The 144179-nt window shown below is 41.8% G+C and overlaps 3 protein-coding genes and 1 long non-coding RNA gene across 6 annotated transcripts; 1 reads left to right on the top strand and 3 right to left on the bottom strand.

Moving 5' to 3' along the window:
* Window positions 1–660: 660 nt before the first annotated feature.
* Window positions 661–13936, bottom strand: LOC140199843 (potassium-transporting ATPase subunit beta-like). The gene is made up of 7 exons (XM_072262349.1): window positions 13825–13936; window positions 12338–12466; window positions 9021–9125; window positions 7407–7603; window positions 5413–5469; window positions 2987–3082; window positions 661–2901 (listed from the first exon to the last, which is right to left on the bottom strand). Exons 1-7 carry the CDS (start codon window positions 13934–13936, stop codon window positions 2740–2742), a joined length of 858 nt encoding a protein of 285 aa, XP_072118450.1. The 3' UTR covers window positions 661–2739.
* Window positions 13937–41315: 27379 nt separating this feature from the next.
* On the bottom strand, window positions 41316–78207 carry gdf3 (growth differentiation factor 3). Its single transcript, XM_072259723.1, has 4 exons — window positions 77988–78207; window positions 77585–77609; window positions 43083–43309; window positions 41316–42635 (listed from the first exon to the last, which is right to left on the bottom strand). Exons 1-4 carry the CDS (start codon window positions 78205–78207, stop codon window positions 41836–41838), a joined length of 1272 nt encoding a protein of 423 aa, XP_072115824.1. The 3' UTR covers window positions 41316–41835.
* Window positions 78208–89790: 11583 nt separating this feature from the next.
* Window positions 89791–99102, bottom strand: LOC140199204 (uncharacterized). Its single transcript, XR_011886372.1, has 3 exons — window positions 98950–99102; window positions 91038–91093; window positions 89791–90020 (listed from the first exon to the last, which is right to left on the bottom strand). It is a non-coding gene; the product is annotated as an uncharacterized lncRNA (long non-coding RNA).
* Window positions 99103–99148: 46 nt separating this feature from the next.
* On the top strand, window positions 99149–139782 carry mtrf1 (mitochondrial translational release factor 1). Of its 3 annotated transcripts, XM_072260864.1 has the most exons (10): window positions 99151–99337; window positions 102161–102603; window positions 105573–105664; window positions 107371–107452; window positions 110109–110216; window positions 112382–112554; window positions 119843–119960; window positions 123306–123442; window positions 136245–136343; window positions 139041–139782. In XM_072260864.1, exons 2-10 carry the CDS (start codon window positions 102204–102206, stop codon window positions 139161–139163), a joined length of 1332 nt encoding a protein of 443 aa, XP_072116965.1. In that variant the 5' UTR covers window positions 99151–99337; window positions 102161–102203; the 3' UTR covers window positions 139164–139782. The 3 variants fall into 3 exon arrangements, with proteins under 3 accessions (XP_072116966.1, XP_072116965.1, XP_072116967.1); XM_072260866.1 differs by lacking the exons at window positions 99151–99337; window positions 102161–102603 and adding an exon at window positions 102849–102857; XM_072260865.1 differs by lacking the exons at window positions 119843–119960; window positions 123306–123442 and having other exon boundaries at window positions 99149–99337.
* The last annotated feature ends 4397 nt before the right edge of the window (window positions 139783–144179 follow it).

The following is a 144179-nucleotide window of genomic DNA, read 5'->3' as shown; positions in this document are numbered from 1 at the left end:
GGCCAAGATTGCGGGTGATACAAAGAGAAGTGGAGGGGCAGGTAGTGTTCAGGAGGCAGGGAGTCTGCAGAAGGACTTAGATAGATTGGGAGAATGGGCAAAGTGACAAATGGAACATAGTGTAGGGAAGTGTATGGTCCAAGCACTTTGATAGAAGGAATAAATGTGTAGATTATTTTCAAAATGGGAAGAAAAAAGACCTACTAACAATACAGCTAATGAGAAGTCAGTAAAGGATGATCAGGAGTCAGACTGTGGGAACAAAATGAACGGGACACTGCAGAAGCTGCATTTGGTATACAGTATATTGTTTGGCTTTGGTCTCCCTGCTATAGCAAAGATGCCACAAAGCTGGGAAGAGTGCAGAGGAAATTTATGACAATGTTGCCCAGACTCAAGGACTGAGTTATAAAAGAGTACAACAAAGGAAGAGGTGCTCCAGTCCACAATTATAGGAAGAGGTGAGCAAGCTAGGGCTTCATTCACTGGCGTGTAGGAGAATGAGGAGTGATCGTATAGAGCTGCATAAAATCAAGGGCATAGACAGGGTCTTTCTGCCAGAGTTGGAAAATCAAAAACTGGAGGGCATACATTTAGGCACAGGGGAGAGAGATTTAATAAGAAACTAAGGGGTAATATTTTCACCCAGGGGGTGGGCCATATATGGAACAAGCTGCCAGAGGAGGTGTTTGAAGCAGGTACATTAACAACATTTAAAAGACACTTGGACAGGTGAATGCATTGGAAAGATTTAGAAGGATATGGGCCAAATGCAGTCAAATGGGACTAGTTTAGATGGGAACCTTGCTTGAAATGGCCCAGTGTGGAAGGCCTGAACTTAGCTGAAAGAGAATATGAGGAGACAGAAATGAGAAACAAAAGGATTGTGTGATGGCGTTAGGACATAATTTGTCTCAGTTGAACAGGAGAGGACTACCTTGTCAACAACATAGCCAATGATGAAAAATTGACCAGCTCCTCACCCTTGACATGAACATTGTGGAAACAGATGCTTTGCACCAGAGGACAGAAGCCACGTATATCTCTGTGTTTCAGGATGATCGTGGATTAGTGAGCACCTTTGAAAGATGGTAACAATATTGCCACACATGGTCCACCAGACTGGGCGGCTAAATTCAACACCTTTTCTCTTCCATAACCAGTACCAGACATGCCAGGCTGAATAAAAGCAATTATTTTAATGAGGGCAAGAACATGAAACATGTATGAAATGATTCTGACGGGTAGCTGCAGAAGATTCCTAGCAAATGGAAAGCCAAGGCTTGAGCATATTTTGAAACACAGATGTAAATGTAAATTAAGTGGTTGCTTTAAGAGGAGAAAGGGAAATGGGATTTGGAGGGGATAGGCTATGGATACAGAAAAACATGACTGTGTTTAATGGAGATGTATTGGTCAGGTGGTACTGTTGCAATATTCCCCAGTAAACTCATGGGTAACAAGGACCTGGCTCATGAGTGGAAAGCTATTTAGGAGGAAGGTATGGAATGGGCCAATCGACCAACAGGACCAGAAAGAGATGCAGAGTGTTGGGTGGGGCAGAGTGAATGGAGAGTTCGATGGGGCTAAGAGTAAGGAGGTAGCACTGTGCTCCCTGTTAGGTCTTTAGGAGTATGACAAGAAGGCACAGAATGAACTTCATGGCTTACCTCACCAAGACTGGCAGAACGGCAGCACAATACAGGCTTTGCATGAAAATGACCTGGATACTTATTAAATGGAATGGGAAAAGATGTAAGAGCAGTGGTTTCCCACATTAATGGTGCCATTTAAATTTAGTTTCACCAGTCATACACAGGCACACGAGCTGAGTGAATTCTTTCAATGCCAGTTCTCTAAATCAGTAAGAAATGACTAATAGTTAAAGCAACAGCCACAGAAGTACTAAAAGGGGTGGACAATTCTTTATGGAAATATATGAGACAGCAGATACTGAAACCTGAAGCAACAAGCTACTTGCAGGAATTCAGAGGGCTGAACAACATTGGAATGATGTAGGGTTTCCACCTGAAACCTTGAAGATTCCTTTCGCTTCACAGATGCTGCTCTGGCATATTGCTTGTTACTGTTAATTCTTTACTACTTAGGAGAGATTCAGTAATAGGAGGTGCAAAGAGAAATAGTCAAGCAAACTAAAAAGCGATGATATTTATGTCAAAAGAGGAACTAGAAGCTGGTCCTAGTGAGGTAGGAAGGTGAAAGGGAGAAAGGGATGGAAAAGAGGAGAGCTGGACAATGTGAGTGATGGAAGAATGACAGAGAGGGTGGAAGATGTGGGGAGGGAAGAAGGTGGAGAGTGAGGAAAGGGAGAAGTTGGTAAGGAGGGCAGGCATTGGGGTATGGATAGGTGAATGGAGAAGAAAAATTAAAAGGCATACAGTTATGAGGAGATGTAGTAGGAAAGGACGAGGGCCTGTGTGAGGTTTAAAAAATAATATCAACCACAGTGTCACTCACAGGATTAACAGCCCTGCAGTTAAATACTGACCTCTTATAATAGGGATTTGCCAATGATAATCCAGACCGCTTAGCACATTCAATAATCGTCATGGTTATACAGATCAGGTGCCGAAGAATACATCATAGATAGAAGTGAAGATGTAATGCATTAAGGTAAATTTCTAAAACCTTGTCTAAAAACTTGTTCAGAATGCAGAATGGTATAAATATATACAAAACACATTCACATCACCCGAGACTTCCCCCTTTAGATCACGTTCATTTTTTGATATCCAGTGTGAAGATCACTCGTCCTTCGAATCTTTCATAGGGGTTGTCGTTGATCATTCCTGGTGCATTAATCTTACACTGAATTTCAAATATCCTGTTCCTTTTCAGTGTCAGGAATTTAACTGCCACCAGTGGATTGATGTAGGTTGGCTGGAGAAAGACAAGAATTATTCCAGGACCTGGCAGTCAAAGTACCAAGAGTAATGTGTGTCGTAAATAGAATGAGGTTCCTTACCTGTGGCTGCCTGCCGTAGTAAGGGAAATAAGACAAGTCAAAAGTGCCATTTTCAGGGTAAAATACCACTTTTCCAATATTCTCGGGGTAGGCATGCTGTATTTCAAAACAGAAATCTTCCATTTATTGATTTCTATTATAAACAGATGATCTATCAGTTCATTATTGTCACATGTACCAAGCTATAGCGAAAAACTGTTTTTCAAGCCATTTACACAGATCATTTCATCACTTCAGTGCAAGGAAAAAGCAATAACAGAACACAGAATACTGGAGGCGGTTTATTGTGGTCACATGTACTGAGATACACATTTGTCCTGCAGACTGTAGGACAAGGCTAAACAGAGAATGCTAGACAATAAGGTACAAAGCCATGATGGGGTAACTTGTGAGGGCCAAGAGTGAATCTTATGGTGCGAGGAGTCCATCTTTATTTATTTATCGAGATAAGGCACAAATTAGGCCCTTCCGGCCCTTTGAGCCACGCCACCCAGCCACCCCCGATTTAATCCTCGCCTAATGACAGGACAATTTACAATGATCAATTAACCCACCAACTGGTACGTCTTTGGATTGTGGGAGGAAACCAGAGCACCCGGAGGAAATGCACACAGTTACGGGCAAACATACAAACTCCTTCCAGACAGCAGGTATTGATGAAAATATAAGAAAGATTTCCAACAGGAAGAAGGCTTGACAATCCACATTTTAATTCTTTGAGGAATTAATAGAAAGGGCTAGCATAAGTAATAAAGTCTAAGGAAAAGTCATAAAATCTTTGAAAGGTCTCCATACTGGCAAGATGGTAAGTTGAAATGAATGAAGCCAGGGATAACTGGCACAATCTGACCACAGAGCCTAAAGAATACAGAGTAAGAAACAAAGATAGTGGTATTAAGCTTGTATAACCAGACAACACTTGGAATACCATGGACCCTTCTGTTTATCATGTTCGCAAGACATAAAATTACAAGAATAATCTCCAAACAAAAGAGTTTATAAAAGAAATAAATAACAGGCTGGAGGTGGTGACTTCAGAGTTAGAAGGTGGAATGGAACATTCTAGGCAGTGATGGCTGGAAACTGGGAAACCAAGCTTTGCAAACATGTTCAGCTATTGATTACCAGCTTTCCCACTACCCCGCCTCCTTAGTGGAGGAACAGTAGCGATGCAGAGACAAGGAATCTGAGGAAGCACGTTGACGTGTTGGAAGCGTGAGCAAGATGGTGGCGGATGGAATACAGCACAGGGAAGTGTGAGCATATGCACTTTGGTCGCAAGAATGAAGGAGCAGACTAATTTCTAAATAGGGAGATAATTCGGAAATTGGAGGTGAAAAGGAATTTGAGAATACTGGCTCTTGATTGCCATAAGGATACTTTGAGTTAATAATAAAGGAGGTAAATATAGTATTAGCATTCATTTTGAGAAAACTAGAAACATAAAAACAAGGTTGTACTGCTGAGCGTTTGTAAGGCATTGGTCAAACCACATTTGGAATTTGTGAGTAAATTTGGGCCCTGTATGTAAGAAAAAGTATACTGGTCCTGGAGAGGATCCAGAGGAGAACCATAGGTATAATCCTAGGAATGAGAGCTTAACATCTGGGGAATGTTTCATGGCTCTGGGCCTGTACTCTATGGGGTTCAGAAGGATGAAGGGGATCTCATTGAAACCTGCTGAATACTGAAAGGTCTGTCTAGAGTGGGCATGGAAAAGATATTCCCATTAGCAGGAGAATATAGGAACTGTGGGTACAGCCTCCGAATGTCCTTTGGAACTGAGCTGAGGAGGAATTCCTTTAGTCAAGGAGTGGTGAATCTGTGGAATTCATTGCACAGAGGCCTGTGGATGTCACTGGGTACATTTAAGGCAGAGACTGACTCGTAAGAGCTCCTCTGGTGTTACTTTACCAGAAGTATGGCAGGGACATCACCTGGATTTGTAAGCAGGACACTCAGTGCAGGATTTCTGAGTAGAAAATGGGAGCATTTCCAAGGAAATAACAAAACGAAAAGACATTGGAGCAAAATTAGTCCAGTCTGATATCAAGTGTGCTCCACCATTCCATCATGGCTGATTTATTATTCCTCTCAACCCCATTCTCCTACCTTTGACACCTTCATTATACCCAATGACTTGGCTTCCACAGCATCTACGGCAATGAATTCCACAGATTCACCATCCTCTGGCTAAAGAAATTCCTCCTCATCTCTGTTCTAAAGGGATGTCCTTAAATTCTGTGGCTGTCTCCTCTGATCCTAGACTCCTCCACTACAGGAAACATCCTTTCCACATTCACTCTGCCTAGACCATCTGACAGGTTTCAATTAGATCCCTTGAGATCCCCCTGATATAATCAATGAGATTATCGATCAACTCCACAACCCTCAGTGGAGGAGGCTTTATGTCTATTGACACTCACCAGAACAGCACAAGTTACATATGGGGCAGTTCCATTTCCAGGCAAGTAATTGATAATCTGAAATTCCAATAAAAATTTATTAAAGATTCTTGTCCATGAAATACAAATTATCGATTGATTGCATAAAATTGTTCCTAACCCAGTTACTTTTTTCTAGACAATATCATCTGTTGCTGAATCAACAGTGTCTGACCCTGTGTCAGCTTGTTGTGAATGCAAGTCCAGATTTATGCGCAGCTTCGTAGTCCGCAGGCCAGTTCTGTACTGAGTGAAGTACATTGCGGGAGGTGAAGCAACGCTCTCCATCCTCTCAAGAAGACATTATTTTTCAGAAGAACAGAGGAGCTCTCCTCAGTGCCCAGGCCATAAAATATCCTGTAATTAATGAATGCACATGGTCTTTTTCCAAGGGTAGGACTAGAGGGCATACATTTAAGGTGAGAGGTGAGGAGCAATTTCTTCAAATAGAGTGTAGGATGTATTGGATATGAGGTGCCAGAGGAAGTAGTTAAGGTAGATACGTTAACACATTTAAAAGGCATTTTGACGGGTACATGGTCAGGAAAGGTTTAGAATGCCATGGGTCAACTGCAGTCAAATGGTACGGGCTTAGATGAGCATCTTGATAAGTATAGACCAGTGGAGTCGGAAGGCCTGATCCCATGTTGTATGATTCTTGACTGTATGATATTACTAATCAAAATAGATTTTCTAGTCGTTGTTGCACAGATTGTGAGATTATTCCAACAGTGATTGCAATCTCACTGGCTAGGGATGAAAGGAGGTAACCTTCTAACTCTCTGGATACAGAGATCATGCCAGAGAACCAGAGAACATTGCATGATGCTCCCTTGTTTAAGAAAGGGAGGAAGGATAAGCGCATCCCAGTAAAGAGTGGGAAGGAGGTGAAAATGTGTTTGGTGACAGAGTCCTGTTGAATATGGCAAAAGTTGTGGAGAATGATGTGCTGGATGCAGAGGCTCATGAGGTGGTAGGTAAGGGCAAGAGGAACTATCCCTATTATGGCCGCAGGAAGTTAGGGTGAGGGTGGATGTCTGGGAAATGGAGGAGATGCAGATGGGGGCAGGATCAATGGTGAAGGAAAACTATATACTTTGGAGTAGGAGGTCATTTCAGATGTTCTGGAAAGGAAAGCCTCACTCTGAGAACAAATGCAGCACAGATGGAGGAATGGCAGTTTTCACAGTGACAAGGTGGGAAGATGTATCGAGAAGATAGCTATGAAAATCAGTACAGGTAGATTTATAAAATATATCTCTCCAGGTCTGGAGACAGTGAGATTGAGAAAGGAGAGACATGTGTCAGAAATAGACCAGGTGAATTTAAGGGCAGGATGGAAGTTGGAGGCAAAGTTAATGGAATTGACGAGCTCAACATGGGTGCATGAAGCAGCACCAATGCAGTCACCAATGTAGCGGAGGAAAAATTGGGAGTGTTACTGGGAAAGGCTTGGAACATAGACTGTTGTACATAGCCAATGAAAAGGCAGGCATTGCTGGGACCTATGCAGGTGTCAATGGCTATATTTCAGGTTTGGAGCATGTGGAAGAAGCCAGAAGAGAAATTGCTGAGTATAACAACCAGTTCTGCCAGATGGAGGAGGGTGGTGGTAGAGGGGAACTGGTTGGGTTTGTTGTCTAGAAAGAAGCAGAGAATTTTAAGGCCTTCGGGATGGGCAAGAGAAGTGCATAGGGACTGGACATCCATGCTGAAAATGAGGCATTGTGAAAAAGAGCAGCGTGAAAATGAAACATCATTTTTTTCCCTTGCAGTATTCAAGGCACAATGGATAAACAGGCAGTGCAGAAGAATTTGCAAGGGATATTCATAAGGGAATAGAGCTGGAAATGGTGAACTCCTCTGGTTCAGAGCTGATTCTCATTTGATGGGCTGAGTGGCCTCTTTCTTTGCCATAACCATTCCATAATGCTATTATTCTATTCTACCTATTTGTTCTTTCTAAGCACACATACCCTGTTCATTCGGATTAAGATGCAAGGCTGACCGGCCTTGTATCCAAAAGTAGGATCTTCCAGTCCAGAGCAGTTGTTCAGCGTGTTTCGGATGAATCGGCAGGCAAACTTGGAATTAGGGCCATATCCTTCCTGGAAGGTATAGTTACCACTGGTGCAGTTTTGATTAACTTTTTCCTGGACTGATTCATTATAAGCTGGTAGGTAAAGACAGAAATCAGAGCTAGAGAGGGAAGCAATTAATTATACAGTGCTCTGGAAATTCAGAATGGAACGAACAAAGTGCAAGTCCCCTCCAGCTACTGGAACAACATCAGACAGAGCTTTGGCTGCAGGTATTCTTGTGTGGTGGGATGAGGGTGCTTTTAAAACAAGTAGTCCCAGGGACAAATGGGTTCAAAGAAAGTTGCTGAGTTTATCATCCGAAAAGCAAAGTTAAGCGAATTGTCCTTAGGTTCCCAGTTTATCAATTGAATGGCAATTGATGTTGAGGAATGGGATAAACTGAAAAGGGAATTTAATATTAACAGCAAACAAAAGACTTGAGGAATGGGACTAATGAGCATGGTTTTCCAGAATTGACAAGGATATAATCAAGTAAAAAGTCTTCAAATGTGCTGTGTGAATCTGAGCATTTATCATGGAGTGGTCAGATTACGAGGACGCGGTGAGCTGATCATGGTGGGGATCTGCACTGGCCCTCTGTGGGATTGGGTCTGACCGTGTGAGAGGGGTGAACTGACTGTGTGGGAGAAGGGGGTTCTAACTGTTGGTGTCAGGAGTGTTGTCTAACTCTGGGGAGATTGTGGGGAGGAGTAACCCTAGAGGTGACCTGATTGGCGTGGTCTCTACAGAAATCGGTGAGATCCTGAGAATAACACAGCCAGTCTCTGTTGTCACCACCATCTCATCCTGTCTCCATTCTCCCCTCAGGGCAAGGAAACATCAGTAGTGTTTCCTCTCTGGATACATAGTTGTCTTCAAACTTCACATCTCCCAACTCCCAAGCATTTGTTCTGCTCTATCCCTGTGCTTTGTGCCCAGTTTCCTGGATGATTTCTATAAATAAACTTGGAGCAGATTTGCGATTGTTGGAACTTGTGGTTCAGGAGGAGCTGAAAGACATACAAGTTAAATTAGATCAGACACAGACCTCACGACAGACATAGATAGAGTGCTCCAAATGCAACAAGAGTGTGCCGATTTCAGGGAAGTTGCAACTAGGCAGAGCAGGAGGAAAAAGTGCATCACTTAGTCAGATTAAACCTGGAAGCCAAAGTCACTGATGAGGTCAGAATGGAGGAAGAGGGACTGATTGGCGGCTGTCAAGCTGACAGAGAACAGTGGGTGAAATAATTGCTGGGTATTAATTAAAGTCTGGATTTAAATATTACTCCAGGAATGTAATTCTCAAGGAATCTGAATATGTTTAGGAGTCGGCTAAACTAAGAGTCATTCAAGTCCCAATCAAGATTGAAATCAGTGTCATATCTTTCCCTCAAATGAAACAAAAGTTAAATTACATTAATCTGATTTTTTTAGATTACAAGTTGTATTTGCATTCGTCTTGCCCTGTTACAAAGTATGTAAGGGTTTGACTTTATCCACATCTACCTGAAAGGAAATGTTGAAGGTCATTGACGTAACTGTGCCAGGACTTTGGATCTGAGATATTAAAGGTGATCTTGAGATCTCTTGGTTGCGGTTGTATCGTCACACCTATAACAGAGTACATGTGCAAATATAGACAACGTTCGCACAAGGACCTATCACCCATGAAGGGGAGAAATTTTCATACGAAGCTGCCACCCCCACAAAGAAAGTAAATTTTATTGTGAACATTGGGTGAAAACTATTGCATGTTTTTTTTCATTAATTGCTCAATGCAGCCTCTCTAAATCATTCTTGTTGTAAACAGTAAAACAGTTTACTACAAGGGCACAGCTTAGATGTACAGAACACCCAATGAACGAAACATCATACTGGTGTGCAAAGCCAGGATGCAATGTCAATCCCCCTTTAGACAGGCCTAACACAGTAGATGTACAACTCTCAACACTGCGCCAAAACATAAAGCACTTCTTGGAATACAGGGAATTATTTAGATGAAATACTAAATAGGTGCACATCAAGATGTAAAAGTCAGTAAGAGTTTTATTTAATTTAGCTTTGCTTACAGTAACAAGATTTAACAGTGTTTACCACATATTGCAGCTAAGAGTGCCACAGCACACTCTTACCATTGGAGTGTTAATCTTAAAGTAGAACCCATATGTGAAGAGAACACACACACTGCCCCAGTAACTAATGGTACTTTATGCAAAGCTTTCACTGTCTCCTGCACTGCGAAGCTGTCTCACAACTCACTGAGCTTCACAATTCAGCAGAGCCTACCACACAATTCACTAAACCCTGCTGCATCATTGCCAAATTTGTAATCAGTCCTCATCAGCAACCACAGGGCTGGGGGATGAGAATGACTAGAGAGAAGGAACGGAGGATGCAACATACAGAGAAGTTCTTTTGACAGAAGGACTCAGAGGCCACCCTATGATAGTGTGCTACACCTCCTCCCAGGAACTATTCATAACCTAAACAGATCATAAGTCAAAAATGGAGCCACTAACCAAGTTCCGGCATGGCAGAAGATGCCTGCAGCCCAGCAGCAGTTGACAAATCCATCCCACTGATCTCCCAAATACTTATTCCCAAGTACAAGTTGTGTAAATCGGGTGTTCCTTCGGAGAACCTGTGTTTATTAAATGCTTACTGGCACTCACCAATTAACCACCACACCTGAACAAATTACACAGTATATACAATGGAAACGCAGTCTTGATATCCAGAGCACCATATACATCTTAGATCACTAGAAAAATACACTCAATGGCCACTTGATTCGGTACCTCCTGTATCTAATAAAGTGGCCACAGCGCGTATGCTCATGGTCCTCTGCTGCTGCAGCCCCTCCACTTCAACGTTTGATGTGTGTTCAGCGATGTTCTTCTGCACACCAGTGTTGTAGCACGTGCTGATTTGAGTTACTCTTGCCTTCCTGTCAGTTTGAACCAGTCTGGCCATTCTCTGATTTATCTCAGTAGCAAGGTGTTTACCCCCAAAGAACTGCCGCTCACTGGATGTTTTTTTTAATGTTTTGCACATTCTCTGTGAACTCTAGAGACTGTTGTGCATGAAAATCCCAGGATATCATCAATTTCTGAGATGCTCAAAGTTCAAAGTCCATTTATTATCAAAGTATGTATACATTATACAACCTTGAGATTGGTCTCCTTTACAGGCAGTCACAAAACAATCATTCCACGATCAAAGTCATTGAGATGGCATTCCTTCCCCATTCTGAACCTTTTGACCGTGTTTACACTGAGCTGCTGCCACTCGATTGGCTGATTAGATATTTGAGGTGTACAGGTGTAGCTAATAAAGTGGTCATGGAGTGTATGTAACAGTTATGAACAACAGATTGGACGCCACACTGATGAATAAAATACCACACAGAATTGGAAATAACCAAGAAGCTGAAAATACATTAACTGCTACCTCAGCGAGCACTCAGGATGCTGCCTGGGGGAAAAAAACCCTCACCACTCATAGGGTAATACTACTATCACATGTGCTAGTGACAGCATTGTACGAATCCCTGCCCTCTGCAAATAATTAGCCAAGGCTTGATCTCACTGTGGATGCTGGAATCTGGAATGACATACCATTTGCTGGAGGAACTCAGTGTGTCGGGAGCATCTGTGGTGGAGTGGGGGGTGGGGGGGGGGTTGGAGAACTCCCCTCTACTCTAATTGATGGAGCGTACCTTTGCATCTCCTGTTTGTTGTACTTCCCTTCTCACCGCACCTTCCTTCTGACAGAACAGAGAAAGAGCTCCCCTAGTGCTCATCTTTTACCCCACGAGCCTCTACATCCAGCATTTCCTCCCCCAGCGGATGTTTCCAACCTTCACCCACTCCTTCACCCTACCTCGTTCCGTCTGTCTAACTTTTCTCCCTGTGTCTGCCTCCATCTATCATCAGCCTTTGTTTCACAACTCCAGCTTCTCCCTTCCCTCCATGGTTCAATCTGCCTATCATCTTACACCTTTCCCTAACCCACCAGCCACCCAAGGCCCTTGTCTTACCTCTCCCTTCTCCTCTTGATGCAGGGTCTTGATCCAAAATGATGACAATTTCTGTCTCCTCCCCACAAATGCTGCTCAACCCATGGAGTTCCTCTATCAGACTGTTTGTTGCTTGATGCAGATAGGCTGCTCATAATGGCTGGCATGATCTGGGTTGAGTCACAGGGTGCTACTCAGCACAAAGTTGAGAGTCTCAGGGACACATGGTGCAAACCACCGAGTTCCTAGGGTCTCCCATCACCTGCTGATGGAAGCAGTTGACCCCCCTCCCACCTTCTGACTAGCCAGGCAGCTCAGAGATGAACCACTCATGTTCTCGGCCCACTGCCAATGGCCCACACTCATCATGCCAGTCAGTTTGTAGCCCTGATTCCCACATCTCAGCACTGAGCAGCTTCTCCAGACCACTCCACCCCCACACCAAGCTTGGTCAGGACAAGTGCTAGGGAGGGTGGATGGAAGATGAAGGAAGGGGTTTGTGCAAGGTTCCCAGGCCCAAATCCCCATTACCAGTTTCCCTACACAGCAGTAGTCAGCGGTGGTGTGGTCGGGATTTATGCCAGATTCCCAGCACCCAATGGACATTTTTACTGTACAGTGCCTAGCTGTACTTGGACTGGTGGAGTTAGAACATTATCAACAGTGCTCTGTGGGGTACTGCTAACCTCGTTCCAATCTACCAAAATATAATGCGCCCATGTAATATATAACACAGATTTGTAAATGACTTGCTTCACTGAGAAGAGCATGTCAATAATTTCACAAAAGAGCCTTAGAACCTTACCTGGTGCTTTGAGTCTGTCTTGATAAGTTGGTGTGTATGGGTCTGTTGTGTACAACAGCACAAACAGGGACAGAGCAAACAGCGCACATATCACAACATAGAAGGCTGCATAATACAGGATGATGAAAACTGGAAATAAGCAATGAACTGTTAGATAAAAATCTATAGAATAACAAACGGAACACATCACAGAAACATGATCAGGCACTACCTGGCTCTTCCCTTTCTTCCTCCCCTAATTTAATCAGCATAGTCTTCAGATTGCCTCTGCAAAGACAAACCACCCTTCTTTCAACGCTTTTCTGCTAATTCCCGTTCTTTCTGGGATTCTAATAAGACTAGATACCTACCACCTTTAATATTTTTAACATTAAAGACATAAAGGCTAGTTCTTATTTGAAACGAAACCTTCCCTTCATTGATCTCATATACAATGTTTTATGAAAAGCAGTTGCCCCATGAACAGAAACAGTTTTTGGATGATATTAGAGGTTGACTCTAAACCACCTCAGCTCAAGAGCAAATAGAGGTGAACAATAAACAGCCACATCCACATGTCCAATTTTTTTTTAAGTATTAATCTGAATTTAGCCACTGATTCATGTCAAGTAATTTGTTCTACAGAAATAATGGGAAGATGAACTTACCCAAAGGATTTTGGAATAACACCAAATCCCATTAAAAATATATTGTACATTGCAGTGTCATTCTGCCACCAAATCTCATTGACTTTTTGCCCCATTCTCACTCTATACTCCTGCCTTTCTCTTTCTGACAGCAATTCAAAACTAATCCAACTACAGTACATGCTCCACATAATCTTATGTCAATTTAAAACTATTCTCACTGCCCTACACTCTCCTCATAACACTAGATCAACTCAAAGCTAATCCCAGAAATGCATTCTCCCCATAGCCCTAAATCTTTTTAAGGCTATTCCCACAGCCCCACTCTCTCTCTGAACAATCAGTCTAAAAGCATTCTTTCCCCACAATCTGTATCAATTTAAAACTAATCTAATTTAACTACCCCACACTATCCACATAATCTTACATTACGATTAATCACACTGCCCCACTCACTCTTTGACAATCAGTTCCAAAGTGATCCAATCCACTCTGAAACAATCCAAAATTAATCTTACTGTACCACTTTCCCCATAGCCCTGAGTCAATGCAAAACAAAAACCATCCTCCATTTATTGGAAGAAATATCTCAATCATAGTCTGGTTTCCCATCCTGACAACATTGTATGCCACAACCATAATGAGCTTTTACAAAGGAAGTCCAGAACACCATACACGGGTAACTATGGGCTAACCAATAGTTTCAGAGTCATAGAAACATATAGCTCAGAAGATGCGCTATTTAATCCCTGGTATAAATCCAATATTACAAATTCATCAACTACTCTTATGCTCTGTGCCACTAAGGAATTTTCTGCCTGAATTCTTCTAGTCACGTGTTTATGTCACGATCTCTCCTACCCCAGTTTTTAGGTGCTCTCCCCATCAATTCTTTGGTTTCCGGATTCCAAACAAAGCGTTTGAATGCCTCCATGCGCTGGCCGCAGGTCTTCTTTTCATTGAAGGTAGCCATTTTTCCCAAAGTGGTACAGTTCCAAATGGGGGAATGTCTAGGGAGTTGGAGAATTTGTGGAGACTTCAGGGGGATAGGGCACTGACTAATCCTGTTATAGTAGTGATGTCACAGCTTCAACCAATCATGTTAAGGATAGGGGTTAATGGCATTCCAGAAATATCAGCACAGTTTAGATTAGTGCAAATTGATTAATAACTAACTGTGCGCACATGAAGCCACAACCAGGCTGTGCATTGAGTTCCTAATGTTTCTTTGACAGGGTGGCTGATAACTTAATCATGTTTGATGATTTTAAAGTAAACTTAAGTTAATCAGTTGATCAGGTTGTTTCATTCTTACAAATGAAGGACAAATTAGGGGTGACAGGCACTCACTTGTATCATCTATGATGCAACAGTTGCTATGGTAACCAGTCCAGAGCCACATCACCGTCAACCTCTTACGCAGGCTTACCCAAATCATACAAGGTAACCCAGCTTCCTCCATCAACAGCCTAGCCGGACCACTGGGATCTGTAACAGCAAACCTGATCAACGGCCAGCCAGTCAGGTACCTTTTTCCCCAAAAGGTAATTGCGTCCTAAGCAAATACACATACATGAAGGTGAACAAGGAAGGGAACTGGCCTATCAAAAAGGTGCACAGGCATTCCAAAGAAAATATAACCAAACATTCCAGAAAATCTGCAGGGTTAGATGGACTTCCAAGGATTTAAATAAACCCATCAACTTTATAGATCTCTAGATACTGTACTGGGTAAAACAGTGAATAAACCCTTAGAATGATCTTAGAATGGCACAGTGTATAACCATATAACAATTACAGCACGGAAACAGTCCATCTCGGCCCTTCCAGTCCGTGCCGAAATCTTACTCTCACCTAGTCCCACCGACCTGCACTCAGCCCTTAACCCTCCATTCCTTTCCTGTCCATATATCTATCCAATTTAACTTTAAATGACATCGAACCTGCCTCAACCACTTCTGCTGGAAGCTCGTTCCACACAGCTACCATTCTCTGAGTAAAGAAGTTCCCCCTCATGTTACCCCTAAACTTTTGCCCTTTAACTCTCAACTCATGTTCTCTTGTTTGAATCTCCCCCACTCTCAATGGAAAAAGCCTATCCACGTCAACTCTATCTATCCCCCTCATAATTTTAAATACCTCTATCAAGTCCCCCCCTCAACCTTTTATGCTCCAAAGAATAAAGACCCAACTTGTTCAACCTTTCTCTGTAACTTAGGAGATGAAACCCAGGCAACGTTCTAGTAAATCTCCTCTGTACTCTCTCAATTTTATTGACATCTTTCTTATAATTCGGTGACCAGAACTGTACACAATACTCCAAATTTGGCCTTACCAATGCCTTATACAATTTCAACATTACATCCCAACTCCTATACTCAATGCTCTGATTAATAAAGGCCAGCATACCAAAAGCGTTCTTCACCACCCTATCCACATGAGATTCCATCTTCAGGGAACTGTGCACCATTATTCCTAGATCCCTCTGTTCTACAACATTCTTCAATGTCCTACCATTTACCATGTATGTCCTATTTTGATTAGTCCTACCAAAATGTAGCACCTCACATTTATCAGCATTAATCTCCATCTGCCATCTTTCAGCCCACTCTTCTAACTGTCCTAAATCTCTCTGCAAGCTTTGAAAACCTACTTCATTATCCACAACTCCACCTATCTCAGTATCACCTGCATACTTACTAATCCAATTTACCACTCCATCATCCAGCTCATTAATATATTTGACAAACAACATTGGACCTAGTACAGATCCCTGAGGCACACCACTAGTCACCGGCCTCCAATCTGACACACAGTTATTCACCACTACTCTCTGGCGCCTCCCATCCAGCCACTGCTGAATCCATTTTACTACTTCCATATTAATACCTAACGATTGAACCTTCCTAACTAACCTTCCGTGTGGATCCTTTTCAAAGGCCTTACTGAAGTCCATATAGACAACATCCACCGCTTTAACCTCATCAACTTTCCTAGTAACCTCATCAAAAAATTCAATAAGATTTGTCAAACATGACCTTCCACGCACAAATCCATGTTGACTGTTCCTAATCAAACCCTGTCTATCCAGATAATTATATATGCCATCTCTAAGAATACTTTCCATCAATTTACCCACCACTGACGTCAAACTCACAGGCCGATAATTGCCAAGTTTACTCTTAGAACCCCTTTTAAACAATGGAACCACATGAGCAATACGCCAATCCTACGGCACCATTCCCGTTTCTAATGACATTTGAAATATTTCTGTCAGAGCCCCTGCTATCTCCACACTAACTTCCCTCAAGGTCCGAGGGAATATTCTGTCCAGACCTGGAGACTTATCCACTTCTATATTCCTTAAAAGTGCCAATACTTCCTCTTCTTTAATCATCATACTTTCCATAACTACCCTACCTGTTTCCCTTACCTTACACAATTCAATATCCTTCTCCTTAGTGTATGAACCACTAGATTCTGCAGAATGTATAGACATTGAGATATTGTATTGGATGGTACTAAGTATTGTATCATCTGCAATTTTGGAAATTGTGCCTGAAGTCTCAAGTCCTAGTCATTAAAATGTATTAAGGAAAGTGGTTGCTGAAATACATTCTCTCAGGAATTCTGCCATAAACTCTGCCCTACTGTGACAAAACAACCTTAGCTAATTTCCTGTCCATGCTGTCCTTTTACTCTGTGCCCTTCCACCTTGACATGCTACCTTATCAAATACCTTTTGCACTTCCATATATACCACATCAACTGTATTTTCTTCATTGGCCCTCTTCATCAAAAATGATTTAGCGATGAAATAAGCCTTTAATAATGAACCCAATGGCTCACAATTTTGTCTCTGATTGAGAACTTTCCTCAATGTCAGGGTTAAACGGACATTGCAGATCTCATCCGACATTGTTTTGGAACAAGGTGGTAATGTTTGCCATTTTCTCAAGCACCAGGCCTGAACCACTCAATGTTTGGGAGATTACGACCAGAAGCTTTCCAATTCGCTTTATTTCGTTCAGATGAGTATGCATCTTATCCTATCAATATTTAGCTCCTCCATCTCAATAACATCTTCCTTTGTTGAAATCCCAGCAGAATTTTCTTCTCCGTTGAAGACTGATTTTAACAACGTGGCTATGTTCCCTGCCCCACAAGTGGATTTATTTGGATCTCCTCCAATGCATTCAATGCTCCCATATGCTGTCTCTGTGCTAGGGATACCAACTCTAAATAGAAAACAGCCTCTGGGTAGTAGAGGCTGGATCACTAGGTACTTAAAGATTATTTTTGTAATATAATTTTTATTGAATTTTCAAAAGGAATACATGTAAAAATAGAATCTACCCTCCCCCCTCCCCTTAACCCTCCCCCCCCCCCATGTATAGTCCTACCTAAAAAGAAAAAAGAAAGAAAGGAAGAAAAGAGCCGCCTGGGTATTGGAAGGTTTCCACATGCTCCATGGGATTCAAAATAAATTTGGTATAATTATTCGTTACTTTCCCCAAGTGACCAAAGTCTTTATCGGAGCACTTAAATATGCCATCCTATCTTTTGTAAATAAGGGTGCCAAATATTCAAAAATGTTACATATTTATCTCTTAAATTATAAGTAATTTTTTCGAGTGGAATAGAACTAGCCATTTCATTATTCCACCGATCCATACTTAAATACGAATCAGATTTCCAAGTAACTGCTATAGTCTTCTTAGCTACTGCCAATGCAATTTTTATAAATTCTTTCTGATATTTATTCAATTTAAGTTTCGGTTTTATCCCTTCAATATCACCTAATAGAAATAGTACAGGGTTATGTGGAAGTTGAGTTCCAGTAATTTGTTCCAATAAGATTCTTAAATTTATCCAAAAGGGTTGAATTTTAAAACAAGACCAAGTAGAATGTAAAAAAGTACCAATTTCTTGATTACACCGAAAGCATTTATCGGATAGATTTGAATTTAATCTATTTATTTTTTGCGGTGTAATATATAATTGGTGTAAAAAATTATATTGTACTAATCTAAGTCGAACATTTATTGTATTTGTCATACTGTCAAGACCAATTTGTTTCATCAATATTAATATTCAGATCTGTTTCCCATTTTTGCTTTGACTTATGGGTTCCTTGTTTAATTGTCTGTTCTTGAATCAAATTATACATACAAGAAATAAATTTTTTAATTTTCCCTTTTTGTATTAAAATTTCAATTTCATTAGGTTTTGGCAAAAACATTGTTTGACCCAGCTTACCTTTTAAGTAAGCCCTTAATTGAAAGTAACAGAAGAAAGTATTATTAGATATTTTATATTTATCCTTTAATTGTTCAAATGACATCAATATACCTCGTTCAAAACAATCTCCTATAAACTTAATCCCTTTTTGGTACCAATTATATAAAAGTTGATTGTCCATTGTAAAAGGAATAAGTCTGTTTTGGAACAAAGGCCTCCTTGCTAATAGAGATTTCTGTGTTTCATTATCAACATTTATCTTATTCCATAGATCAATCAAATGCGTTAATATAGGAGATTCTTTCTTTTCCTGTATCAATTTAGATTCCCATTTATATATAAAATCTTCCGGTCTATTTTCTCCTATCTTGTCTAGTTCTATTTTAATCCATGCTGGTTTTCGATCATCGAAGAAAGATGCAATAAATCTAAGTTGATTTGCTTTATAATAGTTTTTAAAGTTTGGAAATTGTAACCCTCCTAACCCAAATTTACATGTCAATTTTTCCAATGATATTCTTGACATTTTACCTTTCCAAAGAAATTTTCTCACACATTTATTTAATTCTTGAAAAAATTTCAGCGGCAATTGTATTGGTAATGTTTGAAACAAATACTGTAATCTAGGAAATATATTCATTTTTATAACATTGACTCTACCTACTAATGTTATTGGTAATATCATCCATCTCTCAAGATCTTCTTGAATTTTTTTCAATAGTGGTAAATAATTAAATTTATATAAATTCTTTACATCATTATCAAGTCTTATACCTAAATACTTTATACCATTTACCGGCCATCTGAATTGGGTTACTAATCGACATTGACTATAGTCTCCTTTAGTAAGAGGTAAAATTTCACTTTTATCCCAATTTATTTTGTAACCTGATACCTTCCCATATTCATCCAATCTAGAAGATAATTTATGTAACGAATGTTGTGGGTTTGTTAAATAGATCAAAACATCATCGGCAAAAAGATTAATTTTATATTCCTCCTGATTAACTCTAAAACCCATAATATCTGGATCAATTCTAATTAGTTCTGCTAATGGCTTATTCGCCAATACAAATAAAGCAGGTGATAGTGGACAACCTTGTCTAGTTGACCTTTTTAACTGGAATGGTGTTGAAATTTGAGAGTTTGTCACTACTTTAGCTTTAGGGTTAGAATTTAAAGTTTTAATCCAATTTATAAAAGATGTTCCTAACCCATATTTTACTAGTACTTTAAATAAAAAATCCCATTCTAATCTATCAAATGCTTTTTCTGCATCCAAAGCTACTACTATACTCTTCTCATCCCTTTTTTGTGCCAAATGAATTATACTGAGTAGCTGGGTTACATTATCTGCCAATTGTCTACTTTTAATAAATCCTGTTTGATCCATATGTATTAATTTTGGTAAATATTTAGATAATCTATTCGATAAAATTTTTGCTATTATTTTATAATCCGTATTCAATAGAGAAATAGGCCTGTATGATTTTGGTTTTATAGGGTCTCTGTCTTTTTTTGGCAATACTATTACAATTGCTGTTGAAAAAGATTCTGGAAGTTTATGTATTTTTTCTGCTTGACGTATTAGTTCCATAAAAAGAGGAAATAATAAATCTTTAAATTTTTTTATAAAATTCAGGTGGAAAACCATCTTCTCCTGGAGATTTATTACTTTGAGTGATCCTAAAGCTTCTTCAACTTCTTTTAATGTAAAAGGCATATCTAATCCCTTCTGTTCTTCCAAATTCAATTTTGGAAGAGAAACTTGTGATAAAAACCTTTCTATCTCGTTAACATCATTTTGGGATTCTGACTGATATAATTCAGAATAGATTTTTGAAAGACTAGGGAATTGGAGGCTTCTAGGATATGGTAAGGTTGAAAGTATCCCAACTGGCTGCATCATTGCCTGATATGGCAATTCAACTTTGCAAGGATGTAAGAAGCTGCAGAAAGTAGTGGACTCAGCCCAGTATATCACAGGCACATCCCTAGTACTTACCGGAAGTGCTGCCTCAGGAAGGCAACATCATTAATAAAGCTTCCCACCATCTGAGCCATACCATCTTCTCACAGCTACCACTGGGCAGGAGGTATAGAAGTCTGAAGACCCACACTACTAATGGTTACTTCCCTTTAACCATTTGATTCTTGAACCAACCTGCACAACCCTAATCACTACCTTAGTATAGCAGCAACACTGTGAGCACTTTGCACCATAATGAACATTTTTTTTGCTGTTTGAAATGTTCTATTTAGCCCTCCATAATCTGACCACAGTTTACATACCGCCAGCAGCTTGAGATACTCCATGACGTCATCTCCAAACAAGAAACAGTCCATCCGGACACATTTCAAAGTACAGTCAGGGACTTCAACCAGGCTTGTGTGAAGAAAACCCTGCCCAGTTGCTATCAGCATGTAACCTATAGTGCCAGAGGTCCCAATACACTGGACCACTGTTATACTAAGATTAGGAATGCCTACTGTCCCATGCACAGACTGCAGTTCAGTAGATCAAATCACCTTGATGTCCTCCTCCTACCTACATATAGGCAGAGGGCAAAGAGAAAATTGCCAGAGACTGGGACAACAAAGAAGTGGTTGTGGAGTCAGAGGAGCAGTCATGGGATTGCTTTGAGTTGGTGGACTGGGCCGAGTTCAAGGACTCACCTATGGATCAGAATGAATGCATCATGATTGTCACAGACTTTATTAAGACGGTTGTAGATGAGAGTGTCCCACAAAATCATTCAGAGTCCTCCCCAGTCAGAAGCCCTGGATGAACCATGACATCCACAATCCGCTGAAGGCCAGATCAAAGACATTCAAATCTGCTGACCAAGAAAATTACTGGAAGTCCAGGTATCATCACCAGAAAGCCATCTCACAGGCGAAGTGGCAATTCTGAACAAAACTTGAATCAATAAAGGATGCTCGTTAGTTGTGTCAGGACTTGAGTATTATCTCCCTCCTACAAAGTTAAATCAAGCGACATGGGTGACAACAGGACTTCACTTCCAGATGAGCTCAATGTCTTCTATGCTCACTTTGACCATCAAAACATGGAGAAATCACCATGAAGCCCCACACCCCCGGTGACCCTGTGATTTCAGACTCTGAGGCTGACGTGTGAGCACCCTTCAGGAGGGTGAACTCACAAAAGGCATCAGGCCCAGACAGGGTCCTGGCCAAGTACTAAATACCTGTACAGATCAACTGGCTGGAGTGTTCACTGAGATCTTTAACCTCTCGCTTCACCAATCTAAGGTATCCACCTGCTTCAAGCAGGCTTCAGATATACCAGTGCCTAAGAAGAGCGTGGTAACCTTCCTCAATGACTATTGTCCAGTAGCACTTAATCCACAGTGATAAGGTTGGTGGTGAAACAAATCAACTCTTTCATGAGAAACGACTTGGATCTGCTCCAATTTTCCTACCCAGAACAGGTCCACAGTAGATGATATTTCATTGGCACTTCACTCAACCTTGCAACTTCTGGACAGCAAAGATACATACATCAGGATGCTCTTTATCGACTATAGCTCACCATTCAATACCACTATCTCCTCAAAGCTAATCAACAAGCTCCAAGACCTTGGCCTCATACCTCCTTGAGCAGTTGGACCCTCCATTTCCTTACTTGCAGACCTCAGTCAGCCGAACATGCAACAACATCTCCTCCACAGTCTCCATCAGCATGTGTGCAGCACAAAGCTATGTGCTTCGCCCCCTGTTCTACTGGCTTCAGACTTACAACTGTGTGGCTAGCACAGCACTGATGCCATATTCAAGTTTGCTGATGACACCACTGTCATAGGCCAAATCGAAGGAGGTGACAAATCAGCATATAGGAGGGAGATTGGAATTTGGCTGAGTGGTGCCATAACAATAACTTCTTACTCAATGTCAGCAAAAACAAGGAGCTGATTATAGATTTCAGGGAAAGAAAACCAGAGGTCCATGAGACAGTCCTCAATGGAGGATCAGAGGTGGAGAGAGTCAGCAACTTTGAATTCCGAGGAATTACCCTGGGCCAGGTACATAAGTGCAATTACGAAGAAGGCACAGCAATGCCTCTACTTCCTTAGGGGTTTGCAAAGATTCGCATGACTTCTAATACGTTGCCAAACCTCTATAAGTGTGTAGTGGACAGCATACTGACTGGTTGCATCACGGCCTAGTATGGAAACACCAATGCCCCTGAATGGAAAATCCTACAAAAATTAGTGACTACTCCCCAGTCCATCATGAGTAAAGGACACCTACCATTCAGCACATCTACACGAAACATTGTCACAGGAAAGCAACATCACCAGGGATCTCCACCACCCTGGACATGCTATCTTCTCACTGCTACCATCAGGAAGGTGATCCAGGAACCTCAGGACTCATACCACCAGGTTCAGGAACTATAATTAGCCCTCAACCATCAGGCTCCTGAACCAGAGGGAATAACTTCACTCAGCTTCACTTGTCCCATCACTGAACTGGTCTCACAACCTGTGCAGCCACTTTCAAGGGTTCATCATCTCATGTTCTTGATATTTATTGCTTACTTATTATGATTATTTCTTTCCTTTGTATTTGCACAGTGGTTGAATGCCCAAGTGGCCTTTCATTGATTCTGTTATGGTTATTATACTATTAGATTTATCGAGTATGCTGCCAAGAAAATGAATTTCAGGGTTGTATGTACTTTGATAACAAATTTACTTTGAACAGAGATCCTTCTTCAAAACTAACCTTTGGTGTTTGATGAGAACTATTAACTTAGTTTCTCTTCCCACAGAAGTTGCCTGACATTCTGAGTATTTCTGACATTTTATGCTTATATTATAGTCAAGCGCTGACATCCACACTGCGGAGGGGAAGTATTGAGATCAAATGTGGGTGCATCTGAGCTCTTAGTGAGTTCAGGGACAATTCAGACTGCTGGAGTCATAGAAAAATACAGCACAAAAACAAGCCCTTTGGCCCATCTAATCCACGCCGAACCATTTTATCTGCCTGGTCCTATTGACCTGCACCTGGACCATAGCCCTCCATGCCCATCATCCATGTACCTGTCCAAATTTGTCTCAAACTTTGAAATCGAGCTTGCATGTACCGCTTGTACTGGCAGCTCACTCCACACTCTCACGACCCACTGCGCGAAGAAGTTTCCTCTCATGTTCCCCTTAAACATTCCACCTTTCACCATTAACCCATGACCTCTGGTTGTAGTCCCAACCAACCTCAATGGAAAAAGCCTATTTGCATTTAGCTATCTATACCCCTCATATCAAACCTCCCCTCAATTTTCTATGTTCCAAGGAATGAGGTCCTAACCTATTCAATCTTTCCTTATAACCCAGGTCCTCCAGTCATGGCAACATCTTTGTAAATTTTCTCTGTATCCTTTAAACCTTACTTACATCTTTCCTCCCGGTAGGTGTAGATACTCCAAATCAGGCCTCACTAACGTCTTATACAATTTGAACATAACACCCCATCTCCAGTACTCAGTAGTTTGATTTATGAAGGCCAATGAGCCAAAGGCTTTCCTTATGACCCTATCTACCTGTGTCACCAATTTCAATGAACTATGGAATTGTATTCCCAGATCCCCTTATTCTACTGCACTCCGCAGTGCCCTACCCTGCTTGGTCCTACCAAAGTGCAACATCTCGCACTTGTCTGCATTAAATTCCATCTGCCACTTTTCTATTATTCTGTTATGATTAATGCTCAATAAATCCATAATAGAATAATTCAATTTGTCAGCCCATTTTTCCAGCTGGTCCAGACCTCTCTGCAATCTCTACAATCTTCACTGTCCACTACAAAATTTTTCTGATCCAGTTAACCACATTATCATCAGATCATTGATATAGACGACAAACAACAAAGGACCCAGCACCGATTCCCGCAGCACATCACTAGTCACAGGCCTCCAGACACAGAGGGAACCATTGACTACCGCTCTCTGGCTTCTCCCACAAAGCCAAAGTCTAATCCAATTTACTACCTCATCTTGAATGCTAAGTGACTGAACCTTCTTGGCCAACCTCCTATTCCTGACCTTATCAAGTGCCTTGCTAAACTCCAAGTACACAACATCCACGGCCTTGCCTTCATCAATTTTCCTGGTACCTTCCTAGAAAAACTCTGAGATTGGTTAGACATGGCCTACCATGTACAAAGCCATACTGACTATCCCTAATCAGTCCCTGTCTATCCAAATACTTATATACCTTCCAAAAACTTTCCCACAGTTATAGACTCACTGGCCTATAATTTCCTGGTTTATTTTTAGAGCTTTTCTTAAACAGCGGAACAACATTAGTTATCCTCCAATCCTTTGGTACCTCACCTATCGATAAAGATGAAATATCTCTACTGGGCCCCTGCAATTTCTGCATTTGCCTCTCATAGGGTCCGAGAAAACACCTTGTAAGCCCTGGGGATTTATCCACCCTAATTTGCCTCAAGGCAGCAAACGCCTCCTTCTCTGTAATCTATATAGGGTCCATGACTTCACTGCTGCTTCTTGAATCAAGGAGCTGAATAAACTTTGTATCTGGCCCCTCAGCATTTTGGCATATGTAGTGCAGTTCTTGTGCATATGTTTTAAAATTATGAATAATGTTTATTTTTGAAATACAAATTAATTAATGTATGTATGTATATATGTCTGACATTTGTAAGCCAGGGAGAGCTTGTATATGAGGCGCCCAGAGTCAAGGATGGGTTTCCTTGCCTGCATCTTACAGTCTTAAATAAGTGGTTACTTCATTGAGATTTTCCCAAGTTCCATAAATCCTAGAAATGTTCCGAAGGATTTGAAAACTGCAAATTAAAGAACCCCTGTTCAAGAATGCTTAACACTTGGAGTGATCACTCTCTCTTGGATAGATCCAGTAAATTTGACATTTGGCACAAAATTGTGGGTTCCGTGTTAAGAAAGTAAAAGAGGATTTTAGGAAGCAATAATAAAATCAGGCAGAGTCGGCATTTTTTCATGGAATGGAAATTACATCTGACATGTTCATCAGTGACCTTTGAAGATGATTGAACAGGATGGATAAAGGGCAACAAGTAAATGTCCATTTGGATTTCCAAAAGACACTCAAAAAGCTGATACATAAAGGGTTATGAAACAAAGTAGGCACTCATGGAAGTGTGATGTATATTAGAATGGTGAAGAGATTTGATTGTTGACAGGGAACAGAGGAGCAATAGTTCTCAGGTTGGTGAGTGGTGCCCAAAAAGGTGCTGCAGGAATCAGTGTTGCTGCTTCAACTGTTAACCATCTACATTTAGGGAATCAGTGTACTGGAGTCAAATCTGGAACGCAGATTGTGAGGGAGGCATAAAGTGTCTGCAAAGGAATCTAAGTCCATAGAATTAAGTGCATAGGAAATAGTTTGGTAGACTGTGAGGAAATGTTTGTCAGGAAAAACAGAAAGACAAAGAGGAAAACAAAAAAATGCTGAAAGCACTTCAGATCAGATAGTAATTGCATCTCAGACCTGAAATATTGACTGTTTCTCTTCCCGCAGATGCTAGCTGGCCTGTTGAGTTTTTCCAGCATCTGCTGTCCTCAGAGTTTTTGATTTTCAGAGAAAAGGAAAGTATTGTTGACACGAGGAAATCTGCAGATGCTGGAATTTCAAGCAGCACACATAAAAAATGCTGGTGAACGCAGCAGGCCAGGCAGCATCTCTAGGAAGAGGTACAGTCGAAGTTTCGGGCCAAGACCCTTCGTCAGGACTAACTGAAAGAAGAGCTAGTAAGAGATTTGAAAGTGGGAGGGGAGGGGGAGATCCGAAATGATAAGAGAAGACAGGAGGGGGAGGGATGGAGCCAAGAGCTGGACAGTTGATTGGCAAAAGGGGTATGAGAGGATCGTGGGACAGGAGGCCTAGGGAGAAAGAAAAGGGGGAGGGGGAGAAAAAGCCTAGAGGATGGGCAAGGGGTATGGTGAGAGGGGCAAAGGGAGAAAAAGGAGAGAGAGAAAAAAAGAATGTGTGTATATAAATAAATAATGGATGGGGTACGAGGGGAAGGTGGGACATTAGTGGAGGTTTGAGAAGTCAGTGTTCATGCCATCAGGTTGGGGGCTACCCAGACGGAATATAAGATGTTGTTCCTCCAACCTGAGTGTGGCTTCATCTTTTCACTCCAGGACAAGGGAGATGTCCTCCTTTTTTAAAGGGGCTTCCCTTCTTCTACCATCAACTCTGCTCTCAAACGCATCTCCCCCATTTCACGCACATCTGCTCTCACTCCATCCTCCTGCCACCCCACTAGGAACAGGGTTCCCCTTATCCTCACCTACCACCCCACCAGCCTCCAGGTCCAACATATAATTCTCCGTAACTTCCGCCACCTCCAACGGAATTCCACCACTAAGCACATCTATCCCTCCCCCCTCTCTTTGCTTTCCGCAGGGATCGCTCCCTACGCGACTCCCTTGTCCATTCGTCCCCCCCATCCCTCCCCACCGATCTCCCTCCTGGCACTTATCCTTGTAAGCGGAACAAGTGCTACACATGCCCTTACACTTCCTCCCTCACCACCATTCAGGTCCCCAGACAGTCCTTCCAGGTGAGGCGACACTTCACCTGTGAGTCGGCTGGGGTGATATACTGTGTCCAGTGCTCCCGATGTGGCCTTCTATACATTGGTGAGACCTGACGCAGACTGGGAGATCATTTCGCTGAACGCCTACGCTCTGTCCGCCAGAGAAAGCAGAATCTCCCAGTGGCCACACATTTTAATTCCACGTCCCATTCCCATTCTGATATGTCTATCCACGGCCTCCTCTACTGTAAAGATGAAGCCACACTTAGGTTGGAGGAACAACACCTTATATTCCATCTGGGTAGGCTCCAACCTGATGGCATGAACATTGACTTCTCAAACTTCCCCTAATGCCCCACCTCCCCCTTGTACCCCATCCGTTATTTATTTATATACACACATTCTTTCTCTCACTCTCCTTTTTCTCCCTCTGTCCCTCTGACTATACCCCTTGCCCATCGTCTGGGCTCCCCCCGCCTTTTCTTTCTCCCTCGTCCCATGATCCTCTCATATCCCTTTTGCCAAACACCTGCCCAGCTCTTGGCTCCATCCCTCCCCCTCCTGTCTTCTCCCATCATTTTGGATCTCCCCCACCCCAACTTTCAAATCTCTCACTAGCTCATCTTTCAGTTAGTCCTGACGAAGGGTCTCGGCCTGAAATGTCAACTGTACCTCTTCCTGGAGATGCTGCCTGGCCTGCTGCGTTTACCAGCATTCTTAATGAATAAAACAGAAAATTTTATCATGCAGGTACAGCAAACAGTTGGCAAAGTTAATGGAATATTGTCCTTTCTTGCATGAATTATCAAAGCAGGTGGGTATGCCACAACTGCACTGGACATTTGCGTTAACACATCTGGAATACACGTTTTTTTGTCTCTTGATTTAAGGAAGAATACACTAACAAACATTAGAGGATATTCAATAAATTTTCTTGGATTGAAGGTAGATAAGTGAGCACATTGAGCTTATAATCTTGGAATTTGGAAGAACAAAAGTTGATCTTATTTATAGGACTGCTCAACTAACTGGCAAATTTTCAGGTAAAAAAAATCACACAGTTAAGATTGTGCATAGGAAGGATTTCTTCTCTCAGTAAGTGTGAATTTTTGAAGTCACTATGCAGTTGAAGTCACTGAATATATTCAAGGTTGAGGTAACAGATGTTTGGATGATAGTGGTGTCAACAGTTCTGGGGAAGAGGCAAGAGGAGTAGAAGACACAATCTGATTGGTGATGGCTCCAGGGGCTGTACGACTAACTCCAGCTGTTATTTTGACTATTCACACAATCATCAAGGAATGCCATACGGCTTACACAATTGGACCTGCTCAAACAGCTTTAACACTCACTGAGATATTTAGCTTCTTAGCCTACGGGCAGTATTGAGAAGTCAGTTGCTGCTTCTGTCAGATGAGTTCCTTGTTCAGACAGTGTACAAAGAGTTTTCGTGGAGACCCCTAGCGAGGTAAGAATTGACTAAAATCAGAGGTCATCCTCATAGTATCAGTTTAATGACAAAGCAGGGAACAATATAGATTGGGAAAATGTTTAGTAGTTAGATTTTAATGTTGGGAAATATGAGATTGCACATATTGGCAGGAAGAATAGAAAAGCAGAATCAAAAACAGAAAGTACTGGAAACACTCAGCAGTTCAGGCAGTATTTTTTGCAACTTCACATCTACCAGCTGTGGAGCAGAGAGGCATTCCTGAACATATGATGAAAAATTGCAGCCACCCACATCCACCAACACCTAATGATATTTGACTGTGAATCCTGCCTTGATGATTGTTAATAAAAGAGAGAGCACAGGGTATTCAGTAATATCAGTCTTGGAAGATTATGTGGGCTGGATAAGGATTAGAATTAAAATATTTTTGAGTCGACTCAGTGAAAGACACACTCTGATCTACCTAAAACTTGAATCTTTCGAGAGTGTCAGGGAGCAGAAGTGAGTGTAGTTGCTATTACTGAGGAGGAGGTGCTTGAGACGATGAAAGGTCTGAAGGTCTGAAGGTCTGAAGTCATCTGGACCAGACAGACTACACTGCAAGGTTCTGAAGGAGGTAGCTGAAGAGATTATGGAGACATTATTAGTGTTCTTTCAAGAACCACTGATTCCTGAATGGTTCCAGAAGACTAGAAAATTGCAAATGTCACTACACTCTTTAAGAAGGGGTGAAGGCAGAAGAAAGGAAATTATAGGCCAGTTAACATGACTTCAGTGGTTTCGAGAATGTTGGAGTCTATTATTAAGGATGAAGCTTCAGGTATGATAGCTTTGTGGCCAAGTTTCTGGATAATACAAAGATAGGTGGAGGGGCAGGTAGTGTTGAGGAGGCAGGGAGTTTGCAGAAAGTCTTCAGATCGGGAGAATGGGTAAAAAAGTGGCAGATGTATTATAGTGCATGGAAGCGTATGGTCATGCACTTTGGTAAAAGGAATAAAGGTGCACACTATTTTCTAAACAGGGAGAAAATTCAAAAATCAGAGGTGTAAAGGGACTTAAGAGTCCTTGTGCAGGATTCCCTAAAGATTAACTTGCAGGTTGAGTCGGTGGTGAGGAAGGCAAATGCAATGTTAGCATTCATTTTGAGAGGTCACTCTTACCCAAGGGGCCTCTCACGACAAGATTGCTAATTAACCCTTCCTCATTGCTCAATACCCAGTCTAGAATGGCCTAATGAAACAGAAATATTAAATAGATAGATAGATAGATAGACATACTTTATTGATCCTGAGGGAAATTGGGTTTTGTTACAGCTTCACCAACCAAGAATAGAGCATAAATATAGCAATACAAAAACCACAAACAATCAAACAACAGAATGCAAACTATGCCAGATGGAAATAAGTCCAGGACCAGCCTATTGGCTCAGGGTGTCTGACCCTCCACAGGAGGAGCTGCAAGTTCGACGGCCACAGGCAGGAACGACCTCCTGTGCCGCCCAGTGTTGTATCTCGGTGGAAAATGGCCGAAGTCCAACAGCAAAAAGTTCAATATCCAGTCTACAAACACGTTCCTTGATCGTAATATGACCCGGATTGCACCATCTGTTAACCAGAACAGTAAGCACCCAACTCCTTTACGCTTACCGCTCTCAGTGCACTTCCGGTCAGCCAGAACAGTCTGGAAGCCGTCCATGGAGAAGTTTTGATCGGGTATGTCCTCGTGCAGCCCTGTTCCAGTGAAACACATAACACCGCACTCAAGAAATGTTCTCTGATGCCTGGCTAGCACCGTGAATTCGTCCATTTTACTACCCACCGAACTCCTCTTCTCCATAAGTCTCTGTTATCTCGACCCGGTCCTCTTTCCTCGACTTTGTGATCCCCCTCTGCATCCTCTGTGTGTTTTCCTCCAGATTTCAGCAGGGGTGTCCGCCACTCTGCTCGCTAAACTGGCTGGCATAAGCGCAAGCAGCTGGTCCCTGGAATCAACAATGCGACCATGCTTCTGTTCCGCATGCCAGGATGTAACTATTTCCAGCACTAAAATCCCAAATAAAACTCTCTCTACCAGCAGGTTAGAGAGGGTGCAGCTTCGACGTAGTGAGTGAAATGAGTAGCAAGTGAAATTTTAATAAGGTAATATACTGTACAGGCACAGATAAAATAAAGGGTACAGGTAAATGTACAGGAATTAACTTATACAGAACAGTTGAGCACATCCACTTCTAAAGTGAGATGTTTAATATACCTCCAGGCAAAGCTACATGTCTGCAAGTGTGGGGTTGTCAGGATCATCAACATCTTCATCTTGAAAAATGAGTGAAGCTTCAGGAACTGGTGCTGAAACTGGCACAGCAGCTTCTTCAAAAACTGTTGATGTTGCTGGCAGCACATCTGGGTGAGCAGAAGCAGAAGTTGGAGAAAGGAAGTCTTCTAGACGCCACATTTCACACGACTGCCAGGCGGTTGGGGATTCTCTTCACTCGCAGTTACTGAGGGAACCCTCATTAGTTTCTTTTCCTCCGCTTAGTAATATACTTAAATTCAGTGGGTCGCCACGTCTGATCTGAGGTCGTAGGCAGAAGAGAACGGAACGCCGGAGGGCAGTGCACGACTGCTGGTAGGTGGGTGAGAAGGCGAGGTTATGTGGGTGAGGTTTGGCAGATGGCCTTCAGTTTCGACAAGTGCAGAGTTTTATATTTTAGGAAGGCAAACCAGGACGGGATTTATACTGTGAATGGTAGCACTCTGGAATGCTGAAGAACAGAGTGCCATCCCTCGAGTGAGGTATGATGTTCTCCAGAGGGGTTGTCTGCTGGTGTGTCATCAAGTGGCCGTAGAGGGCGACCCAGGATCCACGTATTCTGGTGCAGTAAGTGGCGGCTGTGGTTAGCGGTTGGGTCTTTTGGTTGTTCTGTCGCTCCTTTTGCAGCTGTTGCTTGTTCCCTGTGGCACAGCGGAAGTCACTCTCACATAACACAGCTTCCTTTGGAACAGGTTTCCTCCAGGTGTATCTATTGAGTGCGATGTCTTCCCAGTTTTTAGATGTAACGTTTAATTTCTTCAGGCTGATTTCGATGTTAACTTGAAGCACTTCCTTTGCCAGCCAGGGGCTTGTTGACCCTCCTTCACCTGGGAGTAAAAGGATCTGTTTGGGGAGACGTGAGTTAGGCATCTGATAACGTAACCTATCCATCGGAGTTGGTGTTGCTTTATCGTGGTGGCGGTGCTGTTCATGTTGGCCTCCTCCAGTACACTGGTGCTAGTGCGTCTGTCTTTCCAGCTGATCCTCAAAATCTTTTGTAGATTTGTAAGACCCAGCGCGTGCCAGCTCCCCCGCCACTGGCGCATGAGACGTGCGGGTGCCGGGCGGCCATGCCTCACGTAAATGATACAGTATTAATAAATGCAGGAAAACAAGGAAATGCAGGAAAACAAGCAGGAATTGCCTGTCTGTACTTTCAAGAGCGCGCCAACACGTGAACAGATCTAGCACAATCAAAACAATGCGCAACAGATTGGTACGGTGGCCCGGGAAATTTGAAATTACAGTTGCGTGGAAAATTTGAAATGAGTGCCAGATTATCAAAGGAACCGGATTACAGGTAGTCGGATTAGCGAAGGTCAACTGTACTTTGACCAAGATTACAACAAAGGGCTAAATAGCCCCCAAACATGCCATGTTACCATAACTGCTATGATTATATGGAAATCAAAGACCTCCAGCATCCAGGTCGTGCTGTCTTTGCACAGCTACCATCAAGCACATCCTTCCCACCATCAGCAGCAGCTGCCTCAACAAGATGGCAATATCTATCATCAACGATCCCCACCAACCAGGCCATGCCCTTTCCTCACATCTACCATTAGGCAGGAGGTAGAAGCCTGAAGTCCCACACCACCAGATTGAAACTATTTCCCCTCAGCCAAGCAGTTTATTTAGAGTACAACTGGCCCTTCTGCTCAATGAGCCACACTGCCGAGCAACCTACCAATTTAACCTTAGCCTAATCACAGGACCATTTACAATGACCAATTAACCTACTAAATGATACACCTGTGGACAGTGAACTGATCGGCACAACCCTAATCACTATCTCAGTATGTAGAAGTAATTAATACCCCCAATTTGCATCACAATTGATTTTTTTGTTCTTTCTTGCAAAACCTTTATATAATTTATATTCATGATTTTATTGTGAATGTTGTGTCTGCTATACTATATGCATACAATGCTGCTGCAAGTAAGTTTTTCATTGCACCTGTGCCTACATGTACTTGTGCACACTGCAACAAACTCAGCTTGACGTGAAAACCCATCTAGTTCACTGTTAGGAAAAGAAATCTGCCATTGTTAGTAGGCTGGTCTACTCCTGACCAGAGTAACATGGGTGACTATCAAATGTAATCTAAAATGCTCTTGCTCACTGCCTCATTCAGAGACAAGTAGGTATGGACAACAAATACTGCCTTAGCCAGCTGAGCCCATATCCCATAGCCCATGGACAAATAAAATACAAATTCTCACATTATACTTGGCACATGTATCAGTGAATAACACCTCATGCCATCTGGGTGAGATGGAGTTAAGCCCTGCTCCAGAACCCTGTTCAAAGTTAATTTATTATCAAAGTACACATAGGTCACCATATACTACCCTGAGCATCATTCTCTTGCGGGCATACTTTGTAAACAGAAAGCAACACAAAAGAGTCAATGTAAAACTGCACACAACTGAGGCAAATATCCAGAGTGCAAAAGACAACAAATTGTTCAAATACAAAATGAAAGGGGGGGGTGCAATAAATATCAAGAAAATGAGTTCTAGAGTCCTTAAAGGTAAGTCCATAGGTCGTGGAATCAGGACAAAGTTGGGGTGAGTGAAGTTATCCCCTCTGGTTCAAGAGCCTGATGGTTGAGGGCTAGTAACTGATCCTGAAACTGGTGGTGTGGGACCCAAGACTCCTGTATCTCCTTCCCGATGGCAGCAGTGAGAAACAGCATGGCCTGGATGGTGGGGAGTCCTTGATGATGGATGCTGCTCTCCTGCAACAGTGCTTCTTGTAAATGAGGAGGGCTTTACCTGTGATGGACTGCCTCTCACCATATTATTTAAGCTGGGGAGTGTAGCATTGCCAAAGGTACAAGTTTTAAGAGGTCATAAACTGAGGTCTTGCTTGCTCTCTCAGGTCTTGAGAAAAGTTGAGATGTCTGAAGATGAAGAAGATATGGGCCACCAGTTCTATACTGCCCTGTTCCTGATGTACAAGGTTCTGAAATAACTTTCTAATGTTGGGTAGCTTGTGAAAGAGTAGCTCCAGTGAATAATCCCAACACTGTCCTCCCAGTTGACATTGGGTTCTGAACTGGCAAGTCACCTTACCATCAAATAATCTTTTTGTTTCTTTAAATAGCTTAATTGGCAAACAATCTATGTGTAACCATAAAGTATTTCCTATCAACTGTGAGGTATAGCATAGATTTTAAATTGTCATAAAAGCCATGTAGCTGTAATTGTTGTTGACTTTAATAGATTAGAGGAACATATGATTTATAATTTACCCTGCTCATTAAACAAATCCTTCTATGATAAACAATCAGTGGAAGAACAGTGCTCTCCAACCCTTTTCTTGTTCTGACCCTGTAGAGGTCATCATAATTGTACTAAAACTGAATTATCCTGTTCCTGTGGGTTGGAGCAGCCTAATCACACTTCACTTACACTGTGCTGAACATTTTTTTTCATTCAGGCTCCCAAGATCAGATGAAGGACTGCATCAACTGTAGACTAAATTACTAGGAGACATGGAAATGTTTGCAGTCGTTGTCGTCTGAACCACAAGGTTATGGGTTCTCCTGAGATTGATCATACAAACTGGACTGACGTTCTAGTGCAGCGCCGTCCTGTTAGTGCCGAGAGAGTCTTTTCCAGTCAGGGGTCTGACTGTTGAGGAAGCACGGCAGTGTCGTGTCCTGCCTCCACGCAGTGCTGAGTGCTGCTCTGTCTCAGGTTTCAGCCTAGTGCACTGCCGAGGGACTGCTGCACTGTCAGAGGAATTGACTTTGAGATGAGACATGGAGCTGATTCCTTGACACTGTGGCATTATTTTGAAAAATAACAGTTTCCCTGGTCAGTATTAATCTTCTCCAGAATCACTGGCATATGTTGTGAAATTTTGTTGTTTTGTGGCAGCAGTACATTGCAAAACATAGTAATAAAATACTTCAAGTTACAATAAATGTATATTAAAACATTAAACAAATAGTGCAAACAGAGAGGGAAAATGATTTGGAGGTAGTGTACATGGACTCATTGTCTGTTCTGAAATCTGATAGTGGAGGGGAAGAAGTTGTTCATAAGGCTTTGAATGTGTGCCTTCAGGCTCCCATACTTCCTCCTTGATCGTGTCAATGAGAAGAGGGCATATCCTGGGTGATGGGGGTCCGTAATGATGGATGCTGACTTTTTAAGGCATCGCCTTTTGAAGATGTCCTCGATGCCCAGGAGACTAGAGCCCTTGATGGAGCTGGCTGAGTTTACGACTTTCTGCCACTTTTCCTGGTCCTGTGCAGTAGCCCCTCCATAACAGACAGTGATGCAACCAGTTAGAATGCTCTCCATAATACATTTGTAGAAATTTGCTTGAGTCTTTGGTGACAGACTAAATCTCCTCAAACTCCTAAAGAAATATAGCTGCTTTTATGCCTTCTTTGCAATTACATTTATATGCTGGGCCTAGGATAGATATTCAGAGATGTTGACCCCTAGGAACTTGAAACTGCTCACCCTTTCCACTGCAGATCCTCCAATGAGGTTTAGTGCATGTTTCCTTGATTTCCCCCTCGTGAATTCTACAATAAAATCCCTGGTCTTACTGATAGTGAGTGCAGGATTGTTATTGTGACACCACTCAACCAGCTGATCTCTCACTTCAGTACACCTCCTCATCACCATCTTAGATACTACCAACAATAGTTATGTCATCGGCAAATTTATCTATGGTGTTTGAGCTATATCTGGCCACACAGTCAAGGGTATAGAGAGAGTAGAGCAGTGGGCTAAGCACACATCCTTGATGTGTGCCAGTGTTGACTGTCAGGAAGGAGGAGGTGTTATTTCTGATCAGCACTGACTGTAGTCTCCCAATGAGGAAAGTCAAGGATCCAGCTGCAGAGGGAAGCACAGAGGCCTAGTTTCTGGAACTAGTTGCCTAGAACTGAGGGTATGTTGATGTTGAACATTGAGTTGTAATCAACCTGAAGTAGGTATTGTTAGTGTCCAGGTGAGCCAAGGCCGAGTGGAGAGTCAGTGAGATTGCATCCACTGTAGATCTATTGTGGTGATAGGCAAATTGCAGCGGGTCCAGGTCCCTGGTTCTGGCCATGACCAACCTCTCAAAGCACTTCAAAACAGTAGACGTGAGTGTCACTGGGTGATAGTTGTTGGGGCAGCTCTCCCAGCTCTTCTTGAGCTCTGGTGTGATTGTCAACCCTTTTTGAAGTTCCCACCTAAAAAGTGCAGCAATAAGAGATCAAAGATATCCTTGAACATTCCCATCAGATGGTTGGCACAGATTTTCAGTGCCCTACCAGTTACATCATCAAGGCAAGATCTCATGCAAGGATTCACTCTCAAAAGATGTTCTAGACAGAGATCACAGTCAGACAGAGATGCTGCAGGGATTTGCAGAGGTGTAGTTTTATTCTCCCTTTCAAAAGATGCATAAAAGTCATTGAGCTCTTCTGGGAGTGAAACATCACAGCCATTCATGATGTTAGGTTTCCCACTGAACCCTGCCAGAACTGACGTACATCCAATTCCATATCTAACTTTAATCAGAATTGTTTTTCATTCTTAAAATAGCCTTCCGTAGGTCATACCTGGATTTCTTATATAGTTCTGGATCACAGGTTTTGAATGCCACAGATCTTATGCTCAGCAGACTGAATCTCCAAGTTTATCCATGGCTTTTGGCTTGGGTACATCCAATGAGTTCCCGAAGGCAGATAATCATCTTGATGAAGTTGGGGCTGTAGTGTATTCATTCAGATTTATAGATGAATCCCTGAATATTGTCCAGTCCACCGATTCAAAGCAGTAAACATTCCAACGTCTCCCTTGACCATACCTTCGTGGTCCTTAGTCTCTGCCCATACACTGGAAGTAGAAGTACAGCCATGTGTTTGGATTTTCCAAAGTGTGGCTGTGGGGTGGCATGGTAAGCGTTCTTGCGAGTGGTGTAACAGTGGTCAAGTGTGTTGGCTCCTCTGGTTCCATAGTTGATATGTTAGTGGTAGTTGGTCAGAGACACCTGAAAGCTGGCTTGGTTGGAATCCTCACAATGATAGAGAAGGCATCAGGGTGCACTGTTTCATGACTACTGATCATGGTGCTCAGCTCCTCCAGTATCTGCCTGACTTTGGCCAGGAGTGGAATGTACACTGCTACCAAGATGCCAGTGGAAAACTCCTTCAGCAAATAAAATAGTTGACACTTGACTGCTAGCTTTTCCAGGTTGGCTGAGCTGGACTGAGACAGAACCACCATATACGTGCACCATGATGAGTTAATCATGAAGCATACTCTGCCTCCTCTACCTTTAGGAGACTCAGCTCTTCTATTTATGCAGTGGATGGTGAGGACCTCTGGCTGTACCATTGCATGAGCCATGTTTCCAAGAAGCAAAGTACACAGCAGTTCCTGATGTCCTTCTGGTACTCAATCTTGTTCTGAAGTTTTCAATTTTTTTTTTCCAAAAACTGTATGTTCACCAGGATAGTAAGGTGTGGGGATCTAAGGGTTCGGCATTTTGATCTTACTTGCAGCCCAGTATGCTTCCCACATTTCCCTTTTCATAAAGGGGAACTGCACTAGCGACCTGAGTCTGCAGTCCAGGGTCCACCAATTTTAAGGATCAAATGATTTCTTAAACTTCTTAAAATGATGTTGCTTACTTATGTACCCATGTCTGTACCTATGGGTTTCAGATGTAGTAGTACAAAATGAAAGCGATTCTTATAACTGGGGGAGGTAATGGGGATAAGCTCCCACTCCCTATTAAATGCTCCCAATGGTCTGCAATTCAAATAGCCTCTGACAAACAAGTCCAGCTCTTGGCCACGTGTGACTTAGCTACCAAGCCCAGCAGAACAGTTTCTACTGACAGGAGAAGGGGCAAAGGTGGGTTACTGGCACCTTAAAACTGGTCACTTTGGGCAGATGGGGCTCATCAACCATGGTTGGCAGCTGATCTAGGAGAAGGAAAAACTCTGATCTCAAACCTCTGCTGCCTTGCAGCTATACCCACTCAAGGAGAAGGCTTTGGAGGGGAACCCTCAAGTTAAAACTCCAGAGCCAGAGTTCCTAAGGCAGCCCTATATTGAATTCAACACTGACTGGCAACTCCTGCAAAGCTGTTGGTACTAAACTGTATCGGTCTCTGCCATTCCTTTGGGTTCATCAGATACATGGAGAGGGGTAGCTTGCTACATGGCAATAGCTTGCTCTCCATATTGTACTGCCTGGCTCAAATATCTAGTCAGCTCAGACACAACATCCATAGTCCACTCTGACCAATGGAGGCCTCAAAATAAAAAAGCCCAAAATGCCAATATTTGATTATTCCCTTCCCAACTACACACAGTCGCCACCATCCACTACTTGCCTTTAAGTGTACTGTCTCTTCATATCTGATGTCTCAAGGTGCAACACTTTTTACATTTGGCCAGGTTAAACTCCACCTGCCATTTGCCTGCCCATGTATGCAACTGATTCATATTCCACTGTATTCTTTGTCAGCCTTTTATGCTATCCACAACACCACTAATCTTTGAATTATCTGCAAATTTACTAACCCACCCATTTACATTTTCATCTAGGCATGAAAATATTGCTCAAGACCCCAGCAATCTCTTCTCTTCAATAACCTATCTCCTCTTTCAACTTGAAATTATATACAGTGGCATGCAAAAGTTTGGGCACCCCGGTCAAAATTTCTGTTACTGTGAATAGTTAAGCAGTAGAAGATGAACTGATCTCCAAAAGTCATAAAGTTAAAGAGGAAACATTCTTTTCAACATTTTAAGTAAGATTAGTGTATTATTTTAGTGTACAATTTTAGAGTGACAAAAAAGAAAGGAGCACCATGCAAAAGTTTGGGCACCCCAAGAGACTTGAGCTCTCAGATAACTTTTACCAAGGTCTCAGACCTAACAAGCCTAGCTTGTTAGGGCTATGGCTTGTTCACAGTCATCGTTAGGAAAAGCCAGGTGATGCAAATTTCAAAGCTTTGTAAATACCCTGACTCCTCAAACCTTGTCCCAACAATCAGCAGCCATGGGCTCCTCTAAGCAGCTGCCTAGCACTCTGAAAATTAAAATAAATGATGCCCACAAAACAGGAGAAGGCTATAAGAAGATAGCAAAGCGTTTTCAGGTAGCCGTTTCCTCAGTTCGTAATGTAATTAAGAAATGGCAGTTAAGAGGAACGGTGGAGGTCAAGTTGAGGTCTGGAAAACCAAGAAAACCTTCCGAGAGAACTGCTCAGTCTTCTGGATGAGGTTCCCATGAGGGACCTTATCAAATGCCTTACTAAAATCCATGTAAACAACATCCACAGTTTTACCTTTGTCAATTACACTTATCACCTTGTCAAAATCTCAGTGAAGCTTAGTAAGACATGACTTGTCCTCACAAAGCCATACTGGTTCTCCCTAATAAGGCCACGGCTTTCCAAATGCTCATAAATCCTCCCATTAAGAATACTCCAACTTCCTTACCACTAACGTGAGATCCAACAGTCTATAGTATCCAGGATTATCCCTGGTTCTTTCTTGGACAATGGGACAACATTAGCCACTCGCCAGTCTTCCAGGACTTCACTTGTGGCTAGAGAGGGCATGAAAATATTGGTCAAGGCCCCAGCAATCTCTTCTCTTGCCTCTTTCAATAACCTGGGGTTAACAGGTGCTAGGGACTTAATGTTCTTTAAGGAGACCCAGCACTATCTCTTCTTTCAACTTGAAATGTCCCAGTGTATCAATATGCTCATCACTCATCTCCCTCCTCTCCATTCTCTTCCGTCCCCCCCTCCAGTTTTTGATGCAACCTGTCCCTCTTGTACGAATCACACCTGCCCCAGAAAAGGTTCCACTCATACAAGAACCTGCCCCCTACATCAGTTCCTCAACCACGCATTCATTTGTACTATCACCTTTTCCCTGATCTGACTAGCAAGCAGCCCTGGGAGTAATCCAGAGATTACCATCTTAGAGGTCCTGCTCTTCAGCCTCTTCCCTAACTCCCTATCCTCACTGCACAGGACCTCTTCCCCATTCTACCTATGTAGCATGGCTCCTGGTCCACTGAGCATTTACGCTCTGTCCACCAGAACAACCGGAATTTCCCAGTGGCCACCCATTTTAATCCCACTTCCCATTCCAACACATCAGTCCTTGGCCTCCTCTACTATCACAATGAGGCCACACTCTGGTTGGAGGAGCAACACCTTGTATTCCATTTGGGTAGCCTCCAACCTGATGGCATGGACATCGATTTCTCAAACTTCCAGCAGTGCCTCCACCCACCTCCCCCTTCACCATTTCTCATCCCCTTGTCCCTCTCTCATGTTTTCTCCTTACTCACCCATCGCTTTCCTCTGGTGCTCCTCTTCCCCCACCTCCCCTTTCTTCCTTCTTCCATGGCCTTCTGCCTCTTTCACCAATCAGCTTCCGAGCTCTTTGCTTCATCCCTCCCCCTCCAAGTCTCACCTATCGCCTGGCGTTTCTCTCTTCCCCTCCCCCCACCTTTCAAATCTACTCCTCAGCTTTTTTCTCCAGTCCTGTTTTCAGCCCAAAACATCAACTGTACTTTTTTCCATTGATGTTGCCTGGCCTGCTGAATTCCTCCAGCATTTTGTGTGTTTCAATCAGTGTGTCATCCGTCTGTATGCTCTCCTGTCCCCACAATCATCCAATCAGCTCCGGCCTCCATCAAACTGCACCCCCCACACTATTTTCACCCTCAGCCCAGACGCAGGGTTTAGAACCAAACCATCAACAATTCCTTTCCTCCCCACAGATGCTGCTGAAGTCCTCCTGCAGATAGTTTGTTGCTCCACATTCTAACATCTGCAGTCACTTCGTTCTAAGAAATTCTTGTATTCTGGAATTTCTTAGAAAGAAGGAATATAGGGAGGAATAAATTGTTGGTGTTTTGGCCAAGACCCTTCATCAGCTCTGGAGAGGAGGGAGCAAAAGCCAGAATAAGGAGATAGGGGAGGGGTAGGAGGTGATAAGTGAACAAATGACAATAGCAGGTAATAGGTGAAACCAGGTGGCTGGGTGATAAGTGGGAGAGGTAAAGGGCTGAAGAGAGGGCAGAGGGCTATGGGTGAAAGGGAAAGAGGAGGGACACCAGAGGGAGCTGATGGGCATGTGAGGTGAGAGGGGAACCAGAATAAGAAATGGAAAATGAGACAAGGGGGAAGGAATTGCCAGAAGTTAGAGAAATTGATGTTCATGTCATCAGGTCTCAGATGGAGTGCCAGGTGTTGCTCTTCCAAAGAGTCTGGCCTCACGCTGGCAGAAGAGGAGGCCATGATCCGACATGTTAGATGAGAATAAGAAGTTGAATTGAAATGGGTAGCCACCGAGAAATCCCACCTTTTACAGCAGACGGAGCAAAAATGAAGAAATTGTCAAAAGTTATCAGGAATTTACACTGTAGTTAAATGGAGAGGGCAGAAGAACTGGAGCAGTTCACCATGGAAACTAAGAGTTTTGATGAAAGGCTTCAGAGAAGAGTTAATAGGGGAAAGATGCTCCCCCCACCCAGCAGAATAGTTGGTAATCGGAGCACACAGGTCTAACGTCAAAATGAATTCACAGGGAAGAAAAGCAAAAAGCTACTGTGGTGAGTTAGTGAAATGTTCAGAATTAAATAATGCTCAAAGCCAATTCAACAACAACTTTTAGAAAGGCAAAGGATCAAAACTTAAAGGAAGAGTCTTGTAAACTACAGGGAATGGTGAATAGTTACTTTTATTTCAAACAGTAAACCACAGGTACAAATTGCTGAGGGGTTTCCTGTGCTATAAATGATCCTCTTACATTCATTGTAAGCAATGAGGTAGTAGGTTCAACTGGACACACAGTGAATCATTTGATGCTGGCATCTGAAATTGAAAGGAAGCATCCTAGAAATAGTCAGCGTCTCAGTACGTATTCTATCCACCTATCCACCAGTACATGAAGTAGGAAAAAAAATGACAAAACTTTATTGTAAATGATGTCAAACTGAACCTGCAATCAATATTGCAACTTGTCAGCAAATTCTTTCAGATCACACTTAATGACAAGGGATAGGTTTGAATGGCCAGTATGATTCGGGGGGGCGGGGGGGGGGGGAAGGTTCATCTTTGAAGCCTGCACTATGAATTAGACTGTAAAACACTCACCAGTTTTAAAATTCAGGTTTACATCATCCACTCAAAGCAAAAAAATTGAAGGTGAATGTTAACCTTGAGGGAAGTGTACCATCTATCAAGGAATTGCTGAAGGAGCAGGGCAAATTACAAATTAAATGCACCTTCATCAAGGAAGATATCTATCTGCACCCACACTCATCCACCACCATATCATCATAATGCCGCAAAACTACATTCTCATTATTGTCATAGTAGAGCATGGAAATGGGAGAGAGCTTAATAGGGACACAGCAGGGTTGGGGAGTGAGTGCAGGGTCAGTGGAATGCACGAGTGTTTGAAGAATAGCGTGGTTGGTACCATTCAGGCTCTCGCTCAGTGGGTAAGGACACTCCCCATGGCAATAATTGGCCATGTAGCCCTGAGGGGCAATGATCCAATGTTGCCAACCGACATCCTTGAACTGAATATGGAGTCTCCTACGTTTGCAGACCCGGCTGAATGCCAGTGGCAGCTGAAAGGAGCTCCTCTTCCTTCTAGATGCTTTGCATTTCTCCCGGTTCAGGGTCACCACCAAGAGGGAGACTTGCAGATCCTGCGCAAAACCGATACACACTGGGTTAGGAGTCTGATGGCCCTCCGTTGAGGTGCTGCCTATCTCTAGGAGTGCCCCCTGATTGTTGGGCTGGTGTCTCCATGCCCTGGAGATCTGAGTCAGGTTGAAGTAGAGGGAGCCATATATAGATTGGAAGGACTGCGAGGCAATGAGCTCCTGTCTAGAGTTGGAGGACTTTCCCAACCTCCAGATAGACAAAGTGCAAACTGTCACTGCACCAGGGAGTGGGTAAGGGTCCCCAGGGAGGGTAAGCTCCAGCTGGGCCAGCGTCAGCTCTTCCACATCTTCTAGCACCGACAGATTAAAGTAGAGATGCTTCTGCACATGAGGCCATGAGGATGATCCCAGCCCAGGCACTGGATTACCTAACAAAACAGAAGGTCAAAAGTGCTGCCATCAGAACAGCTAGCCAGTGGGGCACAGTCTGGGGTGAAAGGAACACTGTGGGAAGAAAGTCCCCTTGCTCACCCAGTTGTACAAGAGTCGGGCATCCCCCTAATTCAAAAGTACACCTCATTCTGATCACCACACCCAGGAAAGGAAGTCCATCCCCATCCCTACAGCAGAAAATGAGGACCACACCCTCCCCTACACTCTAGGTAATGTGGTAACAGAAAACAACCCCACCACCCCCTCCCACTCTCAGGTAAAATGGCAGACATAGTCTCCTTCACACCCACCCCGAAAAAAGACCCTTAGCAAAACAGCAAATTCACCCCTGAAAAAATAAGAACCCCGCACAAACTCCATCAAACTCAACTTCACAGCTACAAATCACACCTACCTACCCAAAACTGATATTGTGTTCTTACCCAGATTGGGGAGATGACGAAGGATATCACCATCCACCCCCAGCTCATCCATTCTGCACATATCATGTCCAGAATCACCCTGGCTGAGAGATCTGGATCTCCTCTGGAAAATCTTCCACAGTCGAACCGGGACAGGCCTGGGATCAGTAGGATGGGGCCTGCTTGTTAAACCCAACGCTGTTAAAAAGGCCTTTTCTTGAACCGGGGACTCCTGTGACACAGACAAACTAAGGGGGCAAAACAAAATCACAGCTAGACAGCTGATGAGGGAACTCATAGCCATCTTGAAGCACATGAGGTATAAAACAGGACAATGTGTGCCTGGCCTCAACCCCACGTACCTACTGAAATCGGCTTCAATGACCGTGCTGATCAGTAATTTCGTCTCCCTCTGTAATTAACATTTCAACAGAGAGTGCTGGGAAGGAGGGGTGGTTAGAGAAGCAGGGCCCTCCTTCACTCAGCCAAATGGCTGCGAAATGTTGAAGTATCCTTGGGATTGAAAACCTCAAATCAGCTTCTAACAATTCCCACCTGCTGAGTATTTAATTGCACTTCAAGTGGAAGTATTTGCAATTGAAAGGCTTTATCTATCTGCTCCAGAGGAGTTGTTGATGGTTACTGAGTTTGAACAGTATGCATTGTCCTCAACCCCCCAAGAGATAACACCTTTAAATCTTCAAGCACATTTGTCAAATTGGGAATAGTACTACAGGAATAAATCATTCAATCCTACAAGTCACAGCTGCTCTGCATTTTAATTCAAAATACCTGTCTTGAGCATGTCATATCAGGTTTGAATTTTTCCATAGAATTTTTGTGGGAGTGTTTCCAACTCTCACTACCACCCCTAATCTTATTTTTCAGGACATTGCATTAATAACAACATTTAAAAGACACTTGGACAAGTACATGGAGAAGAATAGTTTAGATTGATTTGGATCAAAACATCAGCAAATGGGAGTCACTTAATCAGGCTGGGGGTCTGGTCTCCATGCTATATCAATCTATGTTTCAGATGACACTAACAGAAGGAATAATTCCCCTCTCCAGATAACTTGTTAACTCCTTTCATCATCTTAAACACCTCAATTAGATCACTCTTGTCTGTTCAAGGGTCTGAAAGCATTGTCTATGTAACAGACATAAAAATTGCTGGTGAACGCAGCAGACCAGGCAGCATCTCTAGGAAGAGGTACAGTCAACGTTTTGGGCCAAGATCCTCCCTCAGGACTAACTGAAAGAAGAGCAAGTAAGAGATTTGAGAGGGGGAGGGGGAGGGGGAGGGGGAGATCCAAAATGATAGGAGAAGACAGGAGGGGGAGGGATGGAGCCAGGAGCTGGACAGTTGATTGGCAAAAGGGATATGAAAGGATCATGGGACAGGAGGCCCAGGGAGAAAGAAAAGGGGGGGGGACCCAGAGGATGGGCAAGGGGTATAGTAAGAGAGACAGAGAGAGAAAAAGAATGTGTGTATATAAATAAATAACGGATGGGGTACGAGGGGGAGGTGGGGCATTAGTGGAAGTTTCAGAAGTCAATGTTCATGCCATCAGGTTGGAGGCTACCCAGATGGAATATAAGGTGTTGTTCCTCCAACCTGAGTGTGGCTTCATCTTTACAGTTGAGGAGGCTGTGGATAGACATATCAGAACGGGAATGGGACGTGGAATTAAAATGTGTGGCTACTGAGAGATCCTGCTTTCTCTGGCGGACAGAACGTAGGTGTTCAGTGAAATGATCCCCCAGTCTGCGTCGGGTCTCGCCAATATATAGACGGCCACATCGGGAGCACCGGACGCAGTATATCACCCCAGCCAACTCACAGGTGAAGTGTCGCCTCACCTGGAAGGACTGTCTGGCACCCTGAATGGTAGTGAGGGAGGAAGTGTAAGGGCATGTGTAGCACTTGTTCCGCTTACAAGGGTAAGTGCCAGGAGGGAGATCGGTGGGGAGGGATTGGGGGGGGACGAATAGACAAGGGAGTTGCGTAGGGAGCAATCCCTGCAGAAAGTAGGGGCGGTGGGGGGAGGGAAAGATGTGCTTAGTGGTGGGATCCTGATAGAGGTCCAGCATCTGCAGATTTCCTCATGTTATTGTCTATGTAACCTGCTCTCATAATTTAACTGTATTACCTCTAGTTTAATTCTTAAACCAGTACCATCTCAGGCTCCTGTTTAAGTGAGGTCCAGAAGAGAATGCAAGGCAGGGGTGGCAAACCATTTGTGAGAGCGTGTGCCCAAATTTGTGATAATTCTCTCAGGTGCCATGATAATTATGTTTGATTAATGAATTAGTAACAATAATTATGAACAAGAGAAAATCTGCAGATGCTGGAAATCCAAGCAGCACACATAAAATGCTGGAGAAACTCAACAGGCCAGGCAGCATCTATGGAAAAAAGTACAGTTGACGTTTCAAGCTGAAACCCTTCAGCAGGACTGATTTATGAACTTCTTAAGAAAAAAAGATGAGTCTTGTGTTTATTGATTTGTATTCATTGTTTTACTATTAAGAAAAGTACAAAAGAGACAGATTGAAATAAATGATGCATGTTACAAGACCTGTTCAAAAGATATTAATCTTTTAAAAAGACAATTGAAAAATAGTACTTGCATTGTAACCGTTCACTATCCAGATACTGATGTGTACACCATGCCTGTGAGGATTTCAAAATGTATCATTCAACATCGTGCGTTTCTCGCTGGCACCAAGCTGGTGTGAGATATTTCCTGTGAAAACATCTTACTGCTCTCAGATTTTAAAAATCATTCACTGTTTCATTTGTTAATAAATATAACTATTATGAATCTTATTATTATGAGTGAGGTTTAAACAATCGAGGGGCCGCACTACATGCTGTGTGCTAACAAAATTTTTTGTGTGTGCTGTCTTAATGATTTATTTGTTGAGATGCAGCACAGAATCGGACCTTTGAGCCATATCCAGCAATCCCATGATTTAATCCTAGCCTAATCTTGGGACAATATACCATGACCAATTAACCTACCAATCTGTATGTTTTTGGACTGTGGAAAGGAACTGGAGTACCTGGAGGAAATTCACATGGTTACTTGGACACTGTTTCAAGAAGCAGCTATATCCATTAGACGAGTGACAAGTGGGTGTGACTAAGAGAAGCAGGTAGGGGAATCTAAGAGGTAGACCATGGGCTTGCCCAGTAGGTCTGAGATCCTTGTTCCCTGTGAGGATGAGTAACGGAACAATGTCACTGTAGTTCAGGGAGCTATTCAAAAGGGGAAAGAGAAAGGAAATGTAGATGTAATTGGGGATACTATAGCCAAGGGAATATACTCAATTCTCTGTCTTAAGGATCAAGAGTTCCAAAGGCTACATTGTTTGCCTGGTGTCTGGATTCAGGACATCTCCTCTGAACTGCAGAGGAATTTGGAGTGCAAGGGGAAAAATCTAGTTGTCGTGGTCCATGTGGATACCAACAATATAGGAAGAACAAGGAAAGAGGATCTTTTGAGAGAATTTGACCAGCTAGAGACTAAATTAAAACACAGAACAAAAAGGTTAATATTCCCTGAATTGTTACCTGAATCACATGCAAATTGACACAGGATTAGTAATATTCGAGAGCTATATGTCTGAGAAGTAGGTTTGAATTCATAGGACATTGGCACCAGTATTGGGGAAGGAGAGAGCTGTTCAAATAGGACTAGCTCCACCTGAACCAACTAGGGCTGTTGGATGGGGTGTCAACAGTTTGGAAAAGTATGTGTAATGCCCTGGTATTTTTACTACATATATATCATTTTGGCAGCTCTGTAAGAGCAGTCTGTTCTGTTTTCATGCTTGTTTGGGTTACTGTTGAAGATAAGAGAAAGGAAAAATATGTGCCATCCAATTAAAATGGTCAGATTAAGGGAAGGTTTCTCTGGTGGGGGACACTAAGGTTAGGCTTGGAGCTCAAACAAGAGGACTCTTACCCTCACTGGCATGTGGCACAGGCAGCAATCCAGAGATTATTAGCTGTATACTTACTGGGTAGGTCCTGCTTTTCAGCTTTCTACCCAACTCCCTATATTCACACTTCAGGACCTCCCGCGTTTTCCCATATGTACAGTACTGTGCAAAAGTCTTAGGCACTTTTATACAGCTGGGATGCTTAAGACTTTTGCCCAGTACTGTGTTTGTGAACATGGAGCAGAGAGTGAGTTTGTAAATCTGTGGGAGCAAAGGCTGTTAGAAATGGTGAGGATGGAGCGCTGTAGGAGGGATGTGAAATAGATGCCAGAGAGGGAATGCCAAGGGCAGGGGGTGGCACAGGTGCAGATACACCCGGCCCTGACACACCAGGCAAGGTCATTTGGTTCTTTATTGATCATTACAGAATGTCTCTCTGGTGCTTCCCATTCCCTTCCCTCTTCCCACTCTCAGTCCAGAATAGAGATCCATATCAGAATCATGTGTCATGAAATGTGTTTTCTTGTTGCAGCGGCAGTACAGCGCAATACATAAAATTACTACAGTACTTTGCAAAAGTCTGAGGTACCCTAATTATATACATGTGCCTAAGAGTTTTGGACAGTACTATACCATACATAGTCACCCCCCCCCCCCCAAACCCTTTAGAATGCTGTGAACTCCATCTGAGACATCCCTGACCTCGGCACCTGGGAGGCAACATACCATCAGGGTGTCTCTTTCACATCCATATAATGTCCTGTCTTCTCCTCTAACAAAGGAATCTATCATTACCACACTCCTCTTTTCTCCCCTTCCCTTCTGAACCACAGACCCAATCGCTGTGGCTTCCCCCTGTAGGTCACCCCTCCAATAGCATCTAAAACTTAGTATTGAGGGGAACAGCCACAAGGGACTCTGCACTGGCTGCCTATTCATTTTCGCTTTCCTTACAGGCACCCAGCTACCTAACTGCCTTCTGTAATTTAGGGGTCACTACCTCCCTGCTGCTGTCACCTCCTAATTATATAAGTTACAAAACTAGTGCACAAAGAAAGGAATAATGAGCACATCTTTTCTTAGATAGGGGGCCCAAAACTGCTCACAATACTCCAAATGTGGTTGATCAATACCTGATAAAACCATCACATTACATTCTTGATTTTATATTCTCATCATCTTGGAATGAAGACAATGATTCTGATTCTCAAACAAGAGAAAATCTGCAGATGCAGGAAATCCAAGCAACACACACAAAAGCTGGAGGAACTCAGCACGTCAGGCAACATCTCTGGGGATTTTCTCCTGTCTATGCAAAAAGAGTACAGTCAACGTTCTGGGCTGAGACCTTTCATCAGGACACTTGAAATGTCAACTGAGATAGTAAATTGGATTAGACATTGGCTCAATGGAAGAAGCCAGAGAGTGGTAGTGGAGGATTGCTTCTCTGAGTGGAGGCCTGTGACCAGTGGTGTACCACAGGGATCAGTGCTGGGTCCATTGTTATTTGTCATCTATATCAATGATCTGGATGATAATGTGGTAAAGTGGATCAGCAAATTTGCTGATGATACAAAGATTGGAGACAGTGAGGAAGGTTTTCAAAGCTTGCAGAGGGATTTGGACCAGCTGGAAAAATAGGCTGAAAAATGGCAGATGGAGTTTAATACAGACAAGTGTGAGGTATTGCACTTTGGAAGGACAAACCAAGGTAGAACATACAAGGTAAATGGTAGGGTACTGAGGAGTGCAGAAGAACAGAGGGATCTGGGAACACAGATACAAAATTCTCTAAAAGTGGCATCACAGGTAGATAGGGTCATAAAGGGAGTTTTTAGTACATTGACCTTTATAAATCAAAGTATTGAGTATAAGAGATGGAATGTTATGGTGAGGTTCTATAAGGCATTGGTGAGGCCGAATTTGGAGTATTGTGTGCAGTTTTGGTCACCAAATTACAGGAAGGATATTAATAAGGTTGAAAGAGTGCAAGAAGATTTATAAGGATGTTGCCAGGACTTGAGAAACTGAGTTACAGAGAAAGGTTGAATAGGTTAGGACTTTATTCCCTGGAGCACAGAAGAATGAAGGGAGATTTGATAGAGGTATATAAAATTATGATGGGTATAGAAAGAGTGAATGCAAGCAGGCTTTTTCCACTGAGGCTATGGGAGAAAAAAACCAGAGGACATGGGTTAAGGGTGAAGGGGGAAAAGTTTAAAGGGAACATTGGGGGGGGGGGCTTCTTCACACAGAGAGTGGTGGGAGTGTGGAATAAGCTGCCAGATGAAGTGGTAGATATGGGCTCACTTTTAACGTTTAAAAAAAAACTTGGACAGGTAAATGGATGAGAGGTGTATGGAGGGATATGGCCTAGGTGGAGGTCAGTGAGACCAGGCAGAAAAATGGTTCAGCACAGCCAACAGCCAAAAGGCCTGTTTCTGTGCTATGGTTCTATGTACTCTTTTTCCATTGATGCTACCTGGCCTGCTGAGTTCCTCCAGCATTTTGTGTCTGATTCCATTAACTTTTTTTTAAGTTTGGCATTTTTTTACCACATCAGAGGCCATTTGGCCCATGTCTATGCATGCCTGAGAGCAATCCCATTCCCACACTAATCTTCCCTGCAATGCATTCTCCCAACATTCTCATCAATTCTATCACTCACCTACTAATTGAGGACAATTTATACCAGCCAATTAGCCTACTGACCTGTGCATCATGGACAGGAAATCAGAACATCAAAGGGAATATCCACAGGTCATTGTGAGAATATGCCAACTCCACACAGCCAAAATCTGAGGTCAGCATTGAACCTGGCCCACTAGGGTTGTGAGGCAGCAGCTCAACTAGCTGCACCATTGTGTTCCCCTCTTGGAGAATTCCATTAGCTTTTTGAGATTTTTGAATTTAGATCATTCTGCACCCCAGTAGTTAGACTATTAAGAATGTAGCTGATCTATAGTTTGAATTCTATATTCTGACTGGCAGTTTTCTGGTGCCTGTTTCTCAGGAGTTACAGGAATACACATTTTAGTCTATGGGGCCAGAAGGCAATCAGTGTTAAAATGGAATCTGGGGAACATAGACAATTTGTTTCAGATGCAAACACTATTGCCTTTGATGTGTTACTAAGTACTCAGCAGGTGAAAATTGTTGGAAGGTAATTGTAAACATTCAGTCCTAAAACACAAAATCCATTTGGCTGAGAAAAGAGGCCCCACATTCTGGGGCTGCCACCAAGTCTTCTATTGAAATGCAAATTACAGAGAGCGCTGAAATCTCAAATCAGAGGGTTATCGAGGTTGATCCCCTAGACAGTGACAAAGGCTGGGCCTACCTTCAAGGAAACCATCTGTCAGCACCCATCACTTTTTAAGAGTGGCTCAGTAATGGAAGTGAAATGCTGTAGTAAAATAATGCCACCCAGGTTCAATCCTGACCTTCAGTCCTGTGCACAGTTTACACATTCTCTCAGTGACCATGTTGCTTTTGTCCAGGATTATCTAATTTCTCCCATATCCCTAAAATAGGTGAGTTGGTAGGTTAATTGATGCTGTAAATTGCTCCTAGAGTGTAGATGCATGGTGTGACTTGGTGTTGGGGGTAAAGGTCAATGGAAATGTGTGAAGAACGAAATGGCCTAGCGTAGGATTAGTGTGAAAATGGGTGCCTCATAAATAGTCTAGTCCTAGTGGACAGAAGATATATTTCACTTTCTGATTCTATGCCTTTTTTATGCTGGACCTCCAGGACATTCATTTCAGATCACTCTCTGTCTGGTTTTCTGTTTCACAGACTTTTCTATGAGGGCCCAATGGGATGGCAGGACTGAATGGAGTTTTCTACAACAACATGGCCAGACTTATTCTCTAATGCCAATTAGCATTTTAACAGAAAGCTCTTGGTGGCAGCCCCAGAATATGGGGCCTTCTTTCTCAGCTGATTGGGCATGACGTTTGTATGTCCAGGGTCTTTGTCTCTTGATGCGGCCAACCTCAAAAGTAGCCAGCAGGATGAAGTCCCCAGGATAACCTCCCTCCTCCAGATTCTCTGTAGATCTGTAAAACGTGTCCCTGCAGACCAGAACTTTCAATAAGCACCAAGACCTTTCAGATCTTTCATGCACAACTAGTGTCTCAATCCTACCACATATTGTCCTTGAGGAAGTGGTAATGCTGTCACCATTTCCGTCTGGACTACATATTTGCTAGGAGAATCTGGAAAGGGATTTATTTATTTATTTGTTTGTTTTATTAGGGATACAGGAAAGAGTAGGCCCTTTGGGCTCTTCACTATCCAGCAACCCCCAATTAACCCTAACCTAATCATGGGACAATTTACAATGACCAATTAACCTACTAACCAGTACACCTTTGGACTGTGGGAGGGCAGACAAAACCCACACATTCCTGGGAAGGATGTACAGACTCCTTACAGAGGACGCTGGGATTGAACTCCAAACTCTGACATCCCAAGCTGTAACAGTATTGCATTCCTGTGGAGCCCATGTGATCTCTGTCGAGGTTGAATCCAAACAGCTGTGTATCACTTCACTCTGTGTTCCATGAGCTCTTCTCAAGGATTCATACCAAGTTAAACATCTGCTGGCAGAGCATCAGCTTGGTGAAAGATGGGCCTGGGCTGTCCATCCAAAACGAAATGCTGTACTGTAGTGGTACATTCCAGGATGAAGGACTAAGTGCTAATGGACATACTGAATCACAACACAACTGCTACAAAGACTCTAAAGAGAAAGTGCATAATGTAGCGTCCTTCTGATACTGGACCGGGTCCTTCTTCAATCTCTCAAACTTATTATTGAAAGTTTCTGTTTTGTTATGATTTTAAAATTATAAACAAGCAATGACGACAAATTAACATCCTGTATTGTATACCTGAAAATGTTATGAATAAAGTAATTCTGAAATAAACATTGAAAGAATTTCCAGAGTTAAAGACTCTGTAATTAGTCTAAAACCTATTGGCCTTCCAAGGCCAAGTGATACTACATACACCAAACGTGGGCTAAGTCATCACCCATCACTGCACAAAATGTACAAGATGACAGACCACTCACATGGTGTGATGTTCTTTCTTTTTCAATATTTTTATTGATTTCTATACAGAAGAATAGAGTCCAAGAGAATACATGTTATAAAAGAAAAATATAATAATACACTATACTGAATCACATTAATGAATTCCTTTCTCTATATTCATATAGATTCGATTAATTTGCATATTAGAATATAAACAATTTTATATAAAAAAAGATCTACACCCACTACCAAAGTGGAAGCTGTTTGGGGGGAAAAAGGAAAAAAACCTTATCAGATAATAGAATATGCTATTAACCAACTTCTGTACTTTAACAAGAAGTCAAAGATTATGAAAATAATTTAAAAACAGCCCCCACAAATTTTGAAAATCTTGGTTAGATTCAGAAATTGAACAACGAATCTTTTCTAAATTTAAACATGCCATAACATCCCATAACCACTGAGCATGATGAGGTGGAACAGCATCCTTCCACTTAAACAAAAGTGTCCTCCTAGCCATAAGAGAGATAAAAGCCAGAATGTGCAAATCAGATGTCTTCAAGATGATATCTTTCCATCCAACAATACCAAATAGGGCAGTCAAAGGATTAGGCTTAAAATTTACTTTAAAGAGTACAGAAAAAGTTTGAAATACTTCCTTCCAGTATTTTCCAAGACTTGGACATGTCCAAAACATATGAATAAATGAAGCTTCTCATAGTCATAGTCATACTTTATTGATCCCAAGGGAAATTGGTTTTCATTACAGTTGCACCATAAATAAATAGTAATATGTAAATTATGCCAGGAAATAAGTCCAGGACCAGCCTATTGGCTCAGGGTGTCTGACCCTCCAAGGGAGGAGTTGTAAAGTTTGATGGCCACAGGCAGGAATGACTTCCTATGACGCTCTGTGTTGCATCTTGGTGGAATGAGTCTCTGGCTGAATGTATTCCTGTGCCCAACCAGTACATTATGTAGTGGATGGGAGGCATTGTCCAAGACGGCATGCAACTTGGACAGCATCCTCTTTTCAGACACCACCGTCAGAGAGTCCAGTTCTATCCCCACAACATCACTAGCCTTACGAATGAGTTTGTTGATTCTGTTGGTGTCTCCATTGTTACATCTATCACAGTAGGGAGATATATCCATATAAAAACGAGATAACTTATCCTTGGTCATATAAGCCCTATGAACCATTTTAAATTGTAGGACAGAATGACGAGCACATAACGATGAAGTATTAACCAATTTAAAAATCTCATTCCAAGTTTCTTCAGAAATTGAAGTCTGTAAATCTTGTTCCCAAAGATTTTTGATTTGTCTAAAGAATCATTTCTCATTCCCAACATAACATAAATATTGGATATTGAACCATTATAAAATGATTTCATATTAAGAATTTCATCTAATACGTTCTTATCAGGACTATTAGGAAATGTATATAATTGAGATCGCAGAAAATCTCTAATTTGTAAGTACCGAAAAAAAGGGTTTTTGGTAACCTATATTTAGATGACAATTGTTCAAACGAAGAAAGACTTCCTCCAACAAACAGATCCCGGAAACATGTAATGCCCAATCCTTCCCATTGTTTAAAAACTACATCAGTCATAGAAGGCTTCAAAGAATAATTTTTAAAAATGGGACTAGAAAGGGAGAATCTCAATAAACCAAAATGTTTCTAAATTGTATCCAAATCCTCAAAGTATGTTCGACTAACACATTTTCAGTTATCTTACTCAAGGATAAAGGAAGTGAAGATCCCAAAACAGAGATAATAGAAAATTTATTAACCGAGTTAGCTTCTAAAGAAACCTACCCGGGACAGTCCTCATGAGTAATAATAGTATAACCAAAACGTAAGATTCTGTGTATTAGCTGCCCACTAACAAAACCTAAAATTTGGTAAAGCTAAACCTCCATTCTTTTTAATTTTCTGGAGATGAACTTTATTCAATCAAGGATGTTTATTTTTCCATATGTAGGAGGATAAAATAGAGTCCAAAGAGTCAAAAAAGGATTTAGGAATAAAAACGGGTAAAGCCTGAAAGAAGTATGTAAATTTAGCTAAAACATTCATTTTCATAGAATTAATTCGACCAATCAATGATAACGAAAGGGGTGACCAATTTGATAATGTTCTTTTTATATAATTTTAAAAAGTAAGAAAATTTTCTTTAAATAGGTATTTATAATTCTTAGTAATTGTTACACCCAAATAAGTGAATTGGTTTCTTACAATTTTAAAAGGAAGGTTAATATCAGTTAATGGCAAATTATTCAAAGCAAAGAGTTCACTCTTGTGTAGGTTTAATTTATATCCAGGAAACTGACTAAAACAAGAGAGTAAAGAAAGCACAGAAGGTAACGAAGTTTCGACATTAGAAATGTAAAGCAATAAATCATCCGCATAAAGTGAAACTTTGTGGATAGTACCCTTCCAAAAAACACCAGTGATAACATTAGATCCTCGAAAAGCAATAGCTAAAGGTTCTAAAGCCAGGTCAAAGAGCAAAGGGCTCAAAGGGCAACCTTGTCTGGTTTCACGTTGAAGTTTAAATGGTTTAGAATTCTGAGAATTACTAAGAACCCCAGCAAAAGGAGATAAGTACAGTCATTTAATCCATTGAATAAAGTTGGACCCAAAATGAAATTTTTCTAAAATTTTAAATAAATAATACCATTCAACTCGATCAAAAGCCTTCTCAGCGTCTAAGGATATCACACACTCCGATATCTCCTTAGAAGGAGGATAGATAACATTTGATAACCGACGAATATTAAAATGAGAATTTTGATTTTTAATAAAACCAGTCTGATAATCAGAAATGATAGATGGTAAAATATTTTCCATCCTACGGGCCAGAACTTTAGATAGAATTTTAGCATCAACATTAAGTAAGGAAATTGGTCTATATGAAGAACATTCAGTTAGGTTCTTATTTTTTTTAAGGATAAGCGAAATAGAAGCTTCGTAAAAAGATTGCGGCAACCTACCTGACTTAAAAGGATCTGAAAACAAAACTGAACATAAATGAGGTATAAGCAAAGAAGAAAAAGCCTTATAAAATTCTCCAGAAAATCCGTCAGGACTGGAGCTTTCCCTGAATGCAGTGAACGTACAGCCTCGGCTATTTCTTCGTGAGAAATACACATATCCAACTGTTTTTGGTTATCAACAGAAAGCGTAGGGATATTTATTTGGTCTAAAAATTATCCATTACAGTATTATCTTTAGGAAGCTCAGAACTATAAAGTTTAGAATAAAATTCTCTTAAAGTATCATTTATTTCTAAATGATCAGTTGTCCTAATACCGTTAGCTTATCAATTTCTTTAATCTGTCGTTCAGCACTATAAGTTTTAATCTAGTTAGCCAATAATTTACCTGTTTTATCTCCATGAATATAAAATTGACCTTTATCCTTTAGGAGTTGAGTTTCAATAGGGTATGTTAATAAAAAATCATATTTAGTTTTAATTTCAACCAGTCTTTTATATAAAACAGGATCTCAAATCAAAGCATATTCTTCATCTCATTGTTTCAGCTGATTGGATAAATTAATTCTCTCTTTATTAGCTTTTTCCTCAACACTTGCAATATAAGAAATGATTTGTTCTCTAATATATGCTTTAAAGGCATCCCATATGACAAAGTTAGAAGTCTCCTCTACCGTATTCTCTTCAAAAAAGTGTAATTTGCCTCTCCAAGAACTTTAAGAAATCCTTGTCAGATAACAAAGTTAAATTAAAACGCCAGAATCTGTTTGTCTGAGGAAAACCAGGAAGATTTATGGATAAAAGCACAGGAGCATGGTCAGAAATAGCAATCTCTTCATATTCACAAGATCGAACTAATGGAGTTATTTGGTTATCAATTTTAAAAATAGTCAATTCTGGAATACATATGATGAACATGACAAAAAAATGAATATTCTGTATCTGAATACGGAAACGCCATATATCAACAATACCACATTTCATTAGAAATGAATGGATAAACGAAGCTGATTTATTAAGTGTCGCTGGTTTAGAAGAAGACCGATCTAAAACTGGATCTAACCAGCAATTAAAGTCTCCTGCCATCACCAATGAATAGAAACTCAGATCAGGCAAAAACAAAAAAAAAACACTCAAAAATCCTGGATCGTCTATATTTGGGGCATAAATATTAGCAAATACCAACAATTTATTCTCTAATTTCCCTGATACTACAACAAATCGTCCATTAGTATCAGAAACAACCTTGTGTTGAACAAAGGGAACTGTATTTTCTATTAAAATTGAAACTCCTCTAGATTTGGCCTGAAAACTAGAATGAAAGTGGAATTCTCTCCATCGGCTAAAAAGGCGTGAGTTATCCGAATTGCGTATGTGGGTTTCTTGTTAAAAAAAATAATTGGGACCCTAAGTTTTTTAATATAGGCAAAAATCTTATTTCGTTTTAAAGGATGATTTAATCCTTTCACGTTAAGACTAAGTAAATTAATATTATAATCCATTTTATTACTATTTAAAAGAAAAGTTAAAAGGATAATCCTGAAGAAGATTAATAAAACTAAACAATGACCTATGAGATAAGGAAACCAAACAACAGGTTTGACTAAGAATTCCAAACAGCTTCCAAGAAAAAAACCCAAACACCCTCCCCCCCCTCCCAAAGAGAGAAAGTTGACCAAAGGAAGTCGACACCAACAACTAATAGCGACATCCCCCCAAAAATCCTGCTGGCTTAGCTCCAAGTAAATTACAAAGTCAGAAATATTCCAACCTAGTCAGAACAACAGATAATAAAGAAACAGTTAATTCTGATATCAAGAACTCTAGAAAAGTAAGTATAATATAAAATAATAAGGACACACAGAATATTGGCTCATTAAAATCTTATTCTCAAAGTAAAACCTTAAGAGGTTCAAAAAGAAAATTGACTACAAGATTCACCAGAGGCAAAATACACAATTATTCATGTAAGTTTCAGTTAAACAGCTCTAACGAAACACTTTTAAATTTAGCGGACAAAGTAATAGCACATTGAAGTCTTAGTCTCAAACTAAATCCTTAAAAAGTTGAAAAAGAAAGAGTTAAGTACAAAGTTTAGCAAAGGTAAAATAGAAAGTTATTCATGTAACAAATAATAAGCAGTCACTTTACTGACTCTAAATATTCCTGAGCCTGGAGACTCGAATGGAACCATTCCTGCGATCCACCCTGCAGTGTAATTCTAAGCTTCACCGGATACCGTAGAGAAGGTTTTAAATCCTTGTTGTAGAACTCTGACATGACGCTTTTAAATCCATAATCTCTGCTGAGAAATCTTCAACAATTCTAATCTTCTTACCATTAAAATCAATCATACCTTTCTGACAAGATTCACGAATTATACAGTCCTTTGTTTGAAACTCATGAAAAGCGATTACCACTGAATGAGGTGGTGTGATGTTGAAACCATTGTCACGTCATCATGGCTCATACAGAACAAAAACAAGCTTGTCAACCAACAGGGACTGTGACAACCATTAATTACATATTTACATCAATTATATATTTATCCCATTTTATTCTCTCTACATTTCCATCAAATGCCTGCAGTTTCTACCTTCACTACACATAGTGGCTTTTAGGATACGGGAAGAAACCTCAGCACCCAAAGGCAATCCACATGGTCAGAAGGAGAATGTGCCAATTCCAAACACAGTGGAGGTTAGGTTTGAAATTGGGTTGCTGGAGCTGTGTGTCAGCAGATTTACTAACTGCATCCCATGTACAAAGTCCCTATATTCAAATAAAAAGTTACGAATTTGAAAATTGAAAATTGAAAAATATTGTCTATCAAGAACTGTGTGTTAATGTTGTATGAAATTACACATCTAATTTTGAGCGTGGCTTTGTTTGGGGGGGGGGGGGAATCGAGAGGATCCTCCATCTCCTAAGTTGGGGCTACAGGTCTGAGGGGCACTCCTTAACTCAGAAATGGTGGTGGGACATGAGATTTCGGGTCAATAACGTAAGACATAGGAACAGAATTAGACCATTTGTCTCATCATGTCTGCTCCACCATTTGATCATGGCTGATTCATTATCCCTCTCAACTCCCATTCTCCTGCCTTCCAGTAACCTTTGATGCCCCTACTAATCAAGAACCTCTCTTTTTCCTTGGGGTGGGGATTCAATCTGTGAGGCCTCTAGCCTGTACTCACATGTCCCATTAACTATCTGTTCTGCTTGTAGCATGTTGACTTTCTATTTTACCTGTTGAACCAATCCCTGGGCTAGGCTGGGATCACCACCTTGTCCATACAGAAACATAGAAAAACTACAGCACAATACAGGCCCTTCGGCCCACAATGCTGTGTCAAGCATGTCCTTACTTTAGAAATTACCTAGGGTTACCCCTGGCCCTCTATTTTTCCAAGCTCCATGTACCTATCCAGGAGTCTCTTAAAAGACTCTATCGTATCCGCCTCCACCACCGTCACAGGCAGCCGATTCCACTCTCTGCATAAAAACTTACCCCTGACATCTCCTCTGTGCCTACTTCCAAGCTCTCTCGTGATAGCCATTTCAGCCCTGGGAAAAAGCCTCTGACTATCCACATGATCAATGCCTCTCATCATCTTGTACACCTATATGCCAGCAACTAGCTCTCCTTCCATTTTAGGTGCTGGAAGAAGAGGAAACTGACACTGACCTATTTAGAGCACATTCTGCTTTTTGACACAAGCTCACTCCCTGAGGTGGCAACAGCATACACCTTACTGTTGTATCCTCGTTACAGTGCCTTGAAAAAGTATTCAGCGCTCACTATTTTCCCATTTTACTGTTCAGTTTCTAGATTTAAAATATATTGAAATAAGAACTTTGAGCTCATCTACAAACGTCAGTAAGGCAGAAGAGCTGATTGTGGACTTCAGGAAGAGTAAGACGCAGGAACACATACCAATCCTCATAGAGGAATCAGAAGTGGAGAGAGTGAGCAGTTTCAAGTTCCTGGTGTCAAGATCTCAGAGGACCTAACCTGGTCCCAACATATCAATGCAGTTATAAAGAAGGCAAGACAGCAACTATACACTACACTTCATTAGGGGTTTGAAGAGATTTGGTATGTCAACAAATACACTCAAGAACTTCTATAGATGTACTGTGGAGAGCATTCTGACAGGCTACATCACTGACTGGTATGGGGGTGGGGGGGGGGCTACTGCACAGGACCGAAGGAAGCTGCAGAGGGCTATAAATTTAGTCAGCTGCATCTTGGGTACTAGCCTATAAAGTACCCAGGAAATCTTCAAGGATCGGTGTCTCAGAAAGGCAGCATCCATTATTAAGGACCTCCAGCACCCAGGGCATGCCCCTTTCTCACGATTACCATGGGGCATATGGGGTGGTTGGGTCCTGACTAAATATCAGGAAATGCCAATAGCGATTATATAGCTTCTACCACCCAAGACAACTCCGCCTTCACGTAGGACGTAGGTCCGGGTGCACCCTGTCTTGCTCGTCTATGGCGAGTGTTTGGCGCCAGAAATGGTGGTGGTGTCACCTAAAGTCACTTAAGTCTTCAGCAGCAGGGAGATAGATTCCAAGCTCTGGTGGAGGATTGTCTTTGTATAACAACAGCAAAGGTTGGGCCACGTCTAGTGTATGATTCCCAATTGGGAACACCAGTAGAGGTCAAATGCCCTAGTTAGATGAGCACTGCGGCAACAGAAGGCAACGGCAAACCACTGTTGAAATTTCTGCCTAGTCAATCATGGAAAGAAACAAAAGTAGGAAACCAGACAACGGCGTGAATGGGGTTGATTCTAATCAACAGAACAACACCTCGCTCCGTAGGGTAATCACGTGCTGCAGGTGACACCAGACTGTCATCCAGAGACTGTAAGTAGCAACATGGAACACCCGTACACTTTACCAGAAAGGAAAGTTGGACAACACATTAAATGAAATGAAAAGGTTGGAAGTTGATATCTTAGGCCTGTCAGACATTAGATGGACCGACAGTGGCAAATTCACTAAGAATAGTTCTCTGATAATGTATTCTGGAGGTCAACAGCATATGTATGGAGTTGGAATTATTTTAAACAAACAAGTATCAAAATGTCTTATGGGATATTGGGCAATATCCGACTGGCTGCTTTTAGTTAAATTAAGGGGTAACCCTTTTAACATTAGCATAATCCAAGCCTATGCACCAACAAATGATGTGGAAGAAGAAGGTATCAACAAGTTTTATGAAGATCTCGACAGTGCTTATGAGCAATGTAAATCTCAGGATATAAAACTAATCATGGAAGATTTTAACTCCAAAGTTGGACAGGAAAGGGTTGATAACATCATAGGACCTTTTGGATTAGGGGAGAAAAATGAAAACGGAGAAAAGTTTACTGATTGGTGTGTTAGAAACAACTAAGTGATCACCAATACCTGGTATAAAAACCATCCACGTAGATTGTGTACATGGATTAGCCCTGGAGATAGAACAAGGAATCAAATATATTTCATTACCATCAATGAACCCTTTAGAAATAATATCACAAATTCTAAAGCCTACCCAGGAGCAGACTGTGGTTCAGTTCACCATCCAGTAATAGCTACCATTAAAACAAAATTAAAGAAACCGAAACGTGGAAAAAAAAGAGAAAGTATATGTTGGGAGAACTTAAAAATGATAGCATACTTAAGCAAGAATTCAAAACAGCTATAGAAGAACACCTCAACGAAAATGAAACAACACCTATTTGGGACAGATTTAAATATGCTACACAGCAATCAGCAGAGGAGATAACCCCAGTACAAGAAATTCAACACACCAATAAGGGGTGAATAACCCAAGAAATTCTAGATCTGATGGAACAAAGGTTACTCAAGAATAACAACATGCAATACAGAGAGCTAGGCAGACAGACCAGACAATTGTGCAATATTGCAAAGGAAGAATGGCTGAATCAAAAATGCAATGAAGTAGAAGGCCATACTAACAACAGCAAAGAAATGCACAAGAAAATTAAGGAAATAACTGGAATTAAGAAAACCTCCTCTACAGGATGCACAAGATCAGCAGACAGATCCACCCTAACAGATCTAGGTAAAGTATGTGAGAGGTGGATTCAGTATATACAGCAGGTTTTTGAAGATAATAGAGGGGAACCCCAGATATTAAACACCCTAATTCTGACCCACTATTACCAGAGAAGAAATAACTAAAGCAATGTAAAGCATGAAACATGGTAAAGCCACTGAACCTGATGGAATTTCAGTGGAAATGAAATCTGGGCATAGATATTCTTTTTGAACTGCTTAATGGCATATATGAGTCTGATGTATTGCCTGATGATCTCCTGAAATCAGTATTTATAACTCTGCCAAAAATTCCTGGAACTATTGACTGCGAAAATTATAGAACAATCAGTCTTATGAGTCACATAATAAAGATTTTGTTGATAATTGTTCTGAGTCGAATTTAAAAACAAGGCAAGGCCAGAAACTTCTAAACTGCAATATGGGTTTATTGATGAACGCAATTTTCATACTACGAATGCTTTCAGAAAGGGCAATTGAATATCAAAGTAATGTCTTTTTATTTTTTATTGATTTCACTAAAGCATTCGACAAAGTGCAACATGAAAAATTATTTCAAATTCTCACTAAACATTGACAGAAGGGACCAACAACTGCTTCAAAATTTATATTGGAACCAAACAGCGGCAGTAAAAATTGATGATAATACAAGCAGTTGGACTAAAATTCAAAATGGAGTTAGACAGGGATGCGTTGCCTCACCGGAATTATTTAATATCTATAGTGAAATGATTCTCAGAGAAATAGAAGACCTAGATGGGATAAAAATTGGAGGTGTTAACATCAACAATATAAGATATGCAGACGATACCACTCTAATAGCAAGTGCTGCAGAAGACCTACAAATCCTCCTAGACAAAGTAGTACATACAAGTGCAGATTTTGGTTTAACCATCAACTGTAACAAAAAACCAAATGTATGGTAATATTAAAACAGCAGGATACTCCCAACTGCCAATTGTACATCGGTAACCAGGAGACTGAATAAAAGACTAGCTTTAATTACCTTGGTAGCTTTATATCACAAGATGCTAGAAGTAAAGTAGAAATAAAAAGAATTGCCATTGCCAAAACCAACTTCCAAAAATTGAAACCCATTTTTACCAACAGACACATTCCTATGGCAACAAGGCTTAGGGTACTAAAATGTTACATCTGGTCAATCTTGCTGTATGCTTCCGCAACATGGACCATAACACCAGAACTCCAAGGAAACTTAGAAGCAACAGAACGGCATTTTCCTAGAGATGCTGCCTGGCCTGCTGCGTTCACCAGCAACTTTTATGTGTGTTGCTAGAAGCAACAGAAATGTGGTTTCTTAGAAGAATGCTGAAAATATCATATAGACAGAGGGTAACTAATGAGACAGTACTCCAATGTGTCCATATAAGAAGATCTTTAATGAGAAGATTAAATGAGAGGAAACTTATATTCCTGGGCCATGTCATCAGAAAGGGAGAAATACAATGCCTTACATTGTGTGTCCGACAGAGTGATCAGCAGCACTGGGGCTCCACAGGGGACTGTCTTGTCTCCCTTCCTCTTCACCATTTACACCTTGACTTCAACTACTGCGCAGAGTCTTGTCATCTTCAGAAGTTTTCTGATGACTCTGCCATAGTTGGATGCATCAGCAAGGGAGATGAGGCTGAGTACAGGGCTACAGTAGGAAACTTTGTCACATAGTGTGAGCAGGATTATCTGCAGCTTAATGTGAAAAAGACTAAGGAGCTGGTGGTAGACCTGAGGAGAGCTAAGGTACTGGTGACCCCTGTTTCCATCCAGGGGGTCAATGTGGACATGGTGGAGGATTACAAATACCTGGGGATACGAATTGACAATAAACTAGACTGTTCAAAGAACACTGAGGCTGTCTACAAGAAAGGTCAGAGCCATCTCTATTTTCTGAGGAGACTGAGGTCCTTTAACATCTGCCGGACGATGCTGAGGATGTTCTACGAGTCTGTGGTGGCCAGTGCTATCATGTTTGCTGTTGTGTGCTGGGGCAGCAGGCTGAGGGTAGCAGACACCAACAGAATCAACAAACTCATTCATAAGGCCAGTGATGTTGTGGGGATGGAACTGGACTCTCTGACGGTGGTGTCTGAAAAGAGGATGCTGTCCAAGTTGCATGCCATCTTGGTCAATGTCTCCCATCCACTACATAATGTACTGGTTGGGCACAGGAGTACATTCAGCCAGAGACTCATTCCACCAAGATGCAACACAGAGCGTCATAGGGAGTCATTCCTGCCTGTGGCCATCAAACTTTACAACTCCTCTCTTGGAGGGTCAGACACCCTGAGCCAATAGGCTGGTCCTGGACTTATTTCCTGGCATAATTTACATATTACTATTTAACTATTTATGGTTTTATTACTATTTAATTATTTATGGTGCAACTGTAACGAAAACCAATTTCCCCCAGGATCAATAAAGTATGACTACGACTATGACTATTACAAGGCCGTATGCCTAGGAAACGCGGTAGAGGAAGGTAAAGAAGAAAATAAATGGACACTGTGAAAGAACTAACAGATCTAAATGTGCGAGATATCATTGACGCTGCAAGGGATCGTTCGATGTGGAGAGCCATGATCGCCCAAGCGTGTGACGCGCAAGGCACATGAAGAAGACGACCATCAGGTAGGAGGTACAGAAGCCTGAAGGCACACTCAGCGATTCAGGAACAGCTTCTTCCCCTCTGCCATCCGATTCCTAAATGGACATTGAACCTGTGAACACTACCTCACTTTTTTAATATATATTATTTGTTTTTTGCACAATTTTTAATCTATTCAATATATGTATACTGTAATTGATTTACTTGATTATTATTTTTTTCTCTGCTGGATTATGTATTGCATTGAACTGCAGCTGCTAAGTTAACAAATTTCACGACACATGCCAATGATAACAAACCTGATTCTCATTCTGATTCTGAACATTGCGCATCATGCCAAATCAAAATTCCAATTTATTAAAAATTTAAAACCAAAATTATGAGGCTGAAAAAGTATTCATCCCCTTTGTAATTACTACACTAATTTTCGTCCGGTGCAACTTGTTGATGTAGATAACTGGAGGATCACCTGTTTTCAATGGATTCATAATAATAAATGCCCTCCCTCTCTGTAAGGTCCAACAGTATGATATAATTTCAACAGACCAAACCAAAATGAAAACAAAAGAGCATTCAAAACAAGTTGGAGAAGCATACAAGACCATATCAAAGGAACTGAACATACCTCAGAACTCAGTGCAATCCATTGTGAAAAACTGAAAAAAATTGAAACCACAGTCACACAGTCTAGGTCAGGCCTCCCCCTAAACTTAGTCGCTGGAGAAGAATGGTACTTGTAACAGAGGCTACTGTGACGCCAACAGTCATGTTGAGTGAGCTGTAGAGCCATTGGCTGCAACTGGAGATGAAGTTCATGGCTCCATGATCTCAAAGGCGTTGCACAAAAAGGGTATTTATGAAAGAGTGGCAAAAAAAAATATCCTTGCCCATCAAAATTGTGTAAGCTATCGCTTAGAAGATACTGGAAGAACTTTTCAGTTTAAGAGGGCAGTGATGAAGTACAGCAACTACTTGCTGGTAGCAAACAAGATTATTGTATAAATCACACTGCCAGAGCAACCATGGAGTGGCTTCAAATGAAGAAAGTTGATGTCCGTGAGTAGCCTGGTCAGCGTCTCCGGGAAGACCTCATGACTGCTGTCCGTCGCTGCTCCCCAACTAACCTGGCACAGCTTGAGCAACTTTGCAAAGAGGAATGGGCAAATCTTGCTCCACCATGTTGTGCAAAGCCAATAGAGATTTATCCAAAAAGACTACTGACCGTAATAGCTGCAAAAGGTGGTTCAACTAAGTACTGAGCAAAAGGGGATGAATACTTTTGAACTGCTGACATTTCAGCTTTTGAATTCTTAATTTTTCATGGTTTACAATTTTCCCTGACTTTTGGGCTCTAATATGAAAAAAGGAGTGTGATTCTCAGCTAAATTGATTGAAATCCCTGCTTGTAACACTCATTTACGTGAACAAAGAGAGGGGGCTAAATATTTTTACAAGCCAATGTAAAGACTCTCCCATATGCTGATGGTCACAGTGTTGTGGTCACTACCTCTGAAATGCTTGCCCACCTAGAGATCTGTCACATGACCAGGTCCGTCACCTAGTATCTGATCCAGTATGGCTTGTCCTTTCATTGGCCTGTTCACATACTGTGTCAAGAACCCTTCCTGGACACACCTAACAAATTCCGCTCCCTCAAAACCTTTACACTAAGGACAAGTTGAAGTCACCCACGACAACATTCCTGCTAATTTTGCACCTTTCCAAAATGTGTGTTCCAATCTGCTCCTCAGTGTCTCTGTTGCCTTTGGGGTAGTCTACAGAATACTAACAATAGTGATTGTTCCCTCCCTTTGTCTGACTTTCATCTACACTGACTCAGCAGTCAATCCCTCCATGAAATCCTCCATTTCTACAGCTGTGACACTATCCCTGATTAGCAATCCACTCCTGCACTTCTTTTACCTCCCTCCCCATCCCTTCTGAGATATCTAAACACTGGAACATCAAGCAGCCAATCCAGCCCTTGCAGCAGTGAAGCCTTGGAAATGGCCATAACATCGTAATTCCATATATTGATCCATGGTCTAAGCTCATCACCCTTGTTCTTAATACTTCTTGCATTAAAGTAAACACATTTCAACTCATCCAACTGCACTTATCACCATCTATCCTTCCTCATAGTCTCTCTGCACAGTGCATTTACCTTTACACCAACTACCCCATCATCTGACCTAACATTCCCATCACCTGGTCAACTTTGCTCAAACCCTCCCCAACAGTTTTAGCAAACCTATCCACAAAGATATTGGTCCTTCTCAAGTTCAGGTGTAGAACATAGAACATAGAACATAGAATAGTACAGCACAGTACAGGCCCTTCGGCCCACAATGTTGTGCCCACCCTCAAACCCTGCCTCCCATATAAGCCCCCAACTTAAATTCTTCCATATACCTGTCTAGTAGTCTCTCAAACTTCACTACTGTATCTGCCTCCACCACTGACTCAGGCAGTGCATTCCACGCATCAACCACTCTCTGAGTAAAAAACCTTCCTCTAATATCCCCCTTGAACTTCCCACCCCTTACCTTAAAGCCATGTCCTCTTGTATTGAGCAGTGGTGCCCTGGGGAAGAGGTGCTGGCTATCCACTCTATCTATTCCTCTTATATCATATCTCCTCTCATCCTCCTTCTCTCCAAAGAGTAAAGCCCTAGCTCCCTTAATCTCTGATCATAATGCATACTCTCTAAACCAGGCAGCATCCTGGTAAATCTCCTCTGTACCCTTTCCAATGCTTCCACATTCTTCCTATAGTGAGGCGACCAGATCTGGACACAGTACTCCAAGTGTGGCCTAACCAGAGTTTTACAGAGCTGCATCATTACATCGCAACTTTTAAACTCTATCCCTCGACTTATGAAAGCTAACACCCCATAAGCTTTCTTAACTACCCTATCCACCTGTGAGGCAACTTTCAGGGATCTGTGGACATGTACTCCCAGATCCCTCTGCTCCTCCACACTACCAAGTATCCTGCCATTTACTTTGTACTCTGCCTTGGAGTTTGTCCTTCCAAAGTGTACCACCTCACACTTCTCCTGGTTGAACTCCATCTGCCACTTCTCAGCCCACTTCTGCATCCTATCAATGTCTCTCTGCAATCTTTGACAATCCTCTACACTATCTACACCACCACCAACCTTTGTGTCGTCTGCAAACTTGCCAACCCACCCTTCTACCCCAACTCTTCAGAATCTTACACATCTTAAATCAAATCTTCCTCACATTCAACCCACCCTGATTTGATTTAAGATGTGTAAGATTCTGAAGAGTTGACGAGGTGGGCATGGAGTGGACTTTTCCCACTTGTGGGAGAATTTAGACTAGGAATTGATGTTTAAAGTATGATATTGCAGATGACTGCATGATTAAAGAGTTGGTACAGGGGACAAAGTTTCAGATATCAGACAAAGAAAATTATTCTTAAACTTATTTCCTTAAATAAAATGACAAATACTGTACACTTATTGCAGATGCAGTTTTGTTGAAAACTTAATCGAGGCACAATCTACCTAATTTTGTTTGCAATTCTTCTAGCAATAGTTGCTAGTTTTCTTAATTACTCTCTGTACCTGCACAACAACCTTTTGTGAACCATGCTCTAAGGCACCCAGCCCCTTGGCTCTCAGAGTTCTGCAATCTCTCAAACAATACAATGGGCAATTTCACACTTTAGTTTACTTCACCAAACCTTTAACCCCAAACCAATTTACATCCCTTTGTAGCCTATTCATTCACAATTTATTTTTGGCTATCTTTGTGATTTGTAAATTTAAGCACATGAAACAATTCACTTACAACATCTTGCCAACCATTTCCCAGAAACCAATCTTCTACCCATGCAATGTGTTAACTCTTATGCTGAGCTTTTATTTTGCTCAATATCTTTGAGGCAACACATTATCATGAGTACATCTACTGGTTCCTCTTTATCCATAGCACATGAATATGAATGTATTTCTTCCAACTCCTTGATTATATTCCCTTGCAACACAATTTTATCACTTATGAAATTAATGAATCTAGCAATTGTACCTTGGCCCGAAACATCAATTGTACTTTTTTCCATAGATGCTGCCTGGCCTGCTGAGCTCCTTCAGCATTTTGTGAATCATAAGACCATATGACATAAGAGCAGAATTAGGCCATTTGGCCCATTGAGTCTGCTCTGCCATTTCATCATGGCTGATCCATTTTCCCTCTCAGCGCAATGTCATGCCTTCTCCCTATATCCCTACATGGCCTGACCAATCAACAGTCTATCAACCTCTGCTATAGATATATGAAGAGACTTGGCCTCCGCAGCTGCCTGTGGCAATAAATTCCACAATTCACCAGTCTCTGGCTAAAGAAATTCCTCCTCAGCTCTGTTCTAAAAGCTTGCCCCTCTTTTCTGAGGCTGTATTCTCTGGTCTTAGACTCTCTCAATGTAGGAAATATCCATTCAATATCCACTCTTTTAAGGGCTTCCACTATTTGATAGGTTTCAATGCTGTCACCCCTCATTCGTCTGAATTCCAGTGAATACAGGCCCAGAAATGTCTGAAGACTGGGCTTTATCCACCCCTTTGGTCTCCTCTTTCAAGATTTCTGGATGCTGTTTAAAACAGAAGGGAATCATTATCAGTTCTAGAGTAGAGGAGACGTTCTTGTTAAAATAATTATTGAATTGAGCATTCATTTAGAGTCCATAGTTAACAACCCAATGTCACAGCAGACCAACATTCATATCTAGCCTCAGAATTTGCAAACTGATTAAAAGGAAATTGCAGTAAGTGGATGTGCTGTAAAACAGTTGTAAAGTGTGAATGAGAAACACGATGGTAGCAGTCCACAGATTGCCAAGGGCCCACAAAGGCACAGCTAACATAGCCAGGTTCAATCCTGATCCCACGTGTGTCTGTCCGCAGTCTGTATGTTCTCTTATCACCATGTAGGTTTCCTGTTTCCTCCAACAACCCAAACGTATGTGAGTTGGCAAGTTAATTAGTTGTAAATTATCATTTGGGTGTTGATGAGTGGTAGTGTTAGGGCTGGGGGAGGGAGGAGAGAAGAGTTGAAGAGAGAATTTAAGGGAATGTGGAAGAATAAGATGATTACATTTGGATGAGTGTGAAAAAAGGGTGTTTGATAGTCTCTGGAGAATCAGTGAGTCAAAGGGCCCATTTCCTTGCTGAATCATTTTATAAATGTAGTCACAATTTATTCACAACAACAAGATACATTATAACTTTGGCCTTTTTCAATGTCAATGTTTTCAGGTTGAGTATTATCGTGAAGAGCCAAAGCCCATTACATCAGTGTGTTGGGCAAAATAATACCAAGTCCAAAGTAAGTCTGGCAGCAAGTCTTACTCTCCATTTTCTGTAAAACTCAGAGTGAACATTAGGTAAAGCAATGAACATTTTATGGTAACCAGTTTATAAACTGAAAATGTTACCATTGTTTAGGGCCAACAAGGACAAACACGATTTTAGGGATAGCTCCCTGAATTATTTGTTATTTAAGGCTGTACAGACACAAGAAATTAGAAAGCTGAAACTTCATTTACAGGAACAATACAGAATTCAGGATTATTGTTTGAAATGCATTCAGAAGCAAGCAGACAGTAGCTGGCATGTTAATGCAAAGTCAAAAACACTAAAATTTATTATCAACTAATTTGATTTTTGATGGAGTTAGGAGGATAAAGAAAACCTGACTTTAGATTAGCTTTATTTTATTTAGAGATACAGCACAGTAACTGGTCCATTCGTTACACTACTGTGCTGCCTAGTTATTTACAACTGTGAATTATAGCACTGAAAAAGTGTTCAGATATGCTAAGTTTATTTTACATTTACCAAGGCGACGTGCAGACTTGGGTTCCTGGCAGTACAGCCCTCACTAGGTCAAAGTAGTAATCGTAATTTAGTGCAGAAAATTCTGCTGTGTACCTAGAATTTACATTCCTGACTCAGAACTCTTTCCACAAAATCCTCCAAGCTTTACACTCCAGCACTAAACAGAACAAATTTAATTTCATAATCAAGATCAAATGACTGCTCAAGGGAAAAATAGTGAATTTTAGCATGAGCAACTACCTGTACAATTAGATCAATAAGGTTACTGTAACTACTGAAAGGACAAAAAATAAAATATTCATAACAGGTGGATCAGCGAAATCATGAGATGCGGCTTTTGACAGTACCACACAAACCTGCAACATTTACCACTGAGGACAAGGGCAGCAGAAGCATGGGAACACCACTAACTGTAGGTTCTCTAAGCTACTTACCATTTTAATTTTTTTAACACTTTAACTGCATTCCTTCATAGCTGCTGGGTCCAAATCCTGGAACTCTTTACCCAGCATTATTGTAGATGTACCTTTCCCAGAAAGAGCACAATAGTTCAAGCAGGTGGCATCTCATTGTCATCTTCTCAAATGCAATTAGAAATGGAGAATAAACATTGAACACATCTTGAAAAACAAATAACTTTGCATGCTCTCTGGAAGCGATATCACCTTTCAACTGAAAATGACAAAGTAGACAAAAACAAGCAGGCAGAACTAGCATACGGAGCCTACCACAAAAGCAAATCAGCAGAAACTAATGTCATTGAGCAATATTCTGAGCAACATGCTTCCTTTGAAGCAGAATTCTGTTCTTAATGGACAGAATAGTTATCAGAATGTCACATCTAGCTACCAGGTGACTTAGTTTGCTAAATTTTACACTTGTGTCTTCCTTACCTCATTTGTAGACAGAGTAATTGCCATATTTAGGCAAAATGCCATTACCGTCGTTTATGCAACCAGCAGGGTGGTACAAGGAGAACTAGATGGACCTTGGTCTTTCCTCATCTAGTAATTCCTATGCACCATCCTCATGGGCATAGTCTTCCGTCAAAAAGTGTGGATAACATATAGCAGCCTTTAAACAAATGAATTCTGTCATCTACCATGGAGTTACCAATGGTTTCCCAAACTGCATCTCTCTATAGTACGGGTTCTCAACTTGGGGTCCACAGATCCTTCGGTTAATGGTAGGGATCCATGGCAGGAAATGTTTGAGAACCCTTGCTCTGTAGCCTTCATTTGTACACTTGCATGACCTGTAGAATTGTTGTTATTTTCAATTAACTACATAGAGCTCTCAGACATTACAAATATCATTAACAGTTATCTGGATTTTGAAACATTCACAACTCAAAGCTGGATGCAATTAATAGCTTTAAGGATTAAAATAAGGTTTAGCAGAACACAGAAGTCATTTTGCCTTAAGCTGAGATGGCATGTATAAAAGCCAATGTTTTGAAAAAGGTCATTAATAATTACAAAGATTCAAAATTCATTTATTACCAAAGTACACATCTCTGAAATTCTTCTCCAAGTAGCCACAAAACCAAGAAAGGAAAGAATGACAGCCCCCTCCCCTGCACACACAAAAATGGGAAAGATAGGGCAAAAAGCAAAAGACATTAAAAAACTATAAGACTGAATAAAAGCCCATAACCCAAGTCCATATACAAACCTGGGTAACATTCTCTAGGCACAACTGCAGGCCTTCCCTTTCCAGCAGCAAGCAACCTCCCTTCCCCCAGCGATCAAACAGCGGTCTCTCCACTCTGGTAGCAGAGCGATCAAATGGCAGTCTCCCCTCTCCAGCAGCAGAGCGATGCCACAGCAATAAAAAGGCAGGCAGCAGATGGTCACCTTCCACGGTTGCCCTGTTTCAACCTCCCTCATCACTTTATTCGGTGAACAATAGAAGATTTAATCAGCAAAATGGAGTCGAACATCCGCTTGTGCCTCATCCCACAGCGTTCTCACACGTTGCTTCTGCATCAGAGACTGCAGAGTGCTGAAACACCCAAACAATCTCCAAAATGCAAACCACAGTCTCCAACAGTTCTAAAATCACATCCAAGATGAAAAACAAACATAATAGACATAAAAGAAGTGTAATATATGGTTTCATGATCCATTCAGAAAATGTTGACCATAGGAGCATTGTACGCAGACACCACCTTGACTGGAAGTCAAAGACGTTTTAGTTTTTCTCCTTCCCTACAAAACACAATGTACATCACACAAGCATTGGCATGTGTAATGGTTGGGCCCACGTTGTAGGCTTTGCTTTCTAGCCTTATCTCAAAGGTGAAAGAATAGCTTTAGAAGAGTACAGCACTGTACCAGCCCTTCAGCCCATGATTTGTGTCAATCTTTTCAACCCACTGCAAGATCAATCTAATGCTTCCCTCCTGCATAGCGTTCCATTTTTCTTTCATCCATATGCCTATCTAAGAGTCTCCTTAATGCACAGTGCTTATAGAAAGTATTCACGCCTGCCCCCACAAAGTTTTCATGTTTTATTGTTTTGCAACATTGAATCACTGTGGATTTAATTTGGCTTTTTTGACACTGATCAACAGAAAAAAAATTGTGTCAAAGTGAAAACAGATCTCTACAAGGTGATCTAAAATAATTATAAATGTAAAACACAAAATAATTGATTGCACAAGTATTCACCCCCCCCCACACACCAAATCATCACTGGTGCAGCCAATTGGTTTTAGAAATCACATAATTAGTTAAATGGAGATCATCTGTGTGCAGTCAAGGTGTTTTGATTGCAGTAAAAATACACCTGGATCTGGAAGATCCAACTGCTGGTGATCCTGGCAAAATAAATCATAGAGACAAAAGAACACTCCAAGCAACTCCGCAAAAAGGTTATTGAAAAGCACAATTTAGGAGATGGATACAAGAAAATTTCCAAGATACTAAATATCCCTGGAGTACAGTTAATTCAATCATCAAGAAATGGAAAGAACATGGCACAGCTGTAAATCTGCCCAGAAAGCAGGCAGTCCTCAAAATCTGAGAGGAAGAAGGTTCTATGGTCTGATGAAACCAAAATTAAGCTTTTTGGCCATCGGACTAAACATTATGTTTGGCGAACACCGTACATCATCACAAACATACCATCCCTACCATGAAGCATGGTGGTGGCTACATCATGCTGTGGGAATGCTTCACTGCATCAGGCCCTGGAAGGCCCGTGAAGGTAGAGGGTAAAATGAATGCAGCAAAATACAGAAAAATCCTGGAGGAAAACCTGATGCAGTCTGCAAGAGAACTGCGACTTGGGAGATTTGTTTTCTGGCAAGACAATGACCCCAAGCATAAAGCCAAAGCTACACAGGAATGGCTTAAAACCAACATTCATGTCCTGGAGTGACCAAGTGTCCAGACCTCAATCCAACTGAGAATTTGTGGTTTGACTTGAAAAGGACTGTTCACTCACAATCCCCTTGCAATCTGACACAGCTTGAGCAGTTTTGTAAAGAAGAATGGGGGAAAAAATTGCAGTGTCCAAATGGGCAAAGCTGATACAGACCTATCCACACAGTCTGAAGGCTGTAATGGCTGCCAAAGGTGCAACTACTAAATACTGACAAAGGGAGTGAATACTTATGCAATCAATCATTTTGCATTTTATATTTGTGATTAATTTAGATCAATTTGTAGAGACGGTTTTCACTTTCACATCAAAGTGTATTTTTCTGTTGATCAATGTCAAAAAAGCCAATTTAAATCCACTGTGATTCAATGTTGTAAAACAATAAAACACGAAAACTTCCAATGGGGGTGAATACCTTTTAGAGGCACTGTATCTGCCTCTACCACCACCCCTAGCTGCGTATTCCACACTCTCACCATTCTGTGTAAAACAGCTACTTCTGACAACCCGCCAATACTTTCTTCCAATCATCTTAAAATTATGCTCTCTCGTATTAGCCATTTCCACCCTGGGATAAAGGTGCTGGTTGTCCACTCTCTCAATGCCTCTTATCATCTTACACACTTCTATCATATAACTTCTCATCTTCCTCCACTCCAAAGAGAAAAGCCCCAGCTCGTTCAACCTCTCAAATTCTTGCCAATTTATTCCTGCGCTATTTTCATCAGGTAACTGTGTGATTAAAAAGAGTATGGACAAAAGAGAACAGATTTTTTGGTTGTTTGTATATCCTTTTCAGACATTTTCTCTCCTTTCCTTATTTCACAAGGAATAGTTCATACACTAGTTTGAGCAGGGATAAAGACTCTGTTCAATGTAATTTAGTGATATCAGGTCTTCATAACAGACTGCAAATTGAACAGAATGCTCACTTTACCTAGTGCCAGTTGCATTTTTAAAATCAGTTCCAAAGTAAATGGAAATTGCTTCAAAATGCAAAGATGTTCAGGTACACTGAAGGATAGAGAAAAATAAAACTACAAAATACATACTTAAAGAAAAGCACAACATTTGCAGTTCTTGGAACTATCCCTCCGCAGTTTATTCCCAGTTAACGTGCTGGACTAAGATCTGTCCAGTCACTCATTTATAACGTCCTTTCTCTCAGCCATTACTAATGCACAGAAACAAATTAGCTCCCTTGCTGTGTAGCTCTAGCATTACAAAGTTATAGGATGGATTTCTTTGTTAAAAGCAAGCTTGCTTTTAAGGAGCACGCTGGCGTAGCAGTTAGCACGACACTATTATAGCTCGGGGTGTTCCAGGGTTCAATTCTGGTACCATTCTGTAAGTTGTCTCTATACCTATACATTGCTCCCTGTGGAATGCATAGGTTGCTCCAGTTTCCTCCTACAGTCCAAAGATGTACTGGGTAGGTAAACTGGTTATCATAAATTGTCCTATAATTAGGTTAGGGTTAACCGGGGTTGTAGGTTTGCTGGGGTGGTGTGGACCAATGGGCCAGAAGGGCCAACTCTGCACTGTATCACTAAATACATTAAAATAAAAACATAACATTCCAATACAGCCAAAGATAAAAAGGTAGCTTCAATGACAAAAAGAGAAACATGAGTATAAACACTAGTAACACACACTAAGTTCTGGAGGAACTTCAGCGCTGGCAACATCTATGGAGAGGAATAAACATTCAACATTTTAGGCCAAGAAGTTACATTAGGACTGGAAAGGAAGGGGGAAGAAACCAGAAAAAGTGCCTTGGTGAGCACGTGGTCGAAGAGTCAGGGTGCAGCAGAGATCAGAGAGGGAGCAGTAAGAGGGCCTCACTGAACTCCTGAAGAAAAGACTTTACAGGAAAAAAATGCAGTGGATTCAGGTTAATGGGGAGACATTGGGACCAGTACATTTTGGCCCAGTTAAGCAGCTGCCCCAATTAGCTGAAGTTTCATGGAAATAGTTAAAAAGGTGTTTAAAAAAAAAAGACAAATTGAGTAACAAATTATGTACTTAAATGAAATACAGAATTAGAACAGTACCAACGCTACTGCAGTACTGTAAGACTGTGCATTCATTCCGAATACTTATTGACAAGAGGAATTCATCAGCATCACGTTCTTTTGACTGTAAATGGACAAAATCAGACTGTAAATGGACAAAATCAATGAAGACACCTAGTGTAGATAATACACTGCCTCCATACAATGCTGTCAATAATTGCAACCTCCAAATCTTCACTTTTATTGTAACATTCAAGATGAATGTTGATACATTCAAATTCTCTGTAGTTTCTAACTTAAAGTAGTGAAATAATTTCATTTTCACTCCTGGCCATTTCTGGCAGCTCCAAGCCTGAATGCTTAAAACTGCAGTGAGCAAAATAGCTCTCAATCGTCTTACTGCTTATTTCTCACCGACTATCAGTGACAGAAATTACTGCTTTTTAAATACAAACACATGTAGCTGACACTATATAAAAACTGTTTGCTCGAAGCAGTGTTATGTCTATTGGCCACACAAGACTGACGCTAGTTAGAAAATGTTCGGCAAGTCACCTACCCAAATTAAGCAGCATAGTGTCTCAAATAAACCAAGAGAATTCCAGCTATTTTCTTGATTAGTTTTTGTTCTTTAAGAGTTGTCCAAAATAAGCAGCTGCCCTGATTAACCAGAATCCACTGTAATTATTTAAAATTAATAAAAGAAATGATTAAAGTTTCACAGATTTGCAGTTTCCTGAAAATGCAAATAATCATTCAGAATTTATTCATATTTCCATTTGCTATTAGTGAAGTATTTGATGAACTATTCAAAGAATTTTTTAAATATTATAATATAAAAGAATAATAGTTTATAATTTATTATAATACATGAGATCAACAATTCTCAATCTTTATTTTAATAAACTAAGCATTAAATACAAAAATTAAAACATTGCAATTATTCAAAATTAATTTTTAGCATTTAGTACAAATATAAATATAAACAATTGATTTTATTGGATCTAGCTATAAGGATATATTGTACGCTGCACCCATTATGAAAAAGTAAAAGACTAACCAGATAACACAACTCAATGAGAACAAAAACTGATCCCAATTCTCCGAAACTTTCCACTGCACAACCCTATCAACAATACATGTAAAAGTTTAACATTGCTGCAAAAACACATTTAAAGACCAAGTCAAATTCCCACTCTCAATCATAAATCTTTGTCTCTAGTACTTATCTTCCCATGCATAGTTTGTACAGTTCCTATTTATAGAAGCAGAATTTTAACATAATCCAATGAGAATAAACACTCAGTAGCCACTTTATCATGTACCTCCTGTACCTAATAAAGTGGCCACAGAGTGTATGCCCATGTTCTGCTGCTCTTGCCCATCCACTGTAAGGTTTGGCATGCTGTGCATTCAGAGCTGCTCTTGCACACACCACTGTTGTAATGTGTGGCTATTTGAGTTACTGTTGCCATTCTCCTTTGACCTCCCTCATTAACAGGGTTTCACCCACAGAACTACCTAACGCTCACTGGATGCTTTTTATTTTTCTCACCATTCTCTGTAAATTCTAGAGACTGTTGTGTGTGAAAGTTGCAGGAGATCAGCAGTTTCTGAGATACTCAAAATACCCTGTTTAGCAACAAAAAAAAACTACACAAAGTCACTTAGATCACATTTCTTCCCCATTCTGATATTTAGTCTGAACAAAAGCTGAACCTCTTGATTATGTCTACATGCTTTTATTCATTGAGTTGCTCCACGTGATTGGCTGATTAGATTAACAAGGTGTACAGGTGTAGCTAATCAAGTAGCCACAGAGTATGTTATTGCAGTCAACCATCAAAATGCATTTCTTTGTTCATTTAAAAAATGTACTTTTGCTTACACTATAGCCAATCAAAAAGAGAAAATCAAATCAATGAATAATGTCTGTGATTTGTTTTGTTCTGCATCGTTCTTTGCCTAGAGGAGGCAGCATTGGATCAATAACTATTGTCAATGGAACAGCAATCTACACCTGTTACTTGGGATTGAAACTAGGCATTATCAGTCATCATGCTTACACCCCACCTTTGAAAGTTATCAAATTGGTCCCATTGCAATAGGCAATACCATTTATAAATTCCATTTCTCACATTTTCAGGTAATGCGTAACATGACATCACATCATGTGACACTGTTACATGAGAAAATTAGGAATATAGTATGTTTTATGACAGTAAAATCTGATTTGTAAATAGTTGGACAAGCATTAAATTGCAGGACTGGTATATGCCATGATGATGACAGCTATGCAATCGGAAGACTTCAATTTGGCACCAAAATCTTTCCTTCACAATAAATTCTTCTCAGCTTGCTTTCAGAAACAGTCACTGGATTTGAAGTGCAGTGTTTAGTCTGAGGACAACCATATTTAACCAATAAACAAAGTCAACTGTACAGTACTTGGGGATTTATATGCTTGTATCCCTTTTCATAACAGTACTCTGATGTTACTCTTTTAAAAAAAACTAGTGAAAAGCAAATTGCTCAATTAGAAAATCCGTGGCTCACCAAACAGTTGAAGCTTGACTCAAGACTGTCACAGATTAAGGGTCACAGAAGAGCATGATGAACAGCCTCAATGGCTATTGCCCAGTTGCACTCACATCTACTGTGTTGAAGTGCTTTGAGAAGTTGGTCACGGCTAGAATTAACTTCAGCCTAAGCAAGGACCTGGACCTGCTGCAATTTGCTTATTGCCACGATAGGTGTACAGTGGATGCAATCTCACTGGCTCTCTGCTCATTCTTGGATCACCTAGACAACAGAAATACCTTATCAGTTCATTGATTACAGCTCAGTGTTTATCAGGCTGCTGTTTATTGATTACAGCTCAGAGTTCAACACCATCATCTCCACAGTACTAAGCAACAAGCTTCAAAACTTGGGGAAGTATTTCTGCAATTCCGATTACCTTGCTGGCAAATATACAGTCTCTGGTAAATAAAATTGATGATCTCAGAGCTAGGGTGCTGTATCAGAGACATTAGAACAGTGTGCATTCTCTGCTTCACAGAATCCTGGTTAACCCTTTCGTACCATTCGCAGCGATTTAGATTGATGGGTTCACTATACACCGTCAAGATAGAACTGTTGGGTCTCTCAAAAGTAGAGGTGGTGGTGTGATGCCTCATGTCAACTCCATGTGGTGACATCCCAATTTTGCTCACCAGACCCAGAATATCTCTCAATTAAGTGCCATCTATTTTACTCGTCATGGGAGATTTCAGCAATCATTTTGGTGGCAGTATACATTCCAGCTCAGGCCAATGTCTACAGGCATGATTTGAGTGATGTGATCAACATGCACAAAATAGCACACCCTGATGCCTTCACCACCATTTTGGGGGATATTAACTAGGCCAGCTTGAAAAATCACTAAACAATTATCATTAACAAACCACTTGTAGTATCAGGGGAAACATCACACTGGACCACTATTAGACTAAGATCAAAACTGCTTACACGCCCACACTTCCGGAAGTCTGATCACCTGCCTATACTTCTACTCCCTGAGTATAGGCAGAGACTGAAGACTGCAGCAACAGTTGTGAGAATTGAGAAGGTATGGCCATGGGAAGCACAAGAATGCTTACAGGACTGCTTTGAATCAGTGGACTGGACTGTATTCAGGGATTCAACACGAATTGGATGAAGTTGCCACAGTTGTTACCAACGTCATTAAAACCTGTATGTATGAGTGTGCACCTACAAAAACTTGCTGTACATTCCCACATCAAAAGCCGTGGATGAACCAAGAGGTTCATCGTCTGCTTAGATTTAAGTCTGGCAATCCAGACCTGTAGAAGAAAACCAGGTATGATTTGTAGAGGGGTAGAGGGCTATTTCAAGAGTGAAGAAACAATTCCAAGCAAGTTTGGAGGCAATGTTGGATGTACGTCAACTCTGACAGGGTCTATACAAAGCCAGTGGCTTATCAAATAGTTGAAGCTTAACTCAACACTGTCCTACACTTCCAACAAAGCGAAACCCAAAGCATGAATCACAGTGATGCTTCAATACCAGAAGAGCTCAATGCCTTTGATGCTCGCTTTGAAAGGGAGAATATAACTACAGCTGTGAAGACCCCTGCTGCACCTGGTGACCCCATGATCTCTGCCTCGGAGGCGATGCCAGGCTGTCTTTCAGGACGGTGAACCCTCATAAGGCAGCAGGCCCTGATGAAGTACCTGGTAAGGTCCTGAAAACTTGCGCCAACCAAATGGCAGGTGTATTTAAGGACACTTTCAACCTCCCATTGCTATGGTCGGAAGTTCCCACCTGCTTCAAAAGGGCAAAGATTATACCAGTGCCCAAGAAGAGTAGCGTGAGATGCCTTAATGACAATATCCAGTGGTACTCAGATCTACGGTGATGAAATACTTTAAGAGGTTGGTCATGGCCAGAATCAGTTCCTGCCTTTGGAAGGAACTGGACCCACTGCAATTTGCCTGTAGCCACAATAGATCTACAGCAGATGTAATCTCAATGGCTCTTCACACAGCCTTAGATCTTCTGGATAATACAAACACCTATGTCAGGATGCTGTTCGTTGACTACAGCTCAGTGCTTAACATCATATTCTCAGAGTCCCGATTGATAAGCTACAGAATCTGGGCCCCTGTACCTCCCTCTGCAATTAGATCCTCGACTTGCTAACCAGAAGACCACAATCTGTGTGGATTGGTATTAATAACTCCTCCTCACTGACAATCAACACTAGTGCACCTCAGGGATGTGTGCTTAGCCCACTGCTCTACTCTCTCTATACCCGTGACTGCGTGGCTTGGTATAGCTCAAATGCCATCTATAAATTTGCTGATACAACAACCATTGTTGGCAGAATCTCAGATGGAGATGAGCGGACGTACAAGAGCAGGATATACCAGCTAGTGGTGTTGCAGCAACAATCTGGCACTCAGTTTCAGTAAGACCAAAGAGCTGATTGTGGACTTCAGAAAGGGTAGGATGGGGGAACATCAACCAGTCCTCATAGGGGGATCAGAAGTGGAGAGAGTGAGCAATTTCAAATTCCTGCATGTCAAGATCTCTGAGGATCTAACTTGGTCCCAACATATTGATGCAGCTATAAAGAAGGCAAGACAACAGCTATATTTCATTAGGAGTTTGAGAAGATTTGGTTTGTCACTTTTGAGACACTTGAAAACTTCTACAGATGTACAATGGAGAGGATTCTGACAGGCTGCATCACTGTCCAGTATGGGGGGCGGGGGAGGGGAAGGAGCTACTGCACAGGATCGAAATAAGCTACAGAAAGTTGTAAAATTAGTCAGCTCCACCTTGGGTACTAGCCTCCATAGTATCCAAGACATCTTCAACGAGCAGTGTCTCAGAAAGGCAGCACCCATCATTAAGGACCCCATCACCCAGGAAATGCTCTCTTTGCATTGTTACCATCAGGGGAGAGGTACCGAAGCCTGAAGGCACACATGCAGCAATTCAGGAACAGTTTCTTCTCCTCTGCCATATGATCCCTAAATGTACATTGAACCCATGAACACTACCTCACTTCCATTATTTCTGTTTTTGTATTATTTTTAACTATTTTATACACACAAACATATATTAAAAAGTATATATAAACACACACAAATATAATAATATATATTAAATGGAGATCACCTGTGTGCTGTAAAGATGTTCCAATTGATTGTAGAAAAATACACCTGTATCTGGAAGGTCCAACTGCTGGTGAGTCAGTATCCTGACAAAATCTACACTATGAAGCCAAAAGAACACCCCAAACAATTCCGCAAAAAAGTTATTGAAAAGCACAAGTCAGGAGATGGATACAAGAAAATTTCCAAGTCACTGAATATCTCTTGGAGTAAAATCAGTCATCAAGAAATGATAAGAATATAGCACTGCCCAGAGCAGGCTCTCCTCAAAAGCTGAGTGACCATGCCAAAAGGGGGACTAGTGAGGGAGACCTATAACAACTCAGGAGGAGTTACAAGCTTCAGTGGCTGAGATGGGGGAGAGGCAAAGAGAAAACCACTGTTGAAAAAAACTTACATGAAATCTTGGCTAGAGTTTGCCAGAAGTCATGTGAGAAACTCTGAAGTCAGCTGGAAGAAGGTTCTATGGTCTGATGAAACCAAAATTAAGCTTTTTTGCCATCAGACTAAATGCTATGTTTGGCATAAGCTAAACACACGCACATTATCAAAACACACTATGGGGCTGTGGGGATGCTTCACTGCAGCAGGCCCTGGAAGGCTTGTGAAGGTAGAGGGTAAAATGAATGCAGGAAAATACAGGGAAATCCTGATGCAGTCTGCAACAGAACTGCAACTTGGGAGAAGATTTGTTTTCCGGCAAGATAATGACCTCAAACATAAAGCCAAAGCTACTCAGGAATGGCTTGAAAACAACTAAGTTCATGTCCTGGAGTGGCCAAGTCAGAGTCCAGACCTCAATCCAATTGAGAATTTGTGGCTGGACTTGATAAGGGCTGTTCACTCATGATCCCCATGCAATCTGACCAAACTTGAGCAGTTTTGTAAAGAAGAATGGGGAAAAATTAGAGTGTCCAGATGTGCAAACCTGATAAAGACCTATCCACATAGACTCAAGGCTGTAATTGCTGCCAAAGGTGCATCTACGAAATACCGACTTGAACTGGGGAGGGGGGGGGGTGAATAGTAGTGAAATCAATTATTTTGTTTTTAATAATTGTAATAACTTCAGACCAATTTGTAGAAATTTGTTTTAACTTTGACACAAAAAAGTCTTTTCTGTTGATCAATGTCAAAAAAGCCACTGTGATTAAATGTTGTAAAACAATAAAACATGGAAACTACCAAGGGGCATGAATATTTTCTATAGGCACTGTATTTCTGATGCATTTCAGATCCGCACTGACTGTGATCTCCTAGTGAGAAAGTCAAGGATTCAATTCAGATTCAAATGTATCAGTAAGACTCTAAACAACAGGAATTCTGCAGATGCTGGAAATTCAAGCAACACACATCAAGGTTGCTGGTGAACGCAGCAGGCCAGGCAGCATCTGTAGGAAGAGGTGCAGTCCACGTTTCAGGCCGAGACCCTTCGTCAGGACTAACTGAAGGAAGAGTGAGTAAGACTGTAGTTAGTTTACTTGTTTATTTTTCTTTCTATATTATCATGAATTGCATTGTACTGCTGCTGCTAAGTTAACAAATTTCAGGACATCTGCTAGTGATATTAAACCTGATTCTGAATTGAATCCTTGACTTCCTCAACAGGAGATCACAGTCCGTGTGGATCAGAAATAACATCTGCTCCTCGCTGAGGATCACCACTGGTACACCTCAAGAATGAGTGCTTAGCCCTCTGCTCTACTCTCTATATGCCCATGACTGTGTGGCTCAAAATCCATCTATAAATTTTCTGATAACAGAACTCTTCTTGGCAGAATTTTAGATGGTAACAAGGAGTATATTTGGTGTGTGTGGCCCTACGTTGGTCGAGGTCGACGATGGATGTTTTGTCTTAGCTACGCTGTTGGAGCAGTGCCTTATGTGGCTGACGAGACCAACGTGAGAGCAGCAGTCTCTGCTGCAAAGGTCGCATCTATAAGTGGAGGTGCAGTGTTCTTTTCTACGGACCCATTTGTCTTCTGTCACTTTCAGGAATTTTTCTTCACCTGACTTAATGTGTTTTTTCAGAGTGCTTCTCCACCTGGTGTGGTCGGCTGCAAGTTCCTACTGGGACTCAACGTTGATGTCCATCGCTTGAAGACATCCTCGTACCGCAGCTGCGGGCAGTCAGCAGTTCTCTTACCTGAAGCCAACTCACCGTACAGAATGTTCTGTATGCGGCAGACATGGCCCAGCCAGCACAGTCTATGCTGCCTGAGCAGGGTGTACACACTTGGGAGGCTTGCATGAGAAAGAATCTCAGCATTGGGTACTCTCTCTCTAGGCAATGCCCAAGGTGCAACAAAGGCACCTTAAATGGAAGGTGTTGAGCCTTTTCTCCTGCTTAACATATGGTATGTTGTCCAGGTCTCACTGCTGTACAGCAGAGTGCTGGTGACAAAAATGTTGTACATCGCCATCTTTGTTTGGACTGAGAGCTTGGAGCTCTCCCAGACTCGTGTGGTGAGGAAGGTAAGAGTTGTTACAGCACTTGTTGATTTCTGCATCCAAGGACAGGTTGTCACTGATGATGGTCCCTAGGTCAACTGATGTGAATTGATGAACAACATCCAGTTTGTAGTTATCAATGGTAATGACTGGTGGTGCCTCCACATCCTGTCCCAATATGTGCGTCTTTTTTAGGCTGATAGACAGACGCAATTCCTTGCAGGCTGGGAATAGTGACCCATCAAGCTCTGGAGGTGCTGCGCAGTGTGGGTTGTCACTTCTATTTTGTAGAGGGTAATGAACTTGGCATCCCTCATATTCTGTACTACAGTTCCTTCCTACCAGCACACTTAGAGGACTTCATGCAGAGGGTGCAGTAGGGTAGACCTACAGTGCTTGATCAGGTCCGGGGGAATCCCAGTGCCAAATGCATGCTTCAGGTGAAGAGCAAAGAAGTTCTGGAAGAGTGTTGAGGCGAAAACACAGCTGGTGCCTTTTCTGAGGCCAAACTGCCGATGGCCTTGCTGAGCACCTCCAGGGTCAGCTGTGCATCCAGTTGTTCCATTGTCAGCAGGCACTCAATGGCATCCAGGGCTGAGGTAGTAAAGGTCAGGGTAATGTTCTATCCATCTCCCCATCTGTTTGCCCTCGTCTGTAATTACTTCCCTATTGATGGATTTGAGGGGACCCTTGGTCTCGGGGGTGGGGTGGGGAGAAACCTTTCTTGATGCCATCATATATATTCCTGATATTGCCCTGCAGTGCTATGGATGTCTTCACTGAGCTGAATCTGGTACTTGTTAGCTAAGTGCCCAGCAGTCTGCTGAACTTTATTTCTAGCAGCCCTGAGGATCTGTAAGTTCCTCTCAGATGGAGAATGTTTATACTCAATTAGGGCAGCGCATTTGGCTTCAATGCCTATTAAATACTCCCAATGACAATATTGACAATCAAGTCCAGCTGCTGGCTATCATGTCTGGTTTAGTTACAAAGGCCACAGAACCATTTCTACTGACAGAAGGGGAAAATGCAAGTTACTGATGCCTTAAAACCAATCACTTCGGGCAAATGGGGTAATCAGCTGTGGTTGGCAGCTCATCTAGGAGAAGGAAAACTTTGATCTCAAACTTCCACTGGCTTGCAACTAACCCCACTCATGGGAAGGTTTCAGGAGTAAACCCCAAGAAAAGATCTGGAGCTGGAATCCCTAAGACAGTCCTAAGTTGAGTTCAACACTGTCTGGCAACTCCTGGAATGCCACTGGTGCCAAACTTTATCGGTCTCTGTCATTCCTCTGGATTTGTCAGCTGCGTGGAGAAAGGGAATCGGCTGCATGGACAACAGCTTGCTCTGCATATCACAATGTATTGACTTCACTGTGCAGCCTCAACACTATTCAGGAGATAACACTCCTGCTTCTCCTCATGGCATTAACACAACACAGGAAGCAGAAGCCACTATGCTCGACTGACATAGAGCACGGCACCAGGGGTTGTGTCTGACGGTGGGAGGGATTCTTGGATCTCACTGGACAGCTCCTGCCTGCCTTAAGCTGGGTTGCCCCCTGTCTAAAAGGTACTGTCCCACCATGGTCTGTTTTTCTCACTGGGTGCATGGAGATTAGATATTAAGCAAACTGTAGACTGAAAACACTGCACCAGACAAGACAACACAACGAAAGAGACCAGCTCTAAAACTGGGACGCTGGAATGTTTGAACAATGATGACTGGCCTCTCTGACAACTTTCAAAACATCAGTGATGTCAGAAAGACAACTGTAATAAACGAGGAGATCAACGAGGACATAAGACACCCTTCAGGAGATGCATCTGGCTTACTTGGGCACACCAAAGACTAAACCTTTTTCTAGCAAGGGAAAAGCCCTGACAAGCACACAGAGCATGGAGTATGCTTTGCAGTGAGGAACACATTGTTGAAGATGATGGAACCAGGCAGCAATAGATCTGAGTGACTTCTTACTCTTCACTTCAACACCACTGAAGGTCCAGTTACTCTTGTCATTGTGTATGCTCCCACTCAGCACTCCACATCCGAAGCAAAGAATAAGTTTTATGAGAGTACCCCCAGAAAGGAACATTTTGTTCTCCTGGGTAACTTCAATGCCAAGTGGTGCAGACTACGACTCATGGCCCTCCTGTCTGGCTCACATTGGTTTTGGCAAGATGAACGAGAGTGATTGCTGGATTTCTGCACTTATGATCTATGTATCAGCAACTCATACTTCCAGACCAAGTTTCAATACAAGGTTTTCTGAAGATACCCTTGCTCCAGACACTGGCATGAGCTGAACTTAATCCTGGTGAATACCATCTATAGTAGTCTTAGCTATCTTTGGGAAGAAGACCTCAGACAAACGACTGGTCTGAAGCCAAATCCAACAAGGATATTTTGTATGTCACCAAATACTCTAGCAAATTTCTACAGACGTATCGTATATCAGGTATGGAGGGACAACTACACAGGATCGGAAAAAGCTGTAGGAAGTTCAGCCAGCTCTATCACGAGCATTAGCCTCACTAGCACTGAGGACATCTTCATAAGGTAATCGCTCAAAAAGGTGACATCCATCATTAAGGAGCAATCATCTGACTGACTGGTGTCACAACAACAACCTCTTGCCATTACGAAGAAAGCATACCAGCACCTAAACTTCCTCAGAAGTTTGTGAAGATTTGGCATTACATCTCAAGCTTTGACAAATTTCTATAGATGCTTAGTGGAGAGTATACTGACTGGTTGCATCACGGCCCAGTATGGAAACAGCGATGTCATTGAATGGAAAATCCTACAAAAAGTAGTGGATAGGGCCCAGTCCATCATGGTACAGCCCTCCCCACCATTGAGCACACCTGCACAGAGTGTTGTCACAAGAAAGCAGCATCCATCATCAAAGACCTTCACCATTCAGGCCTTGCTCTCTTCTTGCTACTGCCATCAGGAAGGTGGTACAGGAGCCTCAGGAGTCACACCACCAGGTTCAGGAGCAGTTATTAGCCCTCAACCATCAGGCTCTTGAATAGAGAGGGTATAACCTCACTTGCCCCATCACTGAACTGTTTCCACAACCTATAGACTATTTATTGTTTTTTAAATTATTTTCTTCCTTTTGTATTTGCAGAGTTTGTTGACTTTTGAACATTAGTAATTTGCCTGCCCTGTTGGGTGTGGTCTTTCATTGATTCCAGTGTGTTTCTTGGAGACAGTGTGTATGCCCACAAGAAAAAGAATCTCTGGGCTGTATATGGTGACACATATGTAATTTGATAATAAATTTACTTTGAACTTTGCAAGGTCCCTATCACCAAGGACCTCTCTTCTTTTTACTACCATCAAAATAGAGGTAGAGGAGCCTGAGACGTACACTCAACATTTTAGGATCAATATCTTTCCCTCCACCATCAGATTTCTGAACAGACAATGAACACTACCTCACTATTTTTGCTCTCTTTTTGCTCTACTTATTTATTTTTAAATATATTGTAATTAATGTATTGCACTGTACTGCTGCTGCAAGACAAATTTCATGATATTTCAGTATTAATTAACCTGATTCTAAAGATCATAGCAATTTCCCTCCTGGAAATACACTGCATTCCTTTTCTAGTATTGTATTTGCTCAGTCCTGCCTCTTCCAGCCAAAGAGCCAACAAAGCAGAGTAAATTACTGATTTAACCCCTTTATGTATTGATTGCAATTTTTTATAATTAATAAGATTGACAATGACCTTCATAAATTAATTTCCACTATGTTGTGCACCTTCTCTGTTTATAATTTAGGAAGCTGAGGCCATGAAGAGAGCGCTGTAAACCTGCTAACTTTTTTTTCATGAAAATCAGAGGATCTCCTTTTTTGTTGTTTCCTTGTTTATAGACCAGAATCATCTAAATGTGCTTAATTGCTTCACAGTCTGAAAATGGTGTGGCTATAAGCAGTATTTCAGATTACGGAGCTTTATGTCACAGAGATTACACTGGATGATACTTTTTTTTTATCCCCAGAGCCCTGTGATAAGCAACACCAAATCAACATTTCCACCGGAGGCAATGAAAATATCTCATGCATTTTTTAAAAAATCTACATACTTTAGAACTGCATTCTTTTGGAAAAAGTGTCTCAAGATGCTTCAGCTGTGACCTTTGAAATATCCTTTGACACCTTCACAGTGAATTGTAAAGCTTTGTCTTAGATGAGTAACTGCTGGTTGATAAAGGTTTTTAATGTAAAACTTGTGAGACGTGTCTCTTGGGGCAGAGAGCAACCCGGTTCAAACCAATTGTGTGGATTCTGAAGCGACTGACAACACAACATGGACCTTCACAGGCACAGGAAGAGGCGCATGATGGGGCAGACAGGTCAGTAGTCTAGGAGGCAATGTGCTCCTCCTGCAATTTATGCAAAAGTCAAATACAAGCAAACAATTTGGACACAAAAATGTTATAAATCTCCACAAATAAAGACAAGCTAAACAGAGATTTCCTTTTGCAGAAAAGGCATTAAACTTGAGCTCCATTTGCCCATCAAATGCACAGTAAAGATTTCATGTAATTATTTCAATGGGAGACAGAATTACCTTTGTGGCCTGGGGCAATGGTAGCCCACCAGCCAACATAATCAGAAACACAAGAAAATCTGCAGATGCAGGAAATCCAAAGCAACATATCTTGGTGAAGGGTCCAGGCCCAAAACGTTGACTGTTTACTCTTTGCATAGATGCTGGCCTGCAGAGTTCCTCTGGCATTGTGTCCATGTAGCATAATAAGTTACTTGCCTGGTCATTATTAATAATTCTCCCTTTGGCATCGACTGTACTTAAGTTATAACCATTTGCTGCTAATAATCCCATTAACATGAATCTGCTCTGATTCCATTACATAAAGCTCCATAACCTGAATAGCTCACACTAAATTGTGGTTTGTTGAAGAAAAGATATTTCATTGACTTCAATGTGTTTGGGATGTGATGCCTAAAAAGTTTCAGTTGAATCCCTGACAAATTTAAAAGATGCTATTATAAAGCAGGGGAAATTCCTTTAGGTTTTGACAAAATTCCCCTTTTGCTGCAAAATCAAGACTTTTGTATTCCTCCATTTTGAGCCATAGTATCTTCAACATTAATTGATCCATCCATTTCAGTATGATTCTGAGGTCTAAAATGTACTTTCCATTTTTAAACAGATTTTTAGAAATAATTGCTCTTTCAAACTTCTGTTTTCCTACGTGGCTCAATGTCAATCATGTTTGCTAGCACAACCCGATTCGCTGAAAATTTTCAGGATACATCAGTCAACATAAATGCCACCAAAATAAAATGCCAGAACAGCTGGGGGCATATTTCATGATAAGCAAAGTCTTTCAAAATAATAGCAACAAACCACCTCCTTACTGCCCATACTTTGCCTTATATTTTTCCAGCTCTTCTTCCATCCTATTACAAATTCCCGGGATTATTTGAAAGAGAACAAAGTTTCCTTGATATGTTTTTTTTAACCCTTCTTCATATTTGCATATGGGAAGTACTGTATTATAGGTAGAAATTTAAATTAAAATTTTATTGCAGAAAATTAGCTCTGTATCCCTTTTGACTTCTCTTCTAAGATAGAGTTACAATAATTTTTATACCACACAAATAAAATTTCTGGTATGGCAAAGTATGCAATGCTGAGGGAGTGCTCACTGTAGGTGGAATGGTGCAGAGGGTATAGAATCTAGAGGACATAGCTTCGAAGGAGAAAGAAGAAAGGTTTAAAGAGAAACCAAAGGACAACTTTTTCGTACAGGTGGTGAAGGGTATATGGACTGCCCTTCCAGAGGAAGTGGTGGAGATGAGTACAATTGCAAAATTTTATATTAGGTACTCGAATAGCTACATGGAGAGAAAAAAATTAGAGGGATATGGGCTAAATGCAAGCAAATGGTACAAGTTCAGTAAGGCAGCTTGGTCACCCAGAACAAGCTGGGCCCAATGGCCTGTTTCTGTGTTGTAAAGCTCTATCACTCATCAGTAGGTAAAAGCTCAAATTATTGCAGTCCTCCAAGAAAGTTCTACATTTCAATGTTCACAAACACAGTATTCCCCTATTAGATACAACAAAGATTTGGAAACCATATTCAAGCATTCTTAGAGTCGAAGTGCTGGGGGTGAGTTCATAAAATATATGAGCAAAATTAGGCCATTTGGCCCATCAAACCCCCTTAACCCTATTCTTCTGCCTTCTCCCCAAAACCTTTCTAATCAAGAATCTATCAACCTCCACTTTAAACATACCCGATGATTTAGCCTCTATAGCCATATGTGACAATGAATTCCGAAGAGTCTCCACCCTCTGGCTAAAGAAATTCCTCCTCATCTCTGGTCTATTCTGAGACTGCGTCCTCTGGTCCTAGATTTCCCCCACTTTTGGAAACATCCTCTCCATGTCTACTCTATCCAGGCCTTTCAAAATTCAATAGGTTTCAATGAAATCTCCCTTCACTCTTCTAAACTTCAGTGAAGACAGTTGAAGAAAGAGGAGACGAGAGAGGATGTTTTGAAGACAACTGGAAATAAAGTACCATATTTGTCATTTTCTGTCTCTGAAAGGTTATTTATTGCAGTTATTCCTTGGAGGTATATAAATTACAGTGGTGAAAACAAATCAAGAACACATCAACCTTTACAACTATATCATCTGCACATACCTCAAACATGCACATCTGTCCCGTTGGCATTTCTGACACCACGTCACCATATTACTGCTCTGTTCAAAGTACATTTATTATCAAAATATGTATGCAGTATGCAGCTCTGTGATTTCTCTTCCCTCAGACAGCCATGAAACAAAGAAACACGATGGAACCTGTTCAAAGAAAGAAAAACATCAACCCCCCCCCACACACAAAAAAGAACAAATCACAAAAAAGCAAAAAACACAGGATAAAAAATATCAAATCACAAATTCATCAAGTTGATCGTGTGGCTAGCCAGAGGCTTTTTCCCAGGGCTGAAATGGCTAACACGAGGGGGCATAGTTTTAAGGTGCTTGGAAGTAGGTACAAGGAGCTTAGAAAAAGAGGGGACTGTGCGGTAGGATAACTCTAGGCAGTTTCTAGAGTAGGTTACAATATATGGTCTGCAAAACGTTGTGGGCCGAAGGGCCTGCGATATGCTGTAGATTTCTATGAAAACAGTTCAGGAATGTTCAGTTTCAACTCAATCTAGCGCTGTCACTCGTTGTCTATAGGCCACAGAGCCAGTCCGCCCCAATCAAAATCAAACAGAATAGCAATAAAAAGGCATAACCAGAAAGCAGAAACAGATAATAACATGATATGCAAAATATAACATGAAATTATACACTTGAGCCACGGCAAACAGTTTAAAATGAGTAATTAACTTATTGCAAAACCTTCCGGATACCTCATCCAAAGAGTAAAGATCTTAGTATCCTAAGAATTTCCTTTATTGAGCTTTTATGCATTTTGCCATTAACTAGTAGCTTCACCATGTGGCTTGTTAGGTTGCTGTAGTAGCCCATAGGTTTGCCAACCTGATCTTGTTAAGGAAACACATGAATATGGCATCACAGTCTAATCAAGTTCTCCCAAGTCCACCAAATAAAATTTGGTAGAACTCAAAGAATGAGGCAGGACTGGAATCCACTGCCTAGAAGGGCGCTGGATGAAGATAGTAATATTTAATAGCACCTTAGATAATTACTCCAGGATGTGTAACCTCCAAGACTATAGACCGAAAGCAAAGGAGTTGGAGTTAACCCAAATTACATCTTATTTGGCTAGCATGGACACATATCTCTTCTCTACACAAATTTGTATGCTGCAAATATTAATGACACTATAAACTACTCTGTACTTACTTTTGTAGCCAATTTGTTGGTCTTTGTGAAGACATTTATTCATTTGCATGAGGTCACTAAACATGTGGAGAAAGACAAGTATTTATTTATTCTCAAAGGTTAACAAGATGCAAGGTGATTTTAACTTTCCACATATTGACTGGGATTCCCATACTGTAAAAGGGGTAGATGGGATAGTGTTTGACAAATGTGTTCAGGAAAGTTTCCTTAATCAGCACATAGAAGTCCCAACAAGAGAGTGTGCAATACTTGATCTCCAATTAGGGAATGAGAGGGCAGGTGACGGAAGTTTGTGGAAAGAAACACTTTACAGTTAGTGATCATAATGCTATTAGTTTTAAAGTACATATGGAAAAAAATATTGGTCTGGTCCTCAAGTTGAGTTTCTAAATTGGAAAAGGCCAATTTTGATGGTAACAGAAAAGATCGGGACAGGTTGCTTTCTGGCAAAGGTGTAATTGGTAAGTGGGAGGCTTTCCAAAGTGAAATTTTGAGAGTACAAAGCTTGTATATGTCTGTCAGAATAAAATACCAAGATAACAAGTTTAGGGAACCTTGCATTCAAAGAGATATTGAGAACCTGTTTAAGAAAAAAAAGGTGCTCAGCAGGTAGAACAAATAATATACTTGAGTATGATAAATGCAAGAAAACACTTAAGAGAGAAACCAGAAAGGCTAACAGAAGGCAAGAGGTTGCTCTAACAAACAAAGTAAAGGAGAATCCAAGGGTTTCGACAGATATGTGAAGAGCAAAAGGATAGCAAGGAACCATAAAACCATTAAGACAAAGGAGCAGAATTAGGCCATTCAGCCCATCGAGTCTGCTCCACCATCCATCATGGCTAATTCCAGATCCCACTCAACCCCATGCACCTGCCTTCACGCCATAGTCTTTGATGGCCTGACCAATCAGGACACTATCAATTTTTGCTTTAAATATACCCATGGTCTTGGCCTCCACAGCTGCCTGTGCCATAGCATTCCACAGGTTCACTACTCCCTGGCTAAATAAATTCTTCCTTACCTCTGTTCTAAAGGGTCACCCCTCAACTTTGAGGCTGTGCCCTCTGGTTCTGGACACTCCCACCACAGGAAACATCTTCTCCACATCCATCTTATCTAGTCCTTTCAACATTCAGTAGGCTTCAATGAGAACCCCCCGCATTCTTCTAAATTCCATTGAGTACAGGTCCAAAGCTGCCAAAAGCTCCTCATATCTCATATGTTAACCCCTTCATTCTCGGAATCATTCTCCAGAACCTCCGCTGGACTCTCTCCAATGGCAACATATCCTTTCTGAGATATGGGGCCCAAAACGGTTTTCAATACTCCAAGTGCAGCCTGACCAGTGTCTTATAAAGCCTCATCATTATCTAGTTGTTTTTATTTTCTATTCCCCTGGAAATGAATGCCAACATTGCATTTGCCTTCTTTATCACAGACTCAACCTGTGAATTAACCTTCTGGGAGTCTTGCACGAGGTCTCCCAAGTCCCTATACAGCTCTGATGTTTAAATTTTCTCCCCATTTAGATAACAGTCTTGCACTTTTGTTAGTTTTACCAAAATGTATTATCATATATTTCCCAATACTATATTCCATCTGCCACATTTGTGCCCATTCTTCCAACAGTCTAAATCCTTCTGCAATCACATTGCTTCCTCAGCACAACCTGCTCCTCCACCTAACTTCATATAATCTGCAAACTTTGCCACAAAGCCATCAATTTCATTATCCAAATCATTGACAAACAATGTGTAAAGTAGCAGTCCCAATACTGACCCCCAAGGAACACCATTAGTCACTGGCAGCCAACCAAAAATGGCTCCCTTTATTTCCACTCGTTACCTCCTGCCTGTCAGCCATTTCTCTATCCATGGCTGAATCTTTCCTGTAATGACATGGGATTTTATCTTGTTAAGTAGCCTCATGTGTGGCACCTTATCAACTGCCTTCTGAAAATCCAAGTAAATGACGTCCACTGCCTCTCCTTTGTCCACCCTGCTGGTTACTTCCTTGAAGAACTCTAACAGGTTTATCAAGATTTCCCTTTACAGAAACCATGCTGACTTTGACTTATTTTATCATTAGTCTCCAAGTACGTTGAAACCTCATCCTTAATACTGGACTCCAACACTTTCCCAACCATTAACTGGCCTATAATTTCCTTTCTTTTGCCTTCTTCCCTTCTAAAAGAGTGGAGTGACATTTGCAATTTTCTAGTCCTCCAGAACCATGCTAGAATCAAGTGATTCTTGTAAGATTATAACCAATGCATCTGCTATCTCTTCAGCAACCTCTTTCATAATTCTGGGATGTAGTCCATCTGTCTCAGTGACTTATTCACCTTAAGACCTTTGAGTTTGCCTAGCAATTTTTTCTTTGCAATAACAATTGCACTCATTCCTGCTCCCTGATACTTACGGACCTCTGGCCACTGCTGGTGTCTTCCACAGTGAAGACTGATGCAAAGTACTTAATAAATTCACCCGCCATTTCTTTGTCCCCCATTACTGCTTCACAGGCATCGTTTTCCAATGGTCCAAATTCTACCCACAGCTCCCTTTTTCTCTTTATATAACTAAAAAAATTGTATCCTGCCTTATATTATTGGCTAGTTTGCCCTCATATTTCATCTTTTCCCTTTTTAATGCTTTTTTAGTTGCCCTTTGTTGGATTTTAAAAACTTGGTCTACTGGAAGATCAGAATGGTAATCTAAGCGTGCAGCCAAAAGAGATGGGGGAGATCTTAAATGGAGTCTTTGCATCTGCACTACTCAGGAGTGGGGATTGGGGTTTTTGATGTTCTAGCTTCCATTTTCTGGATGGGCGATCTGTTGGCTTTTGTTCTTTGACAATAAAATAAACCTTTGAATGGGAGGGTTTGGAGGCATATGGTTTGGCTGCAGCTGGATGGACTAGGCAGAAGATAGGGTCAGTATAGACTAGAATGGCAAAAGGGCCTCTTTCTGTGCTGTAGTACTCCATGATTATAGCAAAACTTTGCCCAATTATTTGAATATTATCTTCATCTCTGTGGCTCCACACCATTGGATGATATACAGTGACACCTACTGGGTAATAGTACACATAGCTGCAAACTACAACAGAAAAGTTACGAGGGAGTCAAGTTCCATAATTGATATCTAGACCTCCAAACTCAAAAATCCAGTAAAGAGAGGAGGAATGAGATCTTGCTGTTAAAAGGTTCCAACCATATTTTCCTCACAGCCTGGAACAACATGGATGCTTCCCCACAAATACTTCTGATTACGTTCTCTTAGTAACTTCCATCATCTGCTTTATAATTGATGCCCGCTTCCTCTACTCTCCCTTCAATTCCATGATGATCGATCATTTCAATTGTGTATCTTACCCTACATTGTTAAGAAGTTTATGTACTCCTTGAGAGATCCAAATATTTAACTGACTGCAGCTAACTCATTTTCATCCCTACTACTCAGATTAATATTTTAGTTGATAAATCTGGAAAATAACTGATCAGTCAGAATTTTGTGTGTTAACTGTTACAAGCAAAAGTACAAAGATTCATCTATCAGAGTTAAAACTTTAAAGCACCAATATGTGAAAGGCTCTTTTCTGTTTATTTCCCCCCCAAATGCAGACTATCTCCCACAAATCCCACCACAGGTTTCTTTCTGTAACCACCCTCCCATTTTCTCAGCCATAAAGCACTTTGATTTTGCCAAACTCAGGTTATGGAACTTGCAACCTATCTACCTATCTTGCAACTGACTGTTCCAGCCAACCCAAGGGGCAAGGGTATCAGCCCAAAACATCAACTCTTTATTCCTTTCCATACTTGCTGCCTGACCTGCTTGTGTTCCTCCAGCATTCTGTGTGTGTTACTTTAGATATTCAGCATCTGCAGAATATCCTGTGATTACATTAATAACTAGTAGTTCTGTTCTAATGAATAGAACATAGAAAACATACAGCACAATACAGGCTCTTCAGCTCACAAAGCTGTGCCGAACATGTCCCTACCTTAGAACTACCTAGGCTTTACCCATAGCCCTCTATTTTTCTAAGCTCCATGTAGCCATCCAGGAACCTCTTAAAAGACCCTATCGTTTCCGCCTCCACCACTGTCACTGGCAGCCCATTCCACGCACTCACCACTCTCCGTAAAAAACTTACCCCTGACATCTCCTCTGTACCTACTTCCAGGCACCTTAAAACTGTGCCCTCTTGTGCTAGCCATTTCAGCCCTGGGGAAAAGCCTCTGACTATCCACACGATGCCTCCCATTATCTTGTACACCTCTATCAGATCACCTCTCATCCTCCGTCGCTACAAGGAGAAAAGGCTGAGTTCACTCAACCTATTCTCATAAGGCATGCTCCCCAATCCAGGCAACATCCTCCTAAATCTCCTCTGCACCCTTTCTATGGGTTCCACGTCCTTCCTGTAGTGAGGTGACTAGAATTGAGCACAGTACTCCAAGTGGGATCTGACCAGGTTCCTATATAGCTGCAACATTACCTCTCGGCTCTTAATCTCAACCCCATGATTGATGAAGGCCAATGCACCTTTTGCCTTCTTAACCACAGAATCAACCTGCATAGCAGCTTTGAGTGTCCTATGGACTTGGACCCCAAGATCCCTCTGATCTTCCACACTGCTAAGAATCTTACCATTAATACTATATCCTGCCATCATATTTGACCTACCAAAATGAACCACCTCACACTTATCTGGGTTGAACTCCATCTGCCACTTCTCAGCCCAGTTTTGCATCCTATTAATGTCCTGTTGTAACCTCTGACAGCCCCCCACTCTATCCACAACACCCCCAACCAATAGATGCAAGTAAAAGATGTGAATGAAGCAATTGAATAGCTTATGCTGCTTTCCAGTCTGCCACATTTTCCTGAGTTACCTTCCATATTAGGAGCAAAACACATGTTAATCTTATACATGTTTTAGACCCATCAATGAAGGATTACTGAAATATTTCTACATCAGTATGGTGTGTGACATAGAAGGAATCCACAGGTCATAATGCTCCCAAATGTCTGCTGCCCTTGTTGTCCTGATAGTGAAATGTACCAATCTTCCCACGTTCATCAGGATGACCTCACAAAGTCAGCTGGGCGGTGAACGACTTTGCCGCATTGGAGTTTGGTGCCAATGTCAAAGCCAGGTGGACCTGGTTTTATTCCTGCTTTGCCCCACTTTATCAGAGCTGCATCTGTAAACGTGATAGAATCTGCAGACATGATGTCACCCAACTCCAAAGCTCCACCAACTATTCCAACAACTGTCAAGACAGATCATGCAGTCACTAACTGGTAATTTCATGATTAAATATGCCATTGCATCCCTGCCACAGACTCCATTCCTTGCTTGAATTCCACCTTTGAGTACACCAGACTGCTGATGGTTTTGATAGACTAATCACCCTGAACTGGACTTCTGATGCCTTGACCTCTCCAACAATGTTCCCTCTAAGGCGTGCGCATACACATCTTTTGCTACTAGTACACAAAGGAATTTAAACTGCACACAAAAGGTTGTCATCCTCTACCTCACTGGCATGTTAGGTATATTTCGCAATCGTACACAATCACATTTTCTTTTCCAATGTCTGATGCGGATGACATCATGGAGTATGCAATGATTTATTTGCAGATTTTAGAACTAGCTTATACTGTTTCTAATTGAAGAAATTATTGATTCACTATGTCAAATTCCAAAGAAGCAAAGGGCATGAAGTGCAAAAGAAACACTAGTTCGCTTAAAGTGGAATGGCTTAATGAAACAGTAGAAACTGCTATGCTAAAAGCTCATGAGGTCAGGAACGTGCAGCTACGAGAAATATTTACGTACAATTCAGAAATGGTGTTACCTCTGTGTATTGCAGCAATGCAAAATTTACTGGAGAATCTGCAAGTCGGAAGAAGGAGTGATATTTATAAACTTGACTTTTTAAAGCATCATTTAACAAGTAAATCACATATGGACAGTGTGCAAAAGCTCCTGGCGAGAAAATCCTTCATTACTCATTACAGGCCTGCTATGTAGGATTTGTGAGAGTGCAAATGAATGAGAGCAAAATTGATCAAACACAGAGGAGATTGAAGTCCTTAGTGTTTTGCTAGCTCTTAAAATGAATACCTCTCTATATAAAATTCAGCACAAGATTTTTGCGCACACTGGTCATTACAAATTAGAGGAAACGTTGCTCTCCAGTAATCTATGAATCAACAAACCTTTCCTGGCATCTGCTGATAAAACCTTAAACTAGAACAACTCACACTCTTTTTTTTCCAGCCCTGCGAGTTTTGGTGCATTCTAAACACTACTGCTCATACGAAACCCATTATTGTGCTCTGTCTTTGATGGTATAACACCTTCTATATTACCAACCCATCCCTTTAAATGCCAGTTGCCCCTCCTGTGGCAATGGTCCAGCATATTAGCCTCATCAAAAAGATCTACGTCTCTCCCCATTCTTGTCCGAAAGGGACTGTCTGATAATAGACAATAGGTGCAGGAGTAGGCCATTCAGTCCTTCGAGCCAGCACCACCATTCACTGTGATCATGGCTGATCATCCACAATCGGTACCCTTTTCCTGCCTTCTCCCCATATCCCTTCACTCCGCTATCTTTAAGAGCTCTATGTAACTCTTTTTTGAAAGAATCCAGAGAATTGGCCTCCACTGCCTTCCGAGGCAGAGCATTCCACAGATCCACAACCCTCTGTGTGAAGAAGTTTTTCCTCAACTCCGTTCTAAATTGTCCACCCCTTATTCTTAATCTGTGGCCTCTTGTTCTGGACTCCCCCAACATCAGGAACATGTTTCCTGCCTCTAGCGTGTCCAATCCCTTAATAATCTTATATATTTCAATAAGATCCCCTCTCAGCCTTCTAAATTCTAGTATATACAAGCCCAGTCACTCCAATCTTTCAACATATGACAGTCCCGCCATCCCAGGAATTAACCTCGTGAACCTATGCTGCACTCCTTCAATAGCTAGAAAGTCCTTCCTCAAATTTGGAGACCAAAACTGTACACAATACTCCAGGTGTGGTCTCACCAGGGCACTGTACAACTGCAGAACTATACTCTTTTGCTCCTATACTCAATTCCCCTTGTTATGAAGGCCAGCATGCCATTAGCTTTCTTCACTGCCTGCTATACCTGCATGCTTACTTTTAGTGACTGATGAACAAGGACACCTAGATCTCGTTGTACTTCCCCTTTTCCTAACTTGACACCATTCAGATAGTAATGTGCATTCCTGTTCTTGCCACCAAAGTGGATAACCTGACATTTATCCACATTAAACTGCATCTGCCATGCATCTGCCCACTCACCCAACCCGTCCAAGTCACCCTGCATTCTCATAACATCCTCCTCACATTTCACACTGCCACCCAGCTTTGTGTCATCTGCAAATTTGCTAATGTTACTTTTAATGCCTTCAGCTAAATCATTAATGTATATTGTAAGTAGCTGTGGTCCCAGCACCGAGCCTTGTGGTACCCAGCTAGTCACTGCCTGCCATTCTGAAAAGAACCCATTAATCTCTACCCTTTGTTTCCTGTCTGGCAACCAATTTTCTATCCATGTCAGTACCCTACCCCCAATACCATGTGCTCTAATTTTGCACACTAACCTCCTATGTGGGACCTATCAAAGGCTGATATTATTCTGATACCTGGAGCAATACGCGAAATGCTGGAGAAATTCAGCAGGTCGGCAGCATCTGTGGAGTGAAGGGTCGACCATCTATTTCCCTCCATAGATGTTGCCTGACCCACTGAGTTCCTCCAACATCTTATGTGCGGCTCTACCTCAAATCTTAGCCTTGGCCCTCAAAGTCATGACAGGGACGAAGATCCGAAGACATACAAGGCTATCTTAAACATGGCAGGCTTACTTGTTCTCTTTAGCTCCGTCTCTCTCGACACGAAGCTAACAGATGAGGCACCGGCAGCGGCGAGGGAGAATAGCCCGACCCCCGCCCAACTCCTCCAGGGCTGTAGGGCGGCAGCATTGCGCCTGCGCAGCATCCCCAGGCGAGGCCACCGTTGCTGGGCGACCAGCAGCGAGGTATGCAGCCCTTCCCCCTTCCCCATTTTCTTAATCTGGCTTCATCTCCCTCCCTTTCCCCCTGATGAAGGGCCTCGGCCCGAAATGTCGACCGTGTATTGTACTCCTCTCCATGAACGCTACCTGACCGCCGAGCTCCTCCGGCACCCAGTGTTTCCCAGAGGGCACCGCGCGGCAGGCTGCCTCACGCATGCGCATTGCATCAGGCCGTGGAGGTGAGTTGACTGGCAGGTCCAGAGCTTCCAACTCAGGGAGGGAAACGGCGGATGCTAGTGGTGGCCTCAGAGTTAAACTGGCAGAAATTCGGCTTGCATGCATGCATGCATGCTCTATTGCACGACAGAAGCTCATTCACTCCATAGCTGTTGCCTGAATCTACTCGCTGAGAGAGAACGCAGGCGATGGGAATAGTGGGATGGTTACCGTGATTGGCATTGACTGGTTTGGCCGAAGGGCCTGTATCCGTGCCGTATTGCTTTATATCTATAAGAGAGGCTGTCCTATCAAGTTTTGGTCGAAATTCCTTGGGTTTAAATGAATGAGGGGCAATCTTATTCAAACATATAAGTTCCTAAGGGAGTTTGGTTGTTTTCACCAGTGGGAGAGTCACAAACAAGGATACAAACTGGATTCGGAATTGGAACTGAGGTACCTCAGCAGGTAAAGCAAGTGATTAGCATACTGTTCCTACAGTATGACTCATTACAAGGTGCTTGAGGTAGTACAAGGTAAAGCAATATCAATGCAAAATAAAGTATAATTGATACAGAGAAAATGCAGTGCGGGTAGGCAAGGTCATAGTGAGGTAGATTGTGAAGTGAAATTCAGAGTATTGGGAACTATTCAGTAGTCTTATAGTGGTGAGGTAGAACTGTCCTTGACATGGGTGTGTGTTCTTTCAGGCTTTTGTATATTCTGCTTTATGGGAGAGGGGAGAAGAAAGAATGTCTGGGGTGGGAGGTGTATTTACTTATGATGACAATTTCACTGAGGCAACAAGAAGTATAAACAGAGTCCAAGCAGGGGAGGCTGGTTTCTGTGATGTACTGAGCTGTGTCCTCAGGCAAAGTAGTTGCCATACCAAGCCATGATGCATCCAAGTAACTTTCTGTGGTGCATCAATAAAAATTGGTAAGAGTTGACTGAGACATACTAAACCTCTTTGGCCTTCTAAGGAACTAGATGCATCATTGAGTGTTCCTGGCTGTGGCATCAAAATGAGTGGACCAGGGAAGAGTATTAGTGATGTTCACTCCTAGAAACTTGAAGTTGTCAATACTCTCAACCTCAGCAACATTGATGTAAACAGGAGCATGTACACTGGACCCCTTCCTGAAGTCAATGACCAGCTCTCTTATTTTGCTGACATTGAGTGAAAGGTTTTTGTCATGACGCCATGTTACTTAGCTTTCTATCTCCTTCCTGTACTCTGACTATGGCCCACTACGGGTGGAACTTGTAAAGGTGTAAATGGAGGTGGCAGGGGTGTTGCTGCCTGTCCTTACTTGATTGTAGTCTGTTGGTCAGGAAGTCAAGGATCTGGTTGCAGAGGGATCCTTGACTTGTCCCAGGTCTTGGGAGTTTGATGATGAGTTTTCTTGGAATTATAGAGGGTGACATGGTAGTGTTGCAATTGGCGTAATGCTATTAAAGCATCAGTGACCGGGGTTCAGTTCCACCTCTCTGTGAGGAGTTTGTACTGTACTGTATGGTCTCCCCATGAAGGCATGGGTTTCCTCTGCTTTTTTCCAGTATTTCAAAGATGGGCAGGTTAGTAAGTTGATTTGTCACATGGGTGTCATTGGGCTGGAATAACCAATTACTGTGCTGTATCTAGATAAATAATTGTTTTGAAATTAATAAACAATAGTGGTGTTTTTACTGTCTGGTCCAGGCACGAGTCTAGGACCAGAGCAATGGTATTTGCCAAAGACCTGTTTTTGCAGGAGGCAAGCTGCAGTGGTCTGGGACACTGGAGTTCATGCATGCCATGACCAGCCTCTCGAACACTTCATGATAGTGGATGTCAGAGCCACCTGGTGTGTAGTCACCTTATTTTACTGGGAAACTGACATAAGTAGAGATTTCTTCTTTCAGAGAGGAGTGAATTTCTACCCTGAGCGTGCTAGAGATATATTTAAGCTGGAGAAAAATAAATCTTTGAAAGATTGAGAAATTGAAGGTCATGGGGAACTGGTACAGAAGAAGAGTTGAGGCCATCGTAGATCAGCCATGATCATTTTTAATTGATTGGGCCAAGTTTTTAAGGATCTGGTGGTCTACTGCGAGTGCTTTCTTGTGTTATAGATGATGATTCTTCTGACTATAATGTCTAGATTTAAAGTCACTATTTCAAAGTAATGTGCTCGTCATTGAGGATAGCGTAAGAAGAAAGTATGTCATGCATAGGGTAGTGAATTGTTGGAATGCACCAGTCAGGCTCAGGCACTGAAAATTAATAGATTTTTAGATATTAGAATTGAGGCACTAATTTATAAATTACTTTGAATCAACTTCCACTTCATTTTTTAAGAATTTATTGCAAATTATAACAGTTCATTTCTTCAAAAGGAATTTTTTTCATTCCCATGCCATAAATCTGCCACCACTCTGTCAAAGGAACAGTGTTTCTCCTTACTTAGAGGCACAAAAGACTAGATGCAACACACAAAGCACTGGAGGAATTCAGCAAGTCAAGCAGCCACTATGGAGGGAAATAGAAAGTCAATGTTTTAGGTTAAGACCTGTCATGTGGACATCATCGGCTGTCCATTTCCCACCACTGACGCTGCCTGACCTGCTGAGTTCCTCCAGTGCTTTGTGTTTCTTCCTATCTACTCTTTCAAGTCCCATCTTCACTTTGAACAATCCAATTAATTCTCCCATAACCCTTATTTGTGCAAGGTGAGCAGATTTGCAAGTTCCTCATTCTTAGACCATTCCTCTGCACCTTTTTAAAGTGGAAATAATTTGCATTTTCAATAAATATCATTTGTATTTAGTCCCACTTAATGTGTTGACTCTTGTAACTCTTACAGATAATTACATTCACATCTGTTATGAATTTGAAAGGCTGCTCAAATGATCAAGCACTCATGCATTTGGATCATCAACTTAATCTGGAAGCAGAATCATTTCAGAAGGACGTACAGAGAATTTGAGAAGCTGAGGTCAGTTATGACCACATCTAGATTTTGGCTGTCTTATAAAAATGGACCAAATGTTATGTACAGGCAGCAGTCGGCAAGGCACTGTCATCATTTTAGTGAATTACTACAACTAGAAGTTGTAAGGAAATACATCGGGGCCCTGAAAGAAGAATACAAAGAAATTAACGATGGAGCAAATAGCATACAGCCACAAAATGAAGAAAGAAAACTTTTAAGTGCTCGTCATGCTGAGCTCGCTCCACTTATACCTCTCTTGGAAGGGATTCATTCATCAGAAAAAGATTTACTGGAGTTGGAATTAATGTATGAGAGTAAGTAGAGTATGAGAGTAATTGCATGCTTTAGTGCATCTTCTGCCATTTCAATTTACCATGTCATTTACTATACAAAATCGTGTCCTGTTCTAAAGCAATTTGTGGTCTAACTACTAGTCTAGCATAATATTCCTGCTCAGCTAATAAATTACATTATGCCCTGCACCTGTTAACCATATGATTGATCTGTCCTGCTTCCTTTAAGGACCTATGGATACGGACCTTATTCCTCCAGATCTGTCCTTACCCAGGTATTGTGTATTTGCTCGTGTATTGCTTCAATGGATTAAATTCCATTTACCTCTTTAATGGTCCACTAGTCTGGCGATCTATAACTTCCTGCAAAGCTTTTATTTAAAATACAGTCAGCCCTCCGTATCTGCAGGTTCCGCATCCGCAGATTCAACCAACCACAGATGGAAAATATACAAAAAAAAATCCAGAGAGTTCCAAAAAGTAAAACTTGAATTTGCCGCACGCCGAGCACTACGCTGAAGCCGCGCGAATGAAGTGATGTGTAGGCATACCCTGCTGTAGCCTCTCGCCATTTCACAGATCCTCAGTCTCTGTCCAGCACTCATTGTTTGAGCATTGTTCATCTCACGTCTCGTTAGTTCACTGCTTGTGTTGTGAGCGAGAGGAAGGAGTTTAAGTCTAGTAAGGGATGGCTGGCTGGCTATGTAAAGCGCTACAGCCTTGAACTTAAAGTTCACGGGAGAATCGGCATTGGCTGATGGCAAGGCAGCGTCAGTGTTCCCAGAAGAGCTACGACGGTTGCTTCTGTACAGACCTCTGTTCTTGTCATTAGTTCCCTAAACAATACAGTATAACAACTATTTCACATAGCATTTACATTGTATTAGGTATTATAAGTAATCTAGCAATGACTTAAAGTATACGGGAGGATGTGTGTAGGTTATATACAAATACTACGCCATTTTATATAAGGGACTAGAGCATTGCGGATTTTGGTATCCGCGGTGTGTCCTGGAACCAATCTCCCGCGGATACCGAGGGATGACTATATGTAGTGCAGTATGATACGTAAATATCTTTGTAGAGCTTATAAATTTGAATTATTATGGTCATAAGACATAGAAGCAGAATTAGGCTATTCAAGCCTTCAAGTTTGCTCCACCATTTGATCATGGCCGACTTATTATTCCTCTCAACCCCATTTTCCTGCTTTCTCCCTGTAACCTTTGACACACTTACTAATCAAGAAGTTTCGAACCTCCACTGTAATTATACTGAATGACTTGGCCTCCACAGCAATCTCGGCAATGAATTCCACAGATTCATTACCCTTTGGCTAAAGAAATTCCTCCTTATCTCTACTCTACAGGAAGGATATCCTTTTATTCTGAAGCTGTGTCCTCAGATCCTAGATTCCCACTACTGGAAACATCTTCTCCACATCCACTCTATCCACTTACTTAAACCCATCATCCCTACTGGGGTATAGGCCACCTACAACAGCTCAACAGAGTCCTCTGTCCCGGCCAGTTTTTCAGCTTGTCCCCAGGTTCCAATCTTCCGTAGGTTTCAATGAGATACCCCCTCATCCTTCCAAACTCCAGTGAGTATAGGCCACTCATGCATTAGTCCTTTCCTCTGATTCTTGTAAACCTCCTCTGGACCTTCTCCAATGGCAGTGTGTTCTTCCTTGGATACAGGGCCCACGATTGCTCACAATAGTCCATATGTGGTCTGACCAATGTCTTATAAGTTCTCAGCATTACATCGGGATTTTATATTCTTATCCTCTCGAAATGAATGCTAACGTTCATTGTGGGCCAAAGGGCTCATACTGTTCTAAAACTTCTAAACTGCAATTGCCTTCTTTTCTACCAACTCAACCTGCAATTTAATCTTTACGGAATCCAGCAACAGAACTCCCAAACTAGGGAAAATATGCAGTTGCAAGAAATCCAAGCAACACACACAAAGTGCTGGAGGAACTCAGCAGGCCAGGCAGCATCAGTGGAAAAGAGTACGGTCAATGTTTCGGGCTGAGACCCTTCAGCCGGACTCGCAAGTTCCTTTGCACCTCTGATTTCTGAATTCTCTCTCCATTTAGAAAATAATCTACAATTATTCCTTCTACTGAAGTGCATGACCATACACTGCCTTATGCTGTATTTCATCTACCACTCTAAGTCATTCAACAGACTCCCTGCTTCCACAGCACTATTGTACCCCTTCGCCTATTATCATTTGAAAATGTTCTGGATTATTATCTACACAATGAAGATCTGATTGAATTAAAGACTCTGCAAATGCATTTCATTGCTGAATCATTTCCAGCGTTAGGGATTTGACAGGATGGAGAGAGAAAATGTTTTCTATACGGGACAGTCCAATATGAGAGGCAATATTTAATAAGTATAATATTTAGAAGAAACCTCTGATCTGTGCAACAAGACTGCAGATAAGACCATAAGACATAGGAGCAGAATTAGGCCTTTCAATTCCTTCAGTCTGTTCTGTCATTCCATCATGGCTGATTTATTATCTCTCTCAATCCTGTTCTCCCGCCTTGTGTTCCCACCTATATAAGTGGTTAAGCTGAGTAGCATGGTTGTGTCTAAGAATATGCCAATTGTGAGATGAAGATGGGAGGAAATTTCACTAGCACATAAAAATTAAATATTTCTGTGTTGTAAAATTCCTGCGCAAAAACAAGAAAAGCTGTTAAGGTTTTTTTAATAAAATATGCTGTACAATAAGGAATAAATGGACAGAATGGAAATGGAAAGTGTAAAGTGAGAGGAATGAAATTATTGCTCGGCAGAGCTTGATACTGACCACTGGGTGCTCAAGTTACTGTGCATTTTTCTGCTGATGCCCCAGTTATGAGGAACTTAATGAAGATAAAATGCAGTGTTTGGACCACGATGAAATCTAATTTCAGAATTATTTGTCAACATTTATTTGTTTAAATTTTATAATCATTACTTTTTCAGGTATGAAAGCCAATACTGACCAAGAGCTGATACCATTGCTCCTTGAAGAACGTCAGCAACTCATCAAAAGCATTGAAGTGTTGCAAGGAAAGGTAAATGCCTGGCTTGGGAATTCTTAGTAAATGGTACAGTCAGCTCATAATATATTAATAGTTACATTTTTCTGCATACATTCTGAAAATGTCTTGGGTAGGATAGTCTAAATGACTGTGGCAGAAGTTAAAAAGGGTCAGCTCTCTTCTATGGATGCCAGGTAACTGTTTTGGTAAGATTCAAACCGTCAAAGTTCAAAGTACATTTATTATCAAAGTATGTATACATTATACAACCTTGAATTTGTCTCCTTACAGGCAGTCACAAAACAAGAAACCCAAAGGATCCCATTTAAAAAAAAGACCAACAAACACCCAATGTGCAGAGAGAGAGAGAGAAAAAGCAAACATCATTCAAACAATAAAAGCAAGCGACAGCATTCAGAATGAAAGTGGGTCCATAGGCACAAAGCCTGTAGCAGGCCCAGAGCCTCAGCCTTAGTGCAGCGAAGAGTAGAGCAAACGGCGTAGAGCACCGAGCAGAACTGGCCTGACCCTCACCTCCAGACCCAATATCCTGCCTTTTCAATTCATCCGTCCATGCTTAAATCATCCAAACATTGGGTCAATTCTTACTCTAGACACTGCTGCCACATTTCAACCTGTACCCAACCTTTCCAAATTGATCTGGCATGTAGGTTGATCAGACCTCACACTCAGTTTAGATGTATGGGCTCCGAAACTCCTCTGCTTCGACTTTACTTTGCTTCTTACGCCCTGACTCCGACCCCACTTTGACCATTTCTTTTGACCATTGCCTCAATTTCACTCCGAGTTTGCATTGCACCTGCACACCTCGACCCTTGAGTCAGCCTCGCCTTCACTTGCCTCTTCATTGTTTGCAGTGATCGTTTACCATAACTTTTTACAGAAAAAGTTCAAAGATTCATTTATTTTTGAAGTATATAACTGAAATTTTTCTTCTCCAGATAGACATGAAACCAAGAAAGAAAAGACTGACAACATGATCATCAATCCCCGAATCCCCCCTCACTTGCACAAAAAACAAATGAAAACAGAACAGGCACATCGATCACCTCCCCCCCCCCCCAATCCCTCTCCCCCGCACAAAAAAAAAACAAGAAAGATCAGGCGAAAAATGCAGTATTTAAAAAAACTGTAAGGATGAAAAAAAAGTTCATAGTCCATATTCATGTCCAAAATGCAGAAAATCTCAGTAACTATCTCCAGGCCACACAGTCTCCCCCCTTTGGCAGCTAGGCGATCCCACCAACGATCAAAAGGCCAGCAGCAGCACTCGCCACCTTATTGGCCTCAATATTTCAGTCTCCCTTGTCACTTTAACTGGTGAGCAATGGAAGCTTTACTCAGTGAAATGGAGTCGATTATCGGCTCGCGTCCCCTGCCCCTCCTCGCCACGAAGGTCACACTCACTGCCTTTGCCTCGTGTTTATTAATAAAGTATTTAATTGTATTTCTTGCTTTGGAAACCACCAGTAAGTTGTTGCTCATCTTCAGTAGCACCATCTTAAACCACATGTTTGGACATCATTCTTTTTTCTTATACTTGTTGCTATCTAATTGTGAACATGTTGCTGTACAATCTTTTGGTTGAAGGCCAACAAAGAAATGTGGTAGAAACAGAACAAGAGTATGATAGCTAAAGATTATATCGTTTGTAAACAAACTGCATGTCAGAAATATTTTCAAGTTTTACTTTTAATTCTTTTCTTTCTAAATTTCAGCTCCTTCAGACTCTGGTACAGAGGGATGAACACGACAAAAATAATGTGATTCTTGAGGTGACGGCTGGAAGAACAACAGGAGGTGAGAATTTAGACAAGTCAGAATCACTGTATAGAGCAATAAACAACCTGCTAGAGGAACCTAGTGGGTCAAGCAACATCTGAGGGAGGAAAAGAATTGTCAGCTTTGAGGCATAACCCTGCATTGTGACAGCTCCTTTTCCCTCACAAAGGCGGCTAGGTTCCTACGGCTGATTGCTGTTTGCTCCAGATTCCAGCATCTGCAGTCTTCTGTGTCTCCAGAATCACCATATTTTTTGCTTGAACTGCTGGGTTTTGTCTTTATCAGGAGCTGAATATTGTGGTATAGTTGAGGCTGAGTTGTGTTAACAGCATTCATACTGGGAGACAGGATACAGCTGGTGATATCAAGAGAGATTTGAGCAGGACACTCTACTATCTGAGATGTCACTGGCTGCTGGAACATAGTGTGTGTTAAGGATAGGATGGACCAGGACTACAATAAAAAGGCTGCAAACACTCAATGATCAGTGTTCCGCCTAAATGGAATCCCACATAACATTGTATTATAGGATGACCAGCACTTGTAAAACTACCCACCTGTCTACATCCTGCTGTCTGCCATACCATTTCACCTTTGAATCCTGGTCTCCTGCGTCATCAAGCTGATTCTTAGTTGTTAGTCCTCTGCTGTCTGCTTGGAAACATATAATTTCTCCAAAGCTGTTCTGATCTGGTTTTTATTCAGTGCCTATTGTACTGTCCAACTTGTATATCCTTGTCACGGTTGTTTCTTTGAATATCTAGTCCCTGCTATATCGGTCTTGTATGTCTAATATGTGCTATACCACCCAGTGTTCCATCCCCATCACTACAAATAGCTATAAAAACTGGATGACCTGGTAAAGACAGTCTGCCAACATAACTATGCTAAGATTAACGATTTGGATATGATTAATATGTTTGCAGATGACATAAAAATTGATGGTTTTGTTGGCAGAAGGGAAGATAGTAGAGGGCTACAGGACAATATTGCTGGGCTGATCAACTGGATGCAACAATGACAGATGGAATTTAATCCTACAATGTGCAAGGTGATGGATTTTGCAAAGGAGAGGATGGGGGTCTAATATGGGTAGGGCAAATACCAAGAATAGTAACACCCAAGAGTTTATTGAGGTAACAAGGACCATGGATCCCTGAAGACAGCAGCATGGATAGAAAAGGCAGTGAAGGCATACTTGATACTGAGCCTTACTATGAACTGCATTGAATAGAGTGGATTGAATAGAGGTCATACTATCAAACTTGGCTCAGCTACAACTGGCATACTGTGTGCAGTTCTGGTCACCACACTATCAAAGGATGCACTTGCACTAGACAAGAGTGCAGGGGAGATTCTCCAGGATGTTTCCTGGGATGAAACATTTGGTTTGGTTATAGGTTGGGATTGTTTCCCTTGGAGCAATGGAGACTGAGGGGCGCCTTACAGCAGTATACAAAATAATGAGAAACATAGTTGGGGTGGATAGTGGGGAACATTCTACCATAATGAAAATGCCTACAACTAGAGGGTATTAATAGGTGACCTGAGGGAATTTCTTTTCACCCTGAGAGTGATTGCAATCTGAAACGTACTACCTGAGCAGGTGATAGAGATGGGTGCTCTCTCAACGTTTTAAAAAGTATCTGGAAGGACAATTTAATCACCGAGATATAGAAAGCTATAGACTCAGCGTTGGTGAAATGGGATTAATGTGTATCAGTACTCAATGATCACTGTTTGATATGGTGTACCAAAAGACCTTTTTCTATGGCTCTATGACTCCACAACAAATTTGTGTAGAAGTTACAATTGTGTAGTAGTTGTGTTGCTGAAATAATTAGAGGATGAACTTTCAAATGTCATAATGGCTTTATGAAAATTGTATTTGCTCTTAAAAAAAGTAAATGTGATCCTGAAGCTTTATAATTGTTATAGAGTCATATAGTCATCACAAAACTATAGGGAGCTATTTAATTCATCATGTCCATGCCAGCATAACATTGTGCCACGAAGCATGGGATTACTAGCATTTGCAAGTTCCCTTCTTGGCCACATCTTATTCCTGCCTTCTATTCATCTACATTTATAGAATCAATGAATCTGTAGACCTCTAAATTCATGTCCAACCTTTGTATCTTCCCATAGAATATATATTTGTATTTCTTGTCTTAGTTCTTTCTCTCAAAGTCTTAAACTTACCCTGCTGTTTGCTCTACTGAAGGTTTTAATTATTCTCTGGAGCAGAATCACCTGTAAATACTGTTGAGTGCTGTTTGACCTTTGACCTGTGCATTTGATTACCATTGAGTTAATGTTGAATTCTACAAATCAGTAGGCTTGTAATTTGGTTCTTGCTCTTATAATTTCTTATTGACTCTTAGAGTATATCTTTCACATAGAGTAGCATCTCCACTGCAGAGTTACCTTTCACTAACCCTGAGGTTAGTTAGCAGAGGTCACCCATTTTCTTACATCTGTTTTCTGCCCAGCTGAGTAGGCTTGGCAATAATGACCTCTACTACAGTGGTAAACTGCCTGTTCTTATCACACCTCGTGTAAAATGTTTGACAGCTTTGTATATTTGTGAAATCAGAAAGATAAGGAAATCAGAAAGGGAAAGTTTTCGGTTGCACTCAGACTTTGTTTCATTGGATTTTCTTGTACTTTCAAGGTGATATTTGCCAGCAGTTTACAAGGGAAATATTTGATATGTACAAAAATTATGCAGAATACAGGAACTGGAATTTTGAAGTACTGAACTACACGACTGCTGACTATGGTAAGATTATGTCCTGTGATTTAATCTTATTAGTGGGTGAGGGAAGATGACAGTGGTTCTTTTTTGATGATGACAGTGGCAATTTGTGTGTGTTACTCTGGATTTCCAACATCTAAAGATAACAGCTGGACTGATCACCACTGTAACCTCCATAAACGTGCCCCTAAACACCACTGTGCGTGGAAACATCACCACCAGAGAATAAATGCTGTTGCTTCCAAGAAATCTGTAAAAGTTTCTCTTTTTAGATAGCAACTCACAGACATCCTGTCAACTGCCAGACAAACAGGCTACAGGCTGCTCTGATACTCTAATAACTGGCACTTTTCAAGATATTTTGTTTCTCAATGGCGTACATCACCTTGCGCATATCAGGATTAAATTCCATCTGCCAATGTTCTGCTCACCTCCAAATTTCTTGTCTGAGATCTCTGCACCCCCCCACCACCCGAAATAGATCCTTAATGTCCTAACCAAGAGATTGCCGTCTGTAAAGATAGGTAAAGTTCAAAGTACATGAAGTTGCCATATACTATCTAGATTGATTTTTTTGCAAGCCTTTATAGAAAAAAATACAGAAATTCAATAGACTGTACGAAAATCATGTATGAACAAAAACAGACAACCAATGTGCAAAGGAAGGCAAGCTATGCAAGTTAATACTGAGACAAATTGTAAAGGAGTTTGCAGGCTATAGAATTAGTTTCAGAGCTGTGGTCAATGAAGTTATCCACTCTGGTTCAAGAGCCTGTTGGTTATAGTGTAATAACTACTCTTGAACCTGTGATGTGGTGGGAGAAAAGGCTTTTGTACCTCTTGCCTGATGGTAGTAGTGAAAAGAGAGTGTGGTCTGGATGGTGGGAGTCTTTGATGATTGATGCTGTTTTTTTGTGGTAGTGCTCCATGTTAATGTATTCAGTGGGAAGAGGACTTTGCCTATGGTAGACTCTGTTGTATCCACCATTTTCTGTAGATTTTTCAGTTCCTGGGTTTTGGTGTTTCCATTCTAAGCTGTGATGTAACCAGTTCGATGTTCTGCATTGTGCATTTATAGAAGTTTGTCAGTGTTTTTGGTGACGTGCCAAATATACGCAAACTACCAAGCACCTTCCAGGACAGACCCTCTAATATGTTAATGCCAAGGAATTTAAACTACTGACACACTCCACCCCTGATCCTATAATGGACCAATAGCTTCTTCCTCCTAGGCAGCAACACCCCATCCATGATTTCCTTTTCCTCTTTATCCAGCCCTTAATATCCTTGTCATCCAGAGTTCCTTGGTCTTGTTGTCTATGACTTTTTTCCTAATGGGAACATGTTGGCCCTGAGTTCTCACTATCTCGATTGTCGGATGCAGACTTACCTATGAGAAGCTAAGTTTACTTTGCTGGGTACCATCTAGGTGGTTGCATTATGCTGTGGGGATGCTTCACAGCAGCAAGCCCTAGTGAAGGCAGAGGGTGAAATGAATGCAGCAAAATACAGGGAAATCCTGGAGGAAAACCTGATGAAGTCTACAGGAGAACTGCAACTTCAGGGAAGATTTGTTGTCCAGCAAGACAATGACCCCAAGCATAAAGCCAAAGCTATACAGGAATGGCTTAAAAACAGCTAAGTTCATGTCCTGGAGTAGCCAAGTCAGAAATACAATAGAATTTGTGCCTGGACTTGAAAAGGGCTATTCTCACGATCCCCATGTAATCTGACAGAGCTTGAGCAGTTTTGTAAAGAAGAATAGGGAAAAATTGCAGTGTCCAGATGTGCAAAGCTGATAGAGACCTATCCACACAGTCTCAAGCTGTAATTGCTGCCAAAGGTGTATCTACTAAGTACTGACTTGAAGAGGGTGAATACTTATGCAATGAATTATTTGTGTTTTATATTTGTAATTAATTTAAATCACTTTGTAGAGATCTGTTTTCACTTTGACACAAATGTGTCTTTTTCTGTTGATCAGTGTCAAAAAAACAAATTAAATCCACTGTGATTCAGTGTTGTAGAATAATAAAATGTGAAAACTTCCAAGGAGAGTGAATACTTTTTATAGGCACTATATGTAATAGCAATCATATTTTCTTCCCATGTGCCAATCAACAATAGTCTTAGCTTTAAAATAATGCAGAGTAGTGTATATCCTCCTGTGTTTTACTGTTTTTTTTTAGGAGGATTGCACCATGCTTCAGCGTGTGTTTCAGGGGAGAATGTTTATCGGTTCTTAAAACATGAAGGTGGGACCCACAGAGTTCAGAGGATTCCTGAAGTAGGCCTATCATCACGGATGCAACGCATTCACACTGGCACCATGACCGTCATTGTTCTACCTAAGATTGATGAGGTGAGAGGCTATGGATTCATGCAGGTTGTGTTTAATATACAGAGATGGGGAGCAGAGGCTTTATACAATCTCAAAGCTTGTTCCACCATTCATATTTACTCCTAACCTTTCATATCTCTAAATGACCCCGGCTATCAAAATCTCCTAATGAATAATTGTGATCTGTAGAAGAAAAGGCTAAATTTCTACTACTCACTGCATCCTAACTTCAGAGTTTGTTCTAATATTTTCACAATGTTCCCTAATTCTAGATTTTCAAAACCAGGTAAATTTCCTTCTATCTCCTCTACAAATATCTGTACTATCTTTAAATCCCCAATCCTCGATTTCATAATAATTTGTCATTTAACCCTTGGAACTCAGGAATCATTCTGCTAAATCACTGTCACTTCAAAGCTAATACGTCTTTTTCAAACTGTAAATATGCACGTCCGTTCACGATAGTCCAGATATGTTCTAACCAGGCTTCATATAGTGGTAGCATTATTCATGTGCTCCCATGTACCAGTTTGTATTTGGAAAGGCTAGCATTGTGATTATTTTAAACTCCCAGGAAATTTTAATTGGAATGAATCCTCACCTGCCTGGATATTCACTACTTATAGCTTCTCACCAGCTCATTGTATCCTTAATTAGTTCCATGTTCATAGAGTCATCAGTACAGTACATCATTGGAAATTGGCCTTTCAGCCCACCAACTCCATATCGGTGATGAGCTACACATTATTACTACCCCAACCATTTTATTTTTGCTATGGTCCTGTCAGCTTTCCCTATCACCACAGATTCTCTCAATTATGGACAATTACAGTAGACAACCTATCAACCAACACAGTTTCAAGTTGTGGGTGACAGCTGGAGCACATAGAGAAAAACCGATATCGTCACAGTGAGATTCTCCATACAGAAGGTACTCAAGGTACTTTGGTGGCAAAAACAGGAAAACAGATTATTATCTGAATGGTGGCTGATTAGGAAAAGGGGAGGTGCAACGAGACCTGGGTGTCATTATACACCAGTCATTGAAAGTGGGCATGCAGGTACAGCAGGCGGTGAAAAAGGCGAATGGTATGCTGGCATTTATAGCAAGAGGATTCGAGTACAGGAGCAGGGAGGTACTACTGCAGTTGTACAAGGCCTTGGTGGGACCACACCTGGAGTATTGTGTGCAGTTTTGGTCCCCTAATCTGAGGAAAGACATCCTTGCCATAGAGGGAGTACAAAGAAGGTTCACCAGATTGATTCCTGGGATGGCGGCAGGACTTTCATATGAAGAAAGACTGGATGAACTGGGCTTGTACTCATTGGAATTTAGAAGATTGAGGGGGGATCTGATTGAAACGTATAAAATCCTAAAGGGATTGGACAGGCTAGATGCAGGAAGATTGTTCCCGATGTTGGGGAAGTCCAGAACGAGGGGTCACAGTTTGAGGATAAAGGGGAAGCCTTTTAGGACCGAGATTAGGAAAAACTTCCTCACACAGAGAGTGGTGAATCTGTGGAATTCTCTGCCACAGGAAACAGTTGAGGCCAGTTCATTGGCTATATTTAAGAGGGAGTTAGATATGGCCCTTGTGGCTACAGGGATCAGGGGGTATGGAGGGAAGGCTGGGGCGGGGTTCTGAGTTGGATGATCAGCCATGATCATACTGAATGGCGGTGCAGGCTCAAAGGGCCCAGTGGCCTACTCCTGCACCTATTTTCTATGTTTCTAAGGTCAGGTTTGAACTTGCGTCAAAGTTCAAAGTAAAATTTATTATCAGAATACTCACCATGTACAACTCTGAGATTCTTTTTCCTGTGAGCATACTTAGCAAATCTATAGAACAGTAACTAAACTGGATCAATGAGCAACAAACTATGCAAATGTAAATATAAATAAACTGCAATAAGTAACAAATATTAAATAATGTGAAAAAGAGCATGAAATAACAAGATAAAGAGTCTTTAAAGTCAGACCGTCAGTTGTGGGAACACCAGAAATAGAGTGAGTGTAGTTGTCCCCTTCTGTTCGAGAGCCTGGGCTGAGGGTAGTAACTGTTCTTGAGCCTGGTGGTGCGAGTCCTGAGGCTTTCTACCTGATTGCAGCAGTGAGAAAAGACCATGGCCTGGGTGATGAGGATCTTTGATGGATGCTGCTTTTCTCTGGCAACGTTTCATGTAGGTGTGCTCAGTGGTTGAGGGGGCTTCACTCGTGATGTAATGGGCCAAATCCACTACTTTTTGTAGGATTTTCTGCTCCGAGAGGCATTGGTGTTCCCGTACCAGGCCTAGATGCAGCCAGTCAGCACACTTTCCACCACACATATATAGATGTTTGCCAGGGCTTTTGATGACACGCTGAACCTGCACAGACTCCTGAGGGACTAGAGGCACTGTCGTGCTTTCTTTGCAATTATATTTATATAATGGATCCAGGATGGGGCACTGGAGATCTACCAGCTGCATTACTATGCTGCTTCAATTGAAAGCCATTTGCCATAAATTATTACTGTCTCTTTCTACTTTAGTGCTTCAATCTATGTTGCTTACAATATTTGTGTCATTGGCAAACTTATAATATATTCAGTGTTCTATCCCCTCATCTGTTCTTTATAAATATGGTGAATAATTAATGCTCCCAGTGTATAAATCTCAATAGTTCAATCCTGCAAACTTGCATGTTATGCTGACTATCATCTATTGGTCAGCTAACTTCCTAGACAAACTTCAATTTTACTGACAGACTTTTGGGGCACTTTATCTAATGTCTTTAGGAAGTACTTACAAATAACATTTCAAGGTTAAGATTCCTCCTTATTGGCTGATCAATTGAAAATTCTCGAGGTGTTCAGTCACTCTATCTTGATTATTATAATTTCCTGATAACTAATATTAAATTCCTGCTTTCCCTCTCATGTTTCTTGAATACTGGCAAGCATGCAAAATTCTGTAAGCCTGAACCAATGGAACTTTAGAAAAATATAATTAAGGGCATCTGCAATGATTTCAATATCTTTTCAAACCCTGTGTGCTTGTCATTCTTTGGTGACATTAATGCATCATCATCATTACTTTGTGGGCACGGGGCCAAGTGGTTAAGGCATTGGACTAGCTACCTGAAGGTCGTGAGTTCGAGCCCCAGCCGAGGGAATGTGTTGTGTCCTTGAGCAAGACACTTAATCACACATTGCTCTGTGACGACACCGGTGCCAAGCTGTATGGGTCCTAATGCCCTTCTCTTGGACAACATTGGTGTCGTGGAGAGGGGAGTCTTGCAGCATGGGCAACTGCTGGTCTTCCATACAACCTTGCCCAGGCCTGCACCCTGGAGAGTGAAGACTTTCCAGGCGCAGATCCATGGTCTTGCAAGACTAACGGATGCCTCTATTATTTATTAATTTTGACCAGAATATGTCCAAAATTCAATAATAACGTTTTGGGCTGTTATTTTTTTTCTGCTGTAAGTACTGACACAAAATAAACAGAATCTCGGTCAGAGGTGATGGTTAGAAGTACAAACAGCCTGTACAATATTTGGTTTATTCTGATATTTGTGTCATTTACTTGTTTCAGTTATCTTCAGTCACAACTATGCTTTTACCACTAGATGGAGTCTATATCAAACTTTTGTTTCCCAAACATCTTATGTAAATACAGTAGCTGGAGACAGGTGTGACTGCAGATGTTGGAATCAGGAGCAAAAAGTAATGCTGGAGCAACTCAGTGAGGCAGGCAGTATCTATAGAGGGAAATAGGCAATCAGTGAAGTCTCAGATTGTTTCGTCTGAAACTTTGACTATTCATTTCTGTATATGATACCTGACCAACTGAAGTCTTTCAGCATTTCTTTTGCTCCATATTTAAATGCTTAAAGGTATATTCAACTAAAGCACAACAATCCAATCATCGAGGTAATCTCAGTCCAGTGTTTTGAAGCCATGCTGAGAATTGACTATTTTTTTTAGTTAGGATGTCTGTTTAATGACTCAGGTCCTGATATTTTTATCTCTCCACCTACTAGTATTTTTTGTCTGTTCAAGGGACATGAACTTCTCCAGCTGATCCAGTATTTAATTACCCTTGAGAAGGTGGTGGTGAATTGCCTTCTTGAATCCCCTGTATTCCTTGAGGTGTGGTTTTACCCACAATGCCATTAGGGACTTGACCCAGTGTCAGTGAAGAAATGGTGCTATATCTTTTATTTCCTTTGTACTTGACAGTATCTACAGGACAGTTTTTGCCATTGTCGTTTTCAATGCTTCTGTTGATTAATGGTGATCCATCCAGTTCAGAATCAGGTGTAATATCACTGGTATATGTAAAGAATTTATTGTTACGTGTTACCAGTACTTTACAATACATAAATAGTGAGGTAGTTTTCATTGGGTTCATTGTCCATTCAGAAATCTGATGCAGAGGGAGGGAAGCTGTTCCTGAAATATTGAGTGCGTGTCTTTAGGATTCTATGCCATCTCCATGATGGTAGCGATCAGAAGTGGGCACGTCCTGGGTGAAGGTGGTCCTTAATGATGGATGCTGCCTTCTTGAGATATTGCCTTTTAAAGGTGTCCTCAATTCTGGGGAGGCTTGTGCCCATAATGAACTTTCCAATCCTATGCAGTAGCCCATCCATAGCACACGGTTATGCAGTCAGTTAGAATGATCTCCACAGTATATTTGTAGAAACTTGCAAGTGTCTTTGGTGACATACCAAGTCTCCTGAAATTCCTAATGAAATATGGCCACTGTCGTGCTTTCATTGTAATTACATCAATATATTGGGCTAGGATAGATTTTCTGAGATGTTGACACCCAAGAACTTGAAACTACTCACCCTTTCCACTGCTGATCCCTTGATAAAGACCGGTCTGTGTTCCCTTGACTTTCCCTTCCTGAAGTCCACAATCAATTCATTGGTCTTACTGACATTGAGTCCAAGGTTGTTGTCGCCACACCTCTCAACCAGCTGATCTGTCTCACTCCTGTGCACTTTCTCGTCATTATCTGAAGTTCTGCCAACAATATTTGTGTCATCAGCAAATTTATAGGTGATGTTTGAGCTGTGCCTAGTAACACAATTATATATGGGGACAATGTAGGGCACTGGGCAAAGCACACATCCTTGAAGTTCACTGGTGGTGATTGTCAGCGAGGAGGAGATGTTATTTCCAATCTGCATAAACTGTGGTCTGCTGGTGAGGAAGTCAAGGATCCAGTTGCAGAGGGAGGTACAGAGGACCAGGTTTTGGAGCTTGTGGATTAGAACTGAGGATGTGATTGTATTGAATGCTGCACTGTAATCAGTAAACTGCAGCCTGACATACTGTAGGTATGACAATCAACCAGGTGATCCAAGGCCAAGTAGAGAGCCAGTGGAATTGCATCCATTGTAGACCTATTGCGGTGCTAGGCAAATTCCACTAGGTCCAGGTACTTAGGCAGGAATTGATTATAGCCATGATCAAACTCTCAAAGCTCTTCGTCACTATAGATGTGAGTCTCTCTGGGCAATATTGAGGCAGTTCACCTGCTCTTCTTGGGCATCATTATGATAGTTGCCCTTTTGAAGCAGGTGGGAACCTCCAGTGGGAGATGGAAGATGTCCTTGAACATTCCTGCAGTTGGTTGGTACAGGTTTTCAAGTCTCTATCAGGTATACCTGATGACTTGCGGGGATTCACCCTCTTGAAGGACGTTCTGACGTTGGCCTCCAAGACAGAGATCACAGTCACAAGATGCTGCAGGGATTTACAGAGTTGTTGTTTTATTCTCCCTTTTCAAAGTGTACATAAAAGGCATTGAGCTCCTCTGGGAGTGAAGCATCACAGCTATTCAGGATGTTAGGTTTTGCTTTGTAGGGAGTAATCACTTGCAAATGTTGCCATAGCTGACATGCTTACAATGCCGTCTCTAAACTCAATCAGAATTGTTCTTTGCTCTTAAAATAGCCTTCCACAGGTCATACCTGGGTTTCTTGTATAGTTCTGGATCACTAATTTTTGAATGCCACTAACCTAGACTACGAATCTCCTGGTTCATCCATGGCTTTCAATTTGGATATGTCTGGTATGTTCTCAAAGTCAAACACTCATCCACACAGGTCTTGATAAAACAGGTGACAACTGTGGCATATTCATTCAGACGCAGATGAATCCCTGAATATTGTCCAGTCCACTGAGTCAAAGCAGTCTCGTAAGCACTTCTCCTCCTCCATTGACCATACACTTTTGGTCCTCACCACTCTTCTGTCTTCTGTCTATATGCTGGAAGTAAAAGTACAGCCATGTGATTGTATTTCCAAAGTGTAGGTGTGGGATGGCATGGTAAGCGTTGTGATGATCGTATAACGGCAGTCAAGTGTGTTGGTTCTGGTTCCACAGGTGGTAGTTGTGAGACTTATTCAAGCTGGTCTGGATGAAATCTCCCAGAATGAGAAGGAGGCATCAGGATGTGCATTTTCATGCCTGCTGATTACGTTGCTCTGTTTTCTTTTGGCTTTATAGCATACAACTGAATGATTTGTTATGCCATTTGAGAAGGCAGTTAAGTGTCAACCACATTGTTTTGGGTCCAGGGAAGGAGTGATACAGCACACTGACAGGCCCTTCTGATCCACTCAGTTACAGTCATGTGACCAATTAACCTACTGATCTATGCATTTTAGAACGTGGGAGAACACCAGAGTACCGAAGAAATCCATGCAGTCACTGGGAGAATTACAAACTTCGTAGCAGACAGTGGCACCAATAATACACCTATATTCCTCTGACTCTCTATTTGTGTTCATGTCAACAGAAAAGTTCTTTGTCACCCTTGTCATTTCTATTAATTGTAAAACATTGAGGCCCTGGTTCCTGAGGCATACCAGTCATAATATCTTGCCAACCAGAAAAAGACCCACTAATGCCTACACTCTTCCATAATCAGTCAGCTCTGATATGACCCTCCAAAAAAGTTATCATTTATTGTCCGCAGTGGCCTTCTGGAAATCTATGGGAGGAAGAAACAATTATTTTTTTGATTTGTATATCTGGGTCCCTTGGAAATTCAGGAGTACTTTAAGATTACCCCTTTTTTCCAGCCTTGCTATACTTTCTCTGCTCATTTTGAATGCTTTCCTTTCTATGATCCTTCAGCTTAGATTCTTTTGAGTGCAAAATTTCTTCCATAACACTAGCCACATACTCCTGATAATTCAGTTATTTTATCCAAAATTTGGGGAACTTGTTAATCTTGTGTAAAAGGTGAATTGTTAACTTGTTGGCTTTGAAGCCTTGAACTATTAATAGCCTACTCTCTGTATTAGGTAGACATTAAAATAGATGTCAGTGATCTGAGGATTGATACATTTCGAGCCAGAGGAGCAGGGGGGCAGCATGTAAACACGACCGACAGTGCAGTGAGGATCGTCCATATTCCAACAAGTGAGTAAATGTGTGTTCCTTTATAATTCTGATCTTTCTGGGTTAAAATGCTTTCCAATCAAAGAAAGAATTGCACCACTACTTCACAGTTCTGAAATTATTCACATCATTTATGCAGAATGATTTGAAAGCAAGTTATATTGAAGTACTAATCTGAGACAACAGGATCAGATCCTGACGACACAGTCAAAGTGGTCTGTTGCTCTTAAATTCATTTGTGATCTAATTGACTTAATAATTCTGATACCTACAGGTAGGCCCAGAAGAACCCAAAATACCCTTAGGAGGGCTAACAGTCAGTTGCCACCTGACTGCTCATATTTGCAGTCATATTAATCCAGCTGGGGACTCAGCATTGTAAGGCAGTGGTGCAGGGCTTGAGAATGGTCAGCAACAATATTTAGGAGGGAGTGTAGTTCAGATTTTAGCCAGCTTGGAGAGGTGGATTGGTCATCCAAAAATGGCCAGAGGAAGAGTGAGGATTGTGTTCACTAGGAATATGGAATGAGGCCTGCTGAGCCTGAGGTCTGCTCCACTATGTCAGAATCAGATTTATCATCACTGTCTTATATGGTGCAAAATTTGTTGTGCAGCAGCAGAACAGTGCAAAGACATAAATTACAAAATAAATAGTGCAAAAAAAAGTAGTCTGAGTAATGTTCATGGGTTTGTAGACTTAAGAAATTTGATGGCAGAGGGGAAGAGACTGCTTCTAAATTACATCCTACTGAAGGGTCTTGACCTGAAACATCAACTGTACTGTTTTTCATAGGTGCTGCCTGGCCTGCTGAATTCCTCCAGCATTTTGTGTGTGTTGCTTGGATTTCCAGCATTTGCAGATTTTTTTCTTGTTTGTTTCTAAATTGTCTTCAGGCTCTGTATTTCTTTAATGACAGTGGTAATAAGAAGAGGTCTTGTCCATAGTCTCCTACCCTGGGTGACTGCAACAGGCAACCCTGCACCAAGGGCCTAGCCCTCTCCACAACCGAGACACCTCCACTCCGCCACTGTTGGTCTTGCCAATGAACCAGTGAACCAGACTGCAGTATACTACAATATCTGTGTCCAACTGGGTCTTGTACTATAATAAAAACATCCAAGACAGTCACTCACATCATCTCCCATCTTAACACAACAGCAGTACACAAGTCCAGGTGACAACACGTAGTGATATGCAATAAAACCAGCTCCATTGCTATGGGTGGCTCACTGATAGGATAGTCCTACAGTACTTGATATCTTTAGTATCCAGCAGTGACTTGCAATCGTAAAATAAACATAGGGGACGGACAGATACACTTTTGATTGGATGCAGAGTGGCTGCTGCATCTCAGCACATCTCCATCTTACCAGAAATAATATTAGCTGAGACCTTCACCGTCTGCAGCCCCTTGTGTTCCTGAGCCTACAAACCAGGCTGTGATGCAACCAGTGAGAAAGCTGTCCACCACAGATCTGTTGAAATTTCCAAGGGTCTTCGGTGATGTACTATATCTCCTGTCGAAATACAGCTTCTGGCGTATTAGGCATCGATGTGTTAGGCCCAAGACAGGTCCACAGAGATGCTTACACACCAAAACTTATATCTGCTCACCCTTTCTACTACTGACTCCTTGTTGAAGACTAGTGCATGTTCTCCCAACTTTCCCTTGCTGAAGCCCATGATCAATTCCTTGGTTTTGTTGACATTCTGTGCAAGTTTGTTGTTGGGACACCACTCAACCAGCTGATCTGTCTCACTCCTGTGTTTCTGCCTGTTGCCAGCTGAGGTTTAACTAACAAAAAGTTCGCCATCTGCAAATTTATAGATGGCATTTGAGTTGTGCTGAGCCACAGAATCATGAGTGTAGAGAGACTAGAGCAGTGGGCTAAGCATGCAGCATTGATAGTTAGCAAGAAGATGTTAGTACTGATCTATACTGACTGGTCTCCCAATGAGGAAGTCAAGGATCTTATTGCAGAGGCCCATCTTTAGAAATTTTGTGATTAATACTGAGGGATGATGGTATAAAATGCTGCACTGTAATTGCTGTGTACTAAATGCTCCTAAGTAGAGTGGGTGCCAGTGAGGTCGTGTCCACTGTGGGCCTGTTGCAGCAATAAACACATTGTAGGGAGTTCAGGTCATTGCACAGGTAGGAGTTGTTTCCAGCCATAATTAACCTCTTGAAGAAATGCATTACAATAGATGTTGGTGTTACTGATTGATAGTTGTTGAGGCAGATCACCCTGCTCTTCTTGGGTACTGGTGTGATTGCTTCCCTTTTGAAGCTCTGGGGCGTCAGACTGCACTCCCATTCCATGGGTGATCTACTTGGATGAGTGACAGTGAAGAAGGAGCACTGAAAGGCACTTCGAGCTGGAGGCACACGAAAGCCGTATCCAAACAGCAGAGTGACAGCACAGCAGCTCTAAATAAACCACCTGCTTGTCCTGTCAACTACCCCTGTGGTTCCGTATAAGGCTCTTAATCACCTCAGACTGAATTGGTCTGGAAGCTAGGTATTTTGGTTCTGAGGAGTTGACAGAAATCTGAAGGTCTCCTTCCTATCATTGACCTCTGCCCCCTTCTCAAAAATGTAAAGCTTATTTATTCCAGAATGCAAACTGCATCTCAAATTTTGCCAATAATGCAAATATTGTGAGTGTAAATAGATCCATTGCATTACAGTGCTACAGGTAGATTAACAAAATGGGCAGAATTGTGGCAGGTGACTTTCACCTTTCTCGATGATGAAAAGTTGGAGGTAGTAGATGTCCTAGAAGATTGGAGGAAGTAGAGGTACATATAAAATTAAGGTAAGTTAACATTTTCTGGAGTGAGAAGGAGATGGACAGGATTCAAGGGATTCTTAGAAACTTGACTTTTACATTAATAGACTGCACGACATGGTACAAATTATGCCACAAATGTACAAGGCACTTTGACCATATCTGGAGCATCATACAGGGCACTGTTTGATCACATCTGGATACTACTGCTTGAAGATATATCGGCCTGAATGAGTGCAGATTTACCAGAATGATGCTTGGATTTCATTTGCAAGGAGTAACTAAAGAAAAGGGTAGATGTTTTCAAGACATTAAAATGAATTGATATAATATGTATAAAAAGAAAATAGGTTCCCCCCCCCCCCCAGCCCAGATTTGGGAATTGTAGAATTAGGGAGCATGATCAACATATTAGGATCGGGTGAGAAATCATTAATTCTGCTTCTCTCTCCAGGGTTCTTGCCTGACTTGCTGAGTGCTTCCAACATTTTCAGTTTTATTTCTGAAAAGATGTGTATTGTTTCAAATATAAAATTAATGCGGGTTATTAATAATGCATACAAATTTTTCTAGGATTAACAATAGAATGCCAACAGCACCGATCACAGTTAGAAAATAAAAAATTGGCCATGGACGCATTGAAAGCAAAATTACACCAGAAGGTTGCAGACAAAGAACTGGAGAGGAGGCAAAGTACCCGGAAACTGCAGGTAACAGTTGATGAGAAACAATTTCATTCTCATCTGTTTTCAGTGTGGCTCAGGTTTATCCTTTCTTTAAATCAGGGAGAGTTGCTAAGAACAAAAACGGGGTTGATGTAGGATTAGTGTAAATGTATGTATGGTTGATAATAGGCATGGACTCAGAGGGTCAAATGGTCTGTTTCTGAGTTGTATCTCTCTAAAGTCTGGTATGTTCAGTTCACCAGTATTCTGATCCATGATTCCATCAGCTAAATGTGAGAACAAGGATATAAGAATAGGAAGAGGCAATATGGCCTTCTGAACTTGCTCTTCCATACAGAACCACATCCACCCTATCTCCACACCATGGTTGATCTGAACCTTGGCCTCAACACCTCCTTCCTGATCAATACCACTAAAGTGTCTGTCTCAGTTATAAAACATTTAATGGCACAACATTTACATACTCTAGGGGATAGAAAATTCCAAAGGTATACAAGCCGCTGAGAAAGAATTTCTTTTCTTCAGTCTTATCGCCAGCTCTCTGACCTGAGTCCGTTTTTCTTAGCTCATAGCAATAGCTTTTTGGGAGTTCGAGGGTCAGGTTAGGATGTAGGGACAAGGATAAGACTGTAAGACATTGGAGCAGAATTAGGCCATTCAGCCCTTCAACCCTGCTCCAGCACTCCATCATGGCTGATCCTGGATCATACTCAACCCCATACACTTGCCTTCTTGCCATAACCTTTGCTCTGACCAATCAGGAAACTATCAACTTTCACTTTAAATATACAGGTTTCCCCCACCATCTGAAGGTAGAGCGTTCCTATGAAACAGTTCGTAAGCAGGAATGTCGTAAAGCGAAGAAGCAGTTGCCATTAATTTATATGGGAAAAATTTGTGAGCGTTCGCAGACCCAAAAATAACCTACCAAATCATGCCAAGTAATACATAAAACCTAAAATAACAGTAACATATAGTAAAAGCAGGAATGATATGATGAATACACAGCCTATATAAAGTAGAAATACTTTTCCACAACCATTGCCGCACTGTTCTCCGTAGTGAAAATCTCACGCAAGCGCCGTTGGCAAAAACACTCTCTCCAGTAACCTTTAAGCTATGAAGCTGCTAAATAACACCTAAAAATACACAGCCTATATAAAGTAGAAATAATGTATGTACAGTGTAGTATCACTTACAGGAATCAGGAAGACATCGAGCACACTGATGATGGTGTGTTAGGCTGAGTCGTCGGAGGTTGGGGTGGTGCAGTGGCCCCCACCCTCCAGGCTGCCAACCGATACTGATCCGCGAAGCATGCAGTGGTACAGCACATCTTTAGGAAAAAAGCTGAAATAAACAAGCTAATTAATTAGGTGCCGCCCGGCACGTAAATGTCGGCCCAGATCAGAGGCAACGCAATCGGCAATCGCCTCTGATCTGGGCTGACATTTACGTGCCGGGCGGCACCTAGTTAATTAGCTAGTTTATTTTGGCTTTTTTTCTTAAAGATGTGCTGGGTGCCTCCCGGCTACTGCTCCATTTTCCACGAATCGATATCTGTCCACGGCTCGGGGGTTGGGGTGGTGGGACACTGGGGTGTCGTCTGTTTCCATCAGGGCAGCCAGGTCATCTTCTATGACTGCCTGCCTCGATGTCGAAGGTCGAGGTTCGTCATCTGCTGTGGCTGATGTGGAAGGCTTGCTTGACTGCTTAGCCTCGCGCATTTTTCTATCATACAGTTCTTTGTAAGGACTCAAACCATCCTGCAAATATACCCTAAACCGACGTAACCTTTCAAAATTAAAGTCGTACTTTATCATTGCAGCGAAAATCTCACGCAGTTGCTTCACGTTCAGTTCCTGGACGACTTCACTTTCGGTCCGTTCGCTACTGCATTCAGTTTTGATTATTTTACCCTTTCCTTCCAATTGCATCAGCTCTTCATCTGTCAGTTCTTGGTCATGGGATGCCAAAACCTCTTCAACATCTTCTTCGTCAACTTCCACAAGCCAAACCCACTTTGTCCTTACTTCGTTCACCACGATCGAAACGCTTAATTAGGTCTAGTTTTATGCTAAGTGTAACACCTTTACGAGCTCTTTCAGGCTTTTCTGACACCTTGGAACTCATCTTGCTAATGGCTGCTCACAGGTACGTGTTTAAGCAATGCCGGCGAGAATGCAGTTCCGAATCCGGGGGAGAGCGGCTGCTCAGGGCACACGCTGCTTTTTTTCTCGCGCGCTGCCTTTTTTTGTAACAGTGAGTTTTGTAAAGTGAACGTTTGAAAAGCGGGGGACACCTGTACCCACAAACTTGGCCTCCACCACAGTCTGCAGCAGGGCATTCCACAGATTCGCTGCTCTCTGACTAATAGAATTCCTCCTTACCTCTGTTCTAAAAAGTCGCCCCTCAATTTTGAGGCTGTGCCCTGTAGTTCTGGATACCCTCACAATCCTCTCCACATCCACCTTATCTAGTCCTTTCAACATTTAGTAGGTTTCTATGAGATAGCCCCGCATTTTCCTAAATTCCAGTGAGTACAGGTCAAAAGCTGCCAAATGCTCCTCATATGTTAACCCCTTCACTCCCAGAATATCCTCCTCTGGACCCTCTCCAATGACAACACATCCTTTCTGAGATATGGGGCCCAAAACTGTTGACAATACTCCAAGGGCAGCCTGACTTGTGTCCTGTAAAGGCTCAGTATTATCTCAAGTAAGAGAAAATCTTCAGATGCTGGAAATCCGAGCAACACACACAAAATGCTGGAGGAACTCAGCAGACCAGACAGCATCTATGGAAAAGAGTACAGTCGACATTTTGGGCCAAAACCCTTCAGCTTTTCCATTGATGCTGCCTGGCCTGCTGAGTTCCTCCAGCATTTTGTGTGTATTGCTCAGCTTTATCATGTTGCTTTTATATTCTATCCCCTTGAAATAAATGCCAACGTTGCATTTGCCTTCTTTACCACAGACTCAACCTGTAAATTCTGGGAGTCTTGCACAAAGACTCCTAATCTCTTTGCACCTCTGATTTTGAACCTTCTCCCCATTTAGACAATAATCTGCACATTTGTTCCTCTTACAAAGTGCATTATCATACATTTTCCAACACTGTTTTCCATTTGCCACTTTTTTGCCAATTCTTCCAATTTATCTAAGTCCTGCTGTAATCACATTGCTTCCTCAGCACTATCTACCCTTCCACTTATTTTCTTATCCGCAAACTTTGCCACAAAGCCATCAATTCCATTATCTAAATCGGTGACAAACGATGTGAAAAGTAGTGGTCCCAATACTGACCCCTGAGGAACACCACTAGTCACTGGCAGCCTACAAGAAAAGGCCCCTTTTATACCCATTCACTGCCTCCTGTCTGTCAGCCATTTCTCTGTCCATGACAGTATCTTTCCTGTAATGCCATAAGATTTTATCTTGTTAAGCAGCCTCATGTGTGGTACCTTATCAAATGCCTTCTGAAAATCCAAGTAAATGACATCCACTGCCTCTCCTTTGTCCACCTTGCTGGTTACTTCCTTGAAGAATTCTAACAAGTCAGGCAAGATTCCCCTTTACAGAAACCATGCTGATTTGACTTATTTTATCATTAGTCTCCAAGTACATGGAAACCTCATCCTTAATAATGGTCTCCAACACTTTCCCAATCATTAACTAGCTTATAATTTCCTTCCTTTTGCCTTCCTCCCTTCTAAAAGTAGAGTGACATTTGCAATTTTCCAGTCCTCTGGAACCATGCCAAAATCAAGTGATTCTGAAAGATCATGACCAATGCATTTGCTATCTTTTCAGCAACCTCTTTCAGATTTCTAGGATATAGTCCATCTGCTCCTGGCGACTTATTCACCTTAAGACCTTTCAGTTTGTCTGGCACTTAGTCCTTTGTAATACCAATAGTACTCACTTCTGCTCCCTGACACACTCAGGCCTCTGGCACATGGCTGGTGTCTTCCGCAATGAAGACTGATGGAAAGTACTTAATAAATTCATCTGCCGTTTCTTTGTCCCCCATTACCACTTCACCAGCATCATTTTCCAGTGGTCCAATATCAACTCTCAACTCCCTTTTATTCTTTATATAAAAGTGGAAAAAAAACTAGTATCCTGCTTTATATTATTGGCTAGTCTGCCCTCGTATTTCATCTTTTCCTTGCTTATGGCTTTCTTAGTTTATGGCTTTTGTTGGATTTTAAAAACTTCCCAATCATCCAACTTCCCACTGACTTTTGCTGTATTATATGCCCTTTCCTTGGTTTTGATGCAGTTCTTAACTTTGCTTGTCAGCCACGGTTGCTTACTCCTGCCATATGAGAACAACTTCTGTGGGACATATCTATCCTGCACTTTGTGAACTGTTAGCCACCTCTGCTCTGCTGTTACCCCCACCAGGTCAAGGGTGGTGAATGTACATTTGGGGGAAGGAGCCAGGGATGGAGCACTCCAACGTCAGAGGCCTGAGGACGGAGGGCCCAGGTCTGTAGGTCCCAAGAATGTGCCAATGATGCTTGAGGTTGGTGAGTCTTGATGTCAGAGGCCTGAGGTCAGTGAAGCCTATGGAGGTCAGTTGGCAGGTCCTGAGGTTGGAGGCGCATAATTAACTGAGATCCAAAACAAGAGGTTGGTGAGTCTGGAGGCCAGAGGTCAAAGCCCAAAGCCCTGGGTGAGCACACCTGGAGATCGGAGGCCCAAAGATGTCTTGGGGTTGGAGGCCTGTCTGTGGGTGGGAGGATTAGGAAGGGCCAAGTTTTGCTGCTGTTCGTCAGCGTGCTATATTGGCACTGGAATGTGCAGCAAGAATTGTGCTGCCCCTAGAACATCCTAAAGTTGTGTTGGTTATTTACACAATCAAAGCATTTCACTTGAATATAGGAAAGGTATGTCGCATCTGGAGTTTCTCCAGTTAGCGGACGATTTCCCTCCGCGCCTCTCTGACGTAGTGGGGAACCATGTACGAGGCAAGTTACAGCAGTGGTTTGCCATTGTCTTCTGCCGGGTGAGTTTCCAAAGAGATCACCAGCTCGTAACCCTGCACGGATGGAAAGCGCGCAGGGGAGCCGGCTGGATTCGAACTCAGGACCTTTCATCCCGAAGTCTGACACTGATGCCACTATGCCACCAACCAGGTCATGTTTCAATACACGTGATAAATAAATAAATCTGAATCTTTACCTCCACTAAAACATCTATCTTATAAAGGCATGCTGAATGTTACATGTTTAACTGACATTGCCTGTCCATCCAGTCCACCTTAAAGGTGCATCGTATACTGTGGAAATATCTGCCACCCTGGCCATTCCATTTCTTTCTCTTTTTACCTTTGGGAGAAGACAGAGGAACTTAAAGCCTGGATGACCAGACTTCTTCATATCATGTCCACGGACAGTCTATACATGGCCCAGCCAGAACTGGACACATTTTTGCGCCTTGTTGTTGAATTCGGCAAGATCTGCAACAGCACAGGGTTCCTCTAGCGATGGGCATTGCAAGGGATGTTGCATAGTTTGTGGCTCAGTTCCACATTCACAAGTTGTCTGGCTGGTTGTATATCCTCATTTGCTTAGTGACACCTTTGAATGACCTACACCAGTCCTAAGTCTGTTACGGCACTTCCAGGTTGCCCAGTTGCAATTAGCTCCTGCGGGGGAAGGTTTTCATCCGGTGGAATTTCCATCATTGGGGGTTGTTTGAGACTGGCGAGCCGGTCTTTCCACAAGGCGATGCGGGCTTCAGATGGGGTGGATTGTAATGGAAGAACACTGTTCATGAAGCTCTTCCTTGACTTTAGGCAGCTGTGTGTAGGTGTATGACCATGTAGAGGGTGCCTCTCATCTGATGTTTGACAGAGTCGTTTTTTCTTGCTGGGAAAGAAAGATCTTTCTTCTTCTTATATCAGGGGGATCGATACCCGCCAGGATATATAGGCTGTTGGTGTTTGTTGGTTTTAAACAACCTGTGATAAGTCGGCGGCTTGCATTCAGAACAGCATCCATCTTCTCAGCATGAGTAGATCTTTCCCATGCAGGGCAGGCGTATTCGGCAGTGGAATAGCAAAGAGCAAGTGCACTGGTTCACATATGTTTTCGAGCTTGCTCCCCATCTTGTGTTAGTGAGCTTATTCAGGATGTTGTTTTGTGCGCTCACTTTTGCCTTTGTCTTACTCAAGAATAGTTTCTTCCCTACTGCCATCAGACTGCCAATCACCTCTTTCATAACCCTTGATGTTGCTGCCATGTTCTCGAACTCTTTACCTGCCTGGGTTATTTTGTTATGGTCACTACAGCAGTTCTTTTGCACTGCTTCAAATTAGACTACAACCTTTGACTTTGTGTGTTCTCCGTGTGACCACATGAGTTTCCTCTGGGTGCTCTGGTTTCCTCCCACATTCTAAAGATGTAGTGGTTGGTAGATTAATTGCCCATTGTTAACTGTCCTGTGATTAGGGTTATATTATTTTTTCTTTCAATCTAATATCATCTTTAGTTAAGCATTGATGGCAAACAAGAGAAGATCTGCAGGTGCTGGAAATCCGAGCAACACACACAAAATGATTGAGTAGAAATAGGCGTGAAACTGCACCAAATATAGGGGCAGTAGAGGCAACTTTCCTTTGGAAAGGGGGAGAAAGCAATAAATTTGATGGATCTTGGTGTCTGGTTCATAGTATATGGCAGACAGGCCTGTAAGTACAGTAAACAATTGGATTGAAGAGATAAACCTATGAAAGAAAATTCAGGAAGCTATTGAGGGAGTGCAGCGGAGGTTCACACGGTTAATTCCCGGGATGGCGGAACTGTCATATGTTGAAAGGTTGGAGCAACTGGGCTTGTATACACTGGAATTTAGAAGGATGAGAGGGGATCTTATTAAAACATAAGATTATTAAGGGATTGGACACGCTGGAGGCAGGAAGCATGTTCCCGCTGATGGGTGAGTTCAGAACCAGAGGCCACAGTTTAAGAATAAGGGGTAGGCCATTTAGAACGGAGTTGAGGAAGAACTTTTTCACCAAGAGAGTTGTGGTTCTGTGGAATACTCTGCCTCAGAAGGCAGTGGAGGCCAATTCTCTGGATGCTTTCAAGAAAGAGTTAGATAGAGCTCTTAATGATAGCAGAGTCAAGGGAAATGGGGAGAAGGCAGAAACGGGGTACTGATTGTGGATGATCAGCCATGATCACGGTGAATGGCGGTGCTGACTCAAAGGGCCGAATGGCCTACTCTTGCACCTATTGTCTATTGTCTAAAATGCTGGAGGAACTCAGCAGGCCAGGCCGCATTAAGAAAAGAGTACAGTCGACATTTTGAGCCAAAATGCCGACTGTACTCTTTTCCATAGATGCTGCCTGGCCTGCTGAGTTCCTCCAGCATTGTGTGTGTGTTAGTCATTGATGGGTCACTTTTCCAATGAAATCCATATTTCTTAATGGGAAATATGTTCAAATACAGTTATTCAATATTCCTTTAATTGTCTGCTTGTTATATACATGAGATAAAAGGAACAGAAAGAAGACCAGTCAGTCCCTACCAGACTTGCCTGCTTCCCTCATTTATCAGCATAAACCTCTATTCCTTCTCCTTCATTTGCTTGCCCAGCCTCCAATGCATCTGCACTATTTACTTCAACCTGTCCTTGTTGATAGCAAGGTCCATGCTTTCACCACTCTCTGGGTAAAGGAGCGTCAACTGAATTCCTAACTGGATTTCATTATGTCTATCTAATATTGATGGCCTCATTCTCTACTAGTGGGACCATTCTCCCTATGTTTACTCCAGCAAAACCTTTCATGGTTTCAATTGTTGTGTTACATCACCCTTTTCTCAAGGGGAAAGTGTTCAACTTTCTTAAATGTTCGAAGTATTATTTTATCTGTAAACACGTTGCCATTTTCAATACCTCATTCCATTTACATTATGCTAATTTGTATGAATGTTTCTTTCCCTAAAGAGCCACACAGCAGCTAGTATAGCTACTGCCTCACAACACTAGATACCCCACTCCAATCATGACTTTGGGTGCTGTCTATGTGGAGGTTGCATGTTCTCCCCGTGTCTATGTATATTTCCTCCAGTTTCCTCTCACATCTCAAAGACATGCAGATTGGCATGTAATGAGTGGCAGGATCTGGAGAGAGCTGACGTGAATGTGGGGAGAATAAAAGAATGGGATTAATCTCGAACTAATGTAAATAGTTCAATTTATTGGGCAGATGGGGTTCATCAGCCATGGTTGGCAGCTCATTTAGGAGAAGGAAAACTCTGACCTTGAACCTGTGCTGCATTGCAGCTATAGCCACTCATGGGGAAGGCTTTGAGAATAAATCCTGAGGAAAAATCCAGAGCTAGATTCTCTAAGGCAGTTCTATGTTGAGTTCAACAATGATTGGCAATTCCTGCGATGTTGCTGGTGCTGAACTACATCGGTGTCTGTTGTTCCTTTGGATTCAGCTCCGTTGGAGGGGGGCCTGCGGCATGGACAGCAGCTTGTGTACTGGCTTGAGCATTGACTTCACCTCGCAGCGTTGACTGTTCAGGAGAAGATGCTCCTCATAGTATTGACATAACACAGTAATATCATGGATACAGCTGGGACACAACATGCATGGTTGACCTCAACCAACAGAGGGCTCACAATGTGAATAGGTGGTTGATTGTCTGCACCGACTGGGTGGACTGAGGGCCTGTTCTCATGCAGTATCTCTTTAATACCCTTCTATCACGACCAGAATTGTATGCAGCACTCGAACCAAAGTGAAGTTCAGCTTTATCTACTGCCGTGAATTCTAATCTACTTTAGCCAATTCATTGCTGACACTTAACATAAATTACATTAAACGACATTTCAAGTTTAGGATTTAAAATTCAGCGTGAAAGTGGAAATTTGATCATTTTACAAACACTTTTCTCCAGTAGATTGCTTACTGTGAGATCAAACTGAGAATGGCAAAGTTGGCCTTGAAAGATAATTCACAATAATTTGTAAACCAGTTTGTGTAGACCTAACTGGCTTGCATATGGTCATGCATAATTAGAGACCAGAAATCTATGATCGTGCTTAATTAGTAATCAGAAATCTGTGGGTGAACACTCAGGAAAGAGGCAGTACAGCTGCTGTGAGAGGGCTTGTGTGTCATTTGCCTCTCACTCCCTAGGTCCACACAGAGTCATTCTATTTCCTATTCTTCTGAACCAAGATCCTTTCTGTCTGATGTCCTAATCTAGAATTGTTGGGTGGGAACCAAACTGAAGAGACTGGGGAAGAGGAGGTTGGTTCACAAATAGAGAAAGCTTGTAGACAGTGCGAGAGGGAGGATAGGCAGGTGATAGAGAAGGGACGCGCTCAGACCAAAGGTTTGAGATGTGTCTATTTTAATGCAAGGAGTGTTGTGAACAAAGCGGATGAGCTTAGAGCATGGATCAGTACTTGGAGCTATGATGTGGTGGCCATTACAGAGACTTGGATGGCTCAGGAACAGGAATGGTTACTTCAAGTGTTGGGTTTTAGATGTTTCAGAAAGGACAGGAGTGCTTATTGTTCCTTTTACCAAAATACATTATCATACATTTCCCAATACTGTATTCCATTTGCCACTTCTTCCCCAGTCTTCCAAATTGTCTAATTCCTGCTGCAATTGCATTGCTTCCTCAGCACTAACTACCCTGCCACCTATCTTCGTATCATCCACAAACTTTGCCACAAAGCCATCAATTCCATTATCTAAATCATTGACGAACAATGTGAAATGTAATGGTCCCAATACTGACCTCTGAGGAAAATCACTAGTTATCAGCAGCCTACCAGAAAAGGCCCCCTTTATTCCCATTCACTGCTTCTTGCCTGTCAGGTATTCCGCTATCCATGCCAGTATCTTTCCTGTAACACCATAGGATTTTATCTTGTTAAGCAGCCTCATGAGTGGCACCTTATCATATGCCTTCTGAAAATCTAAGTAAGTGACATCCACTGCTGCACCTTTATCCACCCTGCTTGTTACTTCCTTGAAGAACTCTTTAATAGGTGCATCAGGCAGGATTTCCCTTTACAGAAACCATTAGTCTCCAAGTACTTCAAAACCTCATCCTTAATAATAGACTCCCAAGACTTTCCCATCCACTGAGGTTAGGCTCAATGGCCTATGGTTCCTTTCTTTCACCTTCGTCCCTTCTTAAAGAGCGGAGTGACATTTACAATCTTCCAGTCCTCCTGAACTATGCCAGAATCAAGTGACTCTTGAAAGATCATGACCAATGCATCCATTATCTCTTCAGCAGCCCCCCTCAAGACTCTGGGATGTAGTCTGTCTAGCCCAGGTGACGTATCTACATTAAGACCTTTGAGTTTGCCTAGCACTTTTTCCTTTGTAATAGCAATAACACTCTTGCTCCCTGACACACTGGCACACTGTTTGTGTCTTCCACAGTGAAGACTGATGCGAAGTTCCCATTAAGTTCATCTGCCATTTCTTTGTCCCTATTACTACCTCACCAGCATAATTTTCCGGTGGCCCAATATCAACTCTCACCTCCCTTTTACTCTGTATATAACTGAAAAAAATTTTTGGTATCCTATTTTATATTATTGGCTAGTTTGCCCTCATATTTCATCTTTTCCCTTCTCATAGCTTTTTTAATTGCCTTTTGTTGGATTTTAAAAACTTCCCTAACATCCATCTTCCCATTCACATTTGCTACCTTGTATGGCCTTTCCTTGGCTTTTATGTACTCCTTAACTTTCTTTGTCAGCCACGGTTGCCTACCCCTGCCATTTGAGAACTTCTGCCCCTGTGAGACATATCTATCCTGTGCCTTGTGAACTATTCCCAGAAACTTTAGCCATCTCTCCTCTGCCATCATCCCTGCTGGTATCCTCCTCCAGTCCACCTGGGCAAGGTCCTCTCTCATGCCTCTGTAATTCCCTTTATTCCATTGCAATACTGATACATGCGAGTTATGCCTCTCCCTCTCAGATTGCAGTATGAATTCAATCACATTGTGATCACTTACCTCCTTTGCATTAAGCTCCCTATTACACAACACCCAATCTAAGATGGCCTTTTCCCGAGTAGGCTCAAGCACAAGCTGCTCTAAAAAGCCATCTCATTGACATTGAACAAATTCCCTCTCTTGCAATCCGACACCAACCTGATTTTCCCAATCCCCTTGCATATTGAAGTCCTCCGTTACAATTGTGTCATTACCCTTATGTGCCTTTTCCATCTCCCTTTGCAATCTCAACCCCCACATCTTGGCTTCTATTTGGAGGCCTACATCTGATTCCCATTATGGTTTTTTTACCCTTGAAGTTTCTTAACTCCACCCACAAATATTCAACATTCTCTGACTCTTGTCACCTCTTTCTAAAAATGTAATTCCTTCTCTTGCCAGCAGAGCCACAGCACTGTCTATACCTTCCTGCCTATCCTTTCGATACAAAGTATATCCTTTGATGTTAAGCTCCCAAGAATGGACTTCTTTCAGCCACAACTCAGTGATGCCCATGTCATACCGACCAACCTCTAATTGCGCCGCGAGCTCATTCACCTTATTCACACAGGACAAGATAGGACAAAGTCAGCATGGTTTTTAAGGGAAAATCTTGCCTGATGAACCTGTTGGAATTCTTTGAGGAAATTACAAGTAAGATGGATAAACTGGATGCAGTGGATGTTGTATATTTGGACTTTCAGAAGGCATTTGACAAGGTGCCACACATGAGGCAGCTTACTAAGTTAAGAGCCCATGGTATTACAGGAAAGTGACTGCATGGTTAGAGCAATAACCTGTAACTTCCCTTTTGGACTTGAGCCTGTATGACCTGGCATTTTTGCAGAGTGAACTGAACTCTCAAAGGTGGAAGACAGTTGCGGTGTAGCATGTACGGGACAAATTGAGGTTGCAGGGCCCGTGCCTGAGAGCAGGGAACGAGCCAGTGTTTGGCTTATTTAAGTGCTGAGCCAGATTGGAAAGGTCGGGTACGGGCTGAATCGAGGCAGTGGGTCCTTGAACTGAGAGGAACGGCCCAGCGTTTGGCTGATTTAAGCAATTGAAAAGATCATCGTGTCAGAGGAGAGAGACGGGTGGGTGTGCAGCTCACTGGTTCACAAGGTTTACTTATGTCTGTGCTGAAATGAGACTGTGGCCTGCAACTGGCAGGCTCCTGGATCGGCTGTGACTGGCTTTATGGCTGTGGACTCATTTTCGTGGACTTCAATTCTGAATGTTATTTGTGTGTTTTCATTGTCTGCACCACTTGTTTTTTTTCCCTGCATACTCGTTATTTGACAGTCTTTTTTAATGGATTCTATTGGGTTTCTTTGTTTTCTGGCTGCCTGTAAGGAGACGAATCCCAAGGATTATATAGCATACATACTTTTGATAATGTACTGTCAACATTGAACTTTATAAAGTTAGTTGTGGGGAGAGGTGGTGAATGGAATTCCTCTGTAACTGGACCCATTGGGCTGAAATGACTTCCTTCAGTATCATAGGGAAACAATGGATAACTTATGCAGTATTTGGAGTCAACCCAAAGTCTTCCTGTGTTATCTACATTGATCTGATAAAACTGACTTTGAAGACAGAAGTGATCTCAAGGGCAGCTTCATGCAATACTATGAAGACAATTATCGATCAGCGTATCTTGGACAAAACCAGGGAGCTATTTCACATAGGTCAGGAGCATGTTCGGTAGTGAGTAATCCACGTAGGTTACTGCTATATTGTTATATCCTAAACTGGAACAATTGTTTTTCCTTAAAGATGCATAACAAATAACTGCAATAGGAAATCTGTTTTAACTTGGTTTATTACAGGTTGGAACAAGAGCCCAGTCAGAAAGAATTCGTACCTATAACTTCACTCAGGACAGGGTTACAGATCACCGAATCAACTATGTTTTGAGGGATATTAAGGTGAGATATACTGATAAAACAAAGATTTTTTAAATAATTATTTGGAAGTATGTAATTTAATTGGATACAGAGGCTAACTCAATAGTTATGGTAAAAACCCGAAAAACTAGAAATATTCAACAGAAGTTTCTTTTGGTAATTTTTTCAGATATTCCTTTAGTTCTCTCCACCCTCTTCAATCCCTCCAATTTAAAACATGATTGATTATAAATATCACAAGTTCTAATGAGAGGTTGTTAACTTGAAATGCTGATCATCACTTTACACGTGCATAGGCCTACTGAGTGTGCTTGGTTTTGTTTTAGTTTTCTAGCAACTGTCCAATTGTTGCTTTGTTAGTGATTATGGCACCTATTACAGAATTGTTACAGCACATGAGACACCAGCCACTGAAACCTTAACTACCCTGTTTTGAACAATAAACTCAATCCCATCCCCCACTCTTCTCCTGTAACCTTGTAAATTATTTTTCTTGAAATGTCCATATAATTCTTATTTGAAATTTTGACCCTTTGACCCGTACAGGCAGCGTAGGGATGACTTGCAGTGGACTGAAAAGCTTGAGCATGTAGATATTAAGGAAGAGGATGTGTTGGGGCTTTTGGAAAGCATCAAGTTGGATAAGTCCACCAGGACCGGACGGGATGTACCCCAGGTTACTGTGGGGAGCAAGGGAGGAGATTGCTGAGCCTCTGGCGATGATCTTTTTATCATCAATGAGGACAGGAGAGGTTCCAGAGGATTGGAGGGTTGCAGTTATTGTTCCCTTATTCAAGAAAGGGGGTAGGGATAGCCCAGGAAATTGTAGGCCGGTGAGTCTTACTTCAGTGGTTTGCAAGTTGATGGAGAAGATCCTGAGAGGCAGGATTTATGAACATTTGGAGAGACATAATATGATTAGGAATAGTCAGCATAGCTTTGCCAAAGGCAGGTCGTGCCTTACGAGCCTGGTTGAATTTTTTTAGGATGTGACTAAACACATTGATGAAGGTAGAGCCGTAGGTGTGGTGTATATGGATTTTAGCAAGGCATTTGATAAGGTACCCCATGCAAGGCTTATTGAGAAAGTAAGGAGACATGGGATCCAAGGGGACGTTGCTTTGTGGATCCAGAACTGGCTTGCCCACAGAAGGCAAAGAGTGGTTGTAGACGGGTCATATTCTTCATGGAGGCCGGTGACCAGTGGTGTGCCTCAGAGATCTGTTCTGGGACTCCCTTCTCTTCATGATTTTTATAAGTGACCTGGATGAGGAAGTGGAGGGGTGGGTTAGTAAATTTGCTGGTTTCACAAAGGTTGGGGGTGTTGTGGATAGTGTGGAGGGCTGTCAGAGGTTACAGTGGGACATTGATGATGCAAAACTGGGCTGAGAACGGCAGATGGAGTTCAACCCAGATAAGTGTGAGGTGGTTCATTTTGGTAGGTCAAATATAATGACAGAATGTAGTATTAATGGTAAGACTCTTGGCAGTGTGGAGGATCAGAGGGATCTTTGAGTGTCCTATGGACTTGGACCCCAAGCTGCTAAGCAGGTTGACTCTGTGGTTAAGAAGGCATACAGTGCATTGGCCTTCATCAATCATGGGATTGAGTTTAAGAGCCGAGAGGTAATGTTGCAGCTATATAGGACCCTGGTCAGACCCCACTTGAAGTATTGTGCTCAATTCTGGTCGCCTCACTACAGGTACAGGAAGGACATGGAAACCATAGAAAGGGTGCAGAGGAGATTTACAAGGATGTTGCCTGGATTGGGGAGCATGCCTTATGAGAATAGGTTGAGTGAACTCGGCCTTTTCTCATTGGAGCAACAGAGGATGAGAGGTGACCTGATAGAGGTGTACAAGATAATGAGAGGCATTGATCGCATGGATAGTCAGAGGCTTTTCCCCAGGGCTGAAATGACCAATGCGAGAGGACATAGTTTTAAGGTGCTTGGAAGTAGGTACAGAGGAGATGTCGGGGTAAGTTCTTTTTACTCAGAGTGGTGAGTGCGTGGAATGGGCTGCCGGCGGTGATGGTGGAGGCAGAAATGATAGGGTCTTTTAAGAGACTCCTGGATGGCTACATGGAGTTTAAGAAAATAGGGGGTTATGGGTAAAGCCTAGGTAGTTCTAAGGTAAGGACATGTTCGGCACGGCTTTGTGGGCCGAAGGGCCTGTATTGTGCTGTAGGTTTTCTATGTTTCTATAATCAAAGTGTCTTTATAATAAAGCTGTTCACTTTGGAATTTATAACCTGTTACAAATAACAGCAACATTGGATTCTTAACTTGCTTTCTAGATTGAGAGCTATTCAGCATGCTTAACAGGTTCTTCAGCCCAATTCATCTATGTCAGTCTGGTTGTCTAACTGAGCTAGTCTCATTTGCAAGGAGTCTGTGGACCCCAGGTTGGAGACCCCTGTTCTAAACCTTTCCTATTGATATACCTATCCAAATCTTTTAAATGTTGTAATTGTGCCCTCATGTACCACTTCCTCCACTCCTTCCATATACTCCCCCTCCACCCTCAGTGTGAAAATATTTCCCCTCAGGTCCTTTATAAATCTTGTCCTGCTTCTTTTAAACCAATGCTATCTCGTTTCGCACTCCTACCCCAGGGAAAAAGTCTGTGACCATCCATCTTAACTGTTCTTTAATTAACAGCACATGTAAACGTCCCACATTTTGTCCTTTAGCTAATTTTCCTCTTGTTTTCCAGGAGGTGCTATGTGGTGGCAGACAACTGAATGAACTGATTAATAAACTTTTGGAATCAGCAGAAAAGGAAGCACTCCTGGAACTTATAGAAACAAGTAATAAAAAGGCTACAGAAGGTAGTTAAAGCTAAAATAACCAAACCAAACTCATCGTGGAAAACATTCTGTTCATGGCACAGTGCACACTGACTTGAGTATCCATGCATATTGGAAACCGGAATATTTGTTGCAGAGGAGGTCCATTAATTTTATAGCTTTATGGAGTTAATGATTAACCACCTTAAGTTTCAGTCCCAGTTGTTTTCCCTGAGTTACAGCTGGTCACTGCTTAGGTTTAGTCTGTCTGGGTTGCAGGAGTGATGACAGAATGACGGTTATGGTTGTGAAGGAATCCGTAATATAAACACTATTTTCAAATGGACAGCAGGGAAATACGTTTCAACACAGCCTGCTTGCTCTGTGCCTCAGGGAAACCATTCAATAATGTGCAGTTTGACAGGAGTTCCCTTCTGATGTAGGTATAATTGTTTTCAAGATATTGTCTGAATAATATTGTTATGCAGTTACAAAACATCTAGATTGACGCATTACAAATTGACCAGCCTGAGCCTGCGAGGGAAATCAGTTCAGCTCCCTCTTTACGCGTAAAGCAGAAGACTTCCAAAGTATTAAGTGAAACCTTAATGGGTATGTACCATGTATTAGCCATTTAATAATAAAGAAGCTGTATATTTGTTACTATTTATTCCCCCCACTGCAAGTCTTAATGCATTTATTTTTCCACTGCAATAGAAACACAGCAACATACACGTAGCTGGTAAAATTGCTGCCTCTCAGCACCAATGGTCTGGGTTCAGGCCTGAACTTGGTTGCTGTCCGTGTGGAATTTCAAACGAGAAAATCTGCAGATGCTGGAAGTCCAAAACAACACACATGCCGGACGATCTCAGCAGGCCAGGCAGCATCTGATGAAAAGTGTAAATCATTTGAAATTTCAGGCTGAAACCCTTCTTCAGGACTGTGTGGAATTGACATGTTTTCTGTAGACAAAGTGTGTTCCTATAATGTGGGCTCCAGCATCATAAAGAGGTGCAGGTTAGCTCGTTAATTAGCAACTATAAATTGCCCCAAGCATGTAACTGAGTTCTAGAATGTTGTTGGGCTTGTTTTGCTGTTGTTCTTTCATTGTTTGTTGTGTCCTGAAAATTATGGCCATGCTATGATGACAATAGTCAGGGGCTGCCCATAGCTTGTTAACACAAATGGCACATTTCAGTGTGTTTGTGATATATGAATGTGGGTAGAGTAAACAATTGGATTCGTCAGGTAGCTGCTTGATTGTCAAGATGTAATCAGTCAAGTTCAAGTTCAAATTTATTGTCATTCAACCTGTGCACGCCAAGCGAAACCATGCTCCTCTGCACCACGCAGCGCGTACCTCACTCACATAACACCAACTAATACTGCCACTAATTAACAAATAAAAAGGTGCATTACACATCTTTTTAAAAAAAACAAACAGTACTGGTGCTTCATGCATGATGAGACCTGGGTAGTGGCAGGGAATTCAGTAGACTAATGGCCCTAGGGGAAGAAGCTGTTTCCCATCCTAACAATCCTTGTTCTAATGTCACAGCAACACACATCAGAGTTGCTGGTGAATGCAGCAGGCCAGGCAGCATCTCCAGGAAGAGGTGCAGTTGACATTTCAGGCCGAGACCCTTCGTCAGGACTAACTGAAGGAAGAGTTAGTAAGAGATTTGAAAGTTGGAGGGGGAGGGGGAGATCCAAAATGATAGGAGAAGACAGGAGGGGGAGGGATGGAGCCAAGAGCTGGACAGGTGATTGGCAAAAGGGATACGAGAGGATCATGGGACAGGAGGCCCAGGGAGAAAGACAAGGGGGGGAAAAACCCAGAGGATGGGCAAGGGGTATAGTCAGAGGAACAGAGGGAGAAAAAGGAGAGAGAGAGAGAGAGAAATGGATAGCCTCCAACCTGATGGCATGAACATCGACTTCTCTAACTTCCGCTAATGCCCCGCCTCTCCCTCGTACCCCATCCGCTATTTATCTACATACACACATTCTTTTTCTCTCTCTCCTTTTTCTCCCTCTGTCCCTCTCACTATACTCCTTGCCCATCCTCTGGGTTTTTCCCCCTCCCCCTTTTCTTTCTCCCTGGGCCTCCTGTCCCATGATCCTCTCATATCCCCTTTGCCAATCACTTGTCCAGCTCTTGGCTCCAACCCTCTCCCTCCCCCTCCTGTCTTCTCCTATCATTTTGGATCTCCCCCTCCCCTTCCTACTTTCAAATCTCTTACTAGCTCTTCTTTCCGTTAGTCCTGACGAAGGGTCTCAGCCCAAAACGTCAACTGTACCTCTTCCTAGAGATGCTGCCTGGCCTGCTGCGTTCACCAGCAATTGATGTGTGTTGCTTGAATTTCCAGCATCTGCAGAATTCCTTGTGTCTAATATCACAGTATCTCCTTCCTGATGGTAGGGCATCAAAGAGATTGTTGATTAACAATATGTACACAGTGCTTCTGATAAATATCTCTGATGGGTGGAAGAGAGACCTTAATGATTCTGTCAACAGTTCTCACAATCGTTTGTAGGCACTTGTAGTCAGATGCATTGCAATTCCCATACCAGACGATGATGCGTGGTGCTCTGTAAACATTGATTAGAATGAAGGGGGAAGGAGCCTCAGTCTCCTCTTGCTGCTGTAGTTTCTTGACCAAAAGAGGTGGTGTTGAGTGACCAGGTGAGATTGTCTGTTATGTGCGCTCCCAGCTCCCTGCATGGAGAGCCACATATGTGTAGTGAAGAGTGGTCAGCCTGCACCTTCTGAGAATCTACCATTATGTCTTTGGTCTTGTCCACACTGAGACTCAAATTGTTGTGTTCACACCTTTCTACCAGCCGCTGTACCTCCTTTCTGTATGCCATGTCATCATCGTTATTGATTAGGCCAACCACTTGTGTCACCAGTGAACTTGATCATTAGGTTTGGATTTAGCAGTGCAGTCATGCCTGAGCATGCAGCCCTGGGGAGCACTGGTGAGATGTTTCTACCAGCATGGTCTTTCTGTCAGGATGTCCACCAGTTATAGAGAGAGGTGTGACCCAACAAGGACAGTTTACCCACCAGCTTCCAAGGGATAATTGATGTTAAATGCCAAGATGAAGTCGATAAACAGCATCCTAGCATATGAAGTACCATCTTCCAGGAGGGACAGGACAGAGTGGAGTGCAAAGACTATGACATCAGTAGACCAATTTGAGCAATAAGCAAAATGGAAAGGGTCCAAATTGCAGGAAGATGGAACTTAATTCAATCCATAACCAGCCACTCAAAGTAGTTCATTATTGTTAAGGTCAGTGTCATTGAATGGTAGTTGTTGAGTGTGGTGACATCATCCTGAAAGGACAGTAAACTGTTCCAGAGAGATGCTGAAGATGTCTGTTGTATATCTGTTAACTGGGGTGCCAAGTACATTATCAGGCCCTGCGGCTTTGTCGGTTGACCTGACAAAGGTCTTCCTCACGTCATGGTAGCATAGCAGTCAGTGAGATACTATTACAACTCAAAGCACTAGAGTTAAGAATTCAATCCCAGCATCCTCTGTAAGTAGTTTGTATGTCCTCCCTGTGGAACATGTGGGTTTCCTCCAGGTGCTCTGGTTTCCACCCACAGTCCAAACACATATCAGTTAGATGGTTAATTGGTCATTGTAAATTGTCCTATGATTAGGCTAGGGTTAAATTGTGGGTTGTTGGTGATGAGTCATAGAAAAGTACAGCGCAGAAACAGGCTCTAGCCTATCTAGTCCATGCCAAACCATTTAAACTGCCTAATCCCATCGACCTGCACCCAGACCATAGCCCTCCATACTCCTACTATCCATGTCCCTATTCCAATGTCTCTTAAATGTTGAAATGAAGCTTGCATGCACCACTTGTGCTGGCAGCTCATTCCACATTATTACAATCCTCTGAGCAAAGATGTTTCCCCTCATGTTCACTTTAAGCATTTCACCCTTAACCCATGACCTCTAGTTGTAGCCCCACTCAATCTCAGTGGAAACATATTGCTTCTATTTACCTTATCTATATCCCTCATAATTTTGTATACTTCTATCAAATCTCCCTTCAATCTCCTTCGTTCCAAAGAATAAAGTACTAACCTATTCAATCTTTCCTTATAACTCAGGTTCTCCAGTCGCAGCACATTCATAGAAACATAGAAAACCTACAGCAAAGTTGTGCCGAACATGTCCCTACCTTAGAAATTACTAGGCTTACCCATAGCCCTCTATTTTACTAAGCTCCATGTACCTATCAAAAGTCTCTCAAAAGACCCTATCATATCCGCCACCACCACCACCGTTGCCGGCAGCCCATTCCACGCACTCACCACTCTGCATAAAAAACTTACGCCTGACATCTTCTCTGTACCTACTCCCCAGCACCTTAAACCTGTGTCCCAACTAGGAGTTGAGGATGCCATCGTCTACCTGCTGAACCGTGTCTACGCCCACCTGGACAAGCCAACGAGCACTGTCAGGGTCATGTTTTTTGACTTCTCCAGTGTGTTCAACACCATCCGCCCTGCTCTGCTGGGGGAGAAGCTGACAGCGATGCAGGTGGATGCTTTCCTGGTGTCATGGATTCTTGATTACCTGACTGGCAGGCCACAGTACGTGTGCTTGCAACACTGTGTGTCCGACAGAGTGATCAGCAGCACTGGGGCTCCACAGGGGACTGTCTTGTCTCCCTTCCTCTTCACCATTTACACCTCAGACTTCAACTACTGCACAGAGTCTTGTCATCTTCAGAAGTTTTCGGATGACTCTCCCATAGTTGGATGCATCAGCAAGGGAGATGAGGGCTACAGGGCTACGGTAGGAAACTTTGTCACATGGTGTGAGCAGAATTATCTGCAGCTTAATGTGAAAAAGACTAAGGAGCTGGTGGTAGACCTGAGGAGGGCTAAGGTACCGGTGACCCCTGTTTCCATCCAGGGGGTCAGTGTGGACATGGTGGAGGATTACAAATACCTGGAGATACGAATTAACAATAAACTGGACTGGTTAAAGAACACTGAGGCTGTCTACAAGAAGTGTCAGAGCCGTCTCTAT

Source organism: Mobula birostris, chromosome 6, assembly GCF_030028105.1.
Source record: "Mobula birostris isolate sMobBir1 chromosome 6, sMobBir1.hap1, whole genome shotgun sequence".
NCBI lineage: Eukaryota > Metazoa > Chordata > Chondrichthyes > Myliobatiformes > Myliobatidae > Mobula > Mobula birostris.
The sequence above is the reverse complement of the archived record's forward strand: the minus strand, read 5'-3'. Positions and strand labels throughout refer to the sequence as shown.

What these genes read in the sequence shown, in the direction of transcription:
- mtrf1 (XM_072260864.1), top strand. Translation starts at nt 102,204, where the DNA reads ATGATCAAGCACTCATGCATTTGGATCATCAACTTAATCTGGAAGCAG. An exon ending in CTACACGACTGCTGACTATG is followed by an intron (nt 110,217 to 112,381) that starts GTAAGATTATGT and finishes GTTTTTTTTTAG; the next exon opens with GAGGATTGCACCATGCTTCA. An exon ending in AAAGTACCCGGAAACTGCAG is followed by an intron (nt 123,443 to 136,244) that starts GTAACAGTTGAT and finishes GGTTTATTACAG; the next exon opens with GTTGGAACAAGAGCCCAGTC.
- gdf3 (XM_072259723.1), bottom strand. Translation starts at nt 78,207, where the DNA reads ATGAGGCATCACACCACCACCTCTACTTTTGAGAGACCCAACAGTTCT. An exon ending in ACTGTATATTTGCCAGCAAG is followed by an intron (nt 77,610 to 77,987) that starts GTAATCGGAATT and finishes AATCTGTGACAG; the next exon opens with TCTTGAGTCAAGCTTCAACT. An exon ending in AGTCAAGCTTCAACTGTTTG is followed by an intron (nt 43,310 to 77,584) that starts GTGAGCCACGGA and finishes TTGCCCCCTTAG; the next exon opens with TTTGTCTGTGTCACAGGAGT.
- LOC140199843 (XM_072262349.1), bottom strand. Translation starts at nt 13,936, where the DNA reads ATGGCTACCTTCAATGAAAAGAAGACCTGCGGCCAGCGCATGGAGGCA. An exon ending in GAGAGCACCTAAAAACTGGG is followed by an intron (nt 12,467 to 13,824) that starts GTAGGAGAGATC and finishes GCTTATTTCCAG; the next exon opens with TTTTCATCATCCTGTATTAT. An exon ending in ACTACGGCAGGCAGCCACAG is followed by an intron (nt 2,902 to 2,986) that starts GTAAGGAACCTC and finishes GTCTTTCTCCAG; the next exon opens with CCAACCTACATCAATCCACT.